We start from the raw sequence: 144,179 nt of genomic DNA, 5'->3' as shown, positions 1-144,179 counted from the left end.
AGGAATTCAAATTGCATTATTGAATATTTTGATTTTTCACAAGCAAGTAAAACTCACAAACAGGTACATAATTCCATCTTCCATGCAAGTATTTAGAGATTTAATCCCTCCAATTCTGTAACGTTTATTGCAATTAATCCTTAGATTGGAAGGAATATGATTACAAGCCAAAAACTAGGGTCCAAATTTCTCACTAGAAAGAAAAGGATCAACTTTTGAATAAGTAGCACAGTGCGAAATGGATAACTACTTTGCTATTAGGAGTAATTCAGTTCTGACCTCCAAATTGTAATATTGAAAATGTGCAATTACAACAGAATATTCTGACTTTAGCTCTGAATTTGGCACTAAATTGAGATTATTGCCATAAGTAGAAGATCCTTAGGAGGAGAACTCTGGCGAGGCGAATGGCCATTGCACATGCATGTGTCCAAATTATGAAAATGACTATGCGACAACATAATAAAAGAAAGAACGCAAATGTAGATGGGAATAATTTGTACAGTCCCGCAGAAAAGAACAACGTGCATGCCCTATCCAGTGGCGTTACAAGATTTTTTAGTAAGAGGATTCAAAATATAAAAAATAAAAACATGAAGAAGCTTGGGGATTCAACATTTCATATGTATATACATAAAAAATAATTTTAACCTTGTATATACAATACCGTTTTCCGTCGAAGGAATTCAGGCCCTCTAGTTTTTTTTTTTAATATATATATATATATATATATTATGTGTTGAATCCCCTTAGTTTTATCGTATGTTTACTTGTTCCTATTTTAACACCCCGTGAAAGAAATTCTAGTTTCTATACCGCTCTTGTGGACCCTAGCTCTGCCCCTGGCCTCATCATCCCATAACAATTATTGATATTCAATTCTTTCCTCCACATCCCTTATTATTTTTTTCAAAAAAAAAAAAAATGAAATAGAAAGAAATCTTAGGTTCTTGGCTTCTTAGCCATTTGCTTTTAATTCCAGGAAAAAGTAACTGCAACATTGAATCTCCAACGTACAAACCTCATCTACAATGGATTGAAGCTCTCATTTGCGTAGCCATCACTTTCAACACAGTCTAGCGGATTGGTTATATATATGTAAGAGACCCAAGCATGAGAGTAATGATCAAGACCCACATCCACTATAGCTACTATATATTAATATACTAGTGAGTAAAGAGAGTAGTATAAAGTCAAGCAAAAGCTAAAGGCAGCATATTGAGAATATGTCAACTGCTTCCATCAACAACTGCCTTACCATCTCCCCTGCTCAAGCTTCCCTTAAGAAAGCCACTCGCCCTGTTGCTTTTGCAAGGCTTAGCAACTCTTCTTCTCCTTCTCCTTCTCTTCCTAGTCTCATCAGAAACGAGCCCGTCTTTGCCGCCCCTACTCCCATCATCAACCCCACTTTGGTACAATTTTAACTGACCTCAGTATATTTTAACCTGTTACATGTAACAAATTATGACTCCCTATCTTGGTATTCTTATTTTCAAACTACACTCAACCAACCATCCAAATAGACCTACATTTGGCATTAATTACTTTGTTTTTAAGGGAGACAATTGTTTATCGTATTTGTAATGACCATGTGTACATGCATGCTAGTTCACGTGAATATTCAATATTGGCATAGTTCTAAACTTAAGTCTCTAGCTACTCTATTTAGTGTAGTTATTTTTGTCCATGAATCTCCTGAAGTTAGGTGAATTGATGTTACTCTGAGGTGCACACATCTATTGCGTGTACTCCATGACATATAACAAGCTTGAAAATGAACCAACAGTGATGTGGCAATTATCTTGAGGCTCTGGCAAAAATGAAAACTAGGGTCCTCTTGTGGATTCTGTGGATAATGTTTTTGCTCATCAAAAAAAATGTTTTCTAAATTATTACTATGTTGGCCTATCCTATGATAACTACCACAGAATTTGTAGGACGGTGTCTATTTATAACGATGTTTTTTGTCTTAATTTATATAATATATATATATATATATATATATATATATATATATATATATTTTCTTTCCAATTTTGATATCCAGCTAAATCGAAGAAAACCGACCATCTAATTAATTCTCCATTACGTTAATTCATATCTTCATTTTTGACATCTGCATCACTTGCTAATTTCATTACTCCTTACTATAAACAGACTTAGGAGTAATTAGGTCGGTGCACCTTTCTGTTTTGATATTCATTTGTACCTTCGATTTATATTATCCAAAATGCTGATGAGAATGTGTGGACTTGCAGAGAGAAGAAATGGCAAACGAATCCTACGAGCAGGCCATTGCTGCACTTGAGAAACTCCTCAGGTCTGTACTCTACCCTCTACATCATAGTACTTCTTTTTGGACCAAGTCGGCCCATAAAATATACATGTGTACGTACACACATACACAAAATTCAAATATTTGTGCAAATGCAGAGAAAACAAAGTCTTGCAACATTGGTGGTTGTTTAATCCAATCTCCTTGCTGAAGGACATGTTACTTAGTTTTAATTTCTCCAGATCTGCATTAATTAATCATTCATCACAACAGAGGCTTTGATGTTATTTTTCCCCATAATGTTAGTGAAGATAAAAGAGCTAGCACAATGTGTTCAAACCACAAGAATCTTTCTTCCTTCCTGAAATGCCCCTTTAATTAATAATTAAAAGAAATGTCTTAAATATTTTATGAAATTGCAGCGAGAAAGGAGAGCTTGGACCAATTGCAGCAGCAAGAGTTGACCAGATTACTGCTGAATTGCAATCATCAGATGGCAAAACATTCGACCCCGTTGAGCACATGAAAGCTGGCTTTATTCACTTCAAGACCGAGAAATATGAGTAAGCAAATTGATCACTTTCTTCAAATTAAAAAATCTGCATCTTCAAATTAACATTAGTGCCTGATAGATTCATATCTATTTCTTTATGTACTATCAGGAAGAACCCAGCGTTATATGGTGAACTAGCAAAAGGCCAGAGCCCTAAGGTACATATTCATGCTACTAATTTGCTATCTAATTTTATTGTATGGCTCCATATGATCTGTATCTAATAAGTCTATATTCCCTAAATGTGTAACAGTTCATGGTTTTCGCATGCTCTGACTCGCGAGTATGCCCATCCCATACCCTCAACTTCCAACCCGGTGAGGCTTTCATGGTTCGTAACATCGCCAACATGGTCCCTGCTTATGACAAGGTCAGCTATAAATCGATCGATTAATCCATTACGCTTCAATCCAAAGCACTAGTCAATTATTTGGGTCTGAAATTGAAATTTTAAATAAATTTGGGATGGAATTTTGAACAGACAAGATACTCGGGAGTCGGAGCAGCCATTGAGTACGCTGTTCTCCACCTTAAGGTAGAGAACATTGTTGTCATTGGACACAGTGCCTGTGGAGGTATCAAGGGTCTCATGTCTCTACCTGCAGATGGTTCTGAATCAACGTACGTTTTTTATAACTTTTTTTTAAAATTATTTATACGTTCGAATCACTTTTCTTTTTTTTATTATCGTTGACGGATTAATGATACACGAATTAATTAATCTAATAATGCAGTGCCTTTATTGAGGATTGGGTGAAAATTTGTTTACCTGCCAAGGACAAAGTTCTTGGTGAACATGGAGACAAACCTTTTGCAGGTCAATGCACCGTTTGTGAGAAGGTAAGAATTGAAGGTTTTCTTTTTTCATTTTTGGCCCGTCGGCTCAAATGAATTATGGGCGGTAGCCAAAATATACATAATATACACAGGTTATGTACATATGCTATGTATATTATATGTATACATATGTATCTAATATTTATATTATATGTATATTTATATTTAATATACAAAACATATACATTTACTGGCTATTATTTATTTGAGTATTAAAAATGTAATTATCCCAATATAATTTAACTAGTTTGAGATATTTACTTTTTGAAAATGGAAATGATTTTTTTTAAAACAACAATTGCAGGAAGCTGTGAATGTTTCACTTGGAAATCTGCTGACATATCCATTTGTGAGAGAAGGATTGGTGAAGAAAACATTGGCATTGAAGGGAGGTTACTATGATTTCGTGAATGGAGGATTTGAGCTGTGGGGACTTGAGTTCGGTCTTTCTCCTTCTCTTTCCGTATGAACTTAAACCAACATTTTAAGTGGCCCTCACAATTTCCTTTTCCCTTTTTTTTTCCCCTAACAGTACTACTTTTGTTTTGCTTATGTAATTGCGTCCCAAAATCAACTGTATGATGTTGTATGTATCAACCAATATTCTGAATAAATAAAATGGAGAGCACTTGTGGAATTTTCTTTGTGATAATAGGAGTAGTACTTTTGGTTTCGAAAGTTGTACCGTGTGCAAGGTATAAATATGTTGTATGTTTTGTGGTGGGCTTTGGTAGGTAAAAGATGTGGCCAGTATACTGCACTGGAAGCTCATGTAGAGAACGAGATCATCCAGCAACGAGAGGCTTCCCAGATTTAATCTGTTATCTGAACCAATTCTTGCTCATGTAGATTGTAGACCCATAAATTGGCCATAATAATAATATACGAAAACTCCTTTTCGGCTACAATTATACCAGTTTTTCGCTCTAGTTTAACTTCCGTGATGCTTCAATCATTCTCTTAGTATCAGATAACAAGCAATCACAATGCTGAAAAAATGTCTTAATTTAATTTGCATATAAACGTGAATCCTTCTAACCTTAATCAAAGATCTCAAATTCAACCTCACAATAACAAAAATTCTGTCATGGAGCATTTTTCCATTTAATGGATCTTATGGGACAAATTAATTTGAGCTAGTAGGTTCCAGATAACAAATAATGATTAGAAAAAAACAAATGAATAGAACTAACACATAAATATGGAAAATGCCACGAGAAGAAAGGAAGGATTTGACGCAAACTTCACAAAATCTGACACTAATGAGGGTAGGTTCGGTACGGAGAAAACATTTTCCGGAAAGTGTTTTTCAATTTTTCCATGTTCGTTTGGTTAAAAATTGTGAAAAATATTTTCTTTAGGAAAACAAATTCCTCAAAAATGAGAAAAATGATTTTCCTAATAAAAATATGGAAAACAAGTCTATAAGTGAATTTCACTAACCATCCAATCCACCCTCCAACCACCCCACCCCTTCCCCCACCTCACCCCCACGCCTACCCACCCACCTCTGCCCCACCCCCTGGCCAAAAAAATATATATTTTTTGCCCCACCCCCACCCCATCCTCATCCCACCCACCCCGCCCCACCTCCTCCCAAAAAAAATAATTTTGTTTTGAAAAAAAAAAATGATTTTTGTTTTGTTTTTTGCACCACCCCACCCAAAAAAATTAATTTTGTTTTGAAAAAAAAGTTTTAATTTTTTTTTTTTTTGGTTTCTTTCCCATCCCACCCCCATTTCAAAAAAAAAAAAAATTTGTTTTGAAAAAAAAGTTTTGATTTTTTGCACCACCCCACCCCACTCCACCCACCCCTGCCTCACCCCCTCCAAAAAATTGAGGGTGGGGGTGGGTGGTTGTGTGGGTTGGTGTGGTATGGGTCCACACTGGGGGGGGGGGGGAGGGGGATCTGGTGGTTTAGAAAATCCAGAAAAAATTAAATACTTCAAAAAAAAATTGGGGGTTGGGGTTGGGGGTGGAGTTGTGGGGCTTGGGGTATTTTCCTAAATGTTTTCTACCAATCAAACGAACATGAGAAAATAGTAAAAAATTCATTTATTTTCCGCTACCCAAACGAACATGAAAAATAAGTAGAAATTCACTTATTTTCCAAGAACACATTTTTCTGGAAAACATTTTCTTCGTACCAAACACATCCTAAAATTTAGTTATCCACCCTTAAAGTGGGATAAAAAACACTCTAATCCCGGGATAACTAATCTCATCCATCTTCTCCTTCTTAGAGATCAGTATAATATAAATAGACTTGCAGAGTTGCAACGCTTATCATTCCCCTTGGTTTATAGAAGTCTAGAAGATGTCACATATATACTTCTATAACTAGTATGCGTACCCGCGCGATGCGCGGCGGGTATCAAATGAAACTAATCATAAAAAAATTATTATCTTATTTATTTGATATAACTAAAAAATCATTATTTATCATTGACATATTTAAATAAATTTGTAAAATATTAAATTATTAATTTTACTTATTTTAACACATCAGCTTACATTAATTTAACAAAAATTCAAATCTTATTAGGTTTAACTTTGTTCATCATACAATCCTGATTAATTTTTAAGTCCATGACATATAAAAGTCATATCATTACAAAAGAAAAGATTTATTTGACACAACTATAATTAGTAACTCACTCTAAATGTGATTTTGAAAGCAAAAGAACTTATGAATGCTATGCTTTAGAGTTATCCATATGAGAAATTAGTTTATATATTCAATTTTTTAATGTGGTACCGGATTTATTTATATCCGATATTTTTAATTCTGGTTATATTTATTAAGTCTTTTGTTATAAGATCTTATTTATAATATAATTTTCTTATTATAATAATAATACTCCGTAGTTTAAAATATTTTTTTTATTTCAAATGCTAATAAACTTTATACTCTGAGAAGTTACTTGTTAAAAGTACTAAGGCAAATATTTTGAGTGAAGTATAAAAAACAACTCATCCCCCCCCCCCCCCCCCCCAAAACCCCCTCCCTTCTTTTTTTTAACCATTTTCTCAATAAATAACATTATATACCCCCCCCCCTCCCCCACCATCCAATATGCATGATCTCTCAACGTTCCAATACTATTTCACTTATTCTCTTACAACAATGAATCAAGTAGTGGATTCTAACTTGTATCACTTTCCCGAATAAAGGACCGTACGTAATGTCTAATTTGGCATCCTTCTTTTATTTTTATTTTTTTGCAATTTTAATAGAGTGATGAGATATGGAAACAAAATTACACATTGACTTTGATTGCGAATCTAGACAACATTAATATCTGCAAGATATATTTTTTTAATCAAAAAATACCACCATCACAAAAAAAATCATACATGCTCGTGTGCGTTAAAAAACATATAGGTTTCAATTGCATCAAATTTCGTCTTTGTTTAATTTATTTATTAAATCATGTCATATTAATCAAAACAAATACGACCCTTTTAAAAAGAAAAGCTTATATAAAATAGTAATAAAGAAAAAAAAATATACATGCACTTATAATAGCCATACAATTAATTAGTATAGAAAACAAATACACCGAAACAAAAAAATAAAATTTTATTTGAGCAGTGCTTATAGGGTAATGAGTAGAGTCAGATAAAATAACCCTTCTTATACCACAAATAGAAATAACTCATCCAACATGGAAAACTTTAAAGTATGAATCAAGCTAATGGTCCTACTATTTTCTTAAATAATTACCACCATACTTGTTAATCTAAATATTATAGAAGTTAATGATAATCTTTATATATGAGCAAACATATAGCATCTATAGAAATTTCACACGTCGAAAGATATAATGATTTTTTTAGCGTTCTTTAAATGTTTAATTTACCATCTATATGTTGAATAATTTTTGTCAATAATAACAATTATTTTTTACTATTGGTGTTAATTCGGTAAATTTGAGAAACAAATCATGGAGAATTGATAATATCAACAAAATATCACAATATCATATATATAAAAGATATGCAACTTTGAATCAAACTTATACACTAACAAACCTAAAATGAGGTCCAAAGATATATTAATCTTTTAACCATTTAATTTCCATACAAAAATTTACACTTATACGCTAACAAACCTAAAAATGCATTGATGCATTCAAAAACCTTATTTATTAACGTTATAAATATTCCTTTCAAATTACCAAAAGTTTACCTCACTGATAACAAATAAGTTTTAAATGTATTACTTTGTTGATGCACAATAAATTTTAATACTTATCTTTAGAAAATTGTAAAAAGTACCCAAGAGGAACTTAAAGAATTTATATGATTCTTTTAAAATCAATTCTCTAATTAATACATAATATTGTATAAAATAATATTTCTACTAAATAATAAATATGCTAGGGAACCCAACTACTTTAAAAAGTTGATAATACATTTAATATTTATTTATTTAATTATTTTACTAAGCACCTAAATAATAACTTATTTTAAAAGAAGCCTCGTCTCCTTCGCATAGTTGATAATCATTCAAACCAATTTAAATTAAAAAAAAAACTTATCTAGTTAATTTTGAATTTAGATGATTATCTATTCAACTAATTATGTGTTACAATTCTAAAACAGAATATATTTTGATAAGAACGTCGGATTAACTTTGAAAGATTTAACTAAAAGTTAAATTTAGCAATTCAAAAATTCCAAATCATAATATCAAAAGTATAATGAATTCAGTGTTAAGAACCTTAAAAGTCACACATAGAATCAACTTCTTCTCCTTTCTAGTTTAGCCCTGCAAAATTACGTTAATCAAGATATAAGTTTATAAATTAGGATGCACGCAGTAAAAAGATGAATCTTCAATTAAGAGTTCACCATAATAAAAGTAATACATGTCATATAATAATAAACTATCAATGCAAAGTAAAACAGAAGGATGGGAAGAACTGCACGTCTTCATTCTTTTCCATTGTAGTATTTATATAAGTGTATTGCTATGCATTTAAAATTTGAATGACCTGTTGGTGCTAATCTAATGAGTTAGGATAAGATTTGATAAGTTCTATGGTTAAATAAGATATATCCTATCTAGAGCCTGTTTGGATGGGCTTATGCCTATAAGCTGCAAATAACTTATAAGCTAAAAAAAATAAGTTGGGGTAGTCTAACTTATTTTTTTTGGCTTATAAGCTGTTTTCAGCTTATAAGCTGGTTTAGATAAGCTAAGTCAAATGGGCCCAATTATTTTTTTGAGCTTATTTTAAGCACAAAATGACTTTAAGCTGGCCAGCCAAACACTCAAAAAAGCTGAAAACAGCTTATAAGCAACTTATAAGCCAATCCAAACGGGCTCCTAATCTCATTTGTGGATTAAAATTTAAATTTGAATTCTTTTATCCCAATTCAGATTTTCTTATCTTTCTTTAAAATTTCTTTTATCTCAATTCAAGTATTTTTATCTTATAATTTAATTAAACTTACTTTTTCTAATCTGAATTCAAATATTTTAAATTTTAAATATAAATTCAAATTTTGAAAGAAAAAAACATTAGATATTAGTCCTACAAAATCGTTAAAAAGAGTCTATTTTATTCTGCTAGTTAAGCATGCTCAGAGGAAAAAGAAAAACGAAAAAGAAGTATAGCCTAGACGTGAAAAATTGACATACAAAAATTGATTTGAAGTGCTTCATGTTTTTTTCTTTTTGGAAATTTGACTGCTTCTTAATTTATGAAGGACAATTATTTGATTTGTTTTTAAAATATAGCTATCTTTGACTTCAAACTATGTAGATTTCAAAAGATATTTTCAGTTCAAATTCAAAAGAAATCTTATCCTCCTATTCAAATTTTGAAAACACACACCAAATTTAAAATATAGGATACAATTTTAATTCAAATTTAACCACTTTACTATATAAAAAATATAAATTCAAAAAACTTATCTTTTAATTCAAATTAATTTTTATTACATAGTAGTAGACATTGTCTTAAAATTGTCAAGTGACTTGTTTCTAATTTGCCACTTGGCTTAACCACATTGCTTGTACCTCTCCTTTTTTTTATATATATAGATATAATATGACCATTTTTTCCATCAATTGTGTTCCCTTGTTATTCACGGTTCACTACATAAGGAAAAAAGGAATAACCAATGTAGGGTTGGAAGGGACTTTAAAAAAAAAAAAAAAAAACTTCTGTATTGGGAAGGGAATTAGCAAAAAGTGAGCCTCAAATAGGAGACGCAAACTTAACTACGTTGCCGTATTATATTGAACTTTTCACCCGAAATATTAATTTCATATGTATGGTTATTGAACTTTATCAATTTGTAATAGTAATAAATTCAAAAAATTATCTTTTGTCACATCAAAGTAATTAAATTTTAATTTACCCGCTTCTATAGTAAAGTCACACAATTATAATTTGTCATATTTCAATAACTGAACTATGTATGAATTGCTCAAAAAGAAAAGAAAAAATGATCGAAATGTCAGATTTTAAACGCCGGACTATGACGTGTACTATATTAGCTCTTTGTCACTTTATAAATTCAACGTTAGAAAATAAAACAAATTTTATAGTAATTTTTTTTTTGACTGTCCATATTCTAAATAAAGATAATTAAAAATTTAAATAAATATACAAAAATAATTACAGTTTAGAAAGAAGTTGGAATTGGAAATTTCTACAAGTGAACATCTTCCATAATATACTTTGTAAGGTGTGTGTTGTGTTCGTGTGTATTGCTAATTTTCATTGGGTCACAGCCACCGACAAAATGAGCTTAAGTGCAATAGCCATTTTTAGAATGGGCTACGGTTTAAGTGATGGTCATTATTTGTAATATATTTAAATCAGAATCATAACTTAAAAAAGCAACACTTTAAGCTATTATCCTGAAGTCTGAACCGTTGGAATTCAAACTTCTATCCACCAACTAGAAGGTTGAATTGTGTGAATTTGTGTAATTAGGCGGTAAAATTAATAACCCTCACTTTTTTCATTTTATTTTTATTTTTTGATCGATTGTTCATCATACAAGCACTTGTGTGCAGCCATTCAAAGTGGGAAAAAAAACTAAAACAAATACCTTTGGTACTAGTACTCAAAGAACGAAAGCATCAGACTTTAAATTCGGCTTTGCCTATTCGTAAATTAGGTGCTCTTGCAATGTGATGGTTTTCATTTTGTACTGATCAAATTAGTGAGACAGTTTCAAAAAAGACGAGAAGCGAATGCAAGTGACTCAACTTTTGAAGACAATGTTACTCAATAAAGGAGAGGAAGGAAGAAGAAGATACATATTCGAAATGTGCTCCGCCTAACTTTTAACAACATGGTCTATGCCCGTGTTGCAAAGAGACGGATCCAGGATTTCAATTTTATGGGTTCAATCTATAGATTTTTAGTATTGAACCCATTATATTTTTAAAGTTAGGAGTTCATATCTACTATTTATTGCAATTTTAATAATTTTTTACACATAAATTTAGGCTCCGCGTCCAAATTTTGAGGTTCAGTTCAACCCCAGCCTTATAGGCTACATACCCTTCTGGTGCTGTGCACGGGCCCAACACTTTGGGTTGTAGTGTAGATAAATATAATCTATGTATTTGTTGTCATAAACAGATGACATATCAAAGCAAAACGCTTAAACAACAAATGCTGAATAACTATAGATCAAGTGCCTTTTCCTTTCCTCGTGGGAGGATACTTGTCACAACCTAACCTTGGTAAAGCGTGACTGGCACACGACATCTTACAGAAACCGAGCGAACCAACTTACAACCCGCATCCTCTATGTCTCAAACGGCAAAAATAAGGCCAAAAAGTCCAACTATGAATATAATATCATGCGTACATATATATACAATGGGCTTGTGACGTCAACATATCCACTAACAAAACATAATTGAGCTGTACACGGGACTCTGTCTGCAAAGTCTCTATGAATATGACTGAAGTACACAGGTTGGGACAGGGCCCCCGACATACCCTTAACACAAAATACATATACCATCCAGACTCGGCAGTGCTCCAGGAAGAAATGGAGCCCACCAACCAAAACTAGTACCTCGAAACAACCTACTGCGGAAGATTCTCGTCCAGTCTGTCTACACCTGCGGGCATGAACGTAGCGTCCACAAGAAATAACGTCAGTACGAATATTGTACCAAGTATGTAAGGCGGAAAGTGCAACAAAATAGCCATATATTGAAGATGAGAAGAATAAGAATCAACCTGGCATTTCTGAACTACCGATGGAAATCTAGCATATGTATACATACCTCTTCATCTTCTTCTAATCTTTACTAGGTCTGTATACCCTATCATGGCTCCAGTTAACTTATCATCAACATTATCCGAGCATATGTTACGGCGTACAACCCCTCTCTCTCTCTCTCTCTCTTTTTATATATATATATATATAACTATATTGTCACGACCCAGCCCCGTGGGCCTCGACTGGTGCCCTATTTGGACACCCAAACTGACTTACGTACCAGATCGACATATCAAAGATTTATTCAGACTTAACATACGTTATTTCAAACAAATACTAAGAACAAATGTCATCTTAAGCGGTTGCCCGTACAAAAATATCATATCGAATCCGGTAGGATGGCGGAATACCCATCGCCCAGATTTACAAACATATACAAACATATGGGCCGTTTTGGCCATAACAACAACTGGGACCGCTTAAGGAACAGATCATAAACAGAAACGAACAAACATGACCCATGACCCACATATATGACTACAGGCCTCTACAAAACATAACAGAAACATATGACGGGACAAGGCCCCACCGTACCCAAACAACCATACATATACAGAACGTGTATAACAGAAGATATGTACCAAAAATATGAGCTCCGGATCAAAAGGAGTACTCCAAGTGACAGAATATGTATCATTTACTGGAGGATCACCAAAATGAATGTATGTACCTGCGGGCATGAAACGCAGCCCCCGAAGAAAGGAGGGTCAGTACGAAATATGTACTGAGTATGTAAAGCATGAAGTACAGTAATCCAAATCAGAACTGAAATAAGGAGTATGGAAGCAGTTACAAAATCAGTATATCAAACTTGTTTTAAAAACATACGTAATGCAAATAAAAATCATGCATAAAGCTCAGGAACGTGGTCGCCACTCCGACGCTGGCGCCACAACACATCATACTCCAGAAGGTTTCAAATCTCCGTACAATCCCCGAGCATATCATATCATCTTATCATATCAGAATATCAGAACGTATCATATGCCATATCACATCATAACGCCGTATATAAGCGGTACCCGGCCCTATGGCGAGGTATCGGGCACCGTAACACTTCATACTGCCGAATATAACATAGTGCGCACGATCACATAACCGGTCCGGGAACCGATGAACGATGTCATAGTAGTAGGCACGAGCGGAGTAGTGCAGAAACCATATGCATATAAATAATAAATTATTTTCAAAACTCAATGAACAAATATATTTACGACATCCGAAGGCTCAGAAATCAGTTTCGGGTCAATCGAAGTTAGTATACGAAAGTTACAACATTTTGAGTACAGAACTTTCCAAAAGCATTTCAGAAGCTCTTTTTGGAAATTTATGTAACATTCATATTAGGGGACTTCCAACTACCACTATGGAACAAATCAAATAGAGCCTTCAAGATCATATTTACGTATCAAAATATATATATCCAAAACTTTACCCATATCAAATATTTTTCGAACAACATCCGGAAACGTATCGACTAGAACTTCGAATATCACGAATATGTATCTAGCCATTTGGAATAACTTATGGAAGTCAAAGATGTTAGCCATCCTAGTGGCATCTAGGAGTAGGAATTTCTTTATAAGCATACATATACATTTTTGTTTATTCAAAAAAGGATCATGCCAAAAAGAAGGAACGGTAGGCTTTACATACCTGAATCGCTCGCTAGTCCAGTCTCGAATCAAGTCTCGGGCTCTCCACTATATACAATAATATTATCAATTACCAAATATTAGCTACAAGTACTTATATTTTTAATTCTAACTAGTACTTGTCTACAGAAATTTCGGCCGCATCTCCCCTGTAAATTCAACATCCCCGAGAATTTAACTCGGCCAAATTCATCAACAACCATACCAACAATACCAACAACCATAATAATAGTCATCAAGAATCAATTTAAACGCATTCTAACATTAATGACTTTCTTCTCTACATAGCGTATCATATTCAATTCGACTATGTCTTTTCAAGCCAATATCACCATTTACATATTCATTTCCTAGCTCAAGATTATTCAAACATAATTCAAGGACATTTCAAACAATTAGTACAATATTCAACCGATCTTACTAGCACCATATTCCGCCCGAAACTTCCACAAATGCAATGAAACTACGACGACGCATTTTCTTCTTTCAAATTCATCAATAACAACACAATTCCACTTCCATAATTACATAAAATCATATTTAATCATATAATTTCCTACAACAACTTACAACCAAATTTTCATGCCAACTTAAGCCATTAGTCTTCCATTTACATCACAAAGGTCACAATCAACACAATAAACATAATAAATAAAATTTGTTCATCTCCCTCCACCAACAATACCACACGGGCACACACCCACAACACACAAATTCCATACTTTTCATTCATCTACACATACTACAACATATATGTAAGCCTTCCATAATATAAAAATGATAGAATTCGTACCTTTTTTAAAAAATTTCACTTGCCAAAAAAAGTACTTTCTTGCCTAAAAAATTATACCACGTTGAAGAAGGTCTTGAGCTTAGTAGGAATACTAGAAAATTATAATTTTTGAATCAAATTTGGAAGCCCTCAATTTTTCTTTCTTTTCTTTCTCTTTGGCCGAAGGCCCTTGTTCTCTTGCTCTCACTCTTTGTTTCTTGAAGGTTCTAATTTGATGACAAGACTAGGCCATCTTTATTTGTTAGTCTTGGATTTAAATTCATGGGCTTGGGCCAATTTTTCCCACATGGCCGGCCACCACTATATTGGGCCTTTTGTATTATTATTTTTGTCACACCTCATTTTAACCGGGTGGAATTAGGGTAAGACGTATTGGTGATTCCTATTTGTTTTATTTAAGGAGTCGCCACCTAATTAATTTAACGGTGAATTAGGACACTTAAATATTAACTAAGGCAAAGTTAAAAACTAAACCTCTGTTAATAGTCTGCTTAACCAATATGATTCTAGGTAAGGGCTCTATATTATCCTAAAGGGAAGGGGTTAGGCATCCTTTAGAATCCGTTAACTTACGGTTATCCGACCAAACTTAGGTTAATTAATTAGATTGAATAAGATGCTTGAAATTTTAAGAAAAAAGATTAAGAAATGTTGCTGAAGTTTATAAAAATCTAAGAATGTTGCTTAAGATAAGATTTAAGTAAAATATAATAATTTACATGAAAGAGGATTTTAAATGCTATTTTAGAACTTATAGAAGTTGATATGGTAAAAAAAATGCTATTTAGAATGAGATTTTGTAGAAAACATAATAGTTTGCACAAAAGGAAACTTCAAATGCCATTTGAGTTAAACTTATAAAATGTTGCTAAGGCCTTAAATAATAATGCTCTTTGAAATAAAATTGACACATTATATGTAAACAGAAAGAAAAAATGTGAATTTGTAACATACCTTTTTGATAACTATGTGAAACAAATTTTAGCGATTATGTATTAATTGGCTTTGCGCTTTAGAAATACCCGAGATTATGCTTCGTTAACTACATTGGACTAAAGTGTATATAATTTGGATGAAACCTTAAGATGTCTACAAAATATTCTTTAGTTCCTATTTGCGTGTTAGTGACGTTTGAAATTCCTAAGATAGTAAAACATGATTCCTTTGACTCAAGAAAATATGAATTTCATGCTATTGAAAATTAATTATCCTAAATATTATAAATGCTTCAAATAACCTCAATATAACGGGAGAAAAATGAGTCTTACGGGACTAATTATTAATTTTCCTTAGATTGACTACCCTTTAACTAAAACTAAATTTTATACTAACCCACTAAGGTTCAATTAGCTAAGGAAGCAAACAAGTAAAATGTTAGTTGCACAAATACAAATCAAATGCATAAAAAATGAAATAAGGGAGCTGGAGATATCAAAGTGGTCTCTGCCCACTTTCAGATTGCTGATTGGGCTGCGTTCAAAGGCTGTTGTTGGGCTTCGGCCCAATAACAATTTATATGCTGCTGCGGACCGTTGCTGCTTATTGGGCTCCGACCCAGAAATTTTTATGTCTTTCTATTTTCTTTGCTGCGGACTGAGCTGATGCGAGGGAGGTTTCGTTGGGCTTTTAGCCCAACACCAAATGCAAAAAAAGGAGACAAATCCCTCGGACTCGTATGCGATGGTCATGCAAAAAAGATGAAAGATAAGGATTAATATGCAATCTATAGACGAAGCTAAATAAATATAATGTGAATTCAAATGGGCACATCAATAGCTGGCAGAAGGTTGCTTAGCAGACCAAACATTCGCATCGAATAATTATGATCAATCCAGACTACACATGGTTGCCGGTTTTGAAATGTAGACTGGTTATTTGTATACCAACTAAACATGAGTGAAGATTTATTATAATGCAAACAAGAGGATAATCAGCCACAGGGGATTCAACTATATTAAGATGCTTAGTAAGATAAAAAAAATGAAATCAACTAAACTAAACTAACACCAAAACTTGTCAGAATCAATTTTGTAGACTATGATAGAGGCATTAAGGATACCATATTAACTCAAGAAGATAACAGTATTCTTAACAAATCTCTTTCACACTATTCGATAAACTGTTCGTATACTAAATATGACTAGTAGTTAAACCTGACAAACAATATACTTTTGGTCAATTAAGTAGGCTGACCAGATACCCACACAGAAACTAAATTGCTCGCATAGATATTTCAAACCTATATGACTCCCCCTTTGGCTACAGGGTTCAACATACTACAAATTTTAGACTTCTTAAGGGGCACACATTGTCTTGAAATGCTATCTCTGTTGGACTAACTCCTCCTTTCAGATTCAGCCAACCGAATAACAAACTCTAACAATGAACTTATCAAAACAACAAATTTAAGGAGATTCTGGATTTTGAATTGTTTGCTACTGTTTTTAAGATCTACGAACAGCGTCTGCCTGGAAAGTGAAGGGTCCTGCTTTGATATTCATCAGAACCCCGAAGACATTTTCACATAATTCATGGAGCAATATGGAACCCTTGTAAGGTAAGACTAGTTTCAACAACTCAGCTCCAATCCATACATTTAGAATACACAAGGGCTAAATTAATCAATACTGAAACAGATTACCATAAGGAGACAAATGTGCTAACTAGCTAAACAAATTAGTGACACTACACTAATAGCTTAGCCAATCACTATAACAAACTACTATCAATGGTAACAAATTGGCAATAATAACAATAGACTAGTCACTGATTGCTGATATCCAAACCAGTTCAAAGAAAGGCCTATCAGACTGATGCAAGAAGAAAAAAAGGGAAGCATGCAGCACGCATGTCATCTGTTCATTTTATTTTAAATTAAACCGGTGATCTGCCCTTTTTATCAACACACCAGCATCTATCTAAGGAAAAGAATAAATAAAACACCAAGCAGAATTTGTATACATTTAAAAAAAAACTGAGAGATATTAGTCACATAAGATTTTAATCATTCAGACCATTTTTAGCTTTCTTTAACAGGAATGAACATGACATTCGCTTCTCCTATTTTAACAAAGCAAATCTTGCATCAAAGATAGGAGAAAACTTTATTTAGTTGGTTATATTCAATGGAAGCTGGAGATTGTGAGGCACAGGATGCTGCACCCATGAAAACGTCCAAATCCACCCTATTAATTAGAGTGGGCACGGTCGTATGCAAATATAATTTACCCAACTATGAGTCGGGGTCGAATCCCACAGAGAACAATATGTAGGTGATTTAAGCAGATTAGGAATTATCACTAACAATAGCTATGCCCGAACGCATCAATGGTTGTTTTTGATAAGGTTTTTATAAAATATGAAAATATAAATTCTAATCTACAAAGCAAGTAAATTGATCAATGGCAACAAGAATGGAAGAAGGGAAACTACTTCTCAAGTAACGATCCAATCTATTTCACGAATTGTAAATAATAGCAAGTTTATGTTATTTAGCCTCGGATAATGACTCTAAATTAACTTCTTCCGAAGATTAACTAGACTACCCAATTGAAGATCCCTCAAGCAATTAGGAGCATTAAGAACACCCGAATATGGCTACAAGTGGTATTGCCTATTCCTAGGTCAACTTCCATTAGATGGGGGTTAACGCCCCAAATTCATGTTAATTATTCTATCCCAACTCCGTTCTTCCTCTTCCGAGTTTCAAACAAAGTAAATGGGCGAGTTCAAAGGTTAGCTAATCCAATGAAAACATTCAAGAACAAGAATAATTAAAATAGCAAAAACTTACTTGATTAAGAACAATGCAAATGAATAAATAAGCACAACAAGAGTATCAATCTTAATTGTCACCAAGAGATTTCCATCAACAAGGATTAAAAAGAAGAGAGAACATTTTTGTAGGAACCCTAGCCTCCAACTTGTGGGAGCTGCCAAAGATAATCTGATATTTTGCCCTAATTTTCTATTTATATGTACTGGAATGGAAGAAATCGTCAAAATCCGAGTTCTGGTCGAAATTGCCGAAAATCCTTCATCGCGATCGCGCCATGTGTCTGCGCGATCGCGTGGATGACGTCAGCTTCCACTGCTCCCTTCATCGCGATCGCGTGGAATTAACAACGCGCGTAGGCGCGATCGCGTTAAATTCCAGCGCGATCGCGTGGAGTACATTTCCCGCGTGGGCGCGATCGCGTGGGTACTCTGCGCGATCGCGCAGAGTATTTTTCCACGATATTTTCCAGAACCTCCAGTAAATTCCAGTTTTGCAACTTTTTTGCTTGTTTTCCATACTTAGGCTCTAGGGACCTCGTATTACCTGAAACATGACAAAAACTACGTAAAATGACATAGACTTGCTTAAAAACAAGTAAAACTTATAGTTAAAAAGCATCGATTGTGGCGTAAAATCACGCCACATCAACACCCCCAACTTAAAGTATTTGCTTGTCCTCAAGCAAGCCATACAAAACCATGACTCAATCTAACACCTAGATATTATAGAATAACAATGTCTACATTGGTTTTGACTCTGAACTACCGGCATGCATGTTTTCCTTTAAACGACCACCCCAACTTTCTACTTTAAAACAATATGCATAACTCAAGAACACTACGACTAACAATGAAGCTTCAATGAATGACATTACATTATCGAACATATTATGGTGCACACAAACGCTACTTTAGGCGGTCACTTTATTTTGTTCAATTCTCATCCTTATGCCCTCACATAGACCAAAGAATGTCCCAACACACATATATACGACAAGAATGGGACGAAGACGAAAGAGAAGAGAAATACACTCACACTCACAACGACAATTCATATTTACACATGCAAATACCATAGGCTTGCCCTTATTTTCTATGTTTTCATCCTAGGCTCGTTCGGTTGTGATCACATTAGGACTTGTTTCGGCTTGTAATGTAGGTTTAGGGACGGGTCGGATACTTTTTGGAAATTAGTGACTCACCCTCCTTGAACACTACAACATCTTGTCACCTTAATTCGCCTCTTTTCTTTCCACCCCTTTATTTTCTTTCAGTTTTCGACCTCGATGTGGTTTTACTTCTAACCAACTTACAATTCTTTTTGCGTTACAATTTTCTGATTTTTTTATTTTATTTTATTATATATATATATATATATATATATATATATATATATATATATATATATATATATATTTATACGCAACTACCACATCGAATCTCCACTAGCAAACTCCACCATCCCCAACTTATGTTTTTAACATGTACTCCACATTTAATTCACCCCCAACTTAGGCATTTTGCCTCATCTAACTAGTAGCATCAAGGAGGGAACGGGTGCGAAGATGGATTAATTTCACAAAGGGTAAGGTTTCATAATTTGCTAGCCAAGAAAAAGGTCAAAAAGGCTCAAAAGGGAAACTAAGGGTATTTAACACTTTTGGTAAGGCTTATTTAGGCAAAGTGACTATTTCAACAAAGAAAGCCTAAGATCATTTCACAACCAAACTAACTTTCGCATTTCAAACAAGACCAACCGGGCAAGTTCTAGATTATACATGCATAAACAGAATCAAACTAACACTTCACACACACATCGGCATAAGGACAATAATTTTTACACTTGTGACTTCCTAAGTAGTAATTCATCACACACAACACCCCAATAATCACAATGTCATATAAAGAATCAATCATGTCAGACAATAACTGTTCTAAGTATGCATTTTTCAACTTTTCGAGGGGTCCAAAAATTTCAACAAAACACAATACATGCCATTAGTTGCCAAGTAGTACCAAATAAAACAAAATTACTCTATTCAACCTAAGTAACATCCTAAACATGCCAGTTTCAACAAAATAAAACCCCCCTCAGGAAAAGAACTCTGGCAAAGAAAAGCCGAGGAGGTTCCTACCCCTAACTAAAAAAACTTGCAGTGTCCTCACTGCAGTACATCAACACAGATTTTTTTTTTCATACCTCCTAGCACTGCGTGCTATGGTCATCTCTGCTCACCCTCTGAACTGGAGCTGCTGGGCTCTGGCAGGACAAAATCGTCCTCATTTTCCTCCTCTTCATGTTGTGCGCCGCATACACTCCTCAGAATGCTCATCATTTTGTTCAGGAATTTGCTTTGCTTCTTGGCGTGCTCCCTTGCCTTTTTCTGCCTCCTCTCTATTTTTCCCTGCTTTTCTTTGATATGCTTCATGTCCTCCACAATACCTGCTAATGTTGGACCAATAGGAACAGAGGGAGCTGTAGATGTGCCTTCTCCATGTGGGCCCGCAGGGAGACTAGCCACTAGCTGCTGAATCCGATTGTCCATCCCATGGACCTGGGTGGAGATATATTGGAAAGGCCTGGCTGCTTCTTGTATTGGTGGTAGGATTGGTATAGCCATAGGAGGAGCAGATGCCCCACCAGTAGAATCTGATGCAGTAGATGTAAACTGCCCAAATGATGAGCCTGCTATATCAATCTTCCTTTTCTTTTGTATAGCAACAGACCCTTTCTTTTTCAAAGGATGAATTGGTCCCCCAGGCCCCTTTTCTTTGTCACCTGGCCTTGTGGGCACTCCATCAGTGGAGCACAGGTAAGTGATCAATGACGGGAAGAATAGACTCTTAGTCCGTTCAAGCACCACCTCCCGGATTTCTTGCATAATGAGCCTCCCCACGTCGACAGGCAACCCTTCCATCACAGCACAAATTAATTTGGCCCTCTCAATGGGCACGTCTGACTCATGTTTGGAAGGCAACACCCTGGATGCGACAATATCAAGCCAAGTTTTGGCCTCAGCAGTGAACTCTGCAGAGTCAATTTTTCTCTGCATTGTTGTCAGCCACTTTGGTTTCTCCCCACCGTGGAGGTGGGTCACAAACCATTGTTGCCGCAGTTGTTCATACATCTGTGTCATCTCGCTGTTGTCACCATCCTGCAGATTGTAATAGGCATTTATTCTTGAGGCATTGCACAGGACATCCACACCTCTGACTTTGACAATTGCCCTATGTGTAATGTCTGCCTCTGCAGCATTTGCGTAGAATTCCCGCACAAGGGTATGGTTTGCCCTGATTGGTTCATCTGCAAAGCGTATCCAGCCGCTTGTTACCAACCTTCCATAGAACTCGAGCATCTTTTCTTCCAAATTTTCTGTTACAAAGCCCCTCTCTTCAATGAAGCTCTTTCCCAGCAGCCTATCATACAGCTTCGAACATTTTGCTGACTGGAAGGTGGTGGTGTCATAATATTCAATCAAGGGTACTTGGGCAGCACTGGATGATGAAGCCATTTTTTAAGTTTAAGTACCTACAAAACAAACACAATGCATATGAACACCTACAATGATGTATAATGAGGAGTTGGGTTAAGGAAATTTGTCCCCCAAGTTTTGAGCAGCTCTGAACGAGCATTCTGTTTGGGCACTGCCACTTTTTCTTAATCGCGATCGCGTGGCAACCAGGCGCGATCGCGCCAATTTGAGAATTTTGTTCACCGCGATCGCGGTTCAACATGACGCGATCGCGTAATTTTTCAGAAATTATTCAGCGCGATCGCGTCTATTTTCAACGCGATCGCGCAGAGTCTTTTCAGATTCTCAGAAACATTTTGACAAACAGGTGGCGTGCATGATTTTTGGGGCTTCGATTCAACGATTTTAAGCTTGTATTTTGCTCCATTTTTTTCTTCATATCAACACCCATCTCTCAACTCACATTACTCACAACAAACAACACTTCACATGACAAGAAATTCAGCAATTTCATCACATTTTCATGCTTAAACAAGTGGAAGAAAATTTTTCTTTCACAATTTCTAACATGGAAAGATGATAAAAACAACCCTAGGAACAAGACAATGAAAGAATCACATACCTTGTGGTTGCAAGTTGAAAAATTCTTCTTAAAAATTGAAGTTGAATTGGAGAGAAAATTGAGAGAGAATTTTTTTGTTTTTGAGAAAAAGTGGAGGAAATGAGGGGTTAAGCCGTTTTGCCCTTTCTTTACTCTGTTTTGAAACCTGGAAACGCGCCTCTGCGCGATCGCGCAGAGTAATTTTTTTTTTTTTTTTTTGCCGCGATCGCGTGGGTTCTTGGCGCGATCGCGAAGAGTAAAATTCGGCCAAAAACCAGCAGTTCAGAAAATAAGCAGAAACCAGCAGCTACTGATTTGTGGCTGTTCTGAAAACTCAACCTATTCAAAACAATTCCAAAAATTATGAAATTTTGCAAATTAGTCACAAATCATAAACTAAACAATTTTAAAAAAATCAAATTTAAAAAAAAATGATTAAAAATTTAAAAACGATGGGTTGCCTCCCACCAAGCGCTTAAGTTAACGTCGCGGCACGACGGATACCAACTTTACCGCTTTTCTCACCATTTGGAGCTTATGAATTTGCGCCCCAACTTTGAATCAAGATTATGATGACGCTCATGGGGCGGTGGCAGAAAAACAAATAGGCCAACTCTCGGATGTCTCATTTTGCACTTTTTGGCCTTTGAGTGAGGAATGCCATTTTGTCTTCTTGGCATAGCAAACTTTAAAATAAAAACGCTTTCTTCTTCATATCCAAAATTCTCTATTGGCTCGGTTAGTTCAACTTTCATATCATCAACCAAGCACAATGTTGAAAAATGGCTCGAATGTGGTCCAACGCGCTCAAATTCCAAGTTTGCATGAATTTTGACATTCTTACCCATTAATGAACTAGAGTCTTCAAAAATGATTTCATGAACTTTTTTATGCAACTCTAGTATCATTTCTTCAATCTCGGCATCATTCACTACTCTAGGATTTGTTGGTTGGTAATTTATGATTAGCTCTTGAAAATCAATAGTGGCCACTTCTTCATTGGAAACCAACTTAACACTACTATCCATGGCTTTTTGATATTGAGTGTTACATTCTTCAATCTTTGCATTGAATTCGGCCTCCAATTTTTGGATAGCAATTTCAAGTGACTCCATTTCTTGACTTTGCTCAACATGCATTTTTAGATATTCTTCCATCATCCGTGAAAAGCCTTCACGGTGATTTTCATAGGCTTCAAGTTGTTGAGCTTGATTCATTAGCCAATCTTGGCTCAAAATTTCCTCTTTGTCAAGTTTTTCTTCATGGTGAGAATCGTCCAAAGCTTGTAAAAATCCTAACATGGAGAAATCCATGTTTTGGACAGTTTCATCATCTCCATGTTGAACTACTTCCCACCAATTGGCCACAATCTTCCCATATTTTTCATTTCTCGCCATAATGCCATTCAACATTTCCTCAATTTCCTCTTTTCGAGAATTGGAAATTTCTTCTTCATGACTTAGCTCATTTTCTTCAAGTTGAACCATTTCTTCAATTTCACAACTCTCGTTGTGGTCACAAGAATTTCCGGGCTCATCTTGTAAATTTGAAATCTCTTCTTCAACTACTTCATTTTGAAGAATAGGCACATCCATGGAAATTGAAAATTTTTCATCCTCAAGTGATTTGTTCATTTCCAAAATGGATTGCCCGACGAGTTCTCGCTCCTCCTCCCTTTCCCGGTCAAAGTATGCTTGGAGCAATTCCATGATACCTTCATATTCGGTACTTTGCCCTTCGTTTGCCATATCATTGTTCCTATCAAACTCAAAAGCACAACTAGCATTTTCGTTAGAACAACTAGGGGGAGGGGAAGTGAAATAATTGGGACAATCACCCCAATGTCCACCTTGACCACCACATATATTACAAATACTCTCATCATAGGATTGAGACGGTGCACACATCTCTCTCCCGGGAGCATATTCACAATCTTGCCAAAAGTGGGGTCCTCCACAATATGGACATGGGTCATCAAAATATGGATTACAACCATCAAACCCATTTTCATTCCAAGATGCCATTTTTTTTTTTTTATATATATAATAAAACACAGAAAACACTTATACAAATATTTACGGGTTCGGTTCAAAGCAAGTTAGCTTATTTCCTAGATTAGCCAAAATACACCAATTGTTCCCCGGCAACGGCGCCATTTTTTGGTATCGTCCAAATCCACCCTATTAATTAGAGTGGGCACGGTCGTATGCAAATATAATTTACCCAACTATGAGTCGGGGTCGAATCCCACAGAGAACAATATGTAGGTGATTTAAGCAGATTAGGAATTATCACTAACAATAGCTATGCCCGAACGCATCAATGGTTGTTTTTGATAAGGTTTTTATAAAATATGAAAATATAAATTCTAATCTACAAAGCAAGTAAATTGATCAATGGCAACAAGAATGGAAGAAGGGAAACTACTTCTCAAGTAACGATCCAATCTATTTCACGAATTGTAAATAATAGCAAGTTTATGTTATTTAGCCTCGGATAATGACTCTAAATTAACTTCTTCCGAAGATTAACTAGACTACCCAATTGAAGATCCCTCAAGCAATTAGGAGCATTAAGAACACCCGAATATGGCTACAAGTGGTATTGCCTATTCCTAGGTCAACTTCCATTAGATGGGGGTTAACGCCCCAAATTCATGTTAATTATTCTATCCCAACTCCGTTCTTCCTCTTCCGAGTTTCAAACAAAGTAAATGGGCGAGTTCAAAGGTTAGCTAATCCAATGAAAACATTCAAGAACAAGAATAATTAAAATAGCAAAAACTTACTTGATTAAGAACAATGCAAATGAATAAATAAGCACAACAAGAGTATCAATCTTAATTGTCACCAAGAGATTTCCATCAACAAGGATTAAAAAGAAGAGAGAACATTTTTGTAGGAACCCTAGCCTCCAACTTGTGGGAGCTGCCAAAGATAATCTGATATTTTGCCCTAATTTTCTATTTATATGTACTGGAATGGAAGAAATCGTCAAAATCCGAGTTCTGGTCGAAATTGCCGAAAATCCTTCATCGCGATCGCGCCATGTGTCTGCGCGATCGCGTGGATGACGTCAGCTTCCACTGCTCCCTTCATCGCGATCGCGTGTCGATACTGTGCGATCGCGTGGAATTAACAACGCGCGTAGGCGCGATCGCGTGGAGTACATTTCCCGCGTGGGCGCGATCGCGTGGGTACTCTGCGCGATCGCGCAGAGTATTTTTCCACGATATTTTCCAGAACCTCCAGTAAATTCCAGTTTTGCAACTTTTTTGCTTGTTTTCCATACTTAGGCTCTAGGGACCTCGTATTACCTGAAACATGACAAAAACTACGTAAAATGACATAGACTTGCTTAAAAACAAGTAAAACTTATAGTTAAAAAGCATCGATTGTGGCGTAAAATCACGCCACATCAACCCATACATAAGATGAAGAACTCAGCTATCACCACATGGCACCAACAAACAGACTGAAGGCTACACAGTTGAAATATGGACAGGACTAAACATATACTTAATAGAATTTAAAGCTAATAACACCTAGCCCGTGCCAAATAAACTGAACTGAACAACCATCTAAAACAGGCAGAACCTATTGCATAACTGTGATTAAAAGATTCCTTTGCCACATGTGTTTTAATACAACAATCACAGGAAACATCCCAATATTCCAACTTATGACTCGAGACTAGACTAACCAAACAAGGATATTCATAATGCTACCAAGCTAAACTAAAATTAACCAATCGAGATAACAGACAACGTATGAATACATAAACACTTATTGAACCACCGGACTGCAATTAATTGACTAAAGGAGAATTGTTCGCATACTTAAACAAACTAAACTGAATCATCATAAATAGACGTGCTTAACCACACAAGCAAACCAACACAGAAACACATAAACAGGCTTATCCAAATCAACGCCAACACATGATTTATCCCAGTACCTACAGGCAAACAACGATGAACTTAAAGCACCTGGTTAATCCAAACTTACACGTAAAGCTGCAACAATCCAAAACTGAACTAAACGTAACTAATAATGTCTAACCCAACCCAAATAACTACAAACAAAATCTGAAATACAATTAAGCAAAACAGATCACATAAACAGTTTCAAACATTTCAACAAATACTAAAAATAATTTAAGGGAGGGAAATTTACCTTCTTCGGGTGCAGCGAAGTGGGTACAAGGCCTTCGATCTACACTCGAATTTATCGAATCTGGGCTCGTGCACCTCGGATTCAATTCAATACCAAAAAGGCGAAATAAAATAGGAAATTGATTTAGTATGTTAAATCGATATCAAGAATGTTATGACTTCTGCTAACTTAATGCTTTCTAGGTTTTTTTTTTCAATTTTAATCTCTAAGGGGTTTCTACGGCTAAAAGAAAATGGGTTCTTGGAGGAATTTTATGAATCGAACACCTCTCGGTTCTTGAGGAATTTCACCCATCCAAAACTCCTCCCCCTTTCTTGACTTGGAAAAACGATTATATATAGGGTGAATTTCAGGGTTTGTTGTGACGAAGAGAGAGAGGAGCGGGGAGACAGAGTGTAGTGGGTGACAGAGGCGTGGGGGGACACGGGGAAGTGGAGATGGCAGTGGTATGGGAGAGACGTGGGAGAGAGAGAGAGGGATTGGAGGAGAAGAGAGGAAAAGAGAGAAGGGGTGAAGGCGGCGGTGAACGAGGAAAATGAGAAGGGAACCATAGCCTTATTTTGGACGGGAATTGGGCCTCCGGGTCGGGTTAAAAAATGGGCCAGTTTGGCTAAAATATGGGCTGGGCAAAATTAAAAGAATGGGCTGGTCCGAAAAATGTTGGTTAATTATTTGGGCTGGAAAATTAAAATGATGTCAGGTAAATTAAAAATGTGGACTGATTTTTTGTGAATTGGTCCGAAAATAGTATGAGTTGATTGAGCTACTACATTTAAATAAAAGATCTATTTAAATAACTTGCGTTAAAATATTACTTAATATAAAATATGCAATCATTAGTGCTTAGATAAAAAAAATGGCATTGTAATTATGCAAAGATAAATGCGATGCGTGTGCGTAAGCTGGTAAAATGTGCTGAAATGATAAAATAATAATAATAGTAATAATAATAATAATAATAATAATAATAATAATAATAATAACTGTAATAGAATAATAAAACGTGGGTATTAATAAGAGGCTAATAATTATAAAAAAATATAAATATATATTTTTTAATTTTCCAAAAATATTAGAAGCGCAAATAGGTATTTCAGAGGAGAGGCGGGACAAAATTGAGTGTCCACAATTTTTTTCATTTCATTTGAGCCCAATTAATTACTTTGTAATTCCCGAAACTAATTTCCAAAATTCCCAATTTTGCCCTTGGCCTTCTTCCACATTTCCACATCAACATTTCACGATCAACACATATATATTAAATAAAATCAAAATATGGCCTTATTTCTTACAAGTCAAAATTATTTCGAATTTTCCGAATATGCAAAAAGTACGGGATATAACATATACTCTCGCGTGCGTAACCATATCTATGTATAGTACCATGCCTCTATCTTACTAATCATCCTATACTAACGGCATAACTGATCAGTGGTAATTGCCCGACAGGCTATAGTCTGGTGGTACTAACTAGGGGTGGGCATAAATACCGAAAATCCAAAAATCGGACCGAACCGAACCGAACCAAATTAGTTTGGTTTTTCGATTTCGGTTTTTTCGGTTCGGTTTCGGTTTTTTTAAATAAAAAATTCGGTGTTCGGTTCGGTATTCGGTTTCGGTTCACCGGTTCTTCGGTGTTCGGTTAAACCAAAATTTTAATAAATAACCTTTACTCCCCTCACCTTCAGAAGTTCAGATCACTTAGCTGGTTAGCAGCCCACTCCACTTTGTGTCTTTCTTAGGCCCACTTTGTGAACTATCCAAGCCCACTCCACTTTGTGTCTTTCTTAGACCCAAATTAGTATTACCATTTACCAGGCAAGGCTACCAGCTATCTATCATTCTATCCAAGATTCCAATTTCCAAGTCCAACTCGTCTCTTCTAACCTTCAACCCTAACGCCTCCTCCTCTCATCTCCTCTCCTCCTCACGCGTAATAACCTAACAGTCTGAACCTTAATTTATTTTTTCACCGAACCTTAGCTCGTTTTGGATAAAGAATCACTGAATTTGTAAGTATTGGGTTGGATTTGTTTGAAATTCTTTTCCTTTTCAGTAAAGTTTAAATCTTTATTATGGGTGTTAAATTTTCTTAAATTATCAGTGGGTATCTTTAGAATTGTAAAGAAAAGAAAAAGATAACATCTGTTCTTGTAGTTTTGGAGAAATCTGGCAAGAATTATTTATACTGTAATTGCTAGATTTTCTTTAGGTGCATAACTGCATATTTGTTGCTTCTTGTTCAGTTTTGTTGAGTGTTTGTTGAATTGCTCTACTGCTATAGAGCTCTATTTTTTTTCTTCGAAACTAGTAACTGTTGCTATAGAGTTTCTATCTTATAGTTTCTCTTTATAATTTTTCATAGATGGCGGATGAAACTAGACAAAGTGTGGTTGGTTCAACTGATAGCGTACCTAATACAGATGATAACAATGGCATTGACAAGTCACTTGACACCCAGACCCAGGTAACAAAGAAGAGAAAAGAAATAAGTTCTAGGTCACCTGTTTAGGATCATTTTGATAAGGTCGTTATGAATGGTATTGGTAAAGCGAGGTGTAGACATTATAAAAATCTTTATGCTGCTAATACAACTATAAATGGGACAACGGGATTGATACAACATATAAATTTGAGATGCCTAGTATATAAATCTAAGATTGAAACTTGCACTCAGAAAAGGATAAATTTTGCATCTAAGGGTGAGCCGCTTTGGGAATTCGATCAACAATTAATTAGGAGGGCTTTAGTTGAGATGATAATTACGGATGAACTACCATTTAGCTTTGTAGAAAAGGAAGGCTTCAAGAAGTTTATGAATGTAGCCCAACCTTTATTTCAAGTTCCTTCTCGTAGAACAATAACAAGAGATTGTTATGAAATTTATGGCGAGTTGAGACTAGATTTGAAGAAGAATTTTAGAGAAGCAAAATAAAAAATCTGCCTTACTACTGATACATGGACATCATTGCAAAGAATTAATTATATGTGTTTGACTTCTCACTATATTGAAAAAGATTGGATGTTGCATAAAAAAATACTGAAATTTTGCCATATCACTAGTCATAAGGGTGAGCATATGGCAGAGACTATTAGTAATTGTTTGCTTTATTGGAACTTGGATAAGGTTTTTTCTGTTACTGTTGATAATGCTTCTTCCAACGATGTTACAGTTAGAGAATTGTATAAACAGTTAAATATGTGGGGAACTAATATAATGGACGGTAAGCATCTTCACGTGAGATGTATGACACACATACTTAATCTAATTATGCATGAAGGTTTGAAGGAAATTGATGCTTCTGTCAAACGTGTTAGGCAAATGGTGAGGTATGTTAGATCATCTTCGGCAAGAGGAAGTCACTTTAAGAAATGTTGTGAAGTTCAAAGAGTGGATTGTTCTAAAACATTAGAGCTAGATGGCCTACTAGGTGGAATTCCACCTACTTGATGTTGGATACGACACAAAACTTTGAGAAGGCATTTGATAGGTTTGATCTTTTTTATGAGAATTTTAATAATTATCTTTCTACTCATGTTCTTGAAAATGGAAGTGTTGCAGAGCCTCTTCAATCTGATAATTGGGTGAATGTAAGGAATGTGATAAAGTTTCTTGAAAAATTTCACGAGCTCACCGTAAAGGTTTCAGGTTCACATTATGTTACTTCTAATGTTCATTTTGAGGATATATGTGAGCTTGATGTATATTTGAAAGTGTGTTTAGCAAGTGAAGATCTTAATTTGAGTAAAATGGCTGAGCGGATGAGAGAAAAGTTTAAAAAGTATCGGGGTGATCTCGAAAAGATGAACAAAATGATTTTTATTGCTTCCGTGTTGGATCCTCGTAATAAGTTTGTGTATGTTAGCTTTGGGATTGAAGAGCTATTTGGGGAGGAAGTAGGAAAGAAAGTAAGCGAAGGAGTGTATGATTATATGAAATCTTTGTTTGTAGAGTATCTCAAAAATTGTTCAAGAGAATTTCATCATAAATCATCTCCATCTGCATCTTCTTCATCTCAATGCTCATCTGATGTATCTTCTAGTTCTGACACCTCTTTGAGAGCAAAAACTTTGAGAACTAAGATTCAGTTGAAGAAACAAAAGGAAGATTCTGGATGTGGGGGTGCTAAATCGGAGTTGGATAAATACATTAGTGAAGAACAAGAGCCTGAAGATGAATGTGTTGAGTTTAAGGTCTTAGATTGGTGGAAAATAAATGCTCCTAGATTTCCCGTGCTTTCGGAGTTGGCTCGTGATGTGTTGGCTATTCCGGTTTCTAGTGTGGCATCAGAATGTGCATTTAGTACCGGTGGACGTATTCTTGATCCATTTAGAAGTTCATTGACTCCTAAATGTGTGCAATCTCTTATTTGTGCCCAAGATTGGCTTAGAGAAGAGACTAAACCCGTTAGTGTGGAAGGAAGTTTGGAGTATCTTGAGCAACTTGAACTTGGTAAGGTTTTATATTTTTTTGTGTTTTTTAGTGCAAAAATCATATACTTATTTATGTTGTATGGCATATTTGATTAAATTTTCTTTAGGGATAGCAAATAGTGGAAGAGATCCTTGCATTGTTGATGTTTGATTTAGGGAGTTTGATTGCAATTTCCTACTAGTGGTAAGTTTAATATTTTATTTTATATTTCTATTCTTTTATCTTGAAAGTTATATTCTAACTTTTGGTTTTGTCTTATTTTTTATTATGTTCAAATTCAACAATGCCTCTTAATGCTCGCTCACATGTTTGGGAATATTTTGCGATAGTTCAAGACAATGAAAAAGGGCGTAAATTAAGGTGCTTGACATGTGGTATGTTTCTTACTTGGCTGCTGCTAGCCTGCTAGTAGTTTTTGTGCCAATTGTACCATTTCGTTTGCTTACCAGTGTTCTACCGGAAGGAATAGAAGCCATTTTTTGCAAGGCTTCTTTCAAGTCTCCACTTCCATTAATAGTAGGCAATTTATAAAGCACCTTCAGGCTTCAGCAGCTACCAAGATTGTAACTTGAAATTGCACATACGCAGAAAAAAATGATTATCATGCAAAGGGACCATTTGATGTGTTCAACTAAAGGATGGATCATTATTCATCAGTATATACTCAATGGTGAAAATTTGACTCGAGTATAAAATGATAACGATACAAAAACTAAAACAGCAATTAAATGATGGAATAATTAGAAAATCGAATTAGAAAAACCGAAACCGAACTTCAAAAAACCGAACCGAACCGAATTAATTCGGTGCGGTGTTCGGTGTCCACTTTCAAAAAACCGAAACCGAAAAAACCGAACTGAAGTTTGAAAAACCGAACCGAAGAACCGAACGCCCACCCTTAGTACTAACTGCCTGTTTGATTATCGCCCGACGGTAGAGCGCAACTGCCCGACTGATCAGCGGTAACTACTCGACTTGCCGTATCACGGTGGTAACTGCCCGACTGGCTATAGTCCAGTGGTAAATATATGCATCTGCCAACTGGTCGTAAACCAGTGCTAATTATAATCAACATCATAACTAAACTTCTACAAGTAATCTCTATGCATTTCCCGTGGTCATCACTTAACCCGTAGGGTTAAGACTTATAAGCACAGCTCAGGCTATTAGTACTTCTTCCCGCTTGACTAACATTAACCAAGTCCCAAGATACAACATAAACCTCTCTTCGAACAGTAAATACTTCATTAGGGACCTCTACTAGCACTCTATTCATGTCCTATAAAACATCCCTTAAGAACCTGTTCCTAAACTCGTTGGATTATTATTATGGAACCGTCATCATGAACACGTCTCACCTTGAAGGAACAAATTCATAAGATTAGATCAACATCAATGAATAACACCAACAGCTATGAAACAATCTCAAGGATATCAAACGAACACCAGGAACTGTAAGCTTTGGTACTTTTAGAAACGAGTTTATTGAAGATGTCATATATAGGTTCACAATAAAGGAATCACGCCTTAAGAAAGAACGGTTTAGCCTTAACATACCTTTTTTGTCGCCTTAAATTTAACTACTCAACGCTTGTCCTCCCTAGAATCATAAATCTATATTGAATAAAATTTATACTATTGTTAGACTCACCTTTATACGCTTGTCTTGATCTTTCAAATAAATCTTTCTAGAATCTGCCAAAATTTCGACAACATCTCCTTTCTTTATATGCCTAGCCCAAAATCGTAATTCAGCGACCAACAACAACAACATCAATACCAACATCAATAACATCATTGGTAACATTAAAGTATTCCATAAAACACCTCACACAGTGTTTATCCCATTTCTCCCTTCACAAATTCGCTACATCATTATTTAACGGCTTTATCTCCGTAAATAAGTATTAAATAATACCAAAAGAGAAAGATCCATACCTTTTTTTTGTTAAGACAACAATATCCTTAATATCCACGCTAAAATCCACCGCAAAACAATACTAGAATCACAACCATGCGTTATCCAGACCCAAATCACTACTTCGCTACTTGAAAATTATTCACTTTTTGATTCCCTCACTTTCTCTCTCTAATTTCTAGAATTTTCTGGTCAAATATGATGAAAAAAAGGGGTTATTACCCTTTTTATAGAGGTCAAATCCGGGTCGGGTCATTGTAACACTTTACTGTAGCAAGTCAGTTACTGTAGAAGTACTGTAGCATGGGTTTCTGCTTTGTTAAACAAACTTGTAACGTCCATAATTCTCTACTCCAATGTCCTATTGACGAGCGATTTGTTGCATTGAAAACTAGACTCGACGAACTTCATTTTAGGCTCTTGAAACACCTTAAATCTCCTGATATACCCGGAGATATACCCCTCCAAAGTTGACCCAAAATTCTGCTAACTTATTTCCAAATTTTCGACAAACTTATTTTCTTCGATCTGCTTGATCCGGAATCTTCTGAAACTCTCCATATATGCTATTTATCATTAATCATACTTGATAATGGTCATTTCTTTTGGTTCCAAGGTTGTTCTTCCCAGTTATGACTTCAGAGATCGTAATTATCTTTTACTTCATTGTTACGTACTTCCCACCTTTCGAAACTTCACATATACTAAAAAATATTCTTTCTCCAATCCTCCCATGGCTTGTTATATGAATTTAAACCCTCATAACTATAAGATAAACACATATCATCTCACATACCTTCTGAAAGGTAGCTCGAATCGCAACATACGAAACTATGGGGTGTAACAACACTCCTTTGCATTAATTTTCAACTTGCCAAATTTGTTTACCAAGGGTGAGATTCAAGACTTTAACAATCATGAAATACTGGTCGTATCTCGAAATCATATAACTCACTTTCTAAGTCTTCATATTTTATATTGCTAATAAACATACATACCTGTAGAAATTTGTTATTAAAATTAGCGGAAGTGTTCAAGTGATGGATATAGAGAGTGTAGTAGTAGTGCAATTGAGTTAGTTGTATCACGTACCTTTTCAAAGCATGGGGCGTCACATATGTTCGTCTTTCTTTAATGAAGCTTTCAAAGAGACAGTGTTGTGGCAAAAAGATAGCAGTTTTTCAAAAAGACAGTATTGTGGCAAAAAAATAGCCATTTGTGCTTTACTATGCTTCAAAATTTTGCTGGCAAAATTAAAGACCAAAGGTGAGGATAAGAATCTTGCAAGGAGATAACATAAAAAAATATGATAAACGTTGATAACAAAATGATACCAGCATTGTTAAGCAATGTACATGTTCACCAAATGATTTTGCTAACCTTACCTTATCAAGTGATTAGAAAATAAATTATCATGCAATATGCAAGTGTGTACTTTGTACCACTTGCACATCTAACTCAGAAGATAAAATAACAAAAGCAGCTTCATATATTCATGGATCACACATATACTTGTCCACATACATCAGCAGATCAAAGTTTTTTATTCAGATTTTGGTCCCTCCATTATCAATATAAGACATTAAACCTTCAATTAAACCAGCTCTGTTTTTTTTGTTGTTGTTAAAAATTAAACCAACTCTGTTATGTTCCAGTCACACATTTCAGAAGATAAAAACAAATGTACTTCCTCAATTCACAGATCAAACATAGTCAGGTCCCGGGTAGGTAAAAATTGGCAGGAAACAAGTGGCAACATTAATTTCCTCTAAATGCGCTAACTTCCTGAGAACCTCAACTTCACTTCACCTCGATCACATCGACTGAAAAAAAAAAAATCAACACACACAACCCACTCAATTATCATTCGACCACATCAAACATACTCAATTTTTCACATAAAATTAAACAAAACCCAATTCTCTCTCTCTATTAATTCGGGTCAAACAATGTTGTTGCGAACGACGTTTCAGTCTTGCAATGCAGCAATTGGAGATAACAATCAGTGTTCTTTAATTCGAATTCGGTTTCAATTGGGTCTAGAAATATTTTATTTCTTCTTCTTCCGGGTCGGGTCGGGTCGGGTCGGGTCGGGTCGGGTCGGGTCGGGGTGTAGCTACTAACGAGACAAAGAGTAAGCAGGTCGCTTATGAGCCGAGCCTAGCGGTAAATTGTCATAATTGCCCTTAGCATGTTGACGATCTTGATATAAAAACCCATGTTTAACATTATAATGTTAATTATATTTCAAATAACTATCTCAAAAATGACTATATGATGTCATTTCTACCTCAAAATGTCAAGAATATTAGAATTTGCTCATGCTGTCTAGATTGTGCCATTGCGGACAGACCTGTGTAGAATGTTCCACAGGCCTGGCTTTAAATCAAATGGGCAATTTGCAGAATTGGCCTTCTTTTGAGGTGGTCTTTAAATTTTGTCCCCCACGTTTAAAATCTTTAAATTTTGCCATTCGGCTAAATCTATGTGTTCCAGGTTTGAACTCTCACACAGTTAAAATTTAAAAAAAAAATCGCAAGACAGAGTTTAAATTTCGCTATGCCCCCATCGACATACACTTGTAAAGGAATTACCAAAATTATGCCGGATTCGACATACTTATGCCTTATGGGCAGACTTGACATAAGTATGTCGGGCCCGGCATAAAAGTTTGCCCATTAAAAGTATGCCTCCATCGGCATAAACGTGTTAAGGAATTACCAAACTTATATCGGACTCGGCGTATTTATGCCTTATGAGCAGACTTGTCATAAGTATGCCGAGTTCGGCATAGCTTTGGTAATTCCTTCATAAGTTTATGCCGGTGGGAGCATACTTTTAATGGGCAAATGTTTATAGTATGTCACATAAGGCGAAATTTTTCTTAAGGGATAACTAAAAGTTTGCCTTATAAAGCAAAATCTATACCTTAAGAAAAAATTCTGCCTTATAGGGCATACTTTTGATTATGCCTTAATTAAAAGTTTGTCTCATAAGGCATAGTTTCTTAAGGAAATTTTTTGCCCCATGAGGCATAACTAATCTATGCCTTGAGGAAAAGTTATGCTCCCTCCGGCATAATTTAGTTTTTCCTTAAGGATTTTATGCCGGATTCGGCATATACTTCCTCAGTTTTACATTACGAAATTTTTTTTTTATTTTATGCCTGAGCGAAAATTCGAACCCAAAATCTTAAATATCTAAACGAAGGATAAAGTTTAAAGATCACGAATATGAGGAGCAAAATTTGAAGATCACCTAAAAGAAGGGCAATCCGTGCAAAAAAAATGAAATGAAATCATAATGTGAATCTGATATGTCGATCAACGAGTGGGTCCATTAAGGTGCAGCATTACTTCTGTGGTGTAGCATACACATGAACAATAGCCACGTTGACAACGTGAGAAAATGACAAAAATGGTCCCTTTTGTTTGAGAGTAGGTTAAAAAATAAACTCCAAGACCTGGCCCAAAAAACTGCACTAAAATCTAAAAGACATAAATAAAAAATATCACAAATTATACTCCAAAAGTTGCACTACATTCTAAATTTGAATAAAAAATAGTACTTCCTCCATTCCAAAAGATTGTACTCTTTTGACTTGACACAAAATTTAAGAAATAAAGAAAGATTTTTGAAATATGCGGATCAAAACAAGCCCAAGATATTTGTGTGATTGTAAATCATCTCATAAAGTTAAATTGTTTCTAAATATAAAAAAGGGATAATTTTTTTGGGATAGAATAAAAAAGAAAGGAGAACAATCTTTTTGGGATACAGGAAATAAAAACTATAAAAATCGTACATCTAAATGTAAGTCTCGCTAATTTAAGTTTGGTAAATATTTTACGAAGACTAAACGTATTAAATTTTGGGACATTTACTGGTACAATTTTTTATGGGTATTATTAAAAAAAAGATTTGCAAGAACTCACATTTATGTACACTTTTTAATTTTCATTATTTTTTTGTTTATTTCTAGAGCATGGTGTACCTTTTGCATATTTTATCATTTGATGAGACTTTCTTGGTATTCACGGTCAAATCTTTTTTCTATTGTTTCCGTCAAAATTAAAGAACACAAATTGTTAACGGAAAAAGGACCAAAATTATCCCTGAACTTTGAAAAATAGTTCATTTATATCCTTCGTTATACTTTAGGGTTAATTATACCCTTACAGTTATACTATGAGGTCAATTATACCCTTATGGCTAACTGCTGCCACGTGACATCATCCCAATCCTTCAAAATTTGTTTACCCTTAAATAATTTTTTACCCACTAAAATAACTCAACAATTTTTTTCCAGCAAAAATAATACGAAATTATTTTTATTTTTTTTCCTGGAAAAAGTATCCGTATTATTTTTGCTGGAAAAATAAATCGGGTCGGGTTGAGTTATTTTAGTGGGTAAAAAATTATTTGAGGGTAAAATAATTTTGAAGGGTTGGGATGATGCCACGTGGCAGCAGTTAGTCATAAGGGTATAATTGACCCCATAGTATAACTGTAAGGGTATAATTGGCCCTAAAGTATAACGAAGGGTATGAATGAACTATTTTTTAAAGTTTATGGATAATTTTGACCTTTTTCCGAATTGTTAAACACCTGACGAAGACTAAACATATTAACTTTTGACAAATTTAAAGGAATAAAATTGTTCAAATGCATACTTAAGGTACTATTTTGAACCACCCGCAAACATAAGAGACTATTTTTATCAGTTTCCCTTGAGAACGTGGATCACATACTAGAAAGAGCACCCGAACCGAAAGAACCAATTAAATCGGGTCTCTTCTTTTCTCTGCTCTAAACAAGTCAGCTCTCAACAACTGTCCTTCTTAACAATGGCTGCATCTTCACACTCCTTAGCTTCTTCTGCTTTCTTCTCCACAACAACTCGACCACGCAAATTATCTCTAACCCCTCGATTTCCACTTCCTAAATCTCCACCTTGCCGGAAAATAGTCTCTTATTATGATTCTTCCGTTGACCAGTCAAACTCCGGAAAGAAGCTTTTGGATAGTGTTTTTGTGGCATGCACTTCAGTTGCGTTGTCGTTTTCTCTGTTTCTGGCTGATGTTGACTCTGCTTCGGCTTTTGTAGTCACTCCGTCAAGGAAATTGCAGACCGATGAACTTGCTACTGTTCGCCTATTTCAGGAGAATACACCTTCTGTTGTGTACATTACTAATCTCGCTTCCAGGTGATCTATCAATGACCATGATCTTTCTTGGCTTAATACATAGGCTGCTCCTTAAACTTGCCAGTAAATTTTATTTAAACACTTGTTCCTATTGAGCAACCTGAACGCGTGATAAAGTGTTCAATTAGACACGTTCGGTTCAAACTTTGAAAAAACTTTTATTTGTGTTCTCAAGAGGGTAGTTAAGTTAGCCACGTCGTCTCATTTAATTATATGCATTCGCTTTAATAAGTCGTAAAACCCAATACGTTTTTCTAATTGAGGTTGATGCATATGCATTTAATTAAAGGGGAGACATATTTTATGTGGCTAACTTAACTGACTAATAGATGCTTGAGAACCCGCGCAAAAGTTTTTTCATTTTATCATGGATTCATGTGTTCAATTGGAGCAAGTTGTAGTTCGAGTGTGTAAATGACATTTACTGACTAGAGTTCGAGTGTCTAAATGAAATTTACTGACAAGTTTAAGGGACTGCCTATGTATTAAGCCATCCTTTTTCCTATATGTAAATCATGTCGCATTTAAGCTTGTAGATATAGTGCTTGATGAAAGTTTGCTAGATGTATTTCATGTTATTGTAATTGAATTCAACCTTTTATTTTTCCGGTTTGGTTAATTTTGGATTCCATTTGTGATATTATAGGCAGGATATGTTCACACTGGATATATTTGAGGTGCCTCAAGGGTCGGGGTCAGGCTTCGTCTGGGATAAAGACGGTCACATTGTCACTAATTATCATGTGATTCGAGGTGCCTCTGATCTCAGGTGCGTTAAAGTGGCAACACATTTTGTTTTTGAAACAACTTTCTATTTCTATTTGTATCTGCCTAAATGGTTTTCAGTGTCAAGTTCCTCGCCGAAGTTGTCATGTTATTTCAATATGCTATCTGATTGCTCTTATACTAACATACTTTTCAACCTATACTCCAAAACAGTTCTCTCCCCTGCACCCGAGGGGATATTTTTTTTCTTTCTTTTTTCGCTCTATTCTTTAAACACATTTAGTTGTTTCTGTAAGTACGTTTACGGGTTATGGTGTGTGCATAACTGCCTCCAATTTGTATGAAGAGGTACAATAAAATATGCATTTATATTGACATTTTAGTGCTTCACCTATTTGTTGCCCATCTTGCCTTAGCTTATCATGAGAACTGCATTTTTCTTCATGACATGAATTTGGTTGGATTGGCATGTCTTAGTTGCTTAATTTACCGTTTTACGCTCTCATTTCTAGAACTAATATAATCTTAGTCTTCCTCAGAGTGACTCTTGCTGACCAAACTACTTATGATGCAAAAGTTGTTGGATTTGACCAAGATAAAGATGTTGCTGTGTTGCTTGTTGATGCACCAAAAGACAAGATGCGACCTATACCAATTGGCGTATCCGCTGACTTGCTCGTCGGTCAAAAAGTATTTGCTATTGGAAATCCTGTATGTGACGAGTACCAACCTGCTAGAAAATTTTATTCACGCAATCATAACACTTTTATATGGTCTGTTGTCCCTTCTCTAAACCTACTTTGAGCCATTTTATATTCAGTTTTTGATTTTGAGGAAAACAATTGTCTGGCAGGCGTTCATGAGAATTACAACAGTTAGAAAGTATAACTTTGCATACAGAATGCTAGTGCGCTTATTTCAGTCTTCTGTTTCAAATGTTTCCCCATTAGCCCTTCCCCATCAGCCCTTCCCCATTAGCCCACTTTCTTCTCCAGCTAAAGAATCACCGTCTTAAAGTTAGCTATTACTTCCGAACATTACCAGCCTGCTAATATTTTTAACTGCTCCTTTTTCCCTAAGTTTGGAGCTTAACGATTTTTCTCCTTATAGTCTAGTGGTCAAACTTTTGCCAAAATTTGGCACCGACTTACATTAAAACCAAAGTACTCATTAAGGGCCCTAGAATAAATCTTGACATATGTGTTGGAACTCTCTTGTTGCAACGGGTGCATGTTTCTTGTTTTTGGGTAGCCCTCCCCTCTCTTCATAACCTCTGTTTTCTCTTTATTCGTATAATTTACTCTAAAACAATACTCCCTCCAGATCAAAAAGAGTGTCCACTTATCAAATCAAGAAAGAGTTATCCTTATCTTCCTAGATTTGCCTTTATTAAGTGCTATGTGATCAAATTCCAATACCAATTTAATTAGGGACAGTTTGGTCATATTACCCATTTTTGTCTAGGAGTTAGTATTTTCTTAAGGGGTGTGCAAATGGCTAAGTGGACACTCTTTTTGATCCGGGGGGAGTAATATTTTACTTCTCTTTTGAGTTTCATCTGGAAGCGCATGATGACTGGTCTTTAATGTAAATATCTTTGCAGTTTGGACTTGATCATACACTCACCACTGGTGTTATCAGGTATTTAGACATTTCTTTTTGTGGTGCACAAGTTCCTAATATTCTGATATTCCAGTGAAATGGTGCTAATTAGGTTTTTAAGGATAGAAGACAAAATAAATGAATCTTGGTCACCCAAAGTCCTGGTAAAAAGCTTTCGCCATCAATGACTAACGAAGTGAAGGAAGTAAATGGGAGGAAATTAAATAAAATGAAGTTATCTTCTTTCCTTTGTTTAAAACAGAGATGAAGTAAATATTTTTCAGTACCAGTTTCTCAAAAAAAAAAAAAAACAGAGATGAAGTAGAGAATTTTGATTAATCTTCTCCATATATTTCAACTGAAGGACTGACCTTTTGATGTTGGTGTTTTTCTTGATCTTTATTTCTCTTCTTTGCTTTGTGAACCACAATGGAAACTAATATCTTTGAAGTGTGCTCAGCACTCCTCATCTTTCTGTAAGGTCCCCTGTTGTCTTCTTTTCTAAAATATGGGATAGAGTAGATCTTATAGGACAGATCTGTTGGTTGTCAGTGTCTACTGTCTTGCATCCATAAAATCCAAGAAGCAAATATATGTATTAACCATATCTCACGGACTCACGGTAAATGGATATATATGCAAAAGCAAGATGTGTTGGGAGTCTTGGAGATGTATTAACTTTATGCTACATATCATACATTTTCTTTGATATCACTGATTAATTTATATGTTTCTAGTGGCCTTAGGAGAGAAATCAATTCTGCAGCTACTGGCCGTCCAATCCAGGATGTTATTCAGACAGATGCAGCAATCAATCCTGGTAACAGTGGAGGGCCACTTCTAGATAGTTCTGGAAACCTTATTGGAATAAATACTGCTATATATTCTCCTTCTGGTGCATCATCGGGTGTTGGATTTTCGATCCCAGTTGATACTGTAAGTTACTGGTTGTCTTTCAGAATTTTATTTTTTGCACTGCTAAATGAAGCTTTTAGGTAAAATATTGTTCTTCTACTTACTTCCCCAGATAAAAACAAAATGATTTATTACATCCTGCAGTAAGCAGAAATAGCCCTTGCTTCTACTAAGAGGTGGTGGTCTCTACCCTGAAAATTTTGATTTTTACCAATTCAGGTTAGTGGCATTGTTGATCAGTTGGTAAAGTTTGGGAAAGTCACAAGGCCAATTTTGGGCATAAAGTTTGCACCCGATCAGTCCGTTGAGCAACTGGGAGTCAGTGGAGTACTTGTCTTGGATGCTCCTCCAAACGGTCCAGCAGGCAAAGCAGTATGTTATTACCTGTATCTTTTTTCTGACATTTCGTAGCGGCTCTCCTTCCTTTTATGTACTTCAATCCTCCAATTTCCTCCAATTACTTATTTAGTCACTTCATGTGGTTATTGAAACAACTGAGTTGTTTAAAATTGTGTCTAACTTGATGAGCAACTGAATATGAGATGGTTAAACTTGCACTTGCAGGGTCTTCTACCTACTAAACGTGATTCCTATGGGAGACTTATTTTAGGTGATATAATTACATCTATAAATGGAAAGAAGGTCACTAATGGCACTGACTTGTACAGAATTCTTGACCAGTGCAAAGTGGGAGAAAAGGTAATCCCTACATCTATTACGAAATTGTGCATCTTTATCATTGGCTTAGAATTCATATCGAGTATAGAGCATTTCTCAACCATACGCTAACCATACCGCTTTAACATAAAAGTGATATTTGAGAATATCAGTAGTTAGTTTTAACCTTGATATTGATAGTAGTATGAGTTCTAAGGTTTTCTATCTTCTCTATAAATTCCTACGACTCCTGCTAACTATTTATTTTTCCTAAGTTTGTATGCGTGCACCTATATTTTCATTACATTTTATATCCATTAGTTTTTCTCATTTCCAGTAATTGAGAGATAATTGGAAGGTAGTGAAAAGTTGAACTACATTTTTGGGAATTGTGGTAAGCCTTTAGCTTACGGTTGTTGTTATGCACAGGTGATGGTGGAAGTGCTGCGTGGGGATCACAAAGAGAAGATCCCTGTACTTCTGGAACCAAAGCCTGAAGAAACCTAGTGCCTCAGTGGATAATAGTATGTTTTGATATCATGATATGCATATCTTGGCGAACATGCCCATACTATTATTGTTTATCAATTGTTTCACAATATTGAATGGTGCGTATATAAAAACTACACTTAAACTAGTGTGCCAGCAATATTTAGAGTGCAAGGAGTATAGTGGTAGTCTTAACAATGCTGCCTCGATATTTCTACTATTAGATGGGCGTGCCTAATTCATATAGGGAAAATCTTATTCTCAAATTGTATAATGTTAAAATTCTGTATTCAATAGCAGGTAAGACGGGTGTCCACATTAGTCTGGATGATAGAACTACATCAATCTGACAAAATTCCCTATCAAATATCAGATGACAACAATGAACTAGAAAATTCTTTAGTTTTGAACTATAAGCATGAATGGTTTGTCTTGCAAGTTCCTTAAAATTTAAACAACTAGATGTAACAAAGGATAGCGAAAGTCCAGCATTATTCTATTTACATTCAAGATACAGCAAGAGCAAATTGATAAAGAAACTTTATCGACTGTGACAATGAAATTTAAAAAAATAAGTACATTATTCTATAAACATTCAAGATACAGCAAGAGCAAGAGCAAATTGATAAAGAAACTTTATCGACTCTGACAATGAAATTTTAAAAATAAGTACATTATTCTATTAACATTCAAGATACAGCAAGAACAAATTGATAAAGAAACTTTATTGATTCTGGCAACGAAAATTGAAACTTCAGTCTACCATTATTCTATTGGCATGCAAGAACCGCCAAAAGTTGTGGCAGAATAAATAAAATTGTAGCACCCTTAATTAGAGATCTCAGATTTGAGATTTTGATAATGGAAAAATCCTGATTGGGAGCGCTTCTCTCCTGTAATGAGTCTTACGCAACACGAATCACAATTAGTCGGGCCAAGAGCAGATACCGGACGGAACCCCAAAAAAAGATACAGAAAGAACAAATTGGTAAAGAAACGACTCTGACAAAGAACTTGAAAACTATAGTCCACCATTATATACTATTAACATTCACAAGATACACAGTGAACAAATTGATGGAGAAACTTTATCGACTCTGACAATGAAAAATGAAAATGAAAACTTTACATCATTTCTACTCCAAATCGTATACCACAAGCAGAGGATCTCAATTCCTCATTGCCCAGCTAAGGCAATTTTATTTTTCCTAGTTTGTCTTATCCAAATATACAAAAAGAATTCCACGGAGACATTATTATTTCATCTTTCTAGTGTATCGATCTCTTCATTCTTAAGGAAAATATGAACCTTGTTACCAAGAAGGGTTTCCAGGGATCTTGTTTTCCTGCTCCTCACTCTCCCTGATTCTCTTAATAAGTCAGTTAGTCTCCTCTTCTCATCATCCACATCAGGATTTGCTGTCCCTAGTTTCTCCTCCCTCATTCCAACGACGAATTCTAAGATTTCAATTGCATCATCCGTCCTGTAAACAATTAATGACAATTATATTGTTATAATGAAGAAAAAAACAGAAACACAAACATTATAGTAATATACAATCAAGAAAAATATATGATAGATTTAAATAAAAGACAGCCATTACCTGCCCATTGCATCATAAGTACCAGCAAGATTGCTATAGATCCCTAATGTATCTGCATGATACGGTCCACATTCAGTCTCTAAAATTATCCTTGCTTCTTCAAATAAGTCTGCAGCCTCGTTAATTGCATAAAGTTGTACACAAGCAAGTCCCATTTGGTTTAAAGCAATACCAAAAATGGCGGACTTCTTCTCCCCAATTTCTCTCAATTTTGATACCGCATTTTTCAGGGAATTGTAAGAGTCTGTATACTCCCCCAGAATATAGTACAAGACCCCAATCTGAGCTTCAATTCCGGCGATAGTGCTCTGTTGTCCTGGTGCATTTCCATATACTTTTATAGCCTTTTGAAGCAACTTAAGCGCCTGATCAGGTTCGTTCATTGACTCATAAATCACAGAGACATCGACAAGACCACTTGCAATCTCTTCTGGATGGCTTCCAGGGACGGCCTTAGTATAAATTCGAAGTGCATTTTCACAATAAGATTTAGATTCCCTGAATTTTCCTATCTTGTTGTACAAATCAGCTAAACGTACATAGACCGATGCAACTGAAGGATGGTTCTCTCCTTTGGTAGACTTGAACATAGTAAGAGCTTTTTGGTAAGCACATATAGCCTCATCATATCGTGCCATAGATAAATATGCATCGCCGATGTTGCCGTCGATGGACGCTACTTCAGCTTCCTGGCCATTGGCTGCCATGGCCATTCCTGCTAAAACATAATGCTCGAGAGCAGCCTCATAATCTCCCTTTGAATCGTAGATAAGCCCGAGAAGTCTCCTATCAGCAGCTTCTTCAGGAGAGGCTGAGGAATTATTCTCTCTATGAATGTCAAGTGCCATTTGACAAAGTTTTTCAGCCTCATCAAATTGCATTGCTTGAACATGGGCTTCAGATACATACCTGCAAGCAGGGAGGGGGAGGGGTGGTGGGGAATTAGCCCATGAAAATGTAACCCGCTCAACTGTCCAAGTTTGGACCCGTCATTGACCCGCCATTTATTAGTTCAACCCATCAAAAAATTGGACTGATATGTAGCCCAGATTGACCCATGAGAAATCTTATGAAAATATTTTCAAAAAAGTATTTTTTTTATTTGATATGTTATATATAACTATGATAGAGAACAAATACCCTTATTAGGTAATTAAAAACTTATAAAAGAAAAAAATAATACTTGGTAAGAGTTGGGCGGGTTGAATTATGACCCACTTTTTATCCTATTAGCCCAATCCATTTATTAACTCAACCCATGTTGATCCACCCAAATTCAGCCCAAACACCCCCCCCCCCCCCCCCCCCACACACACACACACATTTGACACCCCCGACATACCTGCAGGTGTCGCCAAATCTCGTGTCTTTCTCTCCAAGAACTTGTCTTTGTATTTCCAGGCCAGCCGTATAGCACAGTATCGAATTTTCCAACTGCCCGAGCATCGCATATGTATCACCTAATTGCATGCACCCTGCAAATTTCGCGAGTGCATGATTTTGTCCCACATCCAAGTCAGGAACTTCAATTGATCTCTCCAAGAGCGGAACTGCCTCAGTATACTTCCCTAATCGACAGTTCAACGCTGCTACAACGTGCAAACACATAACAAACTCTAAACTTTTCTTTCCCTTTGATGAACTCTCAAACGTTTTCATCGCTCGAAGCGCTAGTTCAAGAGCTTTTTGAACATTTTCCCCTGTCGTAGAAATCATTTCCCTTGCTTGTTTAAGTAAATATGGTCCTAAGTACCCTGCCTTAGATGGATTCTGAGGAGAATTCTTCTCATTTTTCGAATTTGCAAACTTTTTCGGAGAAGGCTTTTCATTAAAAGACTTGCTCCTTGATCTTGGTGGCTTGTTAGATATTGCATCAGTTTGCAAAGGAGGAAATTTCTTTCCCTTTGCAGACCAAACAGGCTTTGGACTTTTAATCTTTTCAAACTTGTCATCATTGTGTCCTTTGTTTTCCTGAGAAACCTCTTTTTTGATATCCAATTCACCAAAATCTACCCCAGCCAGGTACCTTAACTCGGAGTCAATTCTCGATTCCTCACCATACGATAGAAAACTCCGCCTTGAAGGTGAATATTCGGAACTCTGCATTTCATACACATTATTGTATAGTTGCTCAATTGAAGTATCAATATAGTTTCCATTCATGTCCAGATCAATTGAGTCTGTTTCGCGACTATGTGTACTCAAGGGACTCCTCGGAGACCCCTGATCGAAAATTTCTCTGTGAGGTAGAAAATGACCATTTGGTTCTTTGTGATTGTTCTCAACAATTGATCCATCCATGGCAAGTTCCGGCATTGAATCACTGTTTTTTCTACAGACAAAAACAGAAGGGAAAAAGAATTTTTTGTTAGGAACAGAACAACATCCTACATTATCATAAATTCATAATTAACTTTGTAGATAATCAATCACGAAGCAACCTTGACTCTAAACTTTAAACAGCACACCAAGCATTAAATAATGCATACTTCATTTAAGCAATATTTACATAGGGACTTCAATTTATTATACAATTAAATTAAATAACTCTGCCCCGACTTGTTAAGTACTCCTTGCCCTGTTTCAAACGTAAGAATGTTCTAAGGCATTAAGGGAACTCTCGAGATCGTATCCACAAATCCATAAGACTCTCCACAAAATAATAGTATTTATATCATAAAAGGTAAACAAAAGAAAGAAATAAGCGAAAACACACCATTAAAAATGGCATTTAATTTGAACATAAAACGAAATTACATTTGAAAATAATAAGTCATTTGTGGGCAATGAAACAGGAAGAAGAAGGAAATAAAAACAAGTACCTCGAATTTCCCAAACCTTTGTGGGTTCTGAGAAAAATGCAGAGAGACACTAGAGAGAGAAAGAATAAGGATGTTATTGTTATGTGTCCGAATGTAAAATGTGTTTTGTGTATATAAATTTATATAGGTTGATGGTGGCGTGGTGCTTACATAACAAAGAAAGAGAGTTGGTTTAGAAGAATGTGAGAAACTGTATATAAACTTTAGGAAAATTGAAAAGCCAGAAAAATGTGAGATGAAAATGGAAAGCAAAGAAAAAAAAAAAAAAAGTGGGGTTGCAGAGAGGTTGGAACGTAGAAGCATGAAGATGACTTATCATCTACCAACACTTTTGCACTTCAACCGCCCAATTCTTTCCTTATTTTCGCCCCATTCTTCTCTCTCTATTTTTATAAAATTTATGTTTTTCCAAGTTGTGCTTAGCTGTGACTTTGTCATACATGGCGCCATTAACGGCTTTTCAACTCTATCCACTTCACATCCCCTCCCTCTCCTCACACACATACGCGCAACAGACAAATTGTGCAAAAGATATTTATACAATTAAATAATTCGTAAAATAAAATATTTACTAATAAATTATGTAATTTACAAGGTAAATTTTTATGATTTGTATTAATTGGTAACCTAATAAAATTGACAATTGATTTACTCTGAGTTGAAGTTATATACATTGTTAATGTAAGAAATTTTCAAACCATCAGGCCATGTTTACCTATTGAAGCAGACATATTAGAACATGCGTGAAAGGTTTTACGACTTATTAAGGTTAATGTCTATAATTAAAGGTGGTGACATATTTTATGTCGTTAACTTTTATATATGTAATAGGCATTTGAAAACACAGCCAAAAGTTTTCAAAATTTTGAACTAAAGTGTCTAATATAAACTCTGTATCAGGTGCTCAATTGAAATAAAATGTTGTCGAGCGTCTAAATGGAATTTACTGACAAGTTTAAGAGACTTGTTGTTATACATATTGGCAGAAGAATTCCCCACAAGCAAGGGCGGAGCTAGAAGCCCGGCTACGGATTTGACCGAACCCAGTAGCTTTGCTCAAACAATATATTTGTGTTAAACAATTCATTAAATATATATAAATATTAAATATAAAATCCAGCTATTAACACTTGAAATCTTTGTTCTAAAATCCAGAACCTATAAAATTAAAATCCTGACTTCGTCTCAGCTCACATGTTAATCACATGGAGGAAACATCGAAGGGGAAAGTCCACTAATCCTTTCACAGCCTGTCACGTGTCACCCTCAGTGGTTACATATTACGTGGCATGAGATAAGTGGTCCTATTATGTCTACGGTGGAGAAAGAGACCAGTCTACGATCATCATTTTCGGATATGGCGGGCTGTTGATTGTAAAGGGCTTTTGTTCTGTTTCTTAGTTTTGTTTTGCTTCGTCTTTTTGTATGTTCTTTGAGAATTTGTTTTATGTTTTGTTTGCTTTTTACAAATAAAACAAGCTTTTGAAGCTAAACGTGATTTTGGATAAGAAAGAAATATAACTACTCTTTTAAGAAAATCTTCTGTTTCATGCTGGATTAGAATAGATTGCCCTCTTCATTTTTATTACATTTAATTGCGGAGAAGAATTTTAGTTGGACACATTGTATTGCTCTTTCTTGTTTGTTTTCTCGTTTCTATTTCTTTTTTCTCTCTTTTAATTTGTTGGGCAGTGGAGGCCCTTAGAAGAGAAGAAATAAATATTGTACTAAGGATTGAATTATACCATTGTGCTACCAAAACGCTCACCACGGCCAACATTATAGTGTTCAATTCTTCTTTTGTTTTTATAAATTTTTTCAGAGTTTTGATTAATATTTCCATAAACATAAATAAAAGCTCTTTAAATTATTATTTTAATTAGAGATCACATGACATATGTTGTAGTTACACATGCAACAAGTGTGAATCCGAAGTCAAAACTGCACCCTGATTTATTATCTATAAACTTTTAATAACTTGATTTAATAATGTATCATTCTCTAAAAGACCTTGCAAGTTCTGGCTTATATACTATGCTATGTCTCTACTTTAAAATAAGGAGTTCAATCAGGGGTGTACAAAGTAAATCGACAAACCGCACCAAATTGATAAACCGAGAAAAAAACCTGATTAGTGGTTTGGTTTGACTTGGTTTGGTGTTGAGAAAAAAAACCCGATCATAATTGGTTTGGTTTGGTTTTAACTAAAAAAAGTCAAACCGAACCAAACCAATCCGACATTACATGTATTCAATTTTTAAAATATTTTATACATAAAAATATTTATTTGTAATGGAATTTATAAATATTTCTTTTATTTTTCATAGTTTTTTTTATCTATTATCATATTATTCAAGCTTGAAATTAGAATTTTGAATGTGAATAGGTTTTATATCCTACGGATGTTATTAACTCATATAAAGTCCAAACCAAAACCAACTCAACACTAATACTAACAAAAGAAATTCAATTTACCACTAGGAATGACAATAATATTAGATATCTATTATTTTGTTTTGCATAATTAGTTTAGAGAGTAAAAATACATAACTTAAGTTTTTTTTTTCTTTTTCATGTAATTAATATTTATTAGCCGTGCTTATTTTAGCATGACTTAGTATTTTTAGATTATGGTCATTTTCTTTATGGCTTGTTAATTAGCAATATATATTTTAACCGATTTTATTAGTTTTTGTTGAATATTTTAATACAATGTCATCACTCTTCTCACATTTTGTGTTATTTTCTTAAGAAACACCTTAATTGTATAGTTGTATTTTACTAGGACTAAAGAAATATTTAAAGTAAAAGTTATATGTATTGTATCAAGACTATTCCGGAAAAAAAAAAACCTGAAAGACTCGAGAAAACCCGAGGTTGAAAAACCCGAATTTTATTGATTTGGTTTGGTGTATAAATTTAAAAACCCGACGCAATTAGTTTGATTTGGTGTTTAAAAAATCCGAACCAATTCGGTCCATGTATACCGTAAGTGCAATCCAGATACTAAAAGTCTGTATCTGTACTTTTGGTTCCGTTGAAATTAAATTAATTGAAATCTTTTTTATTTTCAAGCAACTGATATACACAACTTTTTGATTTTCAAGAATCTTGTATCAAGAAGGTGCACGTGCCAGCTTCTTTATCGGGACTAACAAATAGAATGTCTAAGATCAGTTGCAGATGGAGCATACAATTACCGTTATTTTCGATAGAGAGTATGAATTTTGAATCATAATTTCAATTTTGAAATGGGTACTTGAAGAAGATCAATCTTAATGTTGAATCACTATATTTAAATTCTGAATTCGACTCTCTCACACAGTAAATTTTACCTACATCCATGTTTATACAAATCATATAATTTGCTACTATTAATTCATAATTAAGGTGATAATTTATACTCCCTCCACTCCAAAATAAATGATTTTTTAGGGTGTAACACACCCCTTGAGAATATTAATTAAAGACTTTAATTAAAGGAAATTAAATGAGATTTTTGAAAGACTGGTTAAAGAGAAAGGTCATTTTGTAAAAAATTAATTAATACATCTTTGGACTTTGAAAAAATCATTCATTTTAGATCATATAAAAAGTGCCAAAAATTCATTTATATTGAAACGGGGAGTATTAATTAACTATATTTAGTGATAAGATTGGTATATAAAGACATTTATCGCATACTCATTGAGTTGGTATGAATACCGCAAATAACATTTTTACCCTGTCAGAAAAACCAGCCTATCCATATGGTCATAAGGACTGGACCAAGAAAAATAAGGACTGGACAGTCATGCTCTGACCAAACGAGTGTTTTATATTAAACTCAAAAGGGACTTCAATAATAACTGTAGAATGTTGATAATCTCAGAAAGTGGTAAGTTCAATGAATGAGAAATTTAATTCATTTTTTTTTCTTCTTTTTGTGTTCTTTTCCTACTTACATTGATGTTATTTTGAATTGGCTTAAGAAGATAATCTTCATATATGGTCAAGGATTATCTTCATATTAAACTCAAAAGGGACCATTTTTTTCTTTATATGTCTTATCTCCCTGAAATTGAGGGAATTATTGAATAGTGGACCAACTTTCTACAAGAATTAATTAACATCATCAAGAATAGATTAAACAGAAATGACAAAAGTAGTTCAGTGGAATATCATTAGTCTCACGGACACCTTTGAAAAATTATAATATCTGGTCCTCACAAACTATCGACTTCATGATCAGACAATTTTAATCATTAAATGAAAAACTATTGGTTACATTCTCTATGAAATCTTCTTATATATTTTTTATTTTATTTGTGTCGTATAACAATACCATATTCTGATGGTGCAACCTCCTGCTTGGTGGGTGGTAAGCCTATGGACCTACACCTTCAATTCCAAATACCAAGCGAACGACTTTAATGTATGTTAATACCCTTGAATATTGAAGTAGAACATTTGTACAAGACAAAACTCTGGCTTATAATAGATCATTAAAGATAGTGTATGGATATGCCTCTGCCTAGAGGTGAATGTACCGAATCGCATCTGCTACGTATAACATCTAACAAATGCATGTTCAGTCAGGAAAAATAGTAAAACTGGAAAAATGAAAATGGAAAAAGGCTTGAGACGTGAAATCGACTTTGTGTAACAAGATATTACGTATATGTGGATTAGAGAAAATATGGATAATCTTCTTCAGGATACAGCTAGTCAATATTTGTACTCGCTCGTAAATTTTTGTAAGCCACTTGATAGAAAACTCTCATTAATTTATAGGGCAAAATTCAGACCTTTTCCGAGAAGATACTAAAATGGACAGGGACTTAAAGGTCCCTCAAAGTGGCTCTAGACCATCGATACGGATATTCCAATTTTCCTACTGATATAACAAATTAACTTTACATGTTCAATGGCAAAAAATCACATCGGCCATGGGTGGTCAAAGGAGTTCCTTTTATCTGAAGATTACACTATACATAGGTGAAATGTTTTTACACATACAAATTGATTGTTGAACTGCGGTAACAAAAAGGAAACATTCTATTACACGAAAGAGATTTTTTTTTAAAATGACTCATGAATTTGTTATTTAACTGACAATCTAGCATTTTCTGAATTACTTTATCTATATTCACGACGCCCGTGCGCAAGGATGTTTAATTTGTATATGAGTACTAAAATGCTGGCTAAAAGCCAACTGGGTTGTTATAGCAGACCTATGTATGTACATGATCACCAATTCGGTTCTGTTTTCATTAGAATAATAGAAGTGGGACAAACTTTATCATTCAAATTTTTCGGCGTTGGATCCAAGCGAAGCTAGTTAGCGACAGGGCCATATTAATACAACTCATGTAACACACTTATTTGTACATCTAAGATTTGGGCTTTGCGTTCTTGTTCATGGTTGGCGTACCTCATGATTAATCAATCATTTGCCCTTGTATTTCTTTTTTGGTTTGTACGTGTAAGTTTATTACTCAATAATGCTTTGTCTGAATTGTGTCCAGAGATTCCAAACAAGGGAGTGTATAGTTGGTACACACTTTGCTAAAGAACAAATTAATCAGAGATTTTGTATCCAAAACACTTTGGAAGTAAGAAGAAATTCTTTCTTTGGCACTATGCCCAACAAATAATAATCTCCTTTTTCTTTCAAAAAGTTTCTGAGATTGGTAATCCTCTTTACAACACTATTGTCTAACAAGAAATAAACAACGAATTTAACTCAATCCTGAAAGCTAATTCAAGAGTTGCATATTATCCAAAACTTGAAAAAAAAGATGAAATACCCATTAACCCACCGATGTCCCAACACGCCCAGGAGGAACTTGGACAATAAAAGACGGCGGCCCAACATCAAATAAAAATGAATTGGACTATTACCAAAGAACAAAGAAATGGACTTTGGGCCTAACTCAACCCGAAAACTAGCTCAAGATGTGAGGATTGTCAAAAATTATCTTTCAAAAATCCTGAGGGGGTTTCTAGCTTATGAAGTCTTAAGATTATTTTTCTTGACAATTAATACTAAAACAAGTGCATATTGGACCTGTTTTGGTTTCTTAAACTTAGCTCAATTATCAAGCTACTTCCACAGATTTCACTGCTCTAATCTTTTTGTTTTCAATTTGAATTATATTACAGAATTTTGTACTCCTCTTAAATTAATTATCTTTGAGAAATATTTTAATGGAGTAGCTGTTATATCAGCAACCATATTAAATGCCCAGAGCCCACTCAAGGAAATTGATTGTAAACGATGGAAAATATTTGCGCCTAATCAAGTGGGAGATATGCATCCAATTATTCTAAGAAGATTAAGATATGAAGTGATGCAATTTGAGAGTACAAATCAATGTCCTTTCTGGAGGAGCTGGACTTGCTTAAATCTCTTTCAATTATTAGTTCTTTTTTCTTCGGAGAGGATCAATTGAGAATCCAGTTTTGTACCTCTAGCAAGTGTCCTTTTTCTTGGTTATTCTTTTTTCTATTTATTCTAATTTAGCTCATTATAAGGTTTAATACAAAATATATAAATGTATATTTTCCCTTATAAATTAAAAAGGATGTGTGCCTCTAGGAGTAATTTACTTCTGTAGACTATAGTCTATAAGTACTTTGAATATTTTTTGTGATGCGTACATTTGTAAGGTAGCATTCACAGTGGATGAGTCATGAGTGGGGGTAGAAAAGATTGTCTCATTTTGTTTTGTAACTTCCATTTGTTGGAAGAAAGACGCATTCCACTTTCATGCTCAGACACATAATTGGCAGGAATTGGGCTTGCGGCCCATCGTCTTAGCTGGGCCTTATACGTTACATTCAACTTGCTTAAAGATTGCAATCCAGGGAAACTTACGTAAATGTACCATCGGTCAAACTTAATTACCGGCAATAGCCTAATTATACAAAACCTATATACTGATATGTATATTTTACATATAATATATGTATAATACATGTATAATTAAGTATAAATATATGTATAATTAAGTATAAATATATAAAATCTACATTTGTTAGCTATTTTGTCAACAAGATCACCTAAAGGTATTTGGCTGTAATTTTCCCAATTGCATACTATGTGCAAACTTATAAAACGCAAAACCAAATCAAGTCCACCCTATCTCGTACGTTGAGCAAGTTGGATGTAACGAAAGGTCAGTCAGATTGTGAAATATTTGACTCTCTGAAAATGATTGGCAAATGACGTTATGGCCAATTAGCACCTAGCATGTATGGTCACGGCAACTGACGAAAGCTTAGTCAAACTTTGGCTTTTTTCTATTGTGGTGCTGCTTCTTTTTGAATCTTTGAATGCATAAGAAAAGAGTTGTGTCACGACCCGACTAGGGGCCATGACGAGTACCCGGGGCTAACCACCGAGCACCGCTCATACTATTACCCATCATACTCATTCTGCTTTCCTTCATTATTCTTATACTCAAAATCATAGGAAAACCCATTTTTCATTTTGAGACATAATTACCTTTATATACATAAGCCCTTCGCTATCAATATATATACACGGGGGAAAATTGTGAGACCATACTACCCACACATGCGTATCTACGAGCCTCTACTAGAGTACTAGACATATGGACGGGACAGGACCCCGTCGTGCCCAAAATACATATACATATATACACAAAAGAATAAGTCAATGGCACCTCCGGAACAACGGAGTGCCCTCAAGTCAGCCAATAGCTCCTACGAGTCTGGATCACCTCCCTGTCTACCTGTGGGCATGAACACAACGTCCAAAGAAAACGGACGTCAGTACGAACATTGTACTGAGTATGTAAAGCATGAATGAAATGAACATAATAGAAAAGTCATAAGACATAAGATGAAGATATAACCTGCGTAACCTTAAGGGTGGATACATTTCATACATATATCATATATAATCATAGTACATGTATCATCATAGCGCATGCATCATCGTATCATATAACACATCATCGTTAACCCGCGTCCGGGTAACCATCATATGCCGCCCACTAGTGGTGTCATGCCCGGCCCTCTAGGCTCGGTGTAAACATAGCAGCCCGCCTTAGCGGTGACATGCCCGGCCATTTAGGCACGGTGGAATCGTATGCAGCCCGCCTTCGCGGTGACATGCCCGGCCAACTAGGCGCGGTGGAATCGTATCGTCATATAGTCAACATAACTTGCCATTATTATACATCTATCATCAAAACATACATTAAAGCATGAAGGCAACTATGGCTATGTCACGGTGACATAAGGTCGTGAACCCCCGATTATATTATGGAGTAATCATAATCATCATATCTCACCTTGAAGGGACTAACATTTTAAGGTGAGTGCACACAAGGAAAAGCATCAATGGAACCATACTTAGGATCATTAGCTTCATGGACATCTTATTTTACTCTAGGATTCTTTATACTCAAACTCATCATCATCATTATCATGCTCGTATCGTATCTCTTTTCTTCATCATATGCGTATGCAGCTCTTTATAGTCATGGACTCATGATTTCCGTTATTTAGGAAGATCATAGAAAAATAGGAAGATTCATGCCATAGGAGTCATGCCTTAGAAGGAAAGGATTAGCCTTACATACTTCTTTCGTTTAGCTACTCTATCGTTTGATCGTTCTTCTTCGTTGCTCACGTCTTTACCTTCAAGGGAGTTCATACTCATATTAGATAATCGATAACATAAGCGTGTTTGAACTAAAGCTAGAGAAAATTGAGTAGCATCTCCTTTGTTTCTACTACTTTCTCCATATCATATATCAACTCCCAAACGTCAATAATAACATTCATAATATCATCATCAATAACTTTTGTCAAATTCATCATTATCCAATCCCCACAATTTCCTCTCAAGGTCATCCATAATCATGATCATAATACAACATTACATTCATTCTCACCTAATGTTTCTCTCATGCTCTTAACATCATTCATAATGTAATTACAATCACAACAGATCAATATTCATGATTCACTCCAATCTACTACTCAAAAATGGCACTATTCCCACATTCATGACTCATTTTCTATATCCTTCTACAACCCAAGTGTTTCAACTTTTCAATACCTTAAACAATATGGAAATACCATAAAACTTACCTTAGATAGTGTAGGAATAAGCCTTGAGGGGAAATATTTCTCTTGCACCAAAACTCCAGTTCACTTCCATTGCAATTGCTTGGCTTGGATGAATTTTAATGTGTTTCATACACTTGATTTTGTTGATTTAATGGAGTTGATTATCAATTTCTCTTAGGTTCTTGTATATGAAAAGTATGGAAGGTTCTAGAGAGGTCTTGAGTTGTGGAGAAGAAAAATGAAATGAATTAAATGAACTTGGGGTGTTCTTTTAGAAAATTAAAAATTTGTCCCGGCATCATTATACGGACACTTATACGGTCCGTACAAACTTATACGGTCCGTATAAGTGACCGTGAAATCGCTTCAGCAACCATCCCTTTCTGTGTCAATTATACGGCGCATCAACATCTCGCTTCTGTGACCATTATACGGCAAATTATACGATCCGTATAATTTTATACGGTCTGTATAAGTGACCGTATAATCCCTTCAGTGAGGGACCTTCACTGTGACGATTCTGCGGACCATATATACGGACCGTATAACATTATACGGACCGTATAATTGGTCGTACAATCTATCTTTTCTCTGATTTTGTTCTCGTCACTTCGTTTGATCTCAAATTCTTATGGAACCTTCTTAGCACTTGTTTAACACTTCATTAACACTCTAAGGAACGTTATAACTCTTCTCCAAAATATCATTAAGCCATTATTCATTCGATACTCATAAATCTTGTCCGACACACAACATATACCTTGCTTTCCTTAACAACTTTCGTCTCCTACCTCAAATGTCTTTGAAATCTCGGTTAGGATCATCAATTGTTATTTCTTACCTATTAAAATATCGTATACGTCGTGCCCTTCGTTAGTCTATTCACTGTGCATTAACGGAAAAAATTTCCAGGGTGTAACAAGTTGTGGCCAAAAAGGCAAAGGAATTGTCAATTGAATGACCTGGCCTAGTTACTCACATATCTTAATGCACACGTCCATATTTTCGTTTTGTAATACCGCACTCCATGCATGCATGAATTCACGTCGTTTACTTAGCTAATTACATTTTCAAACCATCAAACCACATGTCATGTTTTAGACTTTTAGGTAATCGAGCTAGTTCCGTTTTGGTAATTAGCAAAACCCTATACTTGCCGCACCCATTGTTGTATGACTGGAAGAGATCTTCTCCATAGCTATCTTAGTAACTTGTTTGATTTGCATTACAGAAACTATTCATGGCCGTCGATGAAGAAGAAAAAGAAAAAGGATACATTGTAGTCTGGCAGGTATATATCAATATGAAAGAGAAGAAAAGAAAATAGAGAATGAGAGGTGATGCAGGTCTAAATTTTATCTACTATGACAATAAAGTTATAAATATATTAAATATATTACCAACAGTAATATCACTAAACTTTATATTCACGACAACAGTAAAGTCATAAACTATATATTTATTACAATAAAGAGACTGAACTTACTAACTACAGTAAAGGCACAAACTTTACCTTCAATTATTTGCCTACCATGGTAACTTCACTATTATGGTGGATAAAGTTTTAATTTGTTACGTTGTTGTTATATATACTGGGTACAGTTCAGTGACACATACTTTAAATAGGTTTACCAACTCTACCATATTACAGTGAGTTCAGTTCAACGATCATGCGTGAAATTAACGTGAGGTGATGTGGCTAGGAGGCAATCATGTAAGGCTGCATGCGACATCCATAATACAGCCAGGAAAATAACGATCATTCCAAGGGCCTACTATCAATATCCTTCCATATCCACATCCACATCCACATGCATGCAGTACACTTTTCTCCTCTTTGACCTTTGACACATATTGTGGTCTGAGAATCTTATACTTTCAAACTTTTTCACACCATCTTTTGTGGAGCTTTGCTCATATGAGAAAAAGAAGAAAAAAAACGGAGCAATGAGAGATACCATGTCTAAGAAAGTCATTCTCACTCTGTGGCTTTTAGTTTTTTGGACTTTATCACCCTGCTTAATTGCAGAGACTAAAGGGTCCTTCGCATATTCCTATTCGTTATTCACCTTAGCTTTGTTGCTTTCTTAATTCAACATGATCGAGGTTTTGCTTTGTTTCCGCGTGTCACACACATAGGCGCAGGCAGAATTTGAAACTTGTGGGTTCGAGGTTCTAATATTTTAAAGTTATTGTGTTTTAAATTTACAATTTCTACCTATTTGATAAAAAACTAAATACAAATATATAGTTCGGATCGAAGTTACTGGATTCAGCCGACCCACGCCCGAAGGGCTAGCTCCGCCCCTGATCACAAACTGATCGGTAGTCAATTATATAGATAGTATAACAAAGGAATTTTAACATTATATGTGTACATGACGTACTTAAATCTTTTCTAATGGATCAATAATAAAAAAGAAATAAAGTAAATGAGATCACACTTTGTTTATTAATTTATGTCCTCAACATGTCTCGTGAAAATTACTTTTGCTAATGGTTTCATGGAGGTGAGACTCTCGAAAAGTCGAACACAAGACCTATATATGCTTTGATAACACGTATTGTGCGATCATCTAAAAGCTAATTTATCTGATAGGAAAAACTTTTATTTACTTAACTAAGCTTCTACTAAATATAAGAATTGTGTGACTAGGACCATCACAAGATTACAATAACCACAAAAAGAAAATTAAAAACAATTAATGAATAAATAAGACAGGAAGAATTATAAATTAAAATCCCTAATATTGTACTCAAACGCCACTAGCCTGCGCGGCATTCTACCGGATAGACACATGAAGGGCTCAACTTATGTACTGTCGAATTGTGTATAAAAAATTACTAGCCAATAAGAATTGGTCTATATGCCAAAATTGAAATTACCTTTTGACGCTTTGGCCTCGGCTCCCTCCTTAAATTAAACAAGCATAATTTTAACTTCTACTCTCTCTGTTTACTTTTACTTGCTTATCATATTAAAAATAAATTTTCATTTTATTAGTTCACTTTAGCATATCGAGAAAAGATAAAATTTTCTTTCTTGTTTTACCCTTAACAGTAATTACTCGTTTCCAAAATATTTTTCAAATTCAATGAGACTATACACCAATTTATATGATTATTATAGTAAAATACATATTTTATTTATTAATTTTTAAGAGCGTGCAAAATTAAAAGTAAACAGATAAAAGTGAACGGAGGGAGTAGTAGGCTATATGTCTTTATAATTGGAGAACAAAAGCAAGAATGTAGAAGTTTGAGTAAAGACGAAAGGTTCAAGGGAAGGGAGCTAGGAATGAATTGGTCCCAATAAGTGGGTCTCGGAATAAATTGAAATATTCTTTGAATGGGAATGTATTGGTGGGTCTGAAAAAGTGATGTGTTATGGGAGTTTTGGTCAAAGATACTATCGTTGAATAACAACTGTCCAAGTCAAGACTCGACAGTCGACACTTTAAAAATATTCTTTACAGCTCTGAATCATTAATACATAAAATAAATTATAATCTCTCTTTTAATTAGCGTGAACTTATTTTTTTTTTAATTCGTATCAAAATGAATGATCTTTTTTTTAATTTGAAAATAAATTTATTTTATGAAATGATTTGCAGCCACACAAATATTCATGACTTATTTTGAACCACAAGTTTCAAAAGTTTTCACTCTTTCTTAAATGTCGTGCCCAGTAATGTATTCACATAATTGAAAAGGAGGGAGTACTATGTTATAGCAGGTTAATTTAAATTTTTACAAAATTATTAATTACTCTAATGTTTATCAAGAAATTCACATATAATAACTTAATAAATTTTACACCACTGAATGCATACTACTTAAACTCATAGCAATATCATACTAATTAACGTCCCTTTCTCCTCTTCTTCGCATTTTTGGTCTTGTAAATTGTATCGGTCATTCAACTCAAGGGTGCTGACAGCGTAGGAGTTAAGTTGGAGGAAGGGTAATTGAATCCCATTCGTCCAAAAGTTACATTAGCAAATAGAATAAAAATCAATTTTTCTAATTATATTTATACTGTTGAATCCCTTGACAGAAGAATTATTCTAGAAAAATGGCATCTCGTCATATAAATTTTTGGCTGGCTCCATCAGTGGGTTGTTAGCAACTAGGAATTAGCAGAGAAAAGATGGTAAACTCTAGGATTAGCAATTAAACTCTAGGATTAGCTATTAGCAGAGAGAATACCTTGGCTACAACCAGTGGCAAATTTAGGAATATTTTTGGAGCACGCGAACACATGGTCTCGCCATAAAACTAGGTATTTTATTTATATATTTTCTAAAATTAGTATAATACTACCTACGGAAACACATACTACAAAAGACTAAATAGTGCACTTGGTTGAAAATTGAGTGGTGAACTCATGCTCCAGAAATCCTAAATTCGCCTCTGACTACAACGTCTTTGGCTTTTCCAAAAGTCGCACTGCATTCTAAAACGTGCATGGGCTGAAAGCTTATAATATTCCGACTTTTTATCAAATCTTTCAGCAAATTTTTCTTCTCCACATAACTAGGCTAGTTTGTTCACCACCTACTGCTGCATGCAACATATATTAAAATTAAATTTGACGCTGTGAAAGGATTTAATCCGAAGATTTATAATTTTTATTTCCGTAGTGAAATATATATGAAGAACATAAGGCTAATTTGAAGATGAAAAGGATCAGTAAAGCATTAATATTACTCCCTCTATCCCAATTTATGCGGCACTTTTCGTTCCCGATATTTAAAATGTATGAACTTTGACCAACATTATAAGATATATTTTTTCACCGAATTGATATGAGATAAATTGCAAATTATAATACTTTTCATGTAGTTTTAAAATATACAAATTTTAATCTTAAACTATTAAGTTAATCTAATCTAATTTAGCTTCAAAATTTAGTTAAATTAACTTTCAAAAAGCGAAAAGTGTCACATAAATTGGGACTGAGGGACTACTGCCAGTAGTCCAGTACTACTATACAGTCTAAAGAAAAATGTCCTTGTGTGCATGTGTAAATAAGAGAGTGATTTGCAGCAGTCACCTTTACCTACACAACCTGCTGCTGCAACTTGACAATATTCCCACAATAATCCCCTCACTTGCGGCCCTTTTTTTTTTTTTGTGAAGGAAGGGTCAAACATGTGTAAAAGATATGGGTAAGATTTGAACTCAAGACCTCGTGATTTAGTACAATGTAGAGGTTGCAAAATCAACCCAATAAAATATATATGACCTGCCTATCGTGTTTGAGTTTGTGCGAGTTAATGACTCGCTCGTTTATTAGCTTAGTCCATTTTGATCATCCAACTCAGCTCATCTAAAAGCTAAACTAATTTGGTGACCTCTGAAAAATCTTATCTACTTTCTAAAAAATTATTTCTCTTGTTTGATAAAGAAAAAGAGTTTTATCAGTTTTGTATGGTATTAATCAAACAAATTTTAACAAACCAAATAAAGAAATTAAAACTTGGTAAAAGTTGGGCGGGTTGGGCTATGATACATTGTTTAGCCGATCCTAATCTAATCCATCTCAGCCCAAGTAATTGTTGGGCGAGTCATTTTGATTTGTCCGAATTCAGCCCAATCCTGCTTGCTTAGATTCTATTTACATCACACTTCTTGAGCCGCAGCCCTTCCCCGGACCCTACTAACGTGGGATGTTTTGTGCATCGAGCTGCCCTTTTCTTCCATCCGTCCAATCCTAGAACCATTTTAAATTTTGTGATCACTGTAGAATCTTAAGATATTAGAGAAAATACACTTTTCCCTTTAATTATTCAGTTATATTATGTCTCAGTCCGCATCTGTGTGTGCGGGCGCTTTGATTCTGGGACATACATATAGTACTTTCAAAAATTAAAACAAGAGATATTCTAGTAGACCAAGTGTGGACCCGAAGCATTTGGATTAACACAAATGCTTTCACTTTCTGCTTGTTTCATATATAACCTGTCTGGATCAGATAAACAGTTTAGTAATCTTAAAGTGAAATTTAGGAGGCTTTTGTAACATAATTATTTTCGAGAACTTGAGTAACACCAAGAGTACATTCAAAATGATTTCATCTTCAGAGAGTTGTATAAATAGCTCGAGACCCTCACCTTCTTCCTCAAATCTTCTAAGCCATCTCTTCTCTCTACTCAAGACTAGCTACTTTAGACCTTGAAGCATCACCTACAACTCTAACTATCATGGATCACAGATATGAGTCTTCCGAGACTCTCAGGTACTCATTGTTAATATGGCAGTTTTGTTTTTGTTTTTTTTTCTTTTCAAATTGTAGTTGGACTCATGAACAAGTACAATTCATGGGGTGCAGGAACAAGTGTGCAGCTTGCTATAGGCAGTTCAACAAAAAGGAGCACTTAGTGGAACACATGAGAACATCTTATCATTCAGTTCATGAGCCCATGTGTGGTGTTTGCAAAAAGCACTGCCGCTCTTTTGAATCTTTAAGGGAGCACCTTATTGGTACCTACCCAAATCTTTCTCAAAAATAAATTCTAGTGGCATACCTTTTTATTGGTCATATTTCTAATTTGATTTTGCGTTACAATTCATATGACCAGGGCCACTTCCAAAGGCAGAATGTGAAAGAATTTTCAAGGACCGAGGATGTGATATTTGTTTGACAATCCTTGGTAGCAGGAATGCTGTACGGGCTCATAGAGAATCATGCCACCCACGTCCAAATAATAATGTACGCAATTAATTCTAACTACGATAAATCAAATTACTCATCTATTCTGAATTGTTTAACCATCTCTTTTAAAAGTTTAAACAGTTAGAGAGAAAACACTTTTCATTAGTACTTAACTAATATTTCTTCGATATGCCTTGCACGTGCTGAATCTTTTTGATGAGTCAAATACGCGAAAATTCTTCATGATAACAAGACACAAATCCAAAATCTACTCCAACTTTGATATCATATTGAAATGTATGACTATATCTTAATTATCGAATTTTGTCTTAAAAAAGTATTCATTAGTAATAATGCATAAAATGATGTTGGTTCTTTTTGCAGGGATTGATTTATCGCATGGCTAATATGGGAATTCAAGATGAACTAAGAATTGATAACAGCCGAGGAAGAGTGGTTGCCCTTGCCTGCAAAATGGTTGGTGGTGGCAGCGATGGGTCTCTAGATCTTTGTGCAAGGGTTTGTCTCATTGATGAACGTGAAAGGATCCTCTTTCAATCATATGTCAAACCAAACCTTCCTGTCACTAGCTACAGGTAAAGGATTTAATTTATATACATTAGTTAGAGCCCGTTTGGATTGGCTTATAAGTTGCTTATAAGGTGTTTTCAACTTTTTTGAGTGTTTGGCTGGCCAGCTTAAAGTCATTTTGTGCTTAAAATAAGCTTAAAAAAATAATTGAGGTCATTTGATTTAGCTTATCTAAAGCAGCTTATAAGCTGAAAACAGCTTATAAGCCAAAAAAAAAAAAATTAGACTACCCCAACTTTTTTTTTTTAGCTTATAAGCTGTTTGCAGCTTATAGGCATAAGCTCATCCAAACAGGCTCTTAGAAGCGTACGTAAAAGATCTTCACAGTATTAATAAATTTTAATCTTGATTATAACATGTTAATTAGTTACTATGTTATCAGGTAATACTTATTGAGTAAATATTCTTTACATTTGTAAATACATAAAATTTAAACTCAAAAATACAGAGTTTTACTAAAGATTTCAAAGCATGTTCACTTTTTTATATTCACGGTCCATCGTGAAGTCCTATGAGACTGTGAATAAAAGTGACCTCAGTGTATATATATATAACTTAAACTCTGACCAGAAGTATGCATGTCTATAGGTATGAAACCACGGGCATAAGACCAGCATATTTGAGGGATGCAATGCCATCAAGGAATGTGTCAAGAAAAATTCAAGAGTTTCTCTGCAATGGGGAACCCATATGGCAAATTCGTTCTAAAGGCGGAAGGTCTAGGATTCTTGTTGGCCATGGTTTGGATCATGATCTTAAATGCTTAGAGATGGAGTATCCACCAATAAAGATGAGGTAAATTTATAGTTCCTTTAACGTGACAAAAAATATTTTTTATCAAAATATTGTTATCACTTTAGGGCTATATTAGATAAAATTCAGCAGCCACACCCATAAAATTAACTGGTACTCTATTTATTTTTGTTACTATAGATGAACGTACTAACATTTGTTCAACCTTATTTTGGTCTGAAGGGATACTGCAAAATATCCACCACTGATGAAAACAAGCAAGCTCAGCAACTCCCTCAAGTACTTGACCAAAGCTTACCTCGGGTAATTGCATCAACTTAACTTTATCCTTAATTTTCTTGACCCCCATTAGTATTATTTAATTTGTTGCAAGTTTTAGAATATAAATATAGATGGAAAAAATAAAATTGTGTAGGTATGATATTCAAAGTGGAATACAAGATCCCTATGAAGACTGCGTGGCCACAATGAAGCTGTACATGAGAATGAAATCACAATTTCACAGAAAAGAGAACTACCCTCTTGCTACTGATCCACAAAATAAAAATAACTTAGCATCTTGGAGGCAAAATGAGCTTGACAGGATGACTTCAGAGCAACTGTTGGATTTATCAAGGTGTGATTATTATTGTTGGTGTTTGGACTCACAAGATTATTAATTGGAGACGAATGACGGAAGAAAAAAAAAGATAGAGATAAAGTGACAATATTCGATATGTGTTGTGGATTCTTATTAGAAGATATCGAGGATTCAAATGATATTCATCATGAAGTAAATTTAGTAGTTTTGTATGCCTACTTGCTATTGTAAGAATTACAGTTGAAATAAAAATGATTTTAATTAGTTGCTAAATGAGGGAGTACGACTCTTTTATGTCGATGCATAATATATAAGTATATCTTTCGTCCTAAAAAATTGGGATCAACTATATGGAATCCGACTCCTCTCCGATTCGCTTCTCTTCATTTTTTTCAAGTTCTTGTTTTGACACATGTCACGGTTAAAATTAATGGTCTAGATTTAATTAAATAAAGTAAAAACTCTAACCATAGTTAGAATAATTAATTACTTCCATTTATTTGCTCCCAAAATATATTTTTACAATCCCACAATTTTAAATCTACATTATATTTTTTCTAAATATATTAAAACTTTTCTTTCTGGGCATGAATAAATTTTTGCGGTGAATCGTTGTTTTTTTTTTTTTTGGCTACTTTTTTTCTATCCCTCGATATTGAAGCTCATCTCATAGGTATATACTCACCTTCTCATTCGAAGATGGAAAATTAGAAGTAAACTCCAACCTATGAATTATGATGATATAATTAATGAACTTTGTAAAACAATATTTGCCAAATAAAAATAAAAAGTTTGGCCTAATATATTTTTAGTAGTACGAGCAAATTAAATTTAAGCACTCAACTTTCTGTTACTCTATCGCCTTACCGGAGTTGTGGCCCTTTCAAATTCAATTAGAAAATCAATATTATGAAGAGAAAAAAGGATAGACATAAAAATATTTAAGGCACGACAAAAGTTTACTGATGGAAAGAAAGAAAAGTTTTTAATATACTTAGGAAAGATATAAGGTAGATCTGGAATTATGGGATTGTAAAATTATATTTTTAGAGCAAATATATGGAAGTAATTAATTATTCTAACTATGTTTAGAGTTTTGTTTTAGTTAATTAAATCTAGATCATTAATTCTTGACCATGACATGTGTCATTAATCCAAACAAGAACTTGAAAAAAATGGAGAGGAATCGAATCCAACTATATGAATCCTCAATGATATATCATGTCAATGCTTATCATATACGCACACTATGAAGTTCAAGTGCTTTAATTTTCTATCGAATCATATAAATAGGTACATTGAAATGAAACAGAAAAAGTCAACTGAATAAAAGATGAAATAACTAAATTTTGAAGAGTGTTTTAAAAGGCAATTTCAGGGCTCGCCTTGGGACTCGCCCCGGGGTGGGGCACTGGCAAAACGCCCTAGGGCTCACGTGCGGGGCTTAGTTCCTGTGAGGCTTACGCCTCAAGCGCCTGACTGTATGCGCCTAACAGTTCTTACACTAATTATATTAGAATCGTTGACCCTTATAATTCTTTAACAAATGAATGATACGTAATAGCTTTTCATCTATACAAATAAGAAGATTGGGTGTAACTCAAATAACAAGTCGTAGTATTGCATGCATTTGAGAACATCGTGAGGGTGAATATCATTTTATATTTCTTTGAAAAATACATAACCGAATTGTACATTTTTAATTGTCATTGATCTTTTGTCCTATGTACCAAAATTATCATATTTTATTATTTTGCTATTTGAGAGTAATTTTATTTTTATTCGTGAAGGAGTTACGGTTTAATTATAATACTGAGATAAATGAATAGTATAATAGCACTATTGTTTTATGAAATTGTGATTTTTTCATTGTTTAAAAGTTAAGATGCTATAGTTGATTTGCATTTCATAATAACGTTTATTTCATTGTATTGTTTATACTTGTAAAATTATGTTTATATAATTACAAGTTGTAAGTGGCGTATAATGGATTGCTTTAATTAGTTTTTTCTGAGGATCAAACATTATATATATATATATATATATTTCATTTATTGACAGTTTTCTTTTATTTTTATGTAATTTTACCTATTTAAAAGTATTTACTGTAATTATATTATTTTATGAAATACTAAAAATTAAATACTCATGGGGCTTACGCCTCGCTGAGGCATATGTAAAACGCCCCTCCTTACGCCTCCGCCTTTTAAAACATTGATTTTGAATTTATCAAGGCGGCAAAACAATGAGATTTTTGTTCCGTATAAAAAATACATCAACCTAATAATGTTTTAAGTTGTGTATCAACAATATTAATACATCTTCCAGAGACAGGCACCATGAAAGTAAGTGTCTTAATTTCTAAATTATCTGTTCTTCTGCATGGTTTCTTTCACAAGCTCTTAGATAAACTACAACTTTAATTTCCAGTAGCTCTGTTTGTTTCGAGTATATAGAAGAACAAATCAACATAGAATGGAATTAACTGCCTGTAGGGGGGCATGGGAGGCTTCTCTTCTTTTTTTCTTCTTTTTTTTTTTTCCACAAGAGGTTTCTGATCACTTGTTTAATCACTTCCTGAAAGAAAAAAGAGGTTCAGTCTCTCCAATATTGCTCTACTTGAAGCAATTAAATAATGGAACCACCAAGGGTGTAGTTATACCAATACCACATTGAAATAAATTTGGTTTGACTGGGGTTTTACTTTTAGATCTTGGTTTGTATGATTCGATTACTTCGTTATTACTTTTTAAAATTATATGCCATCAATCAAATTTAGAATAGATGATTAAAAGTTGTAATTGTGAGTCATGAAATTGATCTTTCAAGCTTGATTAAATCAAGCAAAAAACGAAAAGCTAAAAAAGAAAATTAAACCAAAATTTATTACTTCGGCTATATCTTAAATAGGAGTCCCAAAATTGGCTATATATGTACTTGTCCCAGGTTATACTGCAATTAGCGGCCCTAAAATGGATATTTGTCGAGATCAGTCCATTTTTTAATCAATTTTGGGCCACCTTGACGTGGTCCATTTTCGGGTTAAACAAGGATCTAACCAGACTTGTTTGCTGTTGGCCCAAGTCCACACCACGTCGGGCAATTCGCACGATTGTCCCTCTCTTAGGGTGGTCTTTAAATTTTGTCCCTCAAATTCGCTGGTCTTTAATTTTTGTCCTTCAGTACTTTAAGTAATAAGAAAGTGGCCGAAAATATCCCTGATATTCTGGGTTTGAACCCCAGCAGAGTAAAAAAGAAAGGCAAGAACTACGTAGAAACTATGCCTTGCTCGGCGTAGTTTAGTTGGATAACTTAATTTCTATAGAATTATGACGGACAAAGCATAGTTCTATGTAACTTTCCCGAATGGACACAGTTTCTATAAACTTATACTGTATAACTTAATTTCTATACAACTATGATGTATTAGACATAGCTTCTACGTAACTTTGCCCGAATAGGCACAGTTTCTATGAAACCTTGCCTTGTAATTTTTTTTTTTTTTTTTTTAAGTCTGCTGGGGTTCGAACCCAGAATTTCAGATTCCCTATACGAGAGAATAAAGATACTTTGGCTCACAACAGCTATTTGACGGCCAAAAATTAAAGACCAGTCTTATGAAGGGTTCTCCTTCATCCTATTTTTCGGTTCAAACAGTAGTCTTCCACGAAACCCAAGTTGTCCAAACAAATCTTAACGTCCTACAGAAATTTAACGGACGTTGGCATTTGAAAATTAATCTCTGCGTCGTTTTCTATGTCACTCTTATAAAATTGTCATTTAACAATGAGAAAGGGTACGAGCCAACAACTTAGAGATGGGATAGGAGCTAACTCAAGCATGTGGCTGAACAATCAATAGATTGACTGAGAATCATAAGGTCTCAAGTTTAATTATTAATGGCAACATAAAAAACTTCTCATTTGTCCAAGCCTTAATGGTGAAGATTACCTGGTACTTGTGTTGGTAGGAGGTAGTAGGTGCCTCCTTTTAAACGACAGTCTAAATATTCATTCTATGCAAACTAAAAATCTTAGGAGAAAATGTTTTTTTTTTTTGCGGATTACCCTTCTTTTGGGGTGGCCTTTAAATTTTACCCCTCAAATTGGTGGTCTTTAAGTTTTGTCTTTCGTTTGAAAAGGTGGCCGAAAATACTAAGATTCTGGATTCAAACCCCCACTCAGGCAATAATTTCGCAAGACAAGACTTTAAGAAAAGTCTCCCTTATGCGACATAAATTGCCTTAAGGCATAACTAAAGTTATATCGCATACGACACATGTTGCCTTAAGGTATAACTAAAAATTTGTCTTATAAGGCAACCTATACTGGATGCGGCATAACTTTAGTAATGACTTAAGACAACTTATGCTGTCTCCGGCAGAGGTTACCTTAAGGCATAAAAGTCTTCCTTATAAATTGCCTTAAGGCATAAAATTTATGCTGAATCCAGCATAACTTTCCTCAAGCCTTGTCTTGCGAAATTATTTTTTAATTTTATATCGGAGCCGGAATTCGAACCCAAAACCTCAGAATTTCTAAGTGAAAGATAAAAATTAAAGACCAGCAATTTAAGGGGCAAAAATTAAAGACCACCCCGAATGAGAGGCATTCCTGCGAATTGCCCGGATTGCGGTCTACAGAAACTACAAAGAAAAACAAGCACTTCGTGAAGATGCGGCTCTCGACAGGCCACGGGCCTACGTATTCCCAAGGCCTTAAAAAAAACAGATGAAAAATATGGCTTATCAATTCAATAGCTTGATAACTTGTCCACAAGTTGCATTGCATCTGGTCTTTCTCATAATTGGATCTCCCTAAAAAGAGCAGAAAATTGTGTAACGCATACATAACATCATCCTAAAGCTTGTTCAAGGAGCATTACAATAAAATTAACTCTCAAGAAACCTCAGTTTCACCTGAACAACCTGCAACTGATTTTTCATATCATACAATTACATTAAACTTACAAGGATGATAAATATTTAGAGTCAAACATAGCACAAGACTGTTCATCTGGAGTTGCATAGTACATAGCCAGATATGAGGGAGCTGAAGGCCAAAGCCGCAAATGCAAGGAAGGACATTGCTACGGAGGTACTTGCCATATCAGGAAACTTGTCCTTCCCCCAATTGGACTGCCAATCGTCAATGCGAGTGGCAGCTGAAGATGATGCTGATATCAGAAGATATGTTACCACCTGTCATAGAAAAACAGTAAATAAAACAGAAAATATGAGTATCAGTGCAAGGTTGCAAGCTCCACAAGTTTAGGTAAGAAATAAGAGTTGCCTTTTGTTTCTAGTCTGGTCAAAAAGAAAATGAAGCTCCATATGGACTAAATACCAGCTTGGCTCAACAAGTATCAATTGTGATCTGGTTCCTTATTCAACCTTAGAAAACTTTAGAGTTCTTCAACATTTGACCTCAAATTGCCTCTTTAGTAGTGACCTTCGATTAAAGACTTACCCAGGTCCCTAAGACATGGATATTCCATACCAACTTTAAAGAAACAGCTGATTATCTATCAATACAATAAACTCCACCCGTAAGTTTATGCAGTTGGCTCTCAACAGAACCCTTGCCGGTATATCCTCAGGACCTCTCTTCTGGCACCACTAGGTGACGGGGATTTATGGGAAGGAGACAGTAGGGTTGTATATTGAGGCAAAAACTTTACAGACGAAAAGGAACTTCGCACAAAGAAATGCAAATACACTGACATGGCCAAACTAGAACAGAAGTATGCACTCTTCAAAGTCCATTTCATGGCTAGTCAACAAACATCTGAATCCACTGTAAAATATAAAAAATAAAGTATGCCTACATTTTATATATAACTGTGATAGCTTATTGCTTCGTTTTGAAGATCAAACTAATCTTATCATGCATGTATCACTTTTTGTATGCACAGCTGCAGGTAAGTTTGTCAAACCATAATTCATAAGAAAATAACCTTTTAACTGTTAAATATTGGTTCTTAGAATTAAATTAACTAAACCTGAAGTATACATTGTACCAATAAATAAACTAGCTATTCGTAAACAAATTATGAAAACAGAATGGAAAGATAAAAAATTGCCAAAGGATCTCAGTTGTAAATCCAACAAGAGAAGCAGCATTCACTTGAATTCATATTTCAATAAGTTAAAATCATTTAAAGATCTATTTAGCGCCCAAGAGAATTACGAAATCCACTAAGATGTCCAACAGAAAAAGAAGGTTCTGAAGGTTTAAGAACTATCATCTGCCAAATCCTCTTTGCAATCTCTAGTGTATGTTATTTTTTTACTGTACTATCTTTCATCCAGATTCAGTTATAGTCGGTAGGGGAGTTCTAGTCATTTTACTAGCCTTTCGGAATTCAGAGGGTACCCAAAACAAAGCCTATAGGGAATGTTTATATGTACAAACAGCCATGGAAGGAACTTGATCACAGGACTCAATCTGCTAGTGCGGAGTATGCAACAAGCTTACTAACTTTGAGATTAGAAAGGGCTGGCATTAATCCAATAATATATCTATTTGATTGATTATTAATAAGGGGTCAATATTGATTAATGGGAGAAATTTTCCCTCAAGATAAATGAAAAAAGAAAGAACTTGTTCTTATGAAAGGCATAAAGGGCTAAAAAAAAATAGGGGTCAAAAGGAGATGCCACAAAAAAAGAAAGGTGATTGCTACAGTTTGATGGTCCTGTTTTAGTATTTTCCAGCGAATGAAAATCCGCAATTAATAAACACCCAGATGATCATAAAGGGAAAATTCCTCCAACCCTGTGGGAATATATTTGAGTGAACTTTATGAAAAACATTTTTTATGGGGTATATGATTATTCTCCATCCCTTTTCCTATACATTTTACTAAGAATTGAATAGGTACACTAGGCTAGTGCAAAATCAATACCAGCATTAATGAATTTTCCTCCTAATCAAGACTCAATATCGTACTTAATAAAAGTCATAACTTCCAATACTCCAAAAAGAGAAGAAGTCAGAAGTTCTTAAAGCTTAAAACCATTACAAAAGTTATTGCACCCACTTAACCATGAAACATGTGTGTATAAAGACACAAATTTTGTATTCATTATTTTGGTATAAGCACCTCGTGGGACATGGTTATGGGATGAACCAACTAACCTGATCAAGGGCAAAATCAAAAATGTAGCGCAAATGGTGCTGCACGATGTTCTTGCCCGTCGCAGATTGGTAGGCCAAATCAAATGCCTGAGCTCCCGAATACACAAATCCTATGACATTCATTGACATACAGTACCTGCCAAATGCAATTCACCTACCAATATTATCATTCATAACTACTCCACTACCACCTAATACATTTAATTGCTGTGAAAGAGTGAAACTTTATGCCCTAAGAAATAGATTACAGCCAAATATCATTCGGCTATCTAGTTTACAAAATATGTACACAGTATATAGGTAGTGTGTAAAGTATACATACCTATACATATAATATACACAACCTGTACAACCGAAGTGTATATATACTTCGACCATGTTTGGTAAACTAGACGGCCAAAGGGTACATTTCTGTAAGTTCCCCTTAAATTATTCAACGGAAAGAGAAGAGCGACAAACCTGAACTCCATGTAACGTTCAAAAGAGTCCAGAGCCCAACCCTTATTCCTATCAGCAGCCAATACAGAAAAGGAAACCAAACAAAACAAAAACCCAAAAATCCTAAAACCCAAAGCCACTTTCTTTACCATCTCATCATCCATTTTTGCTTTTCTTAAAACTGGCAACGGTGGCCTTATTTTCCGGCGACTGTCGCCACCTTCCTTGACACTATCTGTATCATCTCCGACAAACAGATCCGCTTTCACTAAAGCCAGTGGTTGTTCCTCCTTCATAGACTTCTTCACTACCACCGCTGGAATCTCCGGTTCCGGTGGTATTTCCGGTGGACTCCTCGTCGGAGCAGCAAAATGCTTATAATTATTATCCTCTAGATTTAAGCACTCGTGAGGAAGAGATATTTGATCGGAGGAAATTGATGACCTCGCCGGAGATTCCACCGGCGGCGAATATACCTTAGTAGAATCTCCATTAACAGTAGTACGAGCAGTAACAGTAGCAGTTGTAGAATCGGAGGGAATGAACGACCTCGCCGGAGATTCCACTGGCGGCGAAGATACCTTAGTAGAATCTCCATTAACAGTAGTATGAGCAACAGCAGTAGTAGTAGAATTAGTCTTACTAGCTTTAACTGATTCGTACTTAGTAAAATCATCTGAGTCGGAGGAAATTAATGACCTCGCCGGAGATTCCAACGGTGGCGAAGATACTTTAGTAGTATCTCCATTAACGGTAGTAGTGGAATTGGTATTTGTAGATTTATGTGTTTGGGGATTGGTGGAATCATCTGAATCGGAGCTAGTATGGAAACGAGCTGGAGAAGAGTATTTGATAGCTCTATCTGTATCAGAATCGGTAGAATCTGAATCGGAGAGGCAAAGGTGTTGTTCGTTCTTCATGGCACTTTGCAAGGTCTGCTTAGTAGTACTGGTATGATTCAAATCCATAATGAAGGAAGGTGTTTTATGGGATTACACTGGGTATATTGTCGTTGATGAATAAGGTATATTGTTGTTGATGAATAAGGAGAGTGGTATGGATTGAAACGGAAAATAGAATAAGAGAATGGAAGTTGAAAGATGAGGTCTACGCGATAATGATGGTTTTGGCGGTTTCGACTTCCCAGTCTGAATTTGGGAAAGCTACTTAGTTTAGGACTACTACTAAATACGAAGAGCACACTACTCACGTGTCTAGTACTCTCTCTGTCCAAAATAATACTTATGAAATAATGATGCCATCTTACGTAATTTTCAGGGAAAAAATTTGATATACCTTACAAATGATACCAAAAGTGCTACTCCTCATGTGGCACACTTTTTTTTTAATCTATCTTAAAAGAAAAGTTATCATTTTATAATTAGAAACAACATAAGTATTCTCATTTTTATCTTTAATAAAATAACTCTAATTACATAAATGTCTAAAGTTTGTGGTAAACCACAAATTATCTTTTATTTAAACTTTGTCACTAGTCAGATGGTGCCACGAAACGGAGGAAGTACTAATTTCACTACCCCAGCACCTACAATGAGGAGAAAATATTTGGTATGACTCTACAAAGGGACACACTGTGTGCGACCAAGCATTTTCTTTATTGTGTATGAAGAGATTATCGAAGGAATTTTGGTCTGCTTAAAATTTTGAAGCGGAGTCTAGATTACATGATAAGTAGTAATTATCAAAGAACTAGGAAGCTTATAATCACTAATCACCACCTTCTAACGTCGTACATCCCAACCACTTAACATACATATCTGCGATTCCACATTGATGATTACAGAACTAAACAGAGACGGATTTAGAGCTGGTTTAGCGGGGTTCAGATGTACCCACTACTCTAGACCCATATCACGTATACAAATGCAAAAACATCATTATATAATTGATTACAACTATTCTGAACCCAATGACTAAAAATTCTGGATTCGCCTATGTTTCTGAAAACTAGTGCTAACATTCCCGCAAAAGCTATAGAGCCTGTTTGGATGAGCTTAAAAAAAGCAGCTTATAAGCTGGAAACAGCTTATAAGCCAAAAAAAAATAAGTTGGGGTAGCCTAAATTATTTTTTTTGGCTTATAAGTTGTTTTCAGCTTATAAGCTGTTTTAGATAAGCTAAGCCAAACGGGTCCAATTAATTTTTTGGGCTTATTTTAAGCATAAAATGGCTTTAAGCTAGCCAGCCAAACACTAAAAAAAAAAACTGAAAACAACTTATAAGCAACTTATAAGCCAATCCAAACGGGCTCATAGTGGTGAAACATTCTCACAAGCATGAGAAGTATTTGCGAGCTTCATAATACCGATCCAACTCTACGTTGAAGAGTGGGTGAATCTGTTCCACCAGATTTCTGGAATAAAGACCAAATACATCCCTGGGTAATGGTGGAGAATCAGCTTCGTCGGTCCAGCTATACTGAGCAATTGAAAGACCACTTAAACAATAACACGTATGGTAGTGGTCCCTACCCTTCCCAGGTTTGTCTCTGAAACCTCCATCTACCTACATCCACAGCATGATATAGAATCTTGAAAAAGATATAAAAGCAAAAAAGCAATAGAAAGGGAAAAAAACACTGCCAAAAGAATCTAACACAGAAAATGATCTTGGTGAGTCGCGGCATCTGATATAGAATATTTAAACCCACTAACATGCTTTTTCCCTTTGAAGAATGAACAAAAAGTTCCCCACACATGAAAATAGAATTCTAATTGTGAAATGAATGTAAAACAGATCTGTTGAATCTGACACCAATTAAAAGGATAATTAGTTCACGTACCAAAACAAATTCAAACAGAACATTTTATCGAATACACATGCCTTTTAAAGGCTATTGAATTTGTATGTTAAAGGAGAAAGAAAGAAACTCAGTAAACAAATGATACCACTGTTGTCAAAGACGCGCTTAAGCCCTGAAGCGAGGCTCAATACATGTTGAGTGCTTCGCCACGCTTTATGGGCGCTTCAGTGTCGTCATCAAGGCTCTTAAACATACTTTTCCTTGCCATTGATCCTCTCTGAAGAGGTGACACAAGATGATTGATATTTCACTTTATCGTAATGTTTTTACAATTTCTTTGTCCATATATTTGTTATTCATGCTTACTATTATTAGTCTTGAACTAAACATACATATATTTGTAATTTTGCACCATTGCGCTTTTTTTTACTAAAGCCCGCACTTTATTTGCGCTTAAAGCCCCAACTAACCTTAGAGCTTTTTTGCGCTTTTCGCTTTTGATAACACTGAATGATACTCAAGTTGTTCTTGCAAAAAAGGTTTGTTTTAATCATTAATGGTCACTACCCAGTGTAATCCCACAATAGTGGGGTCTGGGGAGGGTAAGATGTACGCAGCCTTACCCCTACCTGGGTAGGGAGGCTGTTTCCGATTGACCCTCGGCAACCCTCCTCCTTTATCCGGGCTTGGGACCGGCAATGTGAGCGAGCTCACACAAGCGGAGTTTGTTTTAATCATTAATGATGTTCCAAAATCAGACAAAAGTTTCATCTTCAGAAGAAACTAGGAAAAAAATACTAAATAATTAATTTGTTTTTCAGCTATATAGGGCCTAGCATGCTCAAGTAAAGCAGTTTCTCATATGCAGATCAGTGATGTTACGAATTTAATAGACAAAATCCTAGCTTCTTATGAGATTAAAACTTTCTTGAAGTTTTTTTTTTTTATTCCTTATTTTCCAGCTTGTGCTGCTGGGCATATGCATTAGTCATACACCAATGCCAAGAGACACGGTAGAGTGAGCAGGGATCTTCAGAATATATTTTCTCAAAATTTAAGCACCTGGGAGCAGAGAAGAACATATTGCTGCAGATACATGCTGTCGTAGAGAGGCTGCATAGCTATGGGCCGATTGATAAACTCATATCCAGTATCTGCTATCTTTGTGGTATCAGAAGCATTTTCTTGTCCTGCACCAAAAAACAATGAAAAAGATGTGATTAGAAAGTTAATTGTGATTAGGGCTAAAAGAAAGGTTTGGGCCGAGATTGTTTGGGAGAGCATTTCATTAGGATTTGTGATTCAACACTGAGATTGTTTGAGAGAGCATTTCATTGAAACTTGACAACTCCTAATATTTATCTTCAGATAACAATCTCGGTACACCATCAAATGTATGATTGAATCAGGCTAAGGGACATACTACCCATTTGAGTATCCCTGCTTATGCGCACCCATTGTTTGGAGCATGAAACATATGGTGCCCAGTTAAGGAGAAGTCCACCTGATAGCACTATAGGTCACTAATTATCTGCCCATTAGGAGATATCAAGTTTATATACAACCCAAATGCAAATTGTGTGACAAGAGAAGCAGTTTAAGATGAAGTATGTTCTTTTCACCCTTCACTTATTAAAAATTCCACCCACTAGGATTCCCTAATAACGTGATATCCTTTTTTCCAATTCAGATCCAAGGACTTATTTGAATATCACCGCAACAAATGGTAGACCAGTGAATCGTACAGAAGTACCTCTTTTTTGGACTTTTGAAATATTGTTCCTCAAATTGATATACCTTCTTGTGGAGGGCAAATCTCCTGAACATGAGAGGACGTCACTTCCAAGTGCTCTTCTTCAGCAGATAACTCTGACTCTGAAGAATCATCACTTTCTGTACCAAGGTCATTTGACAGCCCTAGTTGTTCATGGACTACCAAATTTAATCTTTGTATAAGAAAAGCTACCGCGCCCTGGTCAATCAAAGTAAACTCTAACTCAGCAATACTTAAAACTGGAAATGGAAGAGTTCAGGACAAAAAGGTACAACTGGTAGTCACCTGCCAAAAGGAATAGCAGCCATCGACTAATTTATTTGTCCTGCCTTGGAATCCACCTTCGACTCCTTGTCTAAATACCACCCAATCCTAAGATACATAATCACAACGCATCTCGTACCCATTAATACTGTCAGATGAACCAAATTTAAGTAACTTCACTTCACCAACAACTCGATAGAACTCAACTTCGGAATAGTCATAAAAAAGGCAACTGAAGGAAACTACTATGAGAAGTAAAGAGACTGAGAGAAAGTCACATAGAAGTACTACTATTGAAAGATAGTTAGGAGGAAAAAGGAACTAATATATTGATTTATAATCGAACCCCAACCATCCAGGAATGCAGCAGCAGATCCTGGTAAATGGATCCCCTGCAGCTGCTACAAAATGGACCACTGAGGTCAAACCAAGGTCAAAACCAAAATTAAAGGGCAGAAGGTCAGTCCTAGATTCTTAGATGTCTTCCTATCTGCCATATAATGGTAATAAGATGCATTCAAAAGTTTCATACTCCAGCGTCCCCGATAAGGGACAACCACCAAAACGCTGCATGTTATTCCAGCAGTTTAACATCCAATTCACTTTTCCCATATGTTTACTTTTCCAGTGCATCAAGCTTCTTCCCTTTTTATTCACTTTTGATTCCTAAATACCCAATAGTTGTATCTGTAGAAACAAAACAGCCCATGTAAAACAAACGATTTTTTTTATTTTTTGGAATAGTGGTTTTTTCCACCTTAAGTACTATAATAATCTCATGTACTCAGTAGTCACAACTTGTGGGATTACACTAAGCATGTTGTTGTTGTTGACTCAGTAGTTGCAATACTAAAATACTTCTCCATTCTTCAATTGCCAGCTGAGACTGAGAGTCAGCTCATCTTACTTTCGTTTTGTTCTCCTTTTATTGTTATGAGAAGTAATAAAAGAGCATTTTGAACGTTTGTGAAAATGAACTAAACTACAACCATTGTACTAGATACTTTTCTAGTTTCAGTTTCATTTGATCAGTCACGAAGGCGTGTAAAAAAATAATATGCTAATAACCATTTCATGACAGTGAAGGAATGCTACAGGCCTGTAAACCAGATGGAAATCAATAAAAGATACACACATGATTAACTTAGCAACATCTGTCGGTCCCCAACAGCAAAGCAACTTACAATTAATCTTGGTAAGTCCAATCGGTTCACTTCGTTGATCAGAATCATTGCGGCCAATCCACAGAAAGTATACCTAGAAAATGAGTTATATGTTAAGGGTTTCAGTAACAGCATAAGCTGAGAACTTATAGTTCTACTATGACAACTAACGTTGAAAGAGAACTATAAGAAAAAGAGTAAAACTAGATTGAAAAAGATGAGCATATCTCCCAGGTGAGACTTACCCACCGTGAGCTTCAGCACCTGGTTCGCCAGCAATTCCACCTTCATAAGTCTGACAACTGAAGCAAAAAATGGGCGAACAGCTTAGGAAAGGCTTATCCAAGCAGAAACATTCTTATGATGAATTTAAACAAAAAATGAGAAGCACTAAGGAAAAAGAAAGAGCTTCCAACCCGCTTCTTATCTTGTACTTTTGACACTAACTAAGAATAAACCTTCTTTATCCTAGCTCATGATTCTTATGATGAGACTGGAATTTAACCAAAAACTTGAGAGAACAAGAATGAGAACAAACTAGAAATAAATAATATTTCCTTCATTATTGTTATTTCAATGAGGACTTTCAACTTTCTCAGATGGTAATAATTAGGAAACATCACCTATATCTCATATTTTAATCCCTGATGAATGGCAGCTGTCATCAACTCAGAGGCATGAATATCAAACATATCATCATTCTGAGATGATACTTGGAAATTTGCTTCTTTTACCATCGGGATTGAATATCAATGGGAATCCTCAATGCATCTAAAGCACCAGCTTCTGTCATGCATTTAGTACATACAAATTATAATTAACTATCCACCATGCACTGACAACTAATCAGTGAATATCAATCAAATCAACTAGCATCAATTACAACTAGTTGATCTCAGTTATATGAATCCTCCAAATCCATTTCTTCGGGTCATCCCCAATAATCAACAATTTTCTTTAGGATACATTTGATGTTCTTAAGATATCAGACTTGCTCTGCCAACATATTTATCATACCAAACATAAGGACTTCTGGCAAACACAAGACCTAATGTAAGTACAACAACTAATCCTTTTTCTCTCAACTGATTGAAATAGTGGATTTTGGGTGATTGTAGGTCTTGATTTGAATCTACCTCGTTCCCTTCAAAGCACCTTTAATTATTTCGGTATCATACCTAAGGACCGGTACATTTGAAGGTTTATGTAAACATGATTAAACCATTTCAACCAACCTTCTCTCATTATATCTTCTATGTGTGCTATCTTGTTGCATTGGAGGTGATCATTTCTAATCTGATTTAAACTTGTATGACCGCATATCCATCTTAACATCTATAATTCATCAATAGTTAACTAGTGGATATGTTGGTTTTTCAGAAACAATCACTCAAATATATTATCGTTACTCACGCAACCATTCTTTATACAACTTGCCTTTCATTCTGATAAGTATCTTTTGGTCAGATTGCACTCCTCTAACACTTCGAAATTTCTGCCAAGCTCTTTAGTTCTATATGTTACATCATCTATCATGTCATTTTCTTAGAAGACAACTACATCAATAAATCAAAAAGGGAAATTACAGCTTAATTAAAATAAAAAAATAAAAGTATTATCTATAAACTGTAAGGCAATAAATATTAAATATGGTACAGATAAAGAGAAGGGTGAATGAGCTGTAGTAGATGAGGTCGTGGCTCAAACCAACCTTAGGATGAAACTTCCAACACCATGAATCAGCTCATCATCCACAATGTTTAATATACTTGCAACCTAAAAAACTAATGTATCAATTAACATGAAAGCACATTATTCCAAAGACAATTAAGAAGACAAATACCAAACTTGTGAATGTAACATGCGAGAATGTGTATGTAAGCAAGCATTCACAATACAATTTGCAAGAGAGGCATGCATCAGGAGGCTTTGATTGCTTTTCAGATGACCCTCGATATATTTAAATCAAATTTTATTTTCAAAAACTAAGCCATGTTTCAGCAAATTGACCCTCGATAAGAACAGGAAGATATTTCGCGGAGTACTTCACTAGATCCAATTTTCTTCAGTAGGAGTGGACCAGGTATAAGGTATGGTGAGGATTCATCATGAATTGACAAGTTTTCGGCTAGTTGTCAACCTACCGCAACTCTCTTGCTTTGCCGGGCTTGGGAGAGGCATGTTCGGGACTAGTCAGATTTTTTCACTCAAATCGGATTTCATATAGCCAAACCAAAGGGGTTGCTACGGTTGACACATAGTTGTTGTAGGAGTAGACGAGGTATGACTTGAATGTTTGCTAGGGGGGACTGCGAATTTCACGCAGAATTTTCACATTTGTAGCTCGCATGATTCAGCCATCAATTTTTTATATTTATTCTTAAGCTTGTCTCAGAAATCTCCATCCAAGTGCAATAAATATAATGAAGACATCATCAGAATTCATATGCTTAATCATAGAACAAATTGGCACATGTTGCCAAGGGGATCACACTTACAGAAATGGCAGTATAACAGGCACGAACATCTAGTTCTCCACCATCATGCATCCTGAACAAAATATATGAAGTCTGAACATTAGCAAAGATGGAAAGTGGCAAGTCATCGTTGATGGTATTTGAATATTGAAACAAAATGCAAGAGACAAGTGATGTCTCATCATCTGATGAAATTAATTGTTAAATACATTTGGATCTACGGACTCAAGAATGCAGACACACACTCACACACATTCTGTATATTTGCAGATCAGGATGGAAGTGTCAAGTATTACACTAGTTCATCCAAAAGTGGTGTTCCCTCAGACGAAGTGAAAACAGACCAGCATTAGCAGGAAGGATTAATCAGGAGAATCGGTACCAATGGAAGCACGAGTACATACAATTGAGAGATGGCAATTTAAAATGGATAAATGAAGTTACAAATAGAAAGAAAAGCACCTAGATTTTAAAGACCATAATAATTTCTGGTACTCAGTACTAGGAACAGGGGATAGAAACAGCAGACTAGGAATGAGATATAAGGGAAGACATTCTTTTGCGGAGCTGATCAAATAAGGTACACAAGTAGAAAAATATCATACCTGAAGCCACCACTTGGGTCTTTCATCCGCAGCAAAAATGCATGCAATTTTTCTCTGTACATCATTAGATCAATGTTAACAGGAGTGAATGATAGATAAGGCACCAGTAAGAACATAGAATAGCTTGTGCACCTATTGATTGATGACAGGGCTTTAGGGCTGCCCAAAGTTATGAGTGAATTGACGGCAGCGTAAGTAGTTGCAAGATGAGGCATCTGAAAAAAGCAATACAATTACTTCAAAGAATCTTAATGATAGGAAGCACAAGAACTGTCTAAAATGAACAGGTTGACTATAATAAAGAGAGCTTGTAACTATAAATTTGTGACTCTAAAAGAAACAGAAAAAGAGTTCAAGCTAACTTAGAAAAGAACGAGGAACGAGGCCAATAGTTAAATGCAAATTTATCAAGTCAGATGACTATTTCCCTCTAATAGAATTATCTTCCTTTTTAAAAAAAAAAACTGTTAACTTTTTTTAATAGAATTATCTTTTTATTATAAGTCCTCTAACATAATTATATTTTAGAGTTAACAAACTTACAATATTCAAATCGACCATCATTTCCAGAGGACAAAACTAACATAGTGATAATTCGGACTTGTAAGATTTTGAAGGTAAGATAGTCAACATATGGATTAATTAATTAAATGTGGACGTTCAAGCACACTGTATGCCAAAAACAAATGAAGACTTCACAAAATCAATCTCAAGGTGAAAATGAGCACAAGCAGCTGACACAAATCTGACTTAATGGCACTAAGAGTGGAGTGGGAGAATTTGACTTACCTGACCAGGTCCACCGCCATAGGCTCCATTTTTATCCTGTGAGAATGGCAAACAACACATGAAACTAAATCTTATCGCATTTTATTGTGCAAGAAGTCTAAAAGAAAATTAGGTGAAATTACGCGCAAGATGGGGGGGTGGGGGGAAGGGCAGTTACACCAGTATTCTGAAAAGGCGGAATGACAAACCATATCATAAATAACAGTCAAGAAAGATACAAATACATTAAATTGTCTCTTAACCAAATATAACAAGCAATATGGTAATAACAATTATTTGGGTAACATTCTCATCATCATGTATATCAAATTTCTATGACTAGTATCAAATACCATTAAGGAATCTTTTCTCCATGCATCATTATGAAATAAGTCACCACCAAACACAATCAATCACGTACATTGATATCTAACTCTTTATGGATGCATTTTTTAAGCACCGGCAAGAAATTCTACATAACACATCATGCTTCATTCCAGGAATTATTCATAAGCCGGAATGCAGAAAAGTTCTATATTATGATATAGTTTGCTAAAAGATTATAATATAAACAGCTCAGGCTTCCATGGGACAACTACATTGACTTCAACCAGTTTAGTCAGTATGCTCCCCTCAGATCCAAGACGCTATGCCAAAAACTAGCTATAATTCAAAAGTCCATTTTCACTCAAGACTGATAATTGCAAAACAGATGATCAGCATTTCTTCCAATAATTTATAATGCTATAGTTAGAAGTTATAATAATCTAAGTTACTTGAGTTTTATCTTGGCCAAGCCAAACCATACTCTTGATTGAGTGATTGACAGATGAACTTAATAGTTTAAACAACAGAATCCAAAATGAACAAACCTGGCAACGGGTCAGAAAGTCAATTGCATCATTTTCCAGTCCGGCATCAACAGATTCTCCCAACAGAGTGATTGAATGAAGTATCCAGTAGCAAAGCCATGGTCGACTAGAAAGAAAAACTTAAGTAAGGCACAAGTAATAGCTGATGATAACAAAATAACCTTCGCTCCCATGTCAGTTAGTAGTACAAGGATATCACAGCCACTATTCCATCGGACTAGAATAGAGGCCAAGATCCCACCTTGATGAACATATCGTTCAAATTTTTACATTAAGGTGGTGTGATATGGGAAAGGGGGACCCAAGGGTATGGCCTAATGAAGCTGGAATGGACATTGGGAATGGGAGATCAGTGATTTCTTCCCATGGCGAACAGCACATATGCTAGTGAGAGATAACATGTACCAATTGATTAGTCAAGATATGAGCGAGTTGGCTGAACACCATCGTGATCCCCCATAAGAAAAAGAAAAGAACAAATAACCTCACTGCGTCCTTCACCAACAATATTTCTCAATATGAACATATAAACAATTCTACTAGGTTTTATGTAACTAAATATTGGTGAGAGCTTTATTTTTTTCTCTTCTTGGTGACCGTGGTGTGGTGTCCCGCGCTCACCTTACGTGCTACCTCCCACCAGCACAGGTACTGGGTAACTTTATCGCCCATGCCTGGACATATGAGAAGAAATCACCTAGTTCTTTGCCTCCACTAGAATTTGAACCTGAAACCTCATGTTTCCCAACCCACTTCACCGACCACTAGGTCAGACCCTTGGGTGCTTGGTGAGAGCATTATTTGAAGGTCACATATTCATCCACGTTAGCTTGTTTAGCTCTTTCCTCCCTTTACTATAAATTCTTCTACTAGTGAAAGCTCAATCTCAACTCTCTCACTAACACTGGATCTCGTAAACAGCGTTCTTCCTAGAGGCCATTCAATCAATCAACTAGCCTAAATCCCAAATTAGTTAAGATCAATTACATTAACTGAGCTACTACTTCATTCAAGTGAATTCCATTCCAATACTAAAGAATTTCCTTATAAAGCACACTAAGCTCATAATAAGAAATAATTTCAGTTATTTTGATTAAAAAAATCCCATAAGCACATCAATTAAGGCTTACTTGGCATCCAAAACGGAGAACGAAGGACCAAGTTTTCGGAGACCACGTGTAAGATAATCGAAGTGCTTGTCACGTTGAAGCTCTAAGCTTTATCATAAGAAACAATAAATCAACACAAAATAAGTCCATCAATAAAGGAATTTTAAGAACCCTAGAAATTGAAAAAGGTTGAGAGCTAACATGACGGACTGGGAGTTTGGGGGAATACTGTAGAAATAATCGTATATCTCCCTAACTTGACGCTCCACCATCCATTGATCTTCTAGCGTCTTTGTTACTCTTCTTGACTCCATTTTTTTTTTTTTCACTATAACTGATTGCTACTTTGAGTGAAGTTATCGTCAGCGCTAAACCAACACTAGTTTACTCTTTTATGCGGTTACTGGTTTGTCCCTGTTGTTTGGTTTTACTCTTTCTTTTCTGTGTCTGCTATCTTTTCTACTTTTGAAGGTTGATTCTCCCTTCCTTGGGCTGATTCCTTTGTTGTAGGCCCAATATTTCTAGTTTCCGAGTTGTCTGGTCCATGATGTTACGAGCCCGGTCCTACTCAAGGGGTTAAGTTCACAATTCCCCCCTTAAGATGGTCTGACTTTTTGACCCCGCTTAATAAATCGTTTCAAAAATAGCCTCAGCTTTGTTAGGCAAAGTTTTTCTTATCCATCAGACATAGCTTGTGGACGTAAATTAGTTTAATGAACCTGTTCAATTAATCACAATTCATACTTTATAGGCAAAAGTTAGAAAGTATATCTTTTTGTTGCCCATAAGGCAAAAGCTCTAGTTTTTCCTTATAAGGCAAAAGTTCATGATATTTCATGACAATGAACTAGCTCAGTTGACCACAAGTTTTGTCTTATAGGCAAAAACTAGAACTTATGCATGATAGGCAACGTAAGCTCTTCCTAACAAATTTAAGTTAAGGTCATTTTAAAAAAAATTATTAAGCGGGGACAAATTCAAGACCGGACACTTTTGGGACACCATGCATGATTTTCCCCTACTCAAGTCATAGAAGGCCTAAAGGAATGAAGTGCACAAATAGCCGATATTTAAAACATCACCAAATTTACTAAGTATTTACAGTTTAACTATCTCAGAATCAAGTTTCAATAATCGGATCTGAAGTATCAAACCTTCAATAAGTTTACATTCAGGGTGTGTTTGATATGAAGGAAAATGTTTTCTTGATTACTATTAATCAGAAAAATAAGCGGATTTCTTACTTATTTTCTTATGTTCGCTACGTAAATAAAAATATATTTAAAATAAATTATTTAAGAAGTCAGTATAATTCTTTCACTGTCGAAATATAATTCTTCCATGTCGTTACAAGTTTAACCCAATCCTAGTTTGTCTCTGATATCTTCTCTAATTTTATGTTTTAACCATATAGCTTCACATGCATGAGCTACAAGGATTAGGTTTGTCATTCATATAGGAATACTTGCAAAAATACCAGCATAGTACATTCTTTTATTCTCTATGATTCAATGAATTACATAGACATAAACAAGATGAGGACAAAGAAACAACATCATGTAGAATCTGGGTGTTTAAACTGATAGAGATTGAACTATACAAACTTTTTCTCGAGTTTGAACTGCATAATTCAAATTCCATGAATATTTTTCGGAGTTTGCATTGTTGTAAGTTAAGTTTCAGATTATTATCTTGAAAGTTCAAATTTTATAGAAATGAAACGTTAGGATAATGTCCTCGAGTTTGAAATTTGAAATTTGTAAATTGTATGTCTTGCATAAATTATTCGGTTGGTAATCTTCATGGTCAGTCATGAGTTTTTCATGGAATTTTGGACAGATACAGTTCAAAATACAATACTTTTTTAATCTAGAATTTGAGCTGTTATAGTCTAAATTCAAAAAAGAAAATGAAATTTTAAACACTGGAGTTCAAACTCCATCAATTTTTTAATGGAGTTTGTATTATGGCATGTCAAATTTTCATTTCAAACTCGACTATTTTTTAAAAATGTATTGTGTTTTAATTAGAGGTATTTTAATCTGAAATTTATTTATGCACTAAAATATGATTAGTTTTTTGACAGAATACATCGGAACCTTCCTGAAGTTGACACTTTTTTTAAAAAAGATATCTAAACTTTGCGAGGGTCCTATGACCCCCTAAGCAATTTTAAATTGATATAATTACTTTCTTTTTCGTCCAATCTCAATTTTTAACAAGTAGGTGTTAATCACGCAGCAATCCCAATTTGACACGTGTTATTTTAATTAAATTACATTTTCTTTTCATTTTTCGTTTTTGTTTACACTATTTCTTTTTCTCTTTCTAATTTTTTGAACTCCTAATATGCTCCCTCATATTCTCTCTTTCTTCTTCTTTATTCTACCCCCATCACCAACCCCACCCCCACCCCCACCCCCGACAATAAGACGAAGTGTTTGTTGAGTAGTTGATAACCAAAATCATGGAATATTTGCTCATGAACCCATTTGAAAACCAATCATGAAGGTGCTTCTTCTTCTTTAATTTTTCATTAGGAAGAAGGGCAGAAAATAATACTACAGAGAAAAACTTCAGAAAAAGGGTCGTTTTTCAATTTCTACTGTTCTGTTCCTTACAGTTCTCCATGTTCCGTTCTTGTGTGCGCTTTCAACTATACATACAGTTTTTCTTTTCTTGAGTAAATTTAAAGTTTAGCGATTACATCAAGTAATTTGACTCTTTTTCATGTAATTTTATTTAGCACAATTTATAAATGAAGTTTTTAAAGAGAATCAATGAATTTCCCAGAATTTATAAGGGTTTTGATTGAAACTCGAATAAAAGAGCTAGATTTTGCCTCTATTAATCTTAAAATCTAACGGATTTTGAAAAATTGTTTGAAATGTAAGGAAATTTTTTTAATAAGATTTCGGAATTGAAGAAAAAGTTGAAGTAGTAATAGTAAAATGAAGGTGGTCGGAGTTGTGGCAGAAATAATGGCGTTGACCGTGACAGCTGGTGTGGCGGAGATTGTTTATGAAGAAGAAAGAAGAAAGAAAAGTAAGGAGAAAAAGTTAAAATAATATAAGAAAAATACATTTTATAAAGAAAAAATTGTAAAAATAAAATCATAGTGGGTTTTTGGGTTACTCATGCACTCTCTATGCTAGGTGGCTCAAAAAGGAGATAGTTATATCAATTCAAAGTTGTTTAAGCGGATCATTGAATCCCCGCAAAATTTAGATGCTTTTTTAAAAAAAAAAATGTCTTTTAAGCGGGTTATTGAATCCCCGCAGAGTTTAGATGTTTTTTTTTAAAATGTCAATAGCTTCCGATGTATTCTCTCTTAGTTTCTCAATCACATTTCAAAAAGTAGTTAAATTTTGAATATCAATCCAGAAAGTGACTATAGATCATCTATTACCACCTTCCACCCTACATATTGCTCACCTACCAATGTTTCCGCGAGGCCCGCTCTGCTTCTTATCTGATTTGTTTAAGGCCCCGTTTGTCCATATATATCAAAAAAAAAAAAAACATTTTTTTTGAAATTTTAAAGTTGGAGTTGTGTTTGACTATGATTTTTAAAATTGTAGTTTTTGGTGAAATGTAATTGTAAAAAAGTGAAAAAAGTGATTTTTTTTAAAAAACAAGTTTTTTGAGTTTTTGATATTCCGAAATACAACTTCAAGTTGTATTCGGAATTCTCATGGCCAAACGTTGATTCCGGAATAAAGTGAATAATTCTTTTGGCCAAACAGGGGCTAAATCTCTTTTTCGTCATGTGCTAAGACAAGAAAAAAAAGTATATTTAATCCTAAATTAATCACTAATTAAGTAGGCGTTTGGCCATGAAAATTAAATATTTTTCATTTTATTTGGAATTTTGATGTTAGAGTTGAAGATGAAGTCGTGTTTGAATATGATGAAAGTGAAAAGAAAATAGGGTTTTAGGTATTTTCCAAATACAACTTCAAGCAGGCGTTTGGCCATAAAAACAAAAAAAGAAATCACTTTTTTGGAATTTTTGAAGTTGTTGTTGAAGATGGAGTTGTGTTTGGTTATAGTTTTTGCAAATTATTTTTGGTTGTTTTCCCTAAAAAACATGCAATATGATTTATACCCCCACGTCTGAAAACTAGCAAAACCACCCAGCTTAACTAATTTACCCGAATTTGTCATCGTTATTATTTTCTTCCTCTATCCAAACAACATTCATTAACTGTAATCCTTATTATTTTATGCAATATATAAAACTACATTCGTTAACTCTAATTCTTACTTCCTTTTTTTTTTTCAAACCGACACTCCCAAAGAGTGTCAATTGCCAAGAATTACATTGTGTGAATGGTTATTCTTTAATATAATCCGCCCACATCGTGTGAATGGGATTCAAATTTATAAAAAAAAAAAAGTTAAAATTTGAAAAAGAAAAAACAAAAGCAAGGTCAAAAATTGAAAGTGAAAATCAAGATTTGAGTGTTTTACAAATTCCAAATCTAACTTCAAGTTGTATTTGAAATTTTTATGATCAAACGCTAGTTTTCTAAAAAGGAGGAAAAAAATTCTCACGGCCAAATAGATCCTAAGTTGTATTTTGAATTTTCAGCCAAAAGTTGATTTAAAAAAAAAAGTGAAAAAAAAGTCCGAAAAGAAAAGTGGAAAAGCATCATGACCAAAAGGGTCAAAAATACCTTTAACGTATAAAAAATGCCCTTCTTCTATTATTGGATCAAGTTATCCCTCCTTCCACTTATTTAGATAAAAAATACGTTTTATGTTAAATTTAAGTATAAAATTGCCCTTCATTTTAACAAAACCTGATATGAAACATATAAAAAAATTATCTAACTATGTGACATTGTTTTTATTAGTCAACATATAATTTGACCCATACGGGCTGAAGTTTCGAAACGGAAAGCAAATTGACAGGGGGTCTTTTCCATTTTGGTGAGTTCCATGCGAGCTATTTGAATTAATTGAATTGATAAAGAGTAAAATGGTTGCATTATCAAATTTTAAGAATTTGTTTTGAAAACTACAATCTGTATTTGGCATCAATGTGAAGATTACTTTTCCAATATCAGAACAGTCGTTGTGTTTGACCAATTTTTCAAAAGTAGTTTTGGAGAAAAGTCTATTTTTTTAATTTCTGAAAAACAACTTATGCTATTACTCAAAAATATTTTTATCTTAAAAGCTTGATCAAACACTTTTGGCTTTCAGAAAATTTGGCCAAACAGTTTCTTTTGTTCACAGAAATAACTTGCAACTTGCCAAATTCTGAAGATGCAATCCATTTCTATGTTAACGTGTTCTAGATTAAGACATTTCCCATTCAATAATGGTATGCATTCCTATCTTAATCTAGCACGCCTCTTACTACCACGTCTTCATTTCTCCGACTCCATTCAAAGCAAATTCCACTATGAATTTTACTATTTAGATAGACCAACAAAAATCTGATTTGTCATCTGCAAGTTCAGTCTACAAACTGCAACATAATTTTTGCCAAATAACTCACAATTATAGCCCAATTCCAAATTGAATTATTTAGCCATCTTTGTTATATCAGCACAGGCCACTTGGTGTCGGCCATTCGGCCTCATATCTAAACCAAGTGTGTGACATCGGACTTCTTGTCTCCGTCATATAACCTTTTTATCCAGTAAAGTTCACTTTCATTTTAGTTTTTATTCATCTCAAAAATGACTTTTGGCATCTTTCTTCATATAAATAATGAGTTCTTTCTTTTTGACAATTTAAACTACTAATGTAAAATCAACAACCCCAACGTTTCGTTTTATGAGTTTTAATTTGATTGAACACAAAGTTATAAAAAGTTGTGAAAACTTTTCGAATCTTGTAATTTTAGTTCGAATTAAAGAATATCTAAATATAAAAACTAGTAATATTTTTTTTGAAATAGATTAAAAAGAAAAGTAAGACACATACATTTAAATTTTAAAAGAACTCTCCTGATTCTGTGTTATGGGAGATCACTTGTCCATATACAAATTTTAAGTATTGTGAGAAATTTATAGTCTGTTTGGCCAAGTTTATTTTTTTCAAAAAGTATTTATTTTTCCAATAAGTGTGTATTTTAAGAAAAGTGACATGTTTGACCAAACTTTTAGGAGAATATAAGTGCTTCTAGGGAAAAACAAAAACAGTTTTTCAGAAGCCAAAAAAAATTATTTTTGCTCAAAAGCACTTTTGAGAAAAATACACTTAGAAACACTTTTTAAAAACTTGGACAAACACAAATTGTTGCTCAAAAGTGCTTTTAAAATTAATTAGCCAAACATTAACTGCTTTTAGCCAAAAATACTTTAAAAAAATATTTTTTAAAATAAATTGATTTTCGAAATTTGGCCAAATAGACTATCAGTCTTGAAAATGCTGAGTGAAGTGAGAGAGAATTTATCAACTCACAATGATTCTCGTAAAAATTTTCAGCTCTCAAAGATTCTCGTAAAACTTATCAAACTCTCAAAATAGTCATAAAATTATTTGTTTAGTCATATACTAATTTCTTCTGTTACTTGATCACACACACAAGTGCACGAAAGGAAAAACATAGATAAAAAGGAATATGACATGGTATAATTTAAGTTTTCAGATGCTTAAAAATAAGTAACAATGTAGTTAGTTAATCTAGTTTAGGTATAATGAAATTACTACCATAAAAAAAACATAAGAACAAAGGTAAGCAACATAATGTTGGGATATAACGAATCCAATTGCTCTCTTTTCAGGAAAGTTTTTAAATTTGCAGATTTTAACAGTCGTGGAAACAAATTAATTTAGATATTCAAAACTTAAAGTTGTAACCAATTTTTCAATGAAGGTCAAAAGAGAAGTCAAACACTAAAATAGTAGAATCATCCATGTTGGCTTTTGCATCTTATAAGGTCACATGCTTTAGGATGATAGGTACACGTGTCTCAATTGTATATGCACGTACCCAAATAAGTACAGTCCTTTCCTATAAAAGGGGCGATACATTTCTCGTGTGATAATCATCTCAGCCAAGTGGTGTTTCTTCTTCTCTCTTTTTAGTAAGTACAACTCAACTCTTTGCTGCAAATCCAAAAAAAAAAAAAAAAAAAAAAAAACCGATGGCGATGATGCGTGTGGCTTCTAAGGCAGCTCGTGCTATTGCTTCACCTTCATCCTTAGTTTTTACCAGACAACTTCAGGTATAATTAGCCATTTCTCCTCAATCCTATTTGTTGCTTTTCTTTTATTTGACCTACTAGTGTTTGCCCCTTGTTTAATGATTTCACTGAATTCAGCATGGATCGTTTCTGATTCTTCGAGAATCAAGTGAATGAGGATTGGAACAGCGGAAAAGTGAAAACACACAATTTTTATTTTTTATTTTTCAGTCTTCGATTTGGGTAGAAGAAATTAACGACGATCTACCAATTAAACGTCTGGTCTTTTTTTTTTTGTTGCTTTTTAGCCTACCCTGGCCAGCCCCAAACCAAATGAAATGGCTTTTTCAGTTTTCAATAATGTGGCAAATGTATGTGAAGTTGTTTGATTGCAAATAAAATTTTTAAGGGTAAAATTAAACTTTTGAAATTTGTGGTTTAAATTAAGTCAGAAATATTTATGTAAATATCAATAATCTCGTTAGGGTTAAAATGTTAATATTAAAGTTAAATTAGTACGAGTACTACTTAATATGAAAAAATAAAAATGACACATTTCTTTTTGGAACTAGTTTAAGGCCCCGTTTGGCCATAAGTACCAAAAAAAATTTCACTTATTTTTTGGAATTTTTGAAGTTGGAGTTGGAGTTGTGTTTGACCATAGTTTTTGAAATTGTAGTTTTTGGTGAAATGTAGTGTAAAAAGGTGGAAAAAGTGAAATTTAAAAAAAAAAAAAGTTTTTTTTGTTTTTGATATTTCGGAATACAATTCTGAAAAAAAGTGAATAATTTTTATGACCAAACGTTAAAAGTAAAAAAAAGTGAAAAAAAAATTCGAAAAAAAGTGAATAATTTTTATGGCAAAAAACGCCCACTAAAAATTTTCATGAAAAAATTGTCACATAAATTATAAATTGGGAGTTGGGACCGAGGGAGTACTGTAGTTTAATTTGTTATATGATTCGATTGCTTTTGCTTTAACGGAAAATCTAACGCCGGTAGGACCACAACAGTTTATTTCCTATCTTTACACGTGATGCTTGCTTACTTGAATTTTTCACGTGCTATTTCTGGTAATTTTTATATGGGGTAGGTGAAGAGTGAAACGTTTCACGGGTCTCAAGGATAATGGCAGCAGGGTGCCTGCCACTAGGCACATGTGTCGTATCTGCTTTGCATCTTCACGTGCTATATTTTTACTACATAAGTTCGATTTGGAAAATCTTTCCTCGGTACAATAATATTTACTTGTCTGGGGGAATAAATAAGATATAGTACTACTAGTTATAAGATATTTCTTATTTATTTTTAGAGGTAATGATCAAAAATACATTTTAATTATCACATTTTTTTTTTTAATTTCTCAGCTCAACTATCACTTGTTCACTTTTTGTACCTGAACTAAACACACCTCAACAATCAATTTTGAAGTGTGAAAGTAGTTGGTGATAGAGTCCAGGTAGGAAAAGTAAACAACTGATAGTTGAGGTATGTTTTGCAAACTAATTGGTGATAGTTTAGAACACCTGATAGCTCAGGTAGGAAATTAAAAAAAAAAAATGATACTTGAGGTGTGTTTTTGACCCTTAACCCTTATATTTAATGAAGTGACAAATTGTACTAACTGATTTTCATGTCTAGTTTGTTTATTAAACTAGAGTACTTTTATTCTCGCTATATTTGAGGACAATGGAACTGATAATTTCCTGTTAATTGTTACTTCCTCTGCTTCAAAAAGAGTATTCACTTAAACTTTTTTTTTTTTGTTAAAAAAGGATGATCGCTTATCAAATTAAGAAAGAGTTAATCTTATTTTTTTAGATTTACCCTTATTAAGGGTTAAGTGACCAAATCCCAATACCTATTTAATTAGGATTAGTTTAGTTAAATTATCTATTTTTGCCTAGGGGTTAGTATTTCTAGAGGTATGCAAATGGCTAAGTCTACGCTCTGTTTGAAACCGGAGGGACTGCTTGGAAGAAAATAATCAAAGCAAGTATATTGAATTGCTTTTATCTTTCATGAATTTATCAATTTTAATACGCCTTTTCAAGCTTCTAATTGCCTTGAGGTGAGCTTGAATTGGCTTCATCCCCTAGTCCATTTCTTGCTAACTGGTGCATCTACAAGATTTTGGGAGTAAGATTATAAGTTTAGCACATATTAGCTTGCTATATGACCTTAAAATATTCATGTATGTTCTGTCCACTTACCTTTCCTTTCTTCATCATTTTACAGGCTTCCCCTGGTAGCAAGAAGATTGTTGGTGTTTTCTACAAAGCAAATGAATATGCTGAAATGAACCCCAACTTTTTGGGATGTGCAGAAAATGCCTTGGGGATACGTGAATGGTTAGAATCTAAAGGTCATCAGTACATAGTCACTCCTGACAAAGAAGGACCAGATTGTGGTTAGTTAGTTGCTAATCTGTTATCTCATAGGTTCCATTCTTTACCTCCATTGAAGCCTGTGCATTTCTAAAGATAATCCCTTGGTCCTTCATTCTTGTACTACTATAATCCAGCATAAGTCTCTGTCTCTGTGTATTGAATTTGGGAGCAGGAATGCAGCTGAAATTGAGGAGTTTTTTTTCATTGAAAACATGAATATATGTAGTTAAGTTTTAAATAAATGGCTCCTGTGAGAACTGAACGGTCATATCAGGAACATTAATTGAGATAAAGAGCAAAGCGAGTAGAAAATATTTTCTTTGTTAGTGGTGGTCCTTTGCTTAGTATAAATGCTTGCTTGAGATCATTTATTATGATAATGGTGTACTAGTCTGGTACACAAACCGCTCTCTCTCTTTGTTTTTTACTGTTGAATTCTGGGCTGTGCTCTATACAATGAAATTTCTCCTTGAGCTAAAGTTTTTGTGTGTGTCCATCTATAATCTTTTTATGTTTTCCATGACTTTCTGTCTGCAGAGCTTGAGAAACACATTCCTGATCTCCATGTGTTGATTTCTACCCCTTTTCATCCTGCCTATGTAACGGCTGAAAGGATCAAGAAGGCAAAGAATTTACAACTTCTGCTGACAGCTGGAATTGGATCAGATCATGTTGATCTGAAAGCTGCTGCTGCTGCAGGATTGACAGTAGCAGAGGTCACTGGAAGCAATACTGTCTCAGTTGCGGAAGATGAACTGATGCGAATCTTAATTCTTGTCCGAAATTTCCTGCCTGGACATCATCAGGTTATTAATGGGGAGTGGAATGTTGCTGGCATTGCGTACAGAGCGTATGATTTGGAAGGCAAGACTGTTGGAACTGTTGGTGCAGGACGTATTGGTAGACTCTTACTACAAAGGTTGAAGCCATTTAACTGTAATCTTCTTTACCATGATCGTCTTAAGATGGATCCGGAGCTAGAGAATCAAATCGGAGCAAAGTATGAGGAAGATCTTGATAAGATGCTCGCAAAATGTGACATAGTGGTCATCAATACACCTCTAACAGAGAAAACAAAGTAAGGTTTCTGTTTCTCTCATTGCTTGGGCAAAAGTTCTCTTTCACCTTTTGGCTTGACGCACAAACATTTGATATTCTTTTTATATGAACCACTGAACGGTGATATGTCCTTAGAGATCATATTTCCTTTTCCTTCTTCGTTTAATTTTCTTTTTTGAAGCTTTGTCATCAGTTAGAAGTCAGTAAGATGATAACTGTTCTCGCCCACTAGTGTCGCCAGATAAACAATGGAGTATTTTTAAGATTCTTGGAGATGTTGGAGTTGTTTTCTTCCATACTGATATCAGTCTCATGTCACTAAGGTCATTGTTCATTTCCATGTGCTATATGTCAAATTCCTCACAATTTTTACTATGTGATCCAGAGGGATGTTTGACAAGGAAAAAATTGCGAAGTTGAAGAAGGGAGTTCTAATTGTAAACAATGCTCGAGGAGCAATCATGGACACTCAAGCAGTTGTCGATGCCTGTAACAGTGGTCATATTGCAGGTATTTTAATATCACCCGAACACATTATCCAGAAATGAGCCCCCAGCTTCAATATTATTTGAACACATCACATCATTAGTTTTTTTTTTTCCTTCTCAATTTTGAAATTTTCTTGCTTATTTCTTTTCTTTCCCCCAAATTTAGGATACAGTGGAGATGTTTGGTACCCACAACCAGCTCCCAAGGACCATCCATGGCGCTACATGCCAAACCAAGCTATGACCCCGCACATTTCTGGGACTACCATTGATGCACAGGTTTGTAATACTGAGTTTTCTCCAATTTCTATAGGCTTCGCTCATTCTCTACTTTGATGATATTTTAATGCAAGCAAACTGATAAAAGCTTGTTATGGGATATTTTGCAGTTGCGGTATGCAGCTGGAACGAAGGATATGCTGGACAGGTACTTCAAGGGTGAGGATTTCCCTGCCGAAAATTACATTGTCAAGGATGGGGAACTGGCACCGCAGTATCGCTAAATCGTTAATGTACCTTAGGGTTGTGTCCAGGTTTCTCTGTCAAATAAACTGGCAAGTCGTGTCTTTAATAAGCTGAAAAAGTGGCTACTTATCTTCTTTTAGAACATCTGTAATGCAGTTTTTCTCCGGTTCACTGTAACATCACATTTGTGATTTAAACACGTCCCCTTTTGTGATGGAGGTCTATGTATAATCCTCCATCGTCTTTCTTGAGTACTATAATTGGGAAACTTCCTTGCTGTGATAGTTGTACTGGTGTTGTCCTGGACAATTTTATGATGAAAAAATTCTCTTATCTGCTTATTTGCTAGTAGTTTTTTGTTGCCGTATCTGTGTTAATCTTGTCTACGACGCTAGGGAGAACTTGGGAAGAAAATGAATGAATTACAATGGAGTGAAACAGAATATCACCATTTTTTAAATTAAATACCAATAAGCTTCTTTATTATAATAATAAAAAAAAGGATATGACATCACCTTGTATTTTGCTTTTAATGTAATTGGGAAGAAAAGACTGACTGACATAGTTCGGAACTGCAGATTTTTAAATGACCTTTTTCTTCACATATAAGCGAATAAATGTGATGTATGTGCCGTTTGACACCCAAGAAGACCATATCCATAGTTATCCTGGGTGCATATTGGAGTGGTTTATTTATAGTTAAGTCTTTTTTTCTGTAACATCAATCATAATACTACAGGTACTTGCAATAGTGCTTATTTTTGTCATAAATAAGACTTGAATAGGGAACACTCCCTCCGAGATCTAAAATGTAGAGAAAACTAAAAATCAATAATTAAGCTTTTGAATCTTTTAACAAGTAATCGTTTGAACAGTTTTTCACAGCCAACTCTAGTATATAGCAACAGGTAATTCTAGTATACAATCGGAGCTTCTGTATCTTTCAATTGAAAGTAGAAAATGCAGACTGATTACAAAAGAAAGATAGCAGGGAGCATACATATGCACCGTCAAATTAGTTAACAGCATTGTGTGAAGAAGATGTGTCAATTCATGACATGTGAATGTGACTTCCTACACCAAAAGTTTGTGGGATAATCTTCCTCTTGGTGCTAGCTACCAGTACCTAAATCTACTTTGAGACGATAAATTCCATTCCTTACTGATTCAAACTGTTTTTCTTAAGAAATTCAAGGTCTTTCATTTGCATCTGAACTGCTTCTTTTGATAGCTGCTTGGGCTCTGTATATTTGATTTCTTCAGTTCCATCTGCCACTCTCTTTGCCTTCTCTTTGACAAAGCTTTCTACCTTTTGCTGCCCGACTGTAGGAAAGACAGCACTAAGCATGGTAGTTAGCAGTTTTTCATCTTCTTCTTCAATCAGATCCCTTCCAAAGCAACACACATGTACAGCTTCCAGAGCCTTCTCAGCTCGAATTTCCATGGGGATTTTAGGTATAGGAGCTCCCAATTTTGCCCGCTTCTGCAAGAATAAAGGAACATGTGAGAAAAAAATGGCTTACATTATCTAAAATACTTTATTTATGTTATTATCGGTGCCGGGTGTAACGGTAGTCCATAAACGAGAGCTCAAACATAAGTGCCATATATGGTTATTTAACTGTGCACATAATGTGCTTGGCGGATCTAAAAAGGGTAGTCCAGTGCACAAAGCATCCGCGCGCTAGCAGGGTCCAGGGAAGGGCCGCACCCCAAGGGGTGTGATGTAGACAACATACCCTAATGCAAGCATTAGTGGCTGCTTCCACGGCTTGAACCTAATAGGTCACATGGAGACAACTTTACCATTGCTCCAAGGTTCCCCTTCACCATGGATCTATTGTAGGGTAAATATGACGAAGCCCATAATCGGAGGACTTGCCACATTTTTCATTTGCAGCCAGGTCCCTTCTCTAACCTTATATAAACACGCTCTTTGTCTTCTGCTTGAATATGATGTCGTTTTGAGAGATACAAATGAGTGTGCAATGATTGTCCCCCTTGACAGTTGACTCAGTCGTCTTGAGGAAAGGATATACAGAGGAAGACCTACTCATATATCAAACTTCCATAACTCAAACAGTACGCCAACTTCCTTACTAATTTATATGTATTTTGTATTCTATTATTATGTTCAATATACAGATTTATTATGTTTGATTGCTATCACATGTATCATGTTAAAGTTACTACAGGCTGCTGTAAACATCAAGTTACTAGATATAGTACTGTTAATAAGCCTCTCAATAAGAGCTAGGCAGAGCTATGTTGCTTGAATCCTCCAATAATACTATCGTGTGTGTCAAAATCTCCAAAAGCTGTAAAGTTTCTGAGTATTTGACACGGTTGTACCAACGTCTTTGGGGAATTAGAATAAAATAGCAGCAGAGTCCCACATCAAAAGAAGGAAACAAAAACAAAGGTTAGAGTATGCTTTGAAGATAGTATCTAAGGAGGAAATATGCTATACATTTTAGTATTTTACTGATAAGCGTCGAAAGTAGTGTAATGTAAATAAAAAGAAGCTAAAAATCATTGGCAAATGAAATCTTGCTAACCTCTCTTGCTTCATTCATCATTGCAATGAAGTTTTGCTCTTCAAATTCAATATCATTTGCTAAACTAAGCCTTGCTACTCCCTCCAAAATTTCCTCAGATTTGAGTAAACCTGCTCCCACTGCAGCTAACCAACAGCATAGTAGCACATACAGAGGATCCCCTGTCTATCAATGAGGCAAACAATATCTAGGTCAATTTTTCACTTGAGACCTCTAATATTATGCATAATCGCCACTTTTTAGACAGGCTAATATCGGAAAAAAAGACTTCCGACTATTTCATTCTATTTTACATGGCAATATTTGACTAAACACGACGTTTAGAAAAGAAAATCAGACTTTTGGTGCCGGAGATTCTATGGGAAATTGAAAATGTCGAAGTAAGCTGTGGCTTATAAATACACACCAAAAATATCCTTAGAACTTGTTGTCTTAACTATATTATGACATTTCTATGACTATAAGAGCATTGAAATAAGAAGTTCAAAATAAAGAATTCGTAAATATAGAAATAAGTCATTCATTTTGGAACATACAAAAAAAAAATAAAAAAAAAATCATATAGAATAAAATGAAACAAAGCAGCTAAAAGCATGACGCATTGAAGGCTGTGGCAATGTTGAAGACTTGAAGCAGATTTGTGCACTTCTCCGATGGGTCAATTTGACAATTTCAGTTGCTAAATCACCTTACATTAGTTCATTTGTTTAAGATTAAATTTCAAATATTCATTATGAGTTGCAATTCTTTTCTTGTCAAGAAAGTGAAAAAAACACATTTTTTTTTAAGCGTTGGTCAAATTCAATTACAACTATATAGTTTGAACTACTAAGACAGATGAAGAAGTAACAAGCCAAGATAGTTGATTACAAGTAAAAGTTACCTTGCCACGTCGATCTCGAAATTCAAAGAAAGCTCTAGAATCATTAACAGAGCACTTGTTACCGACCCGTCTCCTAAACTCAGCAAAATCAATAAAATCACCACCAACACCACCTTCTTCATTGACAATTCTAGCTATGAGACCAACAACAGGGAGTGAACCAATCACCTTATTAGCGAAACTGGAAATTGGGTTCGTCGTTTCATCCATATAAGCCTTGACGAGCAAGGCATTGGAGTTGGAAGCTGCTGCTTTGTTATTATTCCTTGTGGAGGGAAATCTATAGAACCGTCTAAAGTAAAGAAGAGAAGGGGAAATGGAGTTACAATAGACGGAGGAGGAGTGGAGAGAGGAGACAACCACCATGGTGTTACATGTGGTGGACGTTCAATCTTTTGTCCTGATATTCCCCCTTTCTAGTTATCTTTTCGGAATCTGACTCTGCAGCTTCATTATCTACTTTAAAATAATGGAATACTAGTAGTATATTTTACTTTAATACTTCTAATAATTAAAGTGCCGCTGAGCAAATGAATCTTTCATTATCTTATATACAATTTGAATTTACAAAATCGTTTGTTTACTGATTTTCTGTGTTTATATTTTATCGTAAAAAAAAAAAAAAAAAAAAAGAGTCATAACTAAAGAATATGATAATGGGTCATAAGACGGATATGCCGATCACTTTCTAATAGAATACACTTATTTAAGTTAATTAATTTTAATAATAGAGTATGACGTTTTTTCTTTTTCAAATTAACTTTTTAATCAAAATTCTAATATCATTTCCCTTTAGATTCTTCTTTTTCTAGTCAAACATATAATGGATTGAGAGAGTAGTTTTTAATTAAAAAACAAACTAGGCGTTGTTTAGAAAGATTAGCAGGAGGAATGTCCCAATTCCTTTCCATGTGTTCATGCCTACAAATTCAGAACGAGAGATAGAAAGCCCTCCATTCTCAAATCAATATTTTTGAACTATAAAATCTATAAGAGAGTTTATTTTTGGTGAAGATTAATTAATTAACTAAACACATCTTATATCTTCTTAAAAGATTTAACATTTTCTTTTTCCAAAATAATTCCACCTAATACTCTACAAAATTACTCAAATAATGACGTCAAATTAAAGCAATATCTGAAACCCCATCGATTGTGGCAAATGCACACTGCCTCTGTGGCCCAAATTCCCTAACGGACTCCGCCTGTATCTATATAAAAATAAAAATAAAAATAAAGAGACTTTACTTGTGGAAATACTAATTGAAATAGAGAGACTTTGGCGTCACTACTACATCACTACTCCCACATTCATTCCCATTCCCATTTTCCTGCAAAATCAAATATTCTTCTGAGCCAGCTACTCTCTCTCTCCTTTCGTCATCTCAAACGGTATGTAACGCTTTCGCAATTACTCTACCATTTTCCATTAAAATGCGACTGTTAGGTTATTCATTTTACTTACTGCAATTTTCCGTTATTATATGCTGTGTAGAGCGGTGAAGTAGAGAGTTAAGGCTGGGTGAGTATGGGAGCTTTTTGTAATGAAGAAGTCAGTTTCACATCAAATTACAACTTCGCTTCGTCACAAGATCTCAGATTCTCTAAGCAAATCCATGACAATGTCCATGGCAACATCTATATCGATCCTGTATGTCTCCCTTATACACGCTTATAGACGCACTATTCTTATTTGGAACGATTTAATTTTGTTTTTTTGCTATATAGAGATGTTTCAATTGTTAAGTATGTATGCTGTAGTTTTTTAGAGTAAAGTCATAGACAAAATTGTACTCGTATTTCAATGAAAAATGTACTTGTATTTCAGGAATATTATACTCGTATTCCCAAATTTGTACTCAGAAAGTAACTGTCAATGGAATAAATAAAGTCAGAACTCTTTTTAGTTGCAATTCATAAAATTTTCTTATCTACAATTTTATTTATGGTAAGTTATCAACAAAACTGTACTGGTATTTTAGGAAAAATTGGTAACAGTCAGACGGAATAAATGAGTTCATAAATAGTTTGAGTTTCATTCATAAATTTTTAAAAGCCTGTAAAGATAGAAAATTCATTTTGGGCGTGTATGACTAAATTTCATTTTGATTTCATGAAAGATTAGTCACCATTACAATTAACAAGATAAGATGATTTTTCTTCATTTGTAATGTATTCGAGAAGCATATCGAGGTCAAAATTCATAAGTTTGTTTTGCTTGAATTGAATGAATCAATCTCGCAAGAAATGGAAGTGGCAAAGTGGTTTCCAACATTGTCCTTGGTTAACCTGTGATGCAGTTCTTCAGCGCATGTATTTATCCAATAGATCAAGGAGAATTAATTCGCCAGTATTTATTCTTATAGTGTGTGAGCCTTTACCAGGCAAGAGAGATACTAGGGCGTTATGATTTACGGCTTTCTCATTCTGATTCCAGATCTACACTCTTGTTTCTCATTATTGTTATATATGTTCTTATCTTCTTATTGTGAGCTTTGCACAAAGTACTGGAAGTTTAATCTTTTCTGAACTTTGCAGCTCTACTTGAAGTTCATTGACACAGAACAATTTCAAAGGCAAGTATCTTTATCATGTACTTCTAATCTCTTTATCATGTAGTTTTAGAGAACTCCTAAATTGTCTTAAGAAAATTGACTATTGGAATGAGATGGGCCAAACAGAGTGGAAAGGATATGGAGGATTCATATAGGCATGTAGCCGATCTAACTAGTTTGGCATTGAGGCGTAGTAGTAGTTGATTTCATTTTGTTGCATGCAGATTGTAAATATATGCACTTGGTTTGAGTATTTGTATTCATATTTGTTGTAATCTGCCTGTGACCTGATGGTCATCTTATTAATCATTTTTTTTTTTTCATTCATCTGTTCAACACTTTCTGATAAGAGTTATTGAACCATTTTTTCTTTTGTTTTCCAGGCTTCGTGAACTTAAACAACTAGGTAAGTTACTGGCCCTTGCTCCATATTTTTTGTACACGGTCGCAACCTTTGATTAAGTTATAACGTGCAATTTTTAACTTTGTGATTAAGTATGGATTTATAGTGTGATTTGAAGAAGTTTGCCATCTATTATCTACATGTCTCCTGAAATGCTGGGCATCCCCATATTTTAGTTTTTTCACTATTGCGTATTACTGGTAAAATGTGGGATGCCATAAGAGTCTTAATTAGGCTGTATTGTATTTTTGTCTAAACGTAAGTGATTTTGGTTAGCAGAACTATGATAAATTTGATAACTATCTCTGCCTCTTGTCTACTCTGAGAACTGTCTGCAACTTTCTGCTTCGCTTTGTGAATAGAAAGTGACACTTGATGCCTGTGAAGAATATTTATCACACACTTGCTAGATGTCAATAATTTTTCAACTTAAGTGATATCTGGGTTTGTGAGAGGTTAGCCATGGATGGTTTCAGAAGAGGTAGGGGTAGGCCAAAGAAATATTGGGGAGAGGTGATTAGACAGGACATGACGCAGTTACAGCTTACCGAGGACATGACCTTAGATAGGAAGGTGTGGAGGACCCACATTAGGGTAGAAGGCTAGTATATAAGTCTCGTTATCTTTCCTTATTAGTAGGCGCATTAGCGCATTATAATTTCTTGTGCTCTGATTTATGTTATTATTCGCTACTTTCTGTACTTTGATTACTCTATTTTATCTGTGCCGCTTTCGTTATTTGCATTTCCATATCGCTTTGAATTCCTTGATTATCCTGTTTTACTGTGTCGCTTGCATTATTTCATTACAATATCGTTTTGAATCTTTTAACCTTATCTGACTCCCTTTTTATGCTTCTATTGAGCCGAGGGTCTCTCGGAAACAGCCATCCTACCTTGGTAGGAGTAAGGTCTGCGTACATTCTACCCTCCCCAGACCCCAAGATGTGGGATTTCACTGGGTTGTTGTTGTTGTTGTAAGTGATATCTTGGTTTGTGGTTGCATAGACTGTCGTGGGATGCTCATAAGGAAAATGCAAAATCTCTTGTTTCTTAGTGTCCTATGAAAACATATGCTATCTAGGTCATGCAAATTCTCCATATTCATGTAAAGATGACTTAAGAACTCATAATTAGCTTTTTAAACCGTGCATTACTGTATGCATATTTCCCAAACAAGCCTTTTCCAGAGGCAGAGGTCCAAGGGTTACAAGCCTATCCCATGCAAGTTACAGAAAGACAAAATGGTCTCCTAGTGCTTAATGGGTAGATTTTACAAAACGGTCTTCTAGTACTTAATGGGTAGATTTTACCTTCTATTAAAATGAGATCCATGATATTTGTTGGAGAAATTTCCATCATCTATCTTCCTCCCACTATTTGATGCAGCCATTGCTCTTACTGTTATGCTCAATTTTGGTGGAAACTTTGTAACTCCGGGAGTTAGTGGCCTGGTAGTGGGTTGGATTTCTTACTAGCGTGAGCTCTTTGATTCACTTTCAGGTGTAGCACACATGGTCTATCCAGGAGCCGTGCATTCTAGATTTGAGCATTCCCTTGGAGTGTATTGGCTTGCCAATGAAGCTGTCCATAAGCTTAAAACCCACCAAGTATGATTTGCGTACACTATTTAGTTTGGTTTCTCAACTTGATACTGCCTGAGGGTTCTCATGTAATCCTAGTATTCCTTTTAAAGGGTATGGAGCTTGGAATTGATAACTTTGATATACAAACAGTGAAACTTGCGGGTAAGTGATTTAGAATGCCTTGTTTATGGATTGCTCTTGCCTAATGCAGAATAAATAATGCTTTCCTTCCTTTATGTTTGAATTTCTTAGGTCTTCTACATGATATTGGCCATGGACCTTTTAGTCACTTGTTTGAACGCGAGTTTCTTCCTCAAGTTTGCAAGGGATTGGACTGGTAATTCTTTTCTGTGGAATGTGTTCTGTTACTCAAGTACCTCTCAAAGATATATGTCACGTTCTCATGCTACTCAATTTTTCTTGGCTAATACTAATTTACTTTCAACAGAAGATATCTTTTGTAATTTTCTGCAACATACTCGATCTTAGCAGCAGTTTTTCAAATTAGAAAGAAATGGATTTTGCTTTTTCAGAGAGGGAATGCTTTCATACTGCCTTCCTTGGATGCAAGTCTTTGGGCAAGTCCTTGTTTTGCCTTTTTAGCTTCAACCAGTTAATCAATCAATCAATATGGCTCTATCATGAACTAGTTTGACTGTTATACCACTTAACCGCAGGAAATAAAAGTTATGCTTATAGCATACATTATGTTGTGGAAATCCTAAAGTTGTAATTTATCGAGGTGGAGGACCTTGGCATATGGTGGTTTTGTTTAGTTGTTTCCGAGTCATCATGTCTGATCCTGCTTGCTGCTTGTAGTGTCTATATTTGAGAAAATCTTTCCCAGTTAACTATTTAATTATTTTTCTGTTCAAGTTTCTTTGAAGCTTCTTGCACTCATAATGAGGTGATCTAATTATATGGCGTAGTGCATATTAATGACCATTTTGTCTTACATTGTATTTTAGGTCTCATGAGCAAATGTCAGTGGATATGATTGATCACATTGTTGATGAGCGTCATATTGATATTGATTCAGGAACCATTAAAAAGGTCAAGGTAAGATGAATTATTTCGATTTATGCTGCCTTTGGTTTCATCACAACCATGCGCAAAGCCTATCTTACAGGCTTGGAGAATATTAGTGTTTATCAGGTTCAAACTTACGCATACGAATTAGTGGTAGTCTCTTGATCTCTTTCACATGTTTATGCTACACTATTGACAAGCTACATCTGACATCATGCGAAATGAGAATGCTGGTTTGCTTATAATTTATGATATTTGTGGGAACTTGTATTGTCTCCAAAAGCAATTGAATTTGAGGCGTCCAAGATGATTTCAGCTATTTGCTTAAAGAGAGTTTGTTTGCCTTCCTACCTCCCAAGGTAGCGGTAAGGTCTGCGTACATTCAAACCTCCCCAGACCCCACCTTGTGGGAATATACTGGGTATGTTGTTGTTGTTGTTTGCTTAAAGAGAGTTTGTGTCTTTGGAAAATAGCTTCTTTCAGTGGTAACTGATGTTAGATCTTAGTAAAGGAATTCTATGACCAAGTTAAGACTCCATTGGTCGAGATAATGAAGTTATTCACCATTCATATGAGTTATTGTTTTTCATGCAGCTAAAACTGCCTAAAAGCCAATTGATTGTACATGCCACAAATGATCATCAGACTTGTTTATATTGTAAGCAGGAAAAGTTTTAACGTGGCCTTTTGACATCTATCTTTGACAGGAAATGATACTTGCTAGTTCCAAGTTTGCATTGACAAAAGTAAGTCCTTTGCTTTCCAGCATATACAGTTAATAAAATGGGATTCTTGCAATTTTACTGTCTTCATTTGACATGCATTTACACTTCAATCTGGACATTTTAGCTTTTTATGCTCATCTTTTCACATCATATTCCAATTTTGAAACTTGTAAACTGTTTCAATTTGATTGATATGTAGAGCTCAAGGGAGAAACAGTTCTTATATGATATTGTGGCAAATGGCCGGAATGGAATCGATGTTGACAAGTTGGTTTTCTCAACCATAGATTATTCTCTTTTCTTTGACAACCTTTTTTTTTTTTCCACTGAACAAAGCTTTCATTGATTTGCAGGTTTGATTACATTGTCCGAGATAGCCGAGCGTGTGCTCTAGGATGCAATTTTCAGTTCCAGAGGTCCTTTCATCTTCTTGGTTATTGTTACATGGCATCTTTTCACAAATGTCTGGGAGAAAGGAAAAATAATTCTTTACCATGAAATTGTCTTCATCTTCTGCAGGTTAATGGAAACTATGAGAGTTTTGGGAGATGAGATATGCTATCGAGCCAAAGATTGTTAGTACTGAAGTCTTAACAGGATTTAATTTATTTACTTAGTTGTTTGACTTGTGGTCTTACTATTTGTGTGGATAAATCCTCAGACTTAACCATCCACAAGTTATTTGCCACACGAGCGGATCTACACAGAACTGTTTATACTCATGCTAAAGTGAAGGTACATAGCTAATTTGACGAAGTTGTGCACTGATTCTCTCACCAGCATATCTGAAATGTGGAAGTAATAATTTTGTATGTCATTTATAAGTGTATGTGGACGATTTGAATTTGTTATCCCATTATTGTGCAGGCAATAGAGCTTATGGTTGTAGATGCACTAGTGAAAGCAAATGATTATCTACAGATAGCATCTCATATAGAGCATCCTTCTCAGTACTGGAAGGTTGGCCTGGTCTTTTTGTTAGCTTAAATCTCCTTAATTCATGGAACTATCAACTTAATTTCTCTGTGTATGTGGAAGTAGTTGGATGATACCATTTTAAAAACCATCGAGACTGCTCCAGACCCAGAACTGAAGGAATCTAGGGATTTGATCCTTCGCGTTCGGAGAAGGGACTTGTACCAGGTACTGAGGTTATCTAATGGGTGTTGATTAAGCACATTATATGAGTATTATCGAATGTTTGAAGTTGACGGTCAGTTCTTGTTTCTGCACATTGCAGTTCTGTAATGAGTATGCTGTCCCAAGAGACAAAATAGAGCATTTCAAGGATGTTACGGCACATGATATTGTGTGTTCGCAGGTAGCTAACACATAGTAGTCTGTGTTTTTGGGAGCCGTTAGTAGTTCTATGGTAATAGTCTTTATCTTACAGAAAAGTAGCAATGAGAGACTTAACGAAGAGGATGTTGCTGTGAGCAATGTCAGGATAGATCTTACTCGTGGAAGGCATAATCCGCTTGAAAGGTTTGTCGAAAAGGGGTTACTCTATACATTTCTTGCATTTGCGCAGGATTTCTCTATCCACCCCCCCCCCCCCCCCAACCTCCCCAACCCTCTTATTACCATTCTGAGTTCCAATTTGTTTGTTTGTTTGTTTTTCTTTGTATGCTGGTTGGACGTGTTGCCTCTGCCAGTATCCATTTTTTCAAGGTACAGACTGGCTTCTGTAAGTTTTAGCATCAAGATCTATTCAATTACTTTTCTTGTCTGCCTTTCACCTTTTTGCCCTCACTCTTAGTAATTGAAATTCAGGATTATGAAAGTGACGAGAAGTTCTCTATACCTGAGGATCGTATCAGCCACTTGCTGCCAACATCATATCAAGATATGATTGTGAGAGTGTACTCCAAAAAGGCCCACCTGGTCTGTCCAGATTAGATTTTGCATTTACTTTTTGTATTCTTCTCCATTAAGTCTGATGTCAGTTTTGTTGTATTCTACTCAAATTTTCAGGTGGGAGCTATTTCTGACGCATTTGAAAATTTCCAGTTGAAGACTTATGGAACAAAAGCACAGGTTCATGCAACACCAGAGAAGAAAAAACGCCGTATATGATATTTGACCCAGTCAACAGTAGATATATTTGATTACAGTATATCTCAAGCGACATATCGCAGCCAATTTTTGTACAGAGGTCTTCAAATGACACAAGAAAGGGCTCTCAAGAGTTATAGTAGAATTTTTGTAGAAATGATAATATCCCCCCCGTATTCTTCAATTTCTTTATCGAAATGCTACTGAAACAAGGGACTCTTGTTACTGACTTTCGAATATTGCAGATGCTCATTTCCATAATATCTTCTCTTCTAATCAAGGGTTGGTGAATATATATTAGAGATTTTTATGTACTTATAGTTTGTTTATTTGCTTAGTGTTTTAAGGAAAGAGGAACAGTTCTATTTAAGATGAGTACCCTCAATTTTGACCCAGGAAAATTTGCAAGTTGCAACTGCAGAAAGGTATCTAAAACCCTGAGATTTGTAAACTTGGTGCAGTGGCAGGAATCAATTTTTTGATTGAGTCTTTGTATAATCTTGGGCTTCTTTAATTCCGCCATATATTGAAAAATATTGATCTTCCATGGAACGCTCTTACCAGTCATCTCTCTGCTTCATCATATTAACTGGCAAATTCTCGTGCTTCTCTATTTGAGATTGATATAACTATCCTGTTTTGCACTAACCAGCACTAGATTGTTGATTGTAGTTTGATTTTTGCATGCCTGACAGTGATGCCAAATGGTATGTGTTCCTGTAGCAACCACGCTTAAATTATTGAAAAAACACAAAAATAAAACGAGGAAACGAGGAAAAACTTCCAATAATTGGTGTTTATCATTTCTTCAACTATTCTGAACGCATAATTTACGATGCAACTATTGTATATGGACTTCTTACTTGGCACCATAACATTCTCCTAAATTTCAATTTGGGCACCAAGCTCTTGGCAAATAATGTCCGTTGTTTGGGTTTCCATTTTGTTTATCATTTCAAATTAGCTGGCTAGGTCTGATAAGTGGAGGACGCCCTTTTTATTCGCGCTCTGATCTGTGGTAAATACTTATTCGCGCACAGTGTTTATTCCAAACCAAATAATTTAACCGTAGCAGTTAAAAATTAAAGTGAATATGTATTACCAATCAAATGATAAATGTGCGTATATGAGATATGTTGCATTCGTTGATTTGGTATAAACACAGAATGAAGGTAAGTTTTGTTCATTGGGCAATAGCAAGGGAATTATTAGTTCGGATTATGAATGGGTCTGTGGTTAAAGATTTCGAGGGATGGTAAACAAATATACAGAGATTGTTGCACATTTTTAGTTCCTGAATTGAGTGTACTGTAAAATGGTACCTTTTGGCCGAATCCTGGGGATTCAGATTATTATACCTTTATCCCAACCTTGAGATGAAATTTCAGAAGCAAGAAACTGAAAGTGCTGAATATAATATGATGAAAATAATGATTATGCTCTTCACAGAGTTTTATTAACAACCCAATGCAGGTCTTAATTCCTATTATTCATCATTTGAACGACGTCGTCTAACCAGCAATCTTGTAGCTTGGATTCACAAGATTATCGATGCCAGATACAACCTGTATTGATTCTATCACATCTCCCACCTTCAGATCTGCCAAAAAGTCCTCATTTTGTGTCACATAACCGAAAACAGCATATCGACCATCCAATATATTGGCGTTGCTAGGAGTCAGCTCACTTTCTTTCAACAGCCAAAACACCTGGCTTGATCCAGAGTTACTGTCAAATTCCTGTAAGCAACCATAATCAAATTGTTGTGGCAAATATAAGGCCATCAAATAAAGTTACATAAAATAAGCAGATGCAACATCAAAGGTCAAGGTATCTCACTTCTCTAGCCATGGCCATTGTTCCGAAAGCGTTGAAAGGGAGTCTTGTTTGAGCCTTGTATAGACCAAGATCCTGTAGAAATTATGCGAGAGCCTTATTAGTAATACAGAAGGAATAAGTAGTTTCTATTGCAACTGTTTATAGATTCTACTGAGCAATTGGAGAGAAAATAGGCGATCAGGAGTAGGACACTAAGAAGTTAAATTTAGAGGCAAAATGACAACTTCATGGACTTACTTCTAAAGTTTCTCCATAGAATGGTACTTTTTCACCAATCACCATAATCTCTAGAGGTATTGTCCGGGTTTTCTCAGTACTGGGGTCAATAAAACCTTCAGCTGGACCTTCAGGATCTCCTGTTTGGACCACAAACCCATCCGCTGCAGAACATCCACAACAATGAGTTTCAAGAAGATATACATGTTATGTGCATAGACAGCTTATTTGTCCATTGGTTCACAGGAACAGAGCAAAAATCATAGCTTACCTCTTTGGATTTCCATGCCATCATAGAAATGTCTCTTCACCAAGTCTATAAAATTTCCAGCAGTAACTGGAGCATTATAGCCATCTAGAACAATACGAAATACGCATTCCTCCAGGTTGGGATTATCTTTAACTTTGACCTTCATATCTACAGTTGCCCTTCCCTTCAGTAAAGGCATATTTTGATATTCTTCAGGTACTTCATATGGGAATCCATCCACCATATCCTCTTCAACACTGCAGAAATCGAATGCCCCAGGAAGATCTCAGCTGCAGTCAATGACAAGGGGGTCTAAATGAGAAAAGCATAATTTTGGAAATTCACCATTTTTAAAAGTTGTCCTCACTCCTCACTTTATATTCCTACAATTGGTCCATAGCCAACAAAATTCTTATTTTGGTATTCAAACCGGAATAAGAAGCATGCATCCCTCCAGTGACACTTCTGCACTTCCGTGGCACAAAATCTACTAAAGCAATTGCTTTGTCAAAGTTTCTTAAGAAAAAGTTATTTTGAACACAAGGTTTTGACACCAATCTGTTAGAACATTCCAGTAACTAAGCACAGAAAATACAACACTATATATGGATAATTGACTTCGCCTAAACCCAGCTACCCAATACATATTCAGGGAAGAAGACCAGACACTTTTGGCTAAGTCTGTGCATGATTGGTGTCTTTTTCAGTCTATATGTCTCTGACTGATTTCAATTGAAGTCAAATTTAGTACATGAAGCAGCAATCAAGCGCCGTACTGATGCATCATAAAACAGAAAATTAATTTCCGACACCTCATTCCTCTTTACAATTCACAAGATGCATGAAAATGTGCATCAAAAGAGCAACGCTAACTAAGCTATCAATAGTATTTTTATAAGTAGACTCAGCTACTTACCCTCCAACATAATTAAGCAATTCCTTCTGTTTAGGTGCAACAGCATCTCGATTCCTGTCTTCAACAATTTGTTGAAGCTCACCTAATCCAGCTTCCAGTTTGTTTAGCAATTCAATGCCATGGTCAGCCTTTGACTTTGCTAGTCCTGAAACAATCATGGTTTTCCCTTCCTTGAGAGATCGCGATGCTTGTTTTGTATTCTACACAGTTAAAATACGAACCACCATTACGAATCTAAAAACTACATAAGGCGCAGATTCAAGCCGATAGGGATCGTTTAGTTGGAAGACAAGTTACGCTGGGATCAGTAAGGCTGGAATTAGTAATGCTGACATTATTTCTTATTAACTGTTTGGTTTGTTGTATTAAAAATGATATGCATTGAATAATTTCCAAATAGTACTGAATAGGGTGTATAAGTATAAGAATAGTATTGAATAGTACAATGTTAACTATGTATAAGAATATACTGAATAGGCACCATAAGTAATACTGGTATTAGTTTTGCTAGACCTAATTTCTATGTTTGCTCGTACTCTTCAAAAATGTCAACGGGTGCATATCGGATTCTCCAAAAGTAGTGTACTTTTGGAGAATCCAACATGGGTGCGGCACCGAAAGTGAAGAGTCCCGCAACTTAGCCTAATTTTGCTACCAAACATTGTACTAAATACCATAGCAGCATTGTTCTACCTAATACTCCCTAATAAAGTGGAAGCAACGAAGAAAACGGAATCTTACTCTTTCAACAGGATCAAGCGCCTTGAGACCAGCAATCTTGAGACTATCAGTAATATCTTCGAGGGGTTTTTGGACTTCTCTTATTGCCTTGTTGTCTATAGGCAATGCATATCTCAATAACGCCCCTGGATCCTTAATCGGTGGCCCTGAGATCAATACAGAGACATCTGGCAATGCGGGGGTGCTCGCATGAGCGGGACCCAACCATTGCGAGCCAGCTAGTCCACTTATCAAACTAACTGACAATGCAACTGCAGCTGCACATTTCTTCACTGACAAGAACCAATCTTTCTGCAGGTTCAGGAAAAATCTTCATCATATAAGTTCCTTAAACATTCAAAACATGCATTTGGGAACTTTAGAAACAACTGTCAAATGTAGTCTTTTCGTGACTCACAAATGTTAGACCTAATCTAGTACGGTTAAGGCAGTGAATTCGCATAGAGATTCTAATTTAAATTGTACAAAATGGCACGTTAAGTTGCTTAAAAATGGCTCATAATGTGCCTGTGTGATGCCTTAAAATTGGTGAGAAAATTTCACTACAATTTAACCAAATTGCTTCATAAATGCAATTACACAAGTTGTAGCATAATTGCATTTAGGAACTAAATTGTACCAAACATGCCCTTAATGTATGCGTGTAAGTCCAGATATGCCTTTATTAGTTTTCTGCTATGTTGTGTGAAATAAGGCATTTTTGGCCCAATTGAGTAACCCATAGGGACATTATCAGGCCAAACTATTAACAGAGGGTCAATGTTGTAAATTTCGCATACTCTTACAGGTCATTTCCACTAGCTCATTTTGAATAAACGTACAACATAAAAAGGAATGAAATGCATATGGGGAAAATAATAGAACTTGCCTCTTTATCATCAGAAGGTAGAGAACGTTGTGAAGAACATAGAGGAGAAAAATGGCGGATAGAACTTTTATTAAGGGCAGTTGAAAAATGGCTGTAATTAAGCTTAGGCTTAATGGATTTGGTGGAAGTTGTTAATGGTGAAGAAAAATAATGGCAGGAAACTGAAGCTGCCATTGAATTTTACAATTAGCTTTACACAATTAAGCAAAACTGGAGGACATTTAGTGTTTGGAGAAAAAAAGAATTGACAAATGTGTGTGTTATTAATGGAGAAATTGAAAATTTGGTGTAATGGACAGGAGTAGAGTGGAAAGGGATAAGGATAAAATTGGGAAATACTAGAGACTCAGGTCAACCTCATGCTTTGGATAAGATAGTAATTCTATCACTTCACTTGTAGTACGCTGTCGTTAGTGGGTTCTGGGCTTTATAGCTGAATTGGGCCGGGACATTACACTTAAAAGCTCCCGTTTGGTGATACATTTTTAAGTTGAAACTTGAAAATTTGAGTTTTTGAAGTTGTGATTTTTGAAAATTAAAATTTGTTTAGACATGCATTTTACTTCAAATTGATAAATTTTCAAAATCTATGCCCAAACGCTACCTTAATTTCGCGTTCTTTTACGCTTTGAATTACATCTGAGAAGTTGCGTAAGAATCTTATGGCGCGAAATTAGTTGAAGCCAATACAGAGTATTTGACATTGAGGTGGAAAAAACTTGAAATAATTTGATAGTTGAAGTTGTATTTGTTTCACTTGGAAAAGTATTTGTACTATTTTATTCGAAATAATTATTTAATATGCTAAAAAAAAAAAAAGCTTAATCAATATTTCAGCAATATTTTTTTTCAAATATTAATTGCAGTGCCAATGAGAAAAATTATATACTAGTTACTACATTGGATAAAAAATATTTTTTTTCTCTTTGCACATATATAAATTGTTGATCTCTCTTGGCGTAAATTAAAAAAAAAAAATCCCCTTATTTGAATTCTTTGATTGCCCAAACAGTTCTTAAAGTCGTCTCCACATCTCCATCTATTTGTAAAGAAGTAGTTGATGACTACAATACAGAATGTTGAAAATACGTGTCTTGCAGGTTGCATCCACTGAAGAAGCATTTGGAATAAACAATACATTGAGGACAAAGGAGGATCAAGATTCTAATTAGTATACTAAAATTGCTCAACTTTGAGTTGTTAGAAACCATACATTGCTCAGTTATTGAAAGTACGTAGAAAAGGCCAGCAATCATGGAAGTTAAGAGAAACAACGTGAAGATTATATGTGCTCTCTATTGCATGCCCAGTATAAAGAAAAACAACAGATAAAGAATAAAGAAAAAAATTACTTACTAACTGAGTTAATGAATCTACTAACAGTACTTACAAAAACTGAATTACTAAAGTAAATGCCGCATAAATCCGTATTCCCGGGCAAAATTGGAAGGGAATGACAGAAAAAAGTAAAAACAAAATCTAAGGGGATCAACAGTCTTCTGTTGAGAGTTTGGGAAAATCAAACGATGTGTGCCAGCTCCACATTAGATGGCTTCTCATCCTCTTTAGGCGGACTGTGGTAAATAAAGAGCAGGGCCAGCTGAATGACAGCTAATAGTGCTCCAACTCCGTTTCCAGTCTACACAATCAGAGCATTATACAAGTCAATTACTATTCGAAGGTAAATAATTACTGGACATGAAATTTAAGAAAGAAAAACTCACCAAGATGTAGGGGTCAAACTTGAGGAGAGCATAGATGGCCCAACAGACTCCATTAAGGAAGCATGCAATGGAAAGCGCCGATGGCAAGGATTCAGCGCTCTTTGTTTTGATTACCTTGTACTGTTTTCAAGAAAACCAGAAAAATTAGCCCGAGTACAAAACAAACTAGTTTGATAATGAACCAGAAGTAAGCCTTTGTACATACCATGACTGATAGAGGGGCTCCATACATACAAATTCCAAAGATGGTAGCAAGAATTCCCACGACCATGGTTCTACTTGCGTAGGTGTGCAAGCCTATCATGGTTCCAGCTACGATGGCAGCCACCCCCACGATTTCAGCTAACAATATGCCAACTATGTGTACCTGATATTGAAAACATTATGTGTCAGGAAACTAACCATAAGGAGGAATCAAATTTTCAAAAATATACAGTTTATGAAAATTATTACGCCACGTAGCCCAATAGCTAAATTAGGTAACAAACTCAAAGTATGGGCTACGTGGCGTAAATATTTTAAAAAAACAGAGATAAACAGTAGATAAATTTGAAGATTGGTTAGATAGTTACCCTGTATTTTTTGCCGGTGTAGAAGAAAAATATGGAAAGATAACACAACTGCAAGAAGAGACCAACACTGTTGATGGTGACAACAAGAACACTGTGTGGATGAACAAAAGGCATGCCGTAGTAAATCCACGTCATACAGTTCATTACTGATGCTAAGTATGGGTACGGGTGGAACTCCTCTACTGATTTGTTCATGATGATTCTTTTAAATGTTGGCCTGAAATCACATAAATTAAATTAGCATCATAATTAATCAATTGATGGGTGGATGGAACTATATAAGCAAATACATAGGAAGAAGATACATTACATTGGTGAAGCGAAGAGAACGAACGATAAGATATTGCCTGCAAAAGAAGAAGAAGAGATTGAACATTAGAGTAACTTAATCATGTATATAACACACATAATTAAGCATGTATAAAACAAACATGGATGAAGCCATCATGCATGCATGTATGTATGTCAACAGTCTTAAATTCATACATTCCACACCTAATTAATGCTGCCATGCATGCATGTGTCCATGAGAATTTTGATAAATTGCAGTACGTAGTTCTAACAAAAAGTTGCTCAATCTCTAAAACAGCATAAGTTCACGGTTCAATAGATGAAATTTAACAAAATCGAAGCACCAGAACTCAATTCATTCACAAATTTGAATTGATTAAGTAACATAGAACGGCAATCAGAGAATCAACCCATACAGCTCATGAATCAACTAAAATTCTAAACAGAGCAACATTCAATAAATATTAATCATAAGTTGGAGTATGGAAAACTAAAAGAGAGGATTGAAAAACATACCGGCAATGCCGACCCCAAAACGAATATGATCTACACTAATCGTCATCTTTGGTTGAATTTGAGAAAGAGCTTAACAGAGTAATTATTATTAAGGAGAAGAGAAGAAAAGAGTGAGTAATGTGATGGAGGGAAGAAAGGTGTGTTTATATAGATGTAAAAAAGATTATACAGTTTGAGTTGGACTATACAGGCAATTAATCCACATTTTAAACTAATTAGGATTCTTTCTTCATCCTTCTTCGTTTCTTTTATCTAAAACTTGTTATAAACCCAATCCTATTTAAATGAGGTTTCCTTTTTATTTTCACCTTTATCATATCTTCATTATTAAAAAAGAGGTTATTCCATGATTTCTTTCGAAATTTACTTGCTAAATAAGTTAATAAAGTACATGAAACTTCAAAGAATTAAGGTAAAGAAAATTAAATTTCCATACAATGGCTCAATAATTAACTATAGAATTAGAACTAGGTGATAAACTGTATAAGAGCAATAACAATCATATTAAATTACAGTTATCGTGTGATTTTTTTTTATTTTTTATTTTTACATTTTTACTGCATATAACTTAAATCTAAAATATGAAGGTTAAACTAATGACCGATTATAATTGTTTAATATGATCCATAAAGTAATTTTAGTTGTTTAATATTACTAATGTCCTATAAAGTTAAAAATTTAAGTTGAATCACACATAAAGTGCGGATAAAATCTTGGCTTTTTTTCCTGTAAATATATATATATATATATATATATATATATATGAAAAAAATGCTTTTATTTTCAACAGAATATCACGCGAAAAGAGCGGGGCGCTGGGTGTTTCGTGAAGTTAGTTACAGTAGGTTACGTTATTGGTATCCTTTTCCTACTTATTTGCAATTAAGTAGCCCTTGTTGAATACAATAAGCAAATATGTATCCCTTTCGGCCTTTCCTAATTCCAAGACAATTAATGACAAGATAAAAAAAATTGCTGAAAATTAGTTCTCCAATTTACTTATAAGTATAACTCATACAGTAGTAATATTATTACAAGTAGGTTTCTTTCAAAATTAGTTGTGACTGTTGGCGAACATACCACAACTTACAATAAATTACAGCTGAAAAATAAAATGAATAAAAATAAATAGATATTCATTCAGGTTGAGGCGCGAATATCTCGTTTTCTTTAATGAGATTCAAGCCCACTGCGATATAGTTTTCACCGGTCCAGCAGTAACACTCTGACTTATCCCCTCCAGGATACAACAATCCATCAACGTTGTATAACTTAACAATCTCTGGACAAGGTGATGAGCCCAAAGCTCCACCAAAAAAACACCTTCCTTCAACTGCATCAAACTGTCTTTTTTCCTCACTTTTCAAGAACTTTCCAATACTTTTTCACACCATAAGATAAGGATGACCAACTTTTTACAGTTGGAGAATTCATCCTAGAAATAATTGGAAGAGAAGTGGAAGAGTGAGGTAAGCAATTGAGAGAAAATGGAGAAGTAATTATGAAAACATGGGTGAATTAATGAGTCAGTGAAAAAGAGTTTCAAGACAAACTATGGCCACATTCAGCCATTCCAAAGGTAAGAATTGAAAGCCACTTCTGTCGTTTTTAATGGCCACCAACGTATAGGAGTAATAAGGTCGCACTCTAATAATAATATTTTGCAATATTAAAATGCTTTTTAACCCAACAATCCCCCGCTCATTTTAATATTAAAAAAAGAGAGATTCACCAAGTTAGTTGAAGGGAGAGTATTATGCATAATCAAGGTGTGTTCTACATTGAACCTCCCCTTAGTAAGACAACGATCTCTACTCCGCAATAAATAGTGTGTTTCGCATTGAACTATGACTGCTTAGGAGAAATAAAGTATGACTGCTTAGGGGAAATAAAGTATCACTGCTTACACATAATAATCAAGGTGTTGACATAAGTTTTAATAGCCAGCACATTACGGCCTTGTGCTATCCCGGTTTCATGAGTGCTATTCAGAACGAACTCAATTCTCATAGGAAGCGACCTACCTTCACACTCACATAGGTAAAATTCTGTCAAGGGTGTTCTAGTAACTTTAATGCCCCACTCATACGAGCTATAGATTTTCATTAAGAGTTCATAAATTCAACCTCCACAAATCATTACAGGAAAATGCACTCACACCTTAGAGGGGGAATAAAATAAATATAATATTGCATTTCACAACAAGTCATCCCATGATTCGTTTTTTCCATTGAACCTGGTTATAGGATCTCTAGTCCCCAGGTTGGGTTTCCTCATATATGACTCATGAGTACAACATGATATTTTTATTAAACCAAACAACAAATTTTCTTACCAAGTAAATATACATGGTTTGCATGTACCTACTAAGTACTTCTACGGCATTTAAGCTACCATACTCCTTTATGATTTGTCACAATTTTTTCACTTTGAATTGGAAATAAATAAACACTTAATCAAACGGAATTGCAACACATGTACAATCCACAAAATTGTACTTTACAATTTTCTCAACATAATGTGACTGGTTAAGAAAAACATGTTTTTTATATTTTTCATTCCAAGAATGAAATTTGCCTCACTCAAAATTCTCATGTCAAAATGGTGCTACACATATTTTTAGTGTAATTTAACAACACCAATGTTAAAGCCAAAGATCAACAAATGATCAACCATTGAGGTAAAAGTAACATGTGAATTTTTCAAGATTAATACATGCACTTGCCACACTTTATAAAATATTATCAAAGACGCAGAAATTAGTTTTCATGATAAATATTTTTCTCACTTCTTTAGCCCCCACTATTTTGAGAATTTAAATAACAATTTATACTCTTGAAAAGTGGTATCACTTTATTCACAAAAAATATAAGGTATAAAGTTTTTTTACCTTTCTCAGCTTGAGTTGAGCAAGTAGAAAAGTACTTTACCCTATCAAATCTTAAAGAGATCTAGCGACGTAGAGATCACTGTTTTACTAAGTGAAGATTCAATGCAGAGCACACCTTCATTATGCATAATAGTCTCTCTTCAACTAAGTTGATGATAACTCTCTGATTTTAATATTAAAATGAGTGGGGGATTGTTAGTCATATAAAGCATTTTAATACTAAAAATTATATTAAAGTGTATCTTTTTACATCTCCTAACCGTACAACCTTACCCATGTACATTAGTGGCATATTTATGCCTCATTACTCATTTGAGTAGTGGATGAATGTGGTCTTAATTTGCCTTGTAACCACAATCCCATGTTCTACCTCACTTAGTATTCCGCAACTCTCATATTAACTTTGTGGAAGAATTTCTAGACCTATACATAGAGGTGTTTCTTCCTTGAATGGTGTAAAAGAGAAAAATATTGTATTGTGTGAAGTGTGGGAAATATTATAGTGTGTAGTGAGGTTGATGTAGTGAACGAAAGAGTTGAGAGAAAGAAAAATATTCTAAGTCTCCAACTTATTCACTACAAAAGAAAATATTTTTATGTTGGAAGAAGGTGTTCTTATGGTGGAGCTTTGGACTCTTTAACTAGTCCGGAGTTGATTGAGTCAGATGACGTTGACGGGCTGTTGTATCCTGGAGGGGACAAGCCAGGGTGTTACTGCTGCACCGGTGAAGATTATGCCGCAGTGAGCTTGAATCTCCTTAAAGAGAGCTAGATATCCGCGCCTCACCTAGAAGAATATTTATTTATAATTGTTCTTCATTTTATTTTATTTTTCAACTGTAATTTTATGGTATAATTCACCAACAGTGACTAATTATAAAATTGTGATTAAGCTTCTACTAGTAGTGCTCCCAAATTGATGGGTTATATATATATATTCTCATTATCTTTTGAACTTTGGCAACCTGACAGTTTGTCCAAGAAATTAGTGGGATTTGAACTTTATGACATAGTTGTTTGAATTGTTACCTCTTGACCACTGTGTTGTTCATTATGGAACTAATGTTTTTGCGACAAATTGAAACTAATAAAAAGTTTATTCATAAAAATCACTTTCATACTTATTGATATTATATAAAATTTGTACTTTTTTTTTTATCGGATCCCATCGACATGGTTAAAAACAATAAATTTATGAAATATTAATATACTCCATAGTTTTAATGTCATAAACGAAGTAAATAAGTACAATTTCCTAATTTCAATTGATTGATATCGTAGGTGACTGATGAGTCGTGAAATTACGCGATATTCGATGCTAATTTCTTAAGTTTTTGTAATTCTTTAAGCACTTTTGTTGTTACTTTTTGTGTTTTTTATGTTGTTTTATAGGAAAAAATGCCCGGAGAGCATAACGGAGCAAAACGGACCAAAATAGAGCAAAAATAGAACAAATCAACGTTTCTGGCACCACATGCTAATAACATGTGGTGCAGCATGTTGAACATGCTAGCAACATGCAGGGGCGGATCCACGTTGAAGTGAGGGTGTTCACCCGAACACCCTCGGCAAAAACTTATAGTGTATATATAGGGTAAACTTTCTGTATTTATATGCATATATTAACTTTTGAACACCCTCGGCAAAAAATTACAGTGTATATTTAGCTTCTTCTTTTTTCCGAACACCCTGGATGAAAATCCTGGATCCGCCACTGACAGCATGTGGTGCAGCATGTGCTGCCAGAGAAAGTGGCACCATGTGCGAGTAGCACATGGCGCAGCATGTGCAACATGCGAGCAGCATGTGGTGACAGAGAAATTGTCACCAGATGCTACGGTTTTGGCACAACATGCGATTAGCATGTTGTGCAGCATGTTGTGCAAGAGTGTATTATGGTCCAGATTTTGTTCCCGTTTTTGGAATAATATAAATACTCTTTTAGGGTTTGTAATACATATCTTTGGCAGTTTTTTACAAGTTTTGGAGACTAAGTTTCTATACCACACTTTGGGGTTGAAGATTTGAGGATTTGGTTGAGTATTTCTTAAACCTTTAATTCATTTCTTCAATTCCTTTCTTTGTATTGTATATCTAAGTGTGTAGTATTTATTTCCATTACTTGAATCTTGTTTATGAAAATATTCTTGATTAAAGTTTGGTTTGAAACTCTTGTTATGCTTATGCATTGAATGATTCTTATTGCTATTGAAGTGGGTTTTTGTTGATTTAATTAATCTTGTTCTTGAATGTTTCCAAAGGGATTAGCTAACCCTAGGACTCACCCATCTACTTAGATTGAGCTCGGAAGAGGAAATCTAGGTTGGGAAAGATTAATTAACAAGAATTTGGGTCATTAAACTCATCTAATAACTTGAGCTCGGAAGAGGATAGTTACTTGAGGTTAAATTGATTGTGCCTAATATTACACTCTAAGGCTTGGAAAAGCTTAGAGTGAAATTCATTGATTTGGTTGAAAGACTTTCAATGAGATTTTAGATATCATTATCTATCAACACAAACCCGCTCTTAGTTGTAAAATCGTAAAATACGTTGGATCGTTACTTGAGTGTAATTTCCCTTGTATCCATGCTTGTGGTCATTGATCATTTTACTTGCTTTCTAGGTTAGTTTACATTTTTGCATTAGTTATAATTTTCTCAAAACCAAAATATTATCCATCGTTTGGCTTTAGCTTAGTTGGTGAAAGTTCCTTACTTTCTTAATCGCCTAGCATATTGTTCCTTGTGGGATCGACCCCGACTCATAGTTGGGTAAAATATATTGCATACGATCGTGTACACTTTCTCTTTGAAGAGTGAATTTGGACGTTATCAGTGACATTTATCTTTATCTCTTTAATCAGTTAAGACATGGGAATATAGTATTTGTCGATCAATCTTTCAATTCAAATCCATATGCTCGGAATACTCAATTCAAAAATTTTGTCTTTCAATTCCAATTCAAAGCTAACCACTCAATTTATAAATTGTCTATTAACTGTGTTAAAAAGTAGTGATGTTTTTTATTAGCTCGTCACTTGATTTGAAATTTTCGCACTTCTTTGTTTTAATTTTTTTTTTTTAACCCCTCCCCTTAGGAGCTCCCTCCTTTGCTCCCTTGGTGACTCGAACTCGCAACTTTCGGGTTAAAAGTGGAGGGCGCTTACCATCCGAGCAACCACCTCTTGTTAAATTTTCGCACTTTGTCTAATTAGTAATGCATTAATTCCTACACATAATGGGGGAGAGATATCTGTGTTTGGCCTGATAATATTTATGGTCTTTTTCGCTACTAGCTTAGCCTATAGAACTCAAGAAGAAAATAACCAAGTAGGAAACAACACAGATTTTTTGGATTTGGGGTTTTAAAACTGGGACCCTTTTTATTTTGTAATGATACATAGTATATGTTATATAAAATTTTATCATTTTCTACCCAAAATAAATATAGCTCATAATAATATTATTGCTTATATGGATTTTTAAAGTTAAGCGGTGGCTAATAAAATTAAGATTAAGCTTTCTGCTATTAGTCATGCAAATTGATCTGTTTTATTCTCGTTGTCGGACTAACTTGGGCAAATACACAGGAATTTCCAATAAATTTAGTGATTCGAGTTCGTGGCATAGCTGTTGACCCACTGTATTTCCAATGAGAGTCACTAGGATGATAATGAAAAGGGAAAAGGTCAAATTTACCTTCCAAGTATGGTTTAGAGTTTAAATTTGTCATCCGTCAAAGTTTGGGAATAAATTTGCCCTCCCTAGTAGGATACCTGATAAATTTGCCCTTATATGGATAGAAGGGTGACTTGGACTCCACAACACAAAAAAATTAGCCACGTCAGATCCACGTAGGCTCCACATAAGCTCCCAACCAGGGGCGGATGCACAGCCAACCGAGGGTGTTCACCCGAACACCCTCGGCAAAAATTTACAGTGTATATATGGGGTAGATTTTTTGTGTTTATGTATATATATTACCTTTTGAACACCCTCAATAAATGTAAAAGGTTAGCTCAAGTGGTTTAGTGTATTCAAAATTATCTCTAGTGCTATAGGTCCGATTCCCATCAACAACATTATTTTTTATATTTAGCTTTTGTTATTTTTTTCGAACCCCCTGAATTAAAATCCTGAATCCACTACTGCTCCCAACTCCAATTATTTTAACCCGTAACCCGTTTCCCCATCCCATAAAATCATACAACCCTAGTTCATTTTATTTTAGAAAGAGAGGGAATCATTCCCATTTGGGTCTTCTTAATGCACAAACCAGTATCCCACCCTTTTTACCATCCCATAATGCACAAACCAGTATCCTACCAACAAAAAGAGTAAACTTGAAAGTAAGAAGTAAGAACCATATAATTCTGAACTAAATCAGTATACAAAAGAGGTACAACAGCTCCTAGGGCGGGCATGGTACGGTATTGGAAAGTTCGGTACGGTAATTTCGGTTTTTGATTTTTAAAAACACTATACCATTTTAAGTTCGGTTTCGGTATTTTTTGGTACAGTAAATCGGTAACAATAGTTTGTTCGATTTCGACCTACATATACTTATATAATAGTTAATTACGACTTTGGCTATTCAAGAAACGTCTCAATTATATTGTACCAATACCTTACACATGTAAATATATTCAAAAGAAGCACAATTAATATCCTTCGTAAATCAATTACACAAAAGGGCATTTCAATTAACATAAATTAATCAAAATTTCAACTTTTAAACAATTAATTTTGTACTAATACTTATTAACATATTTGTTAGTATTGAAATACTAATATATATGACTTGTATATGTAACTATATACTTCGGTATGGTATTCGGTATTTCGGTTTATTATTTATAAATACCGAATATCGAACTTTTTAAAAATGCATACCAAATACCATACCAAATATCATAATACCAAAACCACGATATAAAAAAATTCGGTTTCGATATGGTAATCGGTATATACCATGCAGTGCCCACCCCCGCAGCTCTAAAAGCAAAGAAACTCTTGACACCTAAACATACTTGCTTGAATAGGGAATCACCACCCTTTAAGTTTGCTGCCAAATGCGTGGAGTTAGTATTGCATTGCATGATACAGAGGTACTATGAGTACACCTAAAAGAGCAGCTTAACCCAATTTTTGTGGAAACATGGCATGATACAGGTACTATCATTATAGCGCATTGTGCAATGCAAATTATAAGATGTTGGATCATCACTTAATAATACAGCCATATTAAGTGATACTGGTTTGTGCGTTAAGAAGATCCAAATGGGGTGATTCCCTCTCTTTCTAAAATAAAATGAACTAGGTTTGTATGATTTTATGGGATGGGGAAACGGGTTACAAGTTAAAATAATTGGGGTTGGAAGCTTACGTGGAGCCTACATGGATCTGACGTGGCTAATTTTTTATGTTGTGGAGTCCAAGTCACACTTTCATCCATATAAGGGCAAATTTATCAAGTATCCTAATGGGGAGGACAAATTTGATCCCAAACTTTGACGGATGACAAATTTAAACTATAAACTATGCTTGGAGGGTAAATTTAACATTTTTCCCTAATGAAAAACTTCTTAATGTACAAAGTGACAAATTGAAACTTGTAAGATACTAGAAGGGCCAAACAAAAAAAAAATGCGGCTATTTATTCTATGGCCTTGAAAAACTTATAAGTCCTTCGACATATCATCAAATATAGGGTATTCGGATGGAAATTTCTTAGGCGAAATTTGAGACAGCAAACTATTGATGATGATCCGTAATTCCGTACACTTAGCAAATAATTGCAAACCAATCCCCAATGCCTATTTCGTGCAACCATACTTTCACTTCATCAAATGCAAGCTTTAATAATAAAATCACAACCAATGACAACAGTAATAAAACACTTTCTTATTTTGTTAGAACATCTTTTCTTTTCAAATTTTTCGTTTGCTCACGTATTGTTTAACGAAATAAATTATTGGGGGTCGTGAGAAACTCATATTTTATAAAATGCTTAAAGATAACGCTTACATTGCACCCTATAGGGCCATAATATTCAATGAGTGCAATATTATCTACGTTGTAGCATCTGTGGAATATGAAAAACACAAATCTTCAACAATGAAGTGGTTTCTGAAGATAATATCTCACATTCTCTTTTTTATTTGAAGACACTACTTTATTTATAGAGTGGACGTAAAGCTCACTTAGTTAGGGGTGTTCATGGATCGGTTTTAGGTTAAAACCAAAACCAAATCAATCTAGATGGTCTTTAAAATTATTAAAATCAAACCAAACCAAATATAATACATATCCATCGGTTTGGTTGTAGTTGGTTTGGGTTGATTTTATGGTTTTTAAGAAAATTAATGGTATTTTTCTCTTTCATGTTTTTTCCCTACAATTAGGAGAGAATTTTCTTTCCTTTTCCAACTTATAATTCGTTATTACCCTTTTCTTGCATTATTGAGAAAATGTCTTAAGATTTATGATTTTAATTAAGTGAATAAAGTTTATAAGAAATACAAAAAAAAAAGGTAAATCTCATATAGTTGTTTCTTTGAATAAATGAGTTTAAATTCATGGATTTTATTTTTTAAAATTGGCTTACAGTATAAAGTTCATTAGCCTATTAGAGATAAATCAATTCGCAACAAAATATTTTCTTTATGCGTTTTGTAACAAAAAACATGCTTTTGGGGGGAGAGATACTATTTCACCAATCGAGTCACAGGTTTCTAACATATTCATACCTAACGATTTTTCACAAAGTGGTGACGAAACGTATAACTTGTACAAGAGCATCCGTCGACAAAAGGATCACCCTAAGATGATCATCTCGTGGCTATTGAGAACGAATTAAATCAAATTTGGAACCGCTAAGGAAAGGGGGTCGGATAAATAGTTGAGGAGTGAAATAGTCTTTTGGGGGATAGAGGGACTTGAACCGAATTTTGCTTAAAAAGTATATAAACTATTTAAAAGTATTTATAAAACTAATATATTGTATATATATAATTATAAAATTGTGTATAAAATTTGTCGGTACGGTTCGGTTTTTTTTTTTGTTTTATTTTAGTAAAATTAAAATCAAACCAAATATTATCTGTTTTTAAAAATTCAAAACCAAACCAAACCTAATCCAAGTAAATATCGGTTTATTTAATCGGTTTGGTTTTGATTTTCGGTTTGGATCGATTTTTAACCAAACCGTGAATCCCTACATTTAGTTACCAAATTCTTGATTATTTATTTATTTATAGAATTGACCTAAGTCAACCTTGAGTGGGAGCAATTTTTTGCTAATGAGACAGCCATTGTCGTTCATTTTTGACCAATTTTAAAAATGTAACGTTTGTCTCTCGGTTGGTTTAAAGAGAGAGATCATATACGAAGACAAAAAAAAAATGTTTCTTTTATGTAGAAGGGAAAAAATGCATTGCATTTGTAGCCCTTCTCAATAAGTACTACTCCATCTGGCTTAATGAATGCAGCCATTAAGGGGTCGTTTGGTTGCTAGTCGAAATAGTCCCGAAATTATAGTGGGATTATTTTATACCATCTAAAAGAAGGTATAAAATAATCTCAGTATAAGTGGGTTAAGAAGGTATAAGGTGGGTAATCCCAGCGCTAATTTTTATACCACGTTTGATATAAGGTATAAATTTATCCCGAAATTATTTTATACCTTATACCAAACGTGATATAAAAATTAGAGCTGGCATCACCAAACGACCCCTAAGAATAATATTTGACAAGCCTTTTGTATTGAGATACGTAGAAGAGTTAGAATCGTGATATGACAAGTGAAAAAGGAAAAATAATGTCGTTTATAAGATGTCAAATCAAATTTATTAAATTGAATTGTTGGAGGAAGAAGAACAAATTTCGCCGCTAGTCTCTTTTTGCGGCAGCTATTTAGTAAATGCACATCCTTTTATTTATCAGCAACATAGGTACCTTAGATCATGGTTTAAAGATCCCGCATTTTTATGAGAAAATATTTTTTTTTTCCCCACCCATTTAGGAGGATTTATAGTGTTTCCACACTTCCCCTCCAGTGTGACTCGAACCCAGGACTATGAGAAAATATTAGATTACGATTTAAAATTTTATAAGTTATTGTAAATGTTAGATGATTTTTTTTTTTTTGTAAGATTGAATAATATATGAGCAATCATCAGACCCGAAACTAACGTTGTCATGAAGGTTAATTTGTCAAGGATTATAGTTGCACAACTTTTAGAAATATGAAAAACAAATTAAGTGATGGTCTAAATGACATTGCTATATGCAATAAGGGAGAATAAAAAAAAATTGTCGTCCTCACAATATTCCTTGATGCAGTTAGGCTGCTCCACGTGGCTTTGCTTTTTCCTACATAATTTCATTTTTGCACTCATTCGTTTTCATCCTCACAGGGGTAGCCAGGTAATTTTGTTTGACTGTTGACGTGTTGCTGCTAAGTATTTTCAAGGATTCACTTTGTTTTGGGAAAGTATGAATAGATGGGTCCCGCTGTCATGTATATGCAAGCAATTTAAGCCATAAATCATTTACCAATATTACTAACTATTTAGAAGAGCCAGTTTGGCTCCCTTTCGTCGTCCGTTCCAAGCCTTTTTCGTCGTCCGTTCCATTTTAAAAATAAAGAGGTGGGTCCACTGATGTTATAGAAAATGTAAGGAACCAAAGAGCCGTGAAAATAGGAAAGGCAGATGGGCCCCATAGCATAGGAAGTTGAAGTAAGGTGCAACTTTTTCATCGGACAAAAAAGTTGAAAACAAAATAATGGGCAGTTTTTATGTCCAAAAATGATAAAAGTACACCTAATAAAGCAGTTAATTACAATATTCTGAAGGCACGAAAATCATACAATTCCGAAATTACCCTTGGAAGGATGACGACGATCATGCTTAATATGGTCCCCATATTAAACAGGCCCATAAAAAAATGTGGGTCCCATATATATTAAACAACAACTAATATTAAAAAAATTGTGGGGCCTCATATTAAACACCAACCAGTATTAAAAAAAAAGGAAAAAAAGTGAATCCCATATTAACAAAATCAAGCAATATTAAAAAAAAAAAAAAGTGAATCTCATATTAAAAAAACAAACAATGTTAAAAAATAATTTTGAACCCCATATTAACAGAATCAAGCAAAAGAAATTGTGGACCCATATATATTAAACAACAACTAATATTAAAAAAAATTATGGGCCCATATTAAACACCAACCAGTATTAAAAAAATAAAAAATAAAAAAAGTGGAACCCACTACATCCAAACTCACGGGAAAAAAAAGTAGACCCTATATTAACAAAATCAAACAATATTAAAAAAAAAACGAATCCCATATTAAAAAAATAAACAATGTTAAAAAAAATTGTGGGCCCCATGTTAAACACCAACCAGTATTTAAAAAAAGAGAAGAAAAAAAAAGTGGAACCCACCATATCCAAACTCATGGGAAAAAAAAAGTGGACCCCATATTAACAGAATCAAGCAATATTAAAAAAAAAAAGTGAATCCCATATTAATAAAACAAATAATGTTAAAAAATAAATGCTTAGAAAATCAAACAATTAAATCAATAATGATGGATTCATTGCCACATGCGTATCAACCCATTAGTGGGAGCAAATGAAATTATTGTACAGCAACATACTTAAAATACTTATATATTAAAATAAGATAGAATTTAATTACTTTTTCATTTTTTCCTTACTCTAATAAATGTGAAAAGAGATTAATGTCATAAAAGAAAAAATAATATTAAATGGAGATTAAATAATTAATAAGCTAAATTATTGAAATTATAATTCTAATTGACGTTTCCTTAAAAAACCGTGTAAAAAACAACATGACAAATAAAATGAGTTAAACAAAAAATATTTTTAGTAAAAATTAAAAAATAGAAGTTCTTCATTTAGATAAAAAATCAAATTTCTATTTTGTTTCATCTTAAACATGTAAAATTAATATAATAATTTGAATTAGAATTATCCAAATCAAAATTTGATAAAAAATTTATATGTGTTACTTCACTATTACTACTATATAGAAGAGACGGTTTATAAAGGCAAGATCGTCGTTCGTGTTCGGTCCTACTTTTTTATTTAAGAGTAAAAAAATCCTTTGTGGTCCCACCCACTTTTTTATTTAAGGGCAAAAAAATGACGTTTTATACTTTATATTACCAACTCTTCTAAAAAGTAGATAGAAATACTTTATTATATTTCTATTTTTCTACTATATAGAAGCATCGGTTTATCCATGCTTCGTCGACAGTCACTCTTAAAAAAAAATGTGGGCCCCGTATTAAACACCAACCAGTATTAAAACAAAAGGACCACATATTAACAAAATCAAGCAATATTAAAAAAAAGTGAATCCCATATTAAAAAAACAAACAATGTTAAAAAAAAAAAAATTAAACCCCATATTAACAGAATCAAGCAAAAACAATTGTGGGCCCCATATGTATTAAACAACAACTAATATTAAAAAAAAAATTGTGGGCCCTATATTAAACACCAACCGGTATTTAAAAAAAAAAAAGTGGACCGACCACATCCAAACTCACGGGAAAAAAAAGTGGACCCCATATTAACAAAATCAAGCAATATTAAAAAAAAAGTGAATCCCATATTAAAAAACAAACAATGTTAAAAAAAAAAATTGTGGGCCCCATATATATTAAACAACAACTAATATTAAAAAAAAAATTGTGGGCCCTATATTAAACACCAACCAGTATTAAAAAAAAAAGTGGACCCACCACATCCAAACTCACGGGAAAAAAAAGTGGACCCCATATTAACAAAATCAAGCAATATTAAAAAAAAGTGAATCCCATATTAAAAAACAAACAATGTTAAAAAAAAAATTGTGGGCCCCATATTAAACACCAACCAGTATTAAAAAAAAAAAAATGAAAAAAAAAGTGAAACCCACCACATCCAAACTCACGGGAAAAAAAAGGTATTAACAGAATCAAACAATATTAAAAAAAAAGTGAATTTCATATTAATAAAACAAACAATGTTAAAAAACAAATGCTTAGAAAATCAAACAATTAAATCAATAATGATGGACTCATTGTCACATGCGTATCAGCCCATTAGTGGGAGCAAATGAAATTATTGTACAGCAACATACTTAAAATACTTATATATTAAAATAAGATAGAATTTAATTACTTTTTCATTTTTTCCTTACTCTAATAAATGTGAAAAGAGATTAATGTCATAAAACAAAAAATAATATTAAATGGAGATCAAATAATTAATAAGCTAAATGAAATTCTAATTCTAATTGATGTTTCCTTAAAAAACCGTGTAAAAAACAACATGACAAGTAAAATGAGTTAAACAAAAAATATTTACTAAAAATTAAAAAATATAAGTTCTTCATGGCCCCATATTAAACAACAACCAGTATTAAAAAAAAAAAAAAAAAAAAAGTGGAACCCACCACATCCAATAATTGCTTAAAATACTTATATATTAAAATAAAATAAAATTTAATTACTTTTTCATTTTTTCCTTACTCTAATAAATGTGAAAAGAGATTAATGTCATAAAATAAAAAATAATATTAAATGGAGATCAAATAATTAATAAGGTAAATTAGTAAAATTCTAATTCTAATTGACATTTTCTTAAAAAACCGTGTAAAAAACAACATGACAAGTAAAATGACTTGTCATGTTATTTTTTACTAATAAATGAAGAACTTCTATTTTTTAATTTTTAGTAAATATTTTTTGTTTAATATGTAAAATTAATATAATAATTTGAATTACAATTATCTAAATCAAAATTTGATAAAAAAATTATATGTATTACTTCACTATTACTACTATATAGAAGAACCGGTTTATAAAGGCAAGATCGTCGTCCGTGTTCGGTCCTACTTTTTTTATTTAAGAGTAAAAAATTCCTTTGTGGTCCCACCCACTTTTTTATTTAAGGGCAAAAAAATGACGTTTTATACTTTATATTACCAACTCTTCTAAAAAGTAGATAGAAATACTTTATTATATTTCTATTTTTCTACTATATAGAAGCATCGGTTTACCCATGCTTCGTCGACAGTCACTCTAAAAAAAAACAAAAACTAGACCCCACCCTCCCCAAACTCATGAAAAAAGTGGACCCCACCCTCTCCAAACCCATGAAAAAAAAAAGATGGACCCAATATTGAAAAATAAAATAAAAAAGGCAACGTCAAAAAAAAAAACGTGCACCCCATATATTAAAAAATCAAACAACATTCATGTAATTCCCAAAGTATCCCCATCAAGTTAATAATAGTGGATTCATTGCCACATGCATATTAATCCATTAGTGAGAGCAAATGAAATTATTGCACAGCAAAAAACATGGACCTCATATTATTACTTTTCTTCAAAATATTTAATTGCTGTATTTGCTATTCCGCCATGTCATTTATTTGTTATGTTTACTAAAATAAATATACTTAAATTATATATATTTAAAAAATAAGATAAAATTTAATTACTTTTTTATTTTTATTCTTACTCTAATAAATGTGAAAAGAGATTAATATCAAATGAAGATCAAATAATGAATAAGGTAAATTAGTCAAATTATAATTATAATTCACGTTTCCTTAAAAAACCATGCAAAAGACAACATGACAAGTAAAATGAGTTAAACCGAGAATATTTACCAAAAATTAAAAAATAACATTTCTTCGTTTAAATAGAAAATTAATTTCTACTTTGTTTCGCTTCAAACATTTAAAATTAATTTAATAATTTGAATTAGAATTATCCAAATCAAAATTTGATAAAAAATAATAAGTATTTTACACTTTTAAATAAAATAAAGTTTTAGATACGGAGCACAAACTACAATGTTATATTAATCGTATTTTGAACATAGTATATATATATATATATATATATATATATTATCACTATCTAAACACAACTACATATACATAGATACACTATAATCCGAAGTGTTGGGCCCGTGCGCAGCACGGGCATAAGCCATCTAGTACTTTCAAAGAGTAATGAAGATGAAAAATTGAAATATCCATTTGGATCACTCTGTCAAAAATGTTGTTTCATTGTCTGACAAATTGTTTCCAATAGAAAATGTTCATGAAGAACTGAATTTATCCTCTAAGATTGTTTTAATGAATTTATGTTTTTCTTGAATTTAGGCTTAAATCACCTTATTTGAGTTGGAAAATTAATTCATAGCTACATTATAACTATATGGGATAATCAATAAATACAAGAGATTTGTTTTGACATGAATAGCATGGGCACGTGGAATCTTGTGTGAGTCAACAAGAATCATCTTACAAGACAACATACTTTTGCGTGATGATATCGAAGTAGTGCCGCGGGGATGAATCGAGAGAAATTTATATTAAAGCTCTAAAATTTTATTAAGAGCTCTAAGGACTTTTCTCATGTCACTAAAAGTGTTAGATATCATAGAAAAGATGATAGTGGCCCCACAAAACACACTCATACATGTTTGAGGGGTTTAATTCGGAGAAATGAATAAAATTAATTTAACATATGAAAAACACAATTTGAATCATTGGAGAATATAATCTCAAAAAATTTCGGGCAAAACAAAAATTAGAAAAGTTTTCATTCGTTTGATTATTTTTTTAAAAGGCTAATGTATAAACTATGGAAAATATTTCCTTTAACTTTTATATACGTTTTGTACTTTAATATTTTAGAATTTCTTAGAAAGTGTCAAACTGATATTACAGAGAAACAAAATAGCAAAAAAAAATAAAAAAATTTAAAGTTGTCTGCAAATTTAATTTTGGAAAAATGACCTAATAATACTATCTAAGACTCTATATTACAAAATATAAGAATACTTTTCCTTATTTATAAAACATATCAACAAAATTACAAAATATACCAGATCTAAAAAAATTAAAAGCTAAGCCCACCCTTCCCCTTTTCCTATTCTCTGTTTCAACAGATTTGCATCCCCCCCCCCCCCCTCCTTTCCTATTCTGTTCCTATTCTCTGTTTCAACAGATCTTCCCCACCTTTCCCTATTCTTTGTTTCAACATATCCGCCCCACACTTCCTTTCCCCTTCTGTTTCCTCCAAGAACTCCACCACTCCACCCTTCTCTTCCCCTTCACCCAGTTCTCTGTGTCTGTTAGAGTATAGATTGATGACTTCGGCTGCATATCTAAAGAACACAGATCTGGAAAAACATCAATTTTGTCATTTTTGTCAAAGACTTTTGATTTGGTTGATGACCCTTCATTGGATTCGGTTATTTCTTAGGGTAGCAGTGAGAAAGCTTTTTAATTGCATCACTACGTGAGATTTGAAGCGTGATTTTTTCCAATTTTCGAAGCGAGATTCAAATTTGTATTAAAGTTGTATAATAATTATATGCTGAGTTTGTATGAAAATTGTAAATTAAGTTTTTTATGTTGTTGTTGTTGTTGTAGTATAAATTTGTATGAATATTGAATAAAAGTTGTATACAATGTTATTGTAGTTGTTTTAAATTTTCAAAAATCTAACATAAACTTAACAAAATTTACACAGTTATATACATATTTCATACAGTTTTCACATACGAAAAATGTGAGAATTCTAAGCCTTGATCGAGAAATACACATTTCATACAGTTTTCATACACAAAAATTTGAGCGAACTTAAGCCTTGAGCGAGATATACACATTTCATACAGTTTTCATACACAAAATATTGAGTGAAATCTTTAAGCCTTGAGCGAGATATACACATTTCATTCAGTTTTCATACACAAAAATTTGAGCGAAAATTTTCGTATATGTTTTGTAAGAAATCTATCGTCATATTTTGTAAACTGAAAAATATCGTTATATTTTGTAAATATACTCTATTCTTATGTATATATAAGTTATTCTCCCTTTAATTTTTAACAATAGTTTGGGCCCGGGCTTAACACGGGCCAAATGACACTAGTTTACGTAAATAAGCCGTAAAAAACAAAGAAGAAATGTACTACGCTTCTTTAGGCTCGGTAAAGTCATCGGCCCAACTGGAGATTCTCACCCATTAATAGCCCAATTGCCCAAATGTGTTGCTAAAAACTGGGCTGAACTTATTTCACTTGGAACTTAGGGGGAAGTTACTAGCCCAATTAATTCGACTCCATGTAGTTAATTTGGCTAATTGGTGGGATTTAAACAACAAAAACAACATCATACCCAGTGTAATCACACAAATTGAGTCTCGGGAGGTGGTGTGTCACGACCCAACCCCGTAGGCCGTGACTAGTGCCCGATCTGAGCACCCGAACCCATTTATCAAATATTATCTCAAATTCTATCAACTCATTCTAGTATATGGCGGAAGCCGACAAGACTTTATTTCAAATTTAGGTAATTTCCAGAAAATTTCGGCAGAGTTTCCTTTGTTTTACGGACTATCCAATATACCCTGCACGCAGAAAATACCAACAAGAGCCACACAGGGCTAACCAAGCAATATATAAACATATGCGGACCGACCGCCTCGGCGTATAGGATCGCCCAAACAACATATGCGGACCGGCCGCCTCGGCGTATGGGATCGCCCAAACGACATGTACATACATCCATACAGAAAGACCCTAACCCACAAACATGTCCACAGACCTCTAAACAGACCGACAGAATCATTTGACGGGACAGGGCCCCGCCGTACCCATGAACGAATATATACAAATGCACTAATAAATATATATACCAAAAGTATAAGCTCCGGAAAGAGATGAGCACTCCGAATAGCAGAAAGGGTGTCCTAAACAGGTGGATCACCAGGCTGTGCGTCTGTACCTGCGGGCATGAAACGCAGCCCCCGGAGAAGGGGGTCAGTACGAAATATGTACTGAGTATGCAAAGCAGAAGGTACAGAAATAAATCTGAATAATAATCGAATCAGATATATAGAAAATAATACATATCAAAATGTTTATTTCCAAAGTATAAATTATGCATAGGGCACTCGAAAATGTGGTCGCCCGCCTGTCGATGGCGCCACAACACATCATAACACCAGAAAGTTTCAAATCTCCGAATCCCCGTCACACATCACAACACAGCATAACGCCAAACATAAGTGGAACCCGGCCCTCGAGCGAGGAGCACGGTGAACCATAAACACAGCATAACACCGGAATGTATCAAAAAGCGCACGACAACAGAACCGGCCCGGGAACCGGCGAACGATATCATAGTAGGCACGAGCGGAGTAGTGAGGAATCATATGCATAAAATCATTATTATAAATCCGAAGGATAAGTAAAATAGTCACATTCGAAATCGGAATAATAATTATCACTTTTTGATTCAAAGTTGTCGAATTTACATAAAGGGCGTCGCGGGACCCACGGACGAGTATAGACCCGAACTGAGCCCGCCTATGAAAAACATACCCATTATACATCAAGCAAACTCGTATAAAAATTATTGGAGCGATCCGAGCCTCTATGCGAAAAATATGGCATTCAGAGATTACAAAATTCCTTAAAGTGAACATTTTCTATGCGAATTTCGGAAAGTGATTACTTCAAATACATCATGGTTCATATTTCATAAAAACATACATAAGAGTGCCAAAGAATATATATATGGATCATAACATGCTCGGATCTCGAATTTGGAATTTCCTTAAAGCTCTAATCTAGCCTATGTGAAACAAAGGCATGCCAAAAGAAGGAAGGTTGCTTTACATACCTCAAACGCTCTCCAATACGATCCAAACTCAAGCTAAATCCAACCTATGATTCGGGCTGCCCACGATCTATAAACAAGCCATAAAATGCCAAACATTAGCTAAAGACTTTTTGGGCATTAAATTCCAATTTCGCCCTTAATTCTACAGAAATTTGGGCAGCATTTCCCCTGTAAATAGGCTACCCCGAGAATTTAATTCGGCCGTATCAATCAACAACAACAACAACAACCAACCTAACAACATTAATAATCAATCCGAAAGGTAATACAACAATAAGAGCTCTCTTTTCCATCATTCATCAACTTTCATAATTTCAATTCGACGACTTACCTTCAAGCCAAAATCGACGCTTATACGCTCACATACTAACCCGAACCCATACCAAAAACATTTCAAGATATTCTAAGCAATTTATACAATTTTTCCAACAATCCATAAATTTTCCCAAGCTACCCGAAACAGCCCCTAACCGAGACAGCCCCCCTAACTTTTTCTTCATTTCCAAATCATGGTTCGTATCCTCAATTTACATTATAACAATGCTATCTCATCAATATACCAATTACAATAAATATACAATAACCTCCAAAAAAACAGTCCGCACATTAACAACATCATTTTGAGTCAACAAACATTCATTTCCAACATAAGATTCATAGTGACGACGATTAAAACATTAAGCGACGTTCATTCGTTCATCGTCATATAATGTGACCCATTTCAATCAACACTACACATACACATATATGGGTGATTTCCAATTGTTCTTCACCTTACAATGATCATAATCAACTAACTAAACATTAATTCATAATTTTAATCACAACACAACAACACCCATCACACGCCCAACCCTCATACATATGGCATCCACTTCACCATTCTTTATTTCATGATTTTCAACCATAATAAGATACAACAACATGAATAGAACCTTCATAACACAAATACAAGATCAAATCTTACCTTTTTCTCTTCAACTTCCAATAGGCTAGGGTTTCCAAAAGATGAAAAACAATGGGTTGATCGCTCCAACGATGCTTCCACGTTACTTAGGGGCCTCAATATAATAGGTTTTCATCATCAAAATAATTTTAGAAGGACAAGAAATGGAGGTGGATTTTTTTTTTTTGGGTTGTGGCCGTGAGCTCCTTAATGGAGGGAGCTTCACTTTTTTTTTTTTTTTTTTTTTAAGTGTGGATGAAGAGAAAAATGAAGTGGTCATCTTTATTTAAGTTAGCAAGACTTGGTCAAGGTCCCTTGGCCCACATAATGAGTTGTTCCACTTAGAAGATGACACAAAGTTGTGTGGGCACCACATGGAATTTGTGGATGACTTTCCACTTCAAATTTTATCACTTTTGATCCCAAATTTTCCTAATTGTTCCATACCAATAAATTCATGCACAACTTATATCTCAAAATAAATTCGAAGGTCAAGAATCCCGACTTTGTATCCCAAAATAATTTTGTCCTTAGCTTATCATAAATAAATCCGGATTATTCCACTGTACAAAAATACGGGTTCTAACATGGTGTGTACGCAACGTTACCCCTTCCTTGTGAAGGTAGAGGGCTTTCCCGATGGACCCACAGCTCAAATAAAGCATATCAAAATTAAGTATGAAAAGGAAATATAATTAAGCATTTTCTACTTCATTCATTAATCATGGGACGAGAAAGAACAAAAAAAAAAAAAATATTGCTCATTAATCTTAAATCTTAACTGTACAAGATTTTACTGAAGCACAAGTGAAATTTTATTTTCTTTATTCAGTTCTTGCAAAAGTTTTTAAAAATTAATATTTGTTCAACCAAACTCCATTAGGTGTTTTTCAATATTTCCGAAAATTGAAAACCCATCTTCACATCTTCAGAAATTTGGAATCAATATTTTGCTTGGAATAGTTGCAGTATGAGTTTTTGGTCCATTTAACCAACTAATGCTAGTCAAGATCGAAAGCTTTGTTATCATGGTGCTCCTTGTTTGAAAAGAAGTTAGTGAGCCAAATATATATATGCCTCTGTAATTTCCTAGAACGGAACACTGCAGCTATTTCTGACGAATAGTTATGCATGTTAGCTAGTTCACCCGCCTAATCAAAGTTCCGTCCGAAGTACTAGAGCTCTTCATACCAAAAACAAGAAATTACATACTTCTCATCTTGTGATCAATTTGCAGTATGAGGGAGTCCCGCTCTATCTTCTCTCCTACTACTAAGTAGCACTCGTGCTAATTAATTATAACCAATTCCGATCAAGCAAATAAAGGTCAATCCTATTTCTAATTGTCATATTTAGTTGAATATAATCTACAATATAATCTATGATTTCAATTGAATCTAGTAGAATAGTAGGTCTGGCTCAAATTTTGTATATGTATTAAGGACTCTACTAAGAGCCCGTTTGGATTGGCTTATAAGCTGTTTTCAGCTTTTTTCAGTATTTGGCTGACCAACTTAAAGTTATTTTATGTTTAAAATAAGCTCAAAAAAATAATTGGGCCCATTTGACTTAACTTATCTAAAGCAGCTTATAAGCTGAAAACATCTTATAAGCCAAAAAAAAATAAGTTAGACTACCCAACTTATTTTTTTTAGTTTATAAGTTATTTGCAGCTGCATAAGCCCTTCCAAACAGGCTCTAAATATATATGTATGTACAAATATAAATTTCGAACTCAATAACCTGATCAAATGGTCAGTAAGTTCAATGACATTCGAATTCATAAAATTCTAATTTGAATCCGCTTGTAAATATGTTTGAACGAGGAGTTTGTTATTTTCCCACTTATAAAGGAGAACATCATCTTGAATTCTACTTATGTGGGTTATTATCAAATGCATGTGATATATAAACACGTCCAAAAACTAAAACATGGATGCATAAAACGCACAAGAGAAGATAATAATTCTAATAAAACATATATACCAAAAGCATAGGGTTCCTATTCTCCTCCCAACTCCCAAGTCTTACAAGATACGTGCATGGGTTTAATTGATCTCCTCCTTCATCACCTTTATTATAATTTGTCCTTTCTTTAAAAAGTATTCCAACTAACAACAACAATAATAATAATAATAATAATATCCCAAGTAAAGATACAGGGTAAAGAATTGTTTCTAAAGGTCCATTTTTGTGCTAATACACCTGCTAGCTACTGACCACACAAAGTGTATATGTAAAAAGATTAATTGATCACCAAGCTATTAAAGTTAAACCACTTTACTTTTTAAATTTTGGTTGAAAGTTCAACTTCTTTCGGTATGAAGAAAATCTTTAATTCGGGTGTCATTATCATTTTTCAAAAACATAGTTACAAATGTATAATCCATTAGTCCCATTTTATACGGGGTGTTTGACTAGGCACGAAATTTAAGAAATAAAAGAATTTTTTTAAAACTTGTGGTCTAAAATAAATTATAGAACTTTGTGTGTCTATCAATTATTTCATTAAGATAAAAAGGTAAATTTAAAGTTGATTTATTACTAAATAAAAAGATGTCATTCTTTTTTGAACTGATTAAAAAGAAATGACTGTCATATAAATTGGGAGGGGGGAATAATAATTTTAGGAACATGTTCATATTGGAAATTTGGAATAGTTAGCGTTTGAGGGGAGTATTTGGAGTCTGGAGCCTAAAGGACACTAAAATGTACAAAATAAACCAAAAGGGGTGCTCCATTCCACAATATACCAAAAGGGGTATAACGTGGAGGGGCCAACATTATACCCCCAAATTTTTTTCCCCTGTGACAAAAAAAAAAATCAATTTAAAAGTATAACGTGGATCAATCCACGTTATACCATTTCATTCTAATCTTCCCATTTCATTTCTAATATACACGAAGTCATATATATTTTACCTCCCCCCCCCCCCCCCCCCCCCCACGTTTAAAAAAAAATAGTTTCTAAGACGTTGGCCAGATTTAAATCATATCCGGTTGTTTTTTTAATAAAAAAAATTTTAGTGATTTTTTAATTTTTAACTCAAACATACGCCACAAGTCATATAATAATTAACTCAAACAAATATTTTAACTCATACAATAATTAAATATGGATCAGTCCACGTTATACTTTTAAATTAATTTTTTTTTGTCTGATAGGGGAAAAATAATTTGGGGGTATAACGTTGGCCCTCCACGTTATACCCCTTTTGATATATTATGGAATGGAGCACTCTTTTTTATTTATTTTGTGTATTTTAGTGCCTTTTCGGTTCCAGACTCAGGAGTATTTGTCCCTCATTGCTAAGATAGAAGAAAATAGAAGTTTTTTTAAAACAGAAGTCTTACTTGACTTGAATAATTTGAGGAAAATGAAAAATTTGGCTATTATTGGATCGTCAAAGATGGACCCTTTAACATCTTTCCAGTCATCTTTTTAAATGACTTTTTAGTTTTATAATAACGTTTTTATTTTACAACACAGTTTTACCAAGATTTTAATTCTTAAATAAGATCGGACATTGTTGAGTTAAAGGATATCTTTTATGAAAATATTTGTTCGTAATCGTAACAGACATGAAGAGATATTATAAATACTTATTTCCTCCCCAACGAAAATATCATAACATTTCTATCTTTTCTCTCCTACTACTTTTTACATATCACAAAAGTTTGTTTTTAGGAAAAATTCGAATTAATTGCTGAAACTTGAACTTGTTGACTTTGTAAAATTATGAAGATATTCTGCTATAAATTCTAAAGCTGAGATAGTGAAAGACTTAAATGCCTTAAGAACAATAATTACATATCAAGTCCACATCATTTCTTTCTGATTTCTGGAATTATTTTTCCTGACAGTTCACACAATTCAAGAATGGTGCTATTCATAATCTTATGAAGATTCTCCGGTCAAAAAGTGTCTCCCTCCCATCAATTCGTCCTCCACATTCTCTTCACCTTAACATATAAGCAATTTAACATAAAGAGACCATTAAAAGTGCCTTTAAGCCTTAAGCTCTCATCCACACCTATTCCTATCACACACCTACATCCGCACTACTCAACTCTCTTTTTCTTTTTGGTGATTGATTTTGTCATTGCAGTGAGTAAAGCTTAGTGAATTTTTTGTTATGTTAGATAACATTCAGTTAATGTTATTATAATATGACAAAAGTAATTCTGTAACTTTACTATTATAATGAGTAATGAGTAATATTATTATAACAATGTTATTACAAAGAGTAATTATAATGTCAAATGCCTTTTAATGTGAAAAAATAATTTTATAACTTTATTGTTATACTGAATTAAGTTTCAGTAATTATACATGATAGAACCATAATTTGCATATGCATGAGGAAACAATTTATAACATACTACTAATAGCTAAGATTGTCCCCTTGATTCCATTAATCGTGAATGCCCAAGATGCTCGCCACAGTTTGGGTAGATTAGAAATTAATGATTAGATGTTACGAAACAATAGATTAAATTAGAATATGTTCAGCCTTTAAGGAACAACTACCTGTTGTATTTTAATTTACTACTACTTCCATATAAATAAACTATTCTTTGGTGTCTGCTATATATGTTATCTTCTAGGGAAGTGTGAAAATTCAATTCCCTTTATCTCAGTTCTAAGTGTAAGGGGAGGTTTTATTTAAATTAAAAAAACAAGCTAATGATTTATTTGACATGAAAAAGACTACTTGAAGCTAAGCTGGTTAATTAAGGCCGAGTTTGATATAATTACTTTCGTGTTATATATACTTTGATTAAAAAATGGTATTGTATTACGTATTTAACTGATCTCATGTCAGTCAATTTTGGAATAATATTTTTATGCTCTGAAAATTCTCTGATAAAAAGCATGACTACTTTCCTGGAGAAACAGAAGAGAATAATGCCTATATTTCCCGAATGTTTACTAATTGAAGTTTTGCGACTTTTTTGTTGATTGTCAAATCTTCACATTAAAATTGAAAATTTGAAATCATATATATGAAGATAAAAATTACTCCCATTTATTTTATATGTTTTAATTTAACTGATTATAAAGTTTAAAAATATAAAGAAGATTATGAATCTGGTGGTCTTAAATAAAAAATTGCATATAACGCACTAAAAATACTTTTGAATTTTATGATTTTAAAAATGTGAAATATTTTTATAAAGGAATGCAATTAAGAATAAAAAATAAGAATAGTAGAATTAAAAATGTACTAAAAATTACTTTTTAAAATATACAATTTTTTGAAATTGGAGGAAAAAAAACACAAAAAATCAAAATAATAAAGTATTGATATTAATAATGATTCAAATATTGAACTGAGTCTCTCTCTCTATTGGGGAAGAAATGGGTTAAAGTTAGCTCGCATGACCAATTTTGGGATAACTTGGTAAAATGTAGCTATTGTTTAAATCTTAATTGAAAAATCGTCATTTTTAAGGTCGAAATTATGTCCAGCGTCTAGATCAAGATATCCCTAACTAAAATACGAAATAACTATGCTAGAGTTTGAAATTTTGACAAGTGAAAGTCTAATATAACGTGCTTAAGTTAAAAAATTCTCTACAGTTTCAAACTCCATTAACAATTTATCGATTTTAAACATTCGTCAATTTAAACTCGAGGAATGATTTATGGAATTCAAACTTAAATATGTTTAAACTCTAGTAACTAGTAATTTTTTTACCTGTTTGACTTACCAATATTTTTTACAATAATTTTATTTTTACATTAAATAGTGGCTAAATATTGAATAATTTTGAAATATATAGTTAAGGGTTCAACGGAATGGCTATTTGTCAATTCCCCCCCCCCCCCCCCCCCCCCCAAGAAATAGAGTATTTTAGAAGGTTGATGAGTAGTGTATTTTGGAATTTTTTGGACGGCTATGCAACAATGACAACTGGATAACACATGGGAAAGTTGACACGTCCCACCCACCACGTGTCACATCCTCCATCTGGGCCTTCAAGATCTAACTTTGGCCCAAAAACCATGTGTCGCTGATCCAGGGTTTGATCCAATCTTGTGTTTTTCTGTCTCTAGAATATGAAATAGTTGTGACAAAATTATAGAAAAAAGAAGAAAAAACAATGAAATAGATGCCTCGATCACATGGTTCCCTTTCTTTTCTTCCATTAGAAAGATCCATATCATACTTCCACTTTGGATTTATGGACTAACTGACCCTACCATCCCAAGCAAAGTAAATTTCATTCGTCAAGCAAAGCACATAGTGTTTTTTAACTCCCGAATGGAGTATCGAATTATGTCTTACTCAAGCGATCCGGTATTTGAAGTTTATAAATTTCTATGACGATCTCAAATAAATATATAATAATAATTGATTTTATAATTAATATTCATATGTAAATACTTAATGAATATTTTGAATACATAGAGAGGGCCTAAGTACAAATTATTGAATGTTTGCGAATCTGTACATTGTATTCTAGAACTGCCACTACTAATTCACCATATTGTTCCCGTTATCATCTTCAATAATGTGAGGTACACTGTAAAATGAAAACGATTTTATTTTGCTCTTAAACCATCGAGTTTGATAATACTTTTAAAATCGGTATATAAAATACAGACTTTTGTTCACAACTTATCTTAAAAAGAACCTTCACCGAGCAAATAAAGAATACTTAATAAGATTATCTTCTGAGTTCAACTACACTCATAGCATAACTATTTGTTCAAAAGTTCTATAGTTCACCTAATCACGTCTTTTTCATTTCAGAACTTATGTATTTAATAAAAGCTCTCCTAAGTGAAGATTATTTCTCTCAAAAGTTTTACACCCTTTATCATTTTTTCTTCAATTTATAAGTCATAAAGAATATAAATATTTTATAAAAAGACTTTAGAAATGCATTCGACAAATATAATTTTGTGATAAGCTTTTCTTTATTTAATTTCCATTTTCTATGATGATGCTACCAGCTACCTTTCTTTCCCCACTAACGGAAACGAAAAGAAGTTTTGATTCCCTGGGCCCCACCAAGGGGCTGTTTAGACTTTAGATAGGTTGGTTGGGAATATGCGGAGACCAAGACATATGCCAATAGCAAATGCAAAATGTGTTGTTTGATCACCTGTAACGACGCACTACTACATGCCATCGTTGCAACCTCCCCTAGGAAAAAACTCAGCTACTCCTTCCAGACATTTGAATTTCATATATTATCCTTTTAATAAGCATGTCATTAGCTACCACTAGCCACTAGGACCCACTAAACTTATGCAAACAGATTATAGAATTATTGTCAAACTTCTATTTTCAAACGAGTAAAATTTAATAGCTTGGAGCGGGTTTGGATTGGCTTATAAGTTCCTTATAAGCTGTTTTCAATTTTTTTGAGTGTTTGAGTGACCAATTTAAAGTCATTTTGTGCTTAAAATAAGCCCAAAAAATTAATTGAGCCTGTTTGACTTAACTTATCTAAAGCAGCTTATAAACTGAAAACAACTTATAAGCCAAAAACATAAGTTGGCCTATCCCAACTTATTTTGTTTTGGCTTATAAGTTGTTTCCAGCTTATAAGCTGTTTTTTTTAAGCCCATCCAAACAGGCTCTTGGTCTTTACTTTGTGTAGAAAAGATAAACTGAACTAATAATAATGTCAATATGCAAACTAAATTTTTTTTCTCTTAGAGGCGTCTACAGAAATGATTAAGCAAAATGTATGTTCATGTTGGGAATTAGAATACTTAGGAAAGGTGAAACAGGAGTATAATAGGAACAAAATTTTATTAGTAACTAATTATACAACATATGTATGGAAAACAAAATATTATATACTAAAAAAGTACTAGCACATAATTTATACTGCTCAATAACAATAACATATCCAGTGTAATCTCACAAGTGGGGTCTGAGCAGACTGTGCACACAGATCTTACCCCTATTTGTGAAGGTAGAGAGAGACTGTTCTCGAAAGATCTTCGGCTCAAGTAAAATAATTCAAAATAGGTTTGAAAATGAATTACAGTAGTAAAGAAGCCATATTGAAAATAATAGAGGAAAGACCATAATAACATCAAATAATTCGATAATCGATACTAGGGGTGTACAAAGGAAACCGACAAATTGCACCAAATCGACAATCCAAATCAAACCGAGAAAAAAAATCTGACTAGTGGTCTGATTTTAGAAAGAAAAACCCGACTGTCATTGGTTTGGTTTGGTTTTAACTAAAAAAAGTCAAATCGAACCAAACCAACCTGACATTACATATATAAAATTTCAAAAATATTTTCTACACAAAAATATTTATTTATAATGTAATTTAAAAATATTTCTTAAACTTTTTCATAGTTTTTTGTCTTTTAATATTTTATTTAAAGCTTGGATTTAGAATTATGAATAGTCCAATAAGATTCATATCCCATAGATGTTAGTAACTCAACAAAAAATTAAATTCATACTAAGGTTAAAATAAAAATACTAGGAATGACAAAAAAAAAAAAAACTAATGCTAACAATAGAAATC

The 144,179-nt window shown here is 34.4% G+C and overlaps 11 protein-coding genes and 1 long non-coding RNA gene across 19 annotated transcripts; 5 read left to right on the top strand and 7 right to left on the bottom strand.

Moving 5' to 3' along the window:
• Positions 1-1,115: 1,115 nt before the first annotated feature.
• LOC132623328 (carbonic anhydrase, chloroplastic) lies at positions 1,116-4,573 on the top strand. Of its 2 annotated transcripts, none has more exons than XM_060338072.1 (9): positions 1,116-1,412; positions 2,259-2,320; positions 2,698-2,838; positions 2,938-2,986; positions 3,082-3,198; positions 3,310-3,449; positions 3,563-3,668; positions 3,970-4,103; positions 4,400-4,573. In XM_060338072.1, the coding sequence occupies exons 1-9, from the start codon at positions 1,227-1,229 to the stop codon at positions 4,401-4,403; spliced, it is 939 nt and encodes a 312-aa protein (XP_060194055.1). In that variant the 5' UTR covers positions 1,116-1,226; the 3' UTR covers positions 4,404-4,573. The 2 variants fall into 2 exon arrangements, with proteins under 2 accessions (XP_060194055.1, XP_060194054.1); XM_060338071.1 differs by having other exon boundaries at positions 3,970-4,128.
• A 32,923-nt stretch (positions 4,574-37,496) lies between these two features.
• Positions 37,497-42,503, top strand: LOC132621830 (protease Do-like 1, chloroplastic). The gene is made up of 8 exons (XM_060336279.1): positions 37,497-37,966; positions 38,613-38,735; positions 39,232-39,403; positions 40,296-40,333; positions 41,032-41,230; positions 41,429-41,581; positions 41,774-41,908; positions 42,296-42,503. Exons 1-8 carry the CDS (start codon positions 37,608-37,610, stop codon positions 42,371-42,373), a joined length of 1,257 nt encoding a protein of 418 aa, XP_060192262.1. The 5' UTR covers positions 37,497-37,607; the 3' UTR covers positions 42,374-42,503.
• Positions 42,504-43,365: 862 nt separating this feature from the next.
• On the bottom strand, positions 43,366-47,226 carry LOC132621598 (protein KINESIN LIGHT CHAIN-RELATED 2-like). 2 transcript variants are annotated; one of them, XM_060335927.1, is made up of 4 exons: positions 46,782-47,226; positions 45,302-46,282; positions 43,960-44,868; positions 43,366-43,839 (listed from the first exon to the last, which is right to left on the bottom strand). In XM_060335927.1, the coding sequence occupies exons 2-4, from the start codon at positions 46,273-46,275 to the stop codon at positions 43,617-43,619; spliced, it is 2,106 nt and encodes a 701-aa protein (XP_060191910.1). In that variant the 5' UTR covers positions 46,276-46,282; positions 46,782-47,226; the 3' UTR covers positions 43,366-43,616. The 2 variants fall into 2 exon arrangements, with proteins under 2 accessions (XP_060191910.1, XP_060191909.1); XM_060335926.1 differs by having other exon boundaries at positions 45,302-46,291; positions 46,782-47,225.
• A 14,650-nt stretch (positions 47,227-61,876) lies between these two features.
• LOC132623358 (RNA exonuclease 4-like) lies at positions 61,877-65,198 on the top strand. The gene is made up of 7 exons (XM_060338104.1): positions 61,877-62,109; positions 62,203-62,354; positions 62,453-62,583; positions 62,911-63,122; positions 63,706-63,912; positions 64,093-64,173; positions 64,286-65,198. Exons 1-7 carry the CDS (start codon positions 62,075-62,077, stop codon positions 64,527-64,529), a joined length of 1,062 nt encoding a protein of 353 aa, XP_060194087.1. The 5' UTR covers positions 61,877-62,074; the 3' UTR covers positions 64,530-65,198.
• Positions 65,199-69,181: 3,983 nt separating this feature from the next.
• On the bottom strand, positions 69,182-73,293 carry LOC132622744 (CASP-like protein 4A3). Its single transcript, XM_060337407.1, has 3 exons — positions 72,049-73,293; positions 71,590-71,725; positions 69,182-69,650 (listed from the first exon to the last, which is right to left on the bottom strand). The coding sequence occupies exons 1-3, from the start codon at positions 72,993-72,995 to the stop codon at positions 69,462-69,464; spliced, it is 1,272 nt and encodes a 423-aa protein (XP_060193390.1). The 5' UTR covers positions 72,996-73,293; the 3' UTR covers positions 69,182-69,461.
• Positions 73,294-73,775: 482 nt separating this feature from the next.
• On the bottom strand, positions 73,776-84,265 carry LOC132622742 (protein farnesyltransferase subunit beta). 5 transcript variants are annotated; one of them, XM_060337403.1, is made up of 14 exons: positions 84,024-84,260; positions 83,844-83,930; positions 82,714-82,819; positions 81,863-81,898; positions 81,206-81,288; positions 81,074-81,127; positions 80,490-80,541; positions 79,703-79,767; positions 78,237-78,293; positions 78,013-78,085; positions 76,850-76,936; positions 76,588-76,762; positions 75,853-75,980; positions 73,776-74,552 (listed from the first exon to the last, which is right to left on the bottom strand). In XM_060337403.1, the coding sequence occupies exons 1-14, from the start codon at positions 84,134-84,136 to the stop codon at positions 74,316-74,318; spliced, it is 1,353 nt and encodes a 450-aa protein (XP_060193386.1). In that variant the 5' UTR covers positions 84,137-84,260; the 3' UTR covers positions 73,776-74,315. The 5 variants fall into 5 exon arrangements, with proteins under 5 accessions (XP_060193386.1, XP_060193387.1, XP_060193385.1 ...); XM_060337404.1 differs by having other exon boundaries at positions 84,033-84,260; XM_060337402.1 differs by having other exon boundaries at positions 81,074-81,288; positions 84,033-84,265.
• A 6,563-nt stretch (positions 84,266-90,828) lies between these two features.
• On the top strand, positions 90,829-95,707 carry LOC132621519 (formate dehydrogenase, mitochondrial). The gene is made up of 6 exons (XM_060335817.1): positions 90,829-91,009; positions 93,205-93,376; positions 93,894-94,434; positions 94,801-94,925; positions 95,070-95,182; positions 95,293-95,707. Exons 1-6 carry the CDS (start codon positions 90,929-90,931, stop codon positions 95,404-95,406), a joined length of 1,146 nt encoding a protein of 381 aa, XP_060191800.1. The 5' UTR covers positions 90,829-90,928; the 3' UTR covers positions 95,407-95,707.
• Positions 95,708-96,180: 473 nt separating this feature from the next.
• On the bottom strand, positions 96,181-99,273 carry LOC132622923 (photosystem I assembly factor PSA3, chloroplastic). Its single transcript, XM_060337609.1, has 3 exons — positions 98,810-99,273; positions 97,927-98,091; positions 96,181-96,851 (listed from the first exon to the last, which is right to left on the bottom strand). Exons 1-3 carry the CDS (start codon positions 99,173-99,175, stop codon positions 96,528-96,530), a joined length of 855 nt encoding a protein of 284 aa, XP_060193592.1. The 5' UTR covers positions 99,176-99,273; the 3' UTR covers positions 96,181-96,527.
• A 768-nt stretch (positions 99,274-100,041) lies between these two features.
• Positions 100,042-107,475, top strand: LOC132621359 (uncharacterized). 2 transcript variants are annotated; one of them, XM_060335589.1, is made up of 20 exons: positions 100,042-100,201; positions 100,305-100,460; positions 101,348-101,385; positions 101,748-101,770; positions 103,270-103,376; positions 103,463-103,514; positions 103,605-103,689; positions 104,321-104,411; positions 105,089-105,127; positions 105,306-105,373; positions 105,460-105,522; positions 105,626-105,681; positions 105,768-105,841; positions 105,974-106,066; positions 106,148-106,249; positions 106,347-106,427; positions 106,500-106,591; positions 106,762-106,777; positions 106,880-106,990; positions 107,081-107,475. In XM_060335589.1, exons 2-20 carry the CDS (start codon positions 100,338-100,340, stop codon positions 107,180-107,182), a joined length of 1,416 nt encoding a protein of 471 aa, XP_060191572.1. In that variant the 5' UTR covers positions 100,042-100,201; positions 100,305-100,337; the 3' UTR covers positions 107,183-107,475. The 2 variants fall into 2 exon arrangements, with proteins under 2 accessions (XP_060191572.1, XP_060191573.1); XM_060335590.1 differs by lacking the exon at positions 107,081-107,475 and having other exon boundaries at positions 106,762-106,793; positions 106,880-106,966.
• Positions 107,476-108,543: 1,068 nt separating this feature from the next.
• LOC132621360 (peptidyl-prolyl cis-trans isomerase CYP38, chloroplastic) lies at positions 108,544-112,320 on the bottom strand. Its single transcript, XM_060335591.1, has 7 exons — positions 111,988-112,320; positions 111,124-111,410; positions 110,383-110,582; positions 109,488-109,723; positions 109,238-109,380; positions 109,001-109,072; positions 108,544-108,900 (listed from the first exon to the last, which is right to left on the bottom strand). Exons 1-7 carry the CDS (start codon positions 112,163-112,165, stop codon positions 108,673-108,675), a joined length of 1,344 nt encoding a protein of 447 aa, XP_060191574.1. The 5' UTR covers positions 112,166-112,320; the 3' UTR covers positions 108,544-108,672.
• An 853-nt stretch (positions 112,321-113,173) lies between these two features.
• Positions 113,174-115,140, bottom strand: LOC132624762 (bidirectional sugar transporter SWEET6a-like). Its single transcript, XM_060339490.1, has 6 exons — positions 115,095-115,140; positions 114,598-114,634; positions 114,288-114,504; positions 113,921-114,082; positions 113,716-113,835; positions 113,174-113,630 (listed from the first exon to the last, which is right to left on the bottom strand). Exons 1-6 carry the CDS (start codon positions 115,138-115,140, stop codon positions 113,511-113,513), a joined length of 702 nt encoding a protein of 233 aa, XP_060195473.1. The 3' UTR covers positions 113,174-113,510.
• An 18,218-nt stretch (positions 115,141-133,358) lies between these two features.
• LOC132623337 (uncharacterized) lies at positions 133,359-136,266 on the bottom strand. The gene is made up of 3 exons (XR_009576203.1): positions 135,687-136,266; positions 134,720-134,786; positions 133,359-133,819 (listed from the first exon to the last, which is right to left on the bottom strand). It is a non-coding gene; the product is annotated as an uncharacterized LOC132623337 (long non-coding RNA).
• Positions 136,267-144,179: the final 7,913 nt, after the last annotated feature.

This window comes from Lycium barbarum, chromosome 12 (genome assembly GCF_019175385.1).
Source record: "Lycium barbarum isolate Lr01 chromosome 12, ASM1917538v2, whole genome shotgun sequence".
In the NCBI taxonomy this organism is placed as follows: Eukaryota; Viridiplantae; Streptophyta; class Magnoliopsida; order Solanales; family Solanaceae; genus Lycium; species Lycium barbarum.
This window is presented reverse-complemented; position numbering and strand designations above follow the sequence as displayed.

Coding starts and splice junctions, on each gene's coding strand:
- LOC132623328 (XM_060338071.1), top strand. CDS start 1,227: ATGTCAACTGCTTCCATCAACAACTGCCTTACCATCTCCCCTGCTCAA. Junction 2,321..2,697: donor GCACTTGAGAAACTCCTCAG/GTCTGTACTCTA, acceptor ATGAAATTGCAG/CGAGAAAGGAGAGCTTGGAC. Junction 4,129..4,399: donor GTCTTTCTCCTTCTCTTTCC/GTATGAACTTAA, acceptor GGGCTTTGGTAG/GTAAAAGATGTGGCCAGTAT.
- LOC132621830 (XM_060336279.1), top strand. CDS start 37,608: ATGGCTGCATCTTCACACTCCTTAGCTTCTTCTGCTTTCTTCTCCACA. Junction 38,736..39,231: donor CGAGGTGCCTCTGATCTCAG/GTGCGTTAAAGT, acceptor AGTCTTCCTCAG/AGTGACTCTTGCTGACCAAA. Junction 39,404..40,295: donor TATTTGCTATTGGAAATCCT/GTATGTGACGAG, acceptor ATATCTTTGCAG/TTTGGACTTGATCATACACT.
- LOC132621598 (XM_060335927.1), bottom strand. CDS start 46,275: ATGCCGGAACTTGCCATGGATGGATCAATTGTTGAGAACAATCACAAA. Junction 44,869..45,301: donor AGATTTGGCGACACCTGCAG/GTATGTCGGGGG, acceptor CCCTGCTTGCAG/GTATGTATCTGAAGCCCATG. Junction 43,840..43,959: donor ACTTATGATGCAATGGGCAG/GTAATGGCTGTC, acceptor AATTGTTTACAG/GACGGATGATGCAATTGAAA.
- LOC132623358 (XM_060338104.1), top strand. CDS start 62,075: ATGGATCACAGATATGAGTCTTCCGAGACTCTCAG. Junction 63,123..63,705: donor CTTCCTGTCACTAGCTACAG/GTAAAGGATTTA, acceptor GCATGTCTATAG/GTATGAAACCACGGGCATAA. Junction 64,174..64,285: donor TTGACCAAAGCTTACCTCGG/GTAATTGCATCA, acceptor AAAATTGTGTAG/GTATGATATTCAAAGTGGAA.
- LOC132622744 (XM_060337407.1), bottom strand. CDS start 72,995: ATGGATTTGAATCATACCAGTACTACTAAGCAGACCTTGCAAAGTGCC. Junction 71,726..72,048: donor GAACGTTACATGGAGTTCAG/GTTTGTCGCTCT, acceptor TGCATTTGGCAG/GTACTGTATGTCAATGAATG. Junction 69,651..71,589: donor TTGATTTTGCCCTTGATCAG/GTTAGTTGGTTC, acceptor TTTCTATGACAG/GTGGTAACATATCTTCTGAT.
- LOC132622742 (XM_060337401.1), bottom strand. CDS start 84,136: ATGGAGTCAAGAAGAGTAACAAAGACGCTAGAAGATCAATGGATGGTG. Junction 81,289..81,862: donor ATGGCGGTGGACCTGGTCAG/GTAAGTCAAATT, acceptor TGCTTTTTTCAG/ATGCCTCATCTTGCAACTAC. Junction 76,937..78,012: donor TGGACTTACCAAGATTAATT/GTAAGTTGCTTT, acceptor TATGTATCTTAG/GATTGGGTGGTATTTAGACA.
- LOC132621519 (XM_060335817.1), top strand. CDS start 90,929: ATGGCGATGATGCGTGTGGCTTCTAAGGCAGCTCGTGCTATTGCTTCA. Junction 93,377..93,893: donor CAAAGAAGGACCAGATTGTG/GTTAGTTAGTTG, acceptor TTCTGTCTGCAG/AGCTTGAGAAACACATTCCT. Junction 95,183..95,292: donor GGACTACCATTGATGCACAG/GTTTGTAATACT, acceptor GATATTTTGCAG/TTGCGGTATGCAGCTGGAAC.
- LOC132622923 (XM_060337609.1), bottom strand. CDS start 99,175: ATGGTGGTTGTCTCCTCTCTCCACTCCTCCTCCGTCTATTGTAACTCC. Junction 98,092..98,809: donor TTCGAGATCGACGTGGCAAG/GTAACTTTTACT, acceptor CCTCATTGATAG/ACAGGGGATCCTCTGTATGT. Junction 96,852..97,926: donor TGATGAATGAAGCAAGAGAG/GTTAGCAAGATT, acceptor TTATTCTTGCAG/AAGCGGGCAAAATTGGGAGC.
- LOC132621359 (XM_060335589.1), top strand. CDS start 100,338: ATGGGAGCTTTTTGTAATGAAGAAGTCAGTTTCACATCAAATTACAAC. Junction 105,128..105,305: donor CCAAGTTTGCATTGACAAAA/GTAAGTCCTTTG, acceptor ATTGATATGTAG/AGCTCAAGGGAGAAACAGTT. Junction 105,374..105,459: donor AATGGAATCGATGTTGACAA/GTTGGTTTTCTC, acceptor ATTGATTTGCAG/GTTTGATTACATTGTCCGAG.
- LOC132621360 (XM_060335591.1), bottom strand. CDS start 112,165: ATGGCAGCTTCAGTTTCCTGCCATTATTTTTCTTCACCATTAACAACT. Junction 111,411..111,987: donor TTCTGATGATAAAGAGGCAA/GTTCTATTATTT, acceptor ACCTGCAGAAAG/ATTGGTTCTTGTCAGTGAAG. Junction 109,724..110,382: donor TTGCTTAATTATGTTGGAGG/GTAAGTAGCTGA, acceptor CGATTTCTGCAG/TGTTGAAGAGGATATGGTGG.
- LOC132624762 (XM_060339490.1), bottom strand. CDS start 115,140: ATGACGATTAGTGTAGATCATATTCGTTTTGGGGTCGGCATTGCCG. Junction 114,505..114,597: donor GTTCTCTTCGCTTCACCAAT/GTAATGTATCTT, acceptor ATGTGATTTCAG/GCCAACATTTAAAAGAATCA. Junction 113,836..113,920: donor GAGCCCCTCTATCAGTCATG/GTATGTACAAAG, acceptor TCTTGAAAACAG/TACAAGGTAATCAAAACAAA.